This window comes from Salvia hispanica, chromosome 5, assembly GCF_029641045.1.
Source record: "Salvia hispanica isolate PSC_SH4W2 chromosome 5, Shi_PSC_v1, whole genome shotgun sequence".
NCBI lineage: Eukaryota > Viridiplantae > Streptophyta > Magnoliopsida > Lamiales > Lamiaceae > Salvia > Salvia hispanica.
Genome location: NC_142696.1, coordinates 15,962,121 through 16,106,299, shown reverse-complemented (window position 1 = coordinate 16,106,299; position 144,179 = coordinate 15,962,121). Strand labels below are relative to the sequence as shown.

The window sequence follows — 144,179 nt, the reverse complement described above, 5'->3', positions numbered from 1 at the left end:
CCCCACTATAAGAACGAGTTATAAGCCTAAAAACAATTTTGAGCTAACATATGTAAAATGGGGCCGCTACTGAATGCTTAGGGAGAAGAGTCATGGAGGAGGAAAAATAGGGGGAAATTGGGTTATGAAGGTATAAGCTGGACGAAGTCCAGGTCTTTGAAAGGAGTTATAAGCTAGACGAAGTCCGGAGGAAAAAAAAAATAGAGGAATAAGCTGGACAAAGTCCATAGAAAAAAAAAAGAGAAAAAAAAAGAGGAGGTATAAGCTGGACGAAGTCCAGGGGAAATATGTCTAAGGGCAGGAAGCAATAGTAACCTGACCCAGGAATAAAAGGGGGAACGAGGTGTAGAAAGGAGAAAACTCTCATAACCCGACGCTTCAGTGGTATGTCATTAACTTATGAGAAATTTGGTCCTAACATCCCTGTGAGGAATGAGCGATCGAGTGAATCTAACAATTGGGGAAGTAAAAGGTTATCTTGACGAACTGACAGATTGATTAGGTAGAAGAAGGGAAGGGGCCAATTTGGAGAAGTGCAGCCTGTTGGATTGACCTTAATCTTGTGGGGACGGTTGCCTAAAAGTTGAAGCTAGTTCATGCATATGTGTTTATGTGTTTTTCTTTTAAGTGTTTGTTATTTTGTGTGTCAGTTTGTGTCTAGGTCTAGGAGTCTGTGTTAAGATAGAGTCTAGAGAGTCGGTCAGGGGATAACCATGCGTTGAAATTCGCCTTATTTCCTTTTCTTGTCTTTATACTTGAGGACAAGTATGGTTTAAGTGTGAGCAGTTTGATAAGGCTAATTTCATGCATCGGTCATGTGATGAAAAATCATCAATTACTGGGTCTAACACAATTTTTAAGCCAGGTGTGTGAAGGAATTCGCTAGGTCCAGGAAGAACTGAAGGCAGTGGACCAGCGAAGGAAGGAGACGGAAAGTGAGCAGAATCAAGGAAGAAAATGGCTAGATGAAGGGAGTCCAAAGCTGAGGGTAAAGAAGACTATTCACACAAAAGAGCCCCTGCTGGACCCACTTCCACGCCTATATAAAGAGGAGCATGCAACACACAAGATATACATGATTTAGCTCTCAGCTCACACACACACTCACACACTTGGGAAAAATGGGGATTATGGGGTAGTTTAGAGGTTCATCTTCGGGAAATTCGGTTGCAACATCGCCCTCAAGGAGGGCGAAGATACAATTGTTTACTTTTCAGCTTTTGCGTTTTGATTTCCGTCGAACTTCACCGTTTCGAAGTCGATTGCTCGTTTGCTACTTATCGTTTATTTATGAATTTTGTTTTGAGTCACGATGATGTTGATTTTGAGTTGATTTATGTTGATTCTATGTTTTGAGGTTGTGTTTCGGAGGTGGATTGTTATTCTCTGCGTTGGATGTTTGTGTACTTGATCTGGGAACTCTGAGTTGATCTGTGGTTATTGTTGTTAATCTGTGGTGAATCGGCGAATCTGTAGTTATGGAGATGATTTTGATCGGAGTTTGTCTCGGATGCTTGGATCCGGAGTGGATTTAGCATCCGAAGTGTGGATCTGAACAGGGGAACTGAGTTGTGCATGGATCTTTGATTTTCTGCTTTCGTTTTTTTTACGTTGCTTCGTCTAGTAGCCGTAGATCTGCCTTAGTTTTAACTGTTCTTCGGTTTTGTTGCTTTTAATTCCGTCTGCTTCGTTTCGATTTACGCTTTCGCTCTGTTTTTTTTGGTTGTTTCATGCCCAATGTTGGAGAAGATGATGTCGCTGTTAGTTACTCCTTTAGTTAGTTATTTTGCATCTTTTCGACCGTACTCTACCTTTTCAGAAAATGGTCCCCACCTTCAGTTGTTTTCCCAGGCCTAGGTTAATTTAGGAAATAGTTCTTTCGATCTAGTAATCGTCTCGCTTATTCCGGTTTTATATGCATGTTTTTAAGTTTATGCCTAAATCTAGTTATTAGAGTAACATATTTCAATTACCAAGTCTAGGATAAAAAGCTCAACCCTAAAATTGCGTGGCAGCAGCCAACACAAAAATAGTCCCTAAGTCTTCGAACATGTTTACTTGCGCATTCATCTCTGTGGAATCGATCCCTACTTCCACATACTAGTTTCTTTTAGCTAAACGGGTTGAGGGTTTTTGAAGAGGAAGTTAAGGAAGTGATTGTGTGCCAGACGACAGGTAACTCAAGGTTCTCTGAGTTCCTAGACCCAGTGTCTAGCGGATTTCTTGGACCGAGGGTTTTCTTCAGTATTTTTAAGAACACGCTTTCACTAACCATCATTAGCTTCTAGACACACCAAAAAAAAAAGCAGCTCTTCAGCTAGTATGTATAGTTGACATGATTTTTAATTGTAATTAACCTTAAAAATATGAATTGTAATTGTAATTACCCCTCCAGTGGGGCAGCCTGGACTCCCTCATCAGCGAGTAGCACGGAGGCAAGTTTGACTCCAACTTGTATTGAAATGTCAACAACTTATAACCAAATATAAACAACTTGTATAAAGTGTGTACAACTCAGAAAACAAATCTTAAAATTAAAAAACAAAATCATACAATAGATGTCAATAGAGAACATAATCAAATATCAACAACGGGTCTTGTTAGGTTGGGATTTTTTAGCTTAATTGAGAATTGAGATGCATTTTCAGCAACTCATTCACAATTTTCGCGCAATGTCAACTACTCAAGCATTATGTCAACTAGGGGGCATAATTGTCATTTTCGCGATGTCAACTACGAAGACATTATGTCAACTACGATGTCAACAGCGAACATTATTTATGTCAACTACGATGTCAACAACAAACGTTATTTATGGGAACCACGATGTCAACAACCAACGTTATTTATGTCAACTATTATGTCAACAACAACATTTTACAAATAATTAATGTCAACAACGAATATTTTCATGTCAACGACCTATATTATTTATGTCAACAACAACGTTTTACATATAATTCATGTCAACAACAACGTTTTACATATAATTCATGTCGTTGAAGTCGGATTTGACTGCAGAACAATACGGCAACGATCCAAGGGCCTTTGCTGCGAAGTCCACTATACGCTCCCTCACATCTGCTTTAAACTTGTTAAATGTCACCTTCCCATGAAATAGTTCCTGTTTTAATTTTCAATCCATCAATCAATCTTAAGTGCAGTTAGCATGTTATGCAGCATTGCAATCTTCAACTAAGTAATTCGAGCTTTATACTTGAAGAGTTGATTTTCTTGCTTGCTGTATCCTATCAATTTCTAATTACACACTTCCTAGATCCAGTAAATCAACTAGATCACAAGGTCTAGAGACTCACAAGACTGGAAGTCTGGTCGTTGGTACGCAAGCAAACCTTCAAAACCCTCAACCACAGATACTAAACTAGCACAGGGAAGTAGGGATCGATCCCACAGAGATGGACTCGTAAAATACATGCGTAGAGAATTGGAAACTATTTTTGGGTTGGCTGCTGCCACGCATATTTTGGGTTGAGGAATTTAACTAAGTGAATTTGGAAATAAAGTATGCTATGCTAACTGCTAGATCTAGGCAAAAAATGAATTATGTATAAGAACTAAATCAAATCAACTACTAGATCTGGGACTTCTACGAACATCTCTAGACCAAGGAGATTAAAACAAGTGGGGACCAAACTCTGAAAAAGGTAAGTACGGACAGAATCGAATCTGCAGCCTAACTAACTAAAGCATCAACTGAAAATGACTTCATCTTCTTCAACGAACACAAATAAATGCAGAGATCAAGAAAAACAAACTCAGATGTAGATCGGAGGCATAATCTTAACAGAAAACTAAACAACGACGGAAATTAAACTGCTAGACGAAGCAAACCAAGCAGAACAAAATCCCCATAATCTCATGCACAAATTTCACCTCCCCTGTTCAGATCCACACTTCGGATGCTAAATCCACTCCGGATCCAAGCATCAGAACAAAAATCCAACCGAACACAACTTCAATACCACGATTCTCGAATCTCCTAAAATATTCAGCAACAAATTCAAGAGAACATCTCAAATAAACAAACCAAAATAGCAAGCATCATAATAATCAACACGAAATCTAACTTCATCAAAGCAAATCAAATGTAAATAGAACGGATAAACTGATTCAGCAACAAAACAACAAGCTCGACTTCCAAACGTGAAGTTCGAGACTGAACTGAGTACCAAACAGAAATTTTAAAAGAACAATTGTTTCTTCGCCCTCAAGGGACGGTGATGCACTGATACGAGACTCCTGAAAACGAAAACCACCCCAAATTTCCCATATCCCTAGTGTGTGTGCTAAGAGCGTGACTGTGTGTGGAGTGTAACCGATCTGCCATTCTTGTTGCGCACTCCTTTATTTATAAGCTTCGAGGTGGGGCCCAGCGAGGTATTGATTGACTTGATTGCCCTCAGCTTTTGGCTTCCTTCCTCTAGCTTTTCCTCGTGATTCCGTTCCTGCTCCTCGCTAGATATCCTCCTCCAGCATCTCCTGGATCTAGCGCTACACACACACCTGGCTTAACAAAACTTGTTAGATCCAGCAGAAATGTGATGTTTTTCACTACATAACCAATGCATGAAATTAGCCTTATCAAACTGCTCACACTTAAACCATACTTGTCCTCAAGTATAAAGACAAGAAGAAAAGAAGAATAAGGCGAATTTCAAGCATGGTTATCCCCTTGACCGACTCTACAGACTCTAGACAAAACTCCTACACCTAGACACAACTGAGGCAAAGCTAGACACTAAAACAAAGAGTACATAATCACATAGGATGAAAACATATAAACACATATGCATGAACTGGTTTCAACTTTTAGGCAACCGTCCCCACAAGATTAAGATCAATCCAACAGGCTGCACTCCTCCAAATAGGCCCTTTTCTCCCCTCTACCTAGCCAATCTGTCAGCTCGTCAAGATAGCCTTTTACTTCCCCAATTGTTAGATTCACTCGATCGCTCATTCCTTACCAGGGATGTTAGGACCGATTCTCTCTTAAGTTATTGCCAAACCACTGAAACCTCGGGTTATGAGAATTCCTCCTTCTATCCTCCGTCACTATCCCCCTTTTTTTCTTTTTTTTTTTTTTTCTTTCTGGACTTCGTCCAGCTTATACCTCCTTGATTTCCTGGACTTCGTCCAGCTTATACCTCCTTGATTTCCTGGACTTCGTCCAGCTTATACCTCCTTGATTTTTTTCTCTCTTTTTATTTCCTCCTCTGGACTTCGTCCAGCTTATACCTCCAGATTTTATGATTATATATTTTCTCCTTTCCCCCTTTTTTATTTATATTTTTTTTTTTTTTTTTCTTCTCTTTTCCTTCAGCATTCAGTGGCAGACTTTTGACATATGTTAGCTCTAAGTGTTATCACAGGCTTATAACTCACCTCTAGAGTAGGGCTTCACAACTGAGCAAGTAAAGGCATTTACTATCGTTCTCGCTTCATTCAGATTGGTTCGGCTTACTAAAGAATCAGGCTTCTAAGTTGGAATACCTCCTATTTTCAATTGCTCTCCCTAAGGGAATCTGCCGTATTATATCCACTAGTTCATGCGACACACCCCTAGACCTACGACTCCTCAAAGCATAATAACACTGCATTGATTCCTCTCCCCCTCCCACTTCACTCAAGCTTGTCCTCAAGCCATCGTCGTGAAGGGGGGAAAACAGAGAATTCAATGCAGAATTAAACAACAATTTCACTTCTCACACTTAGACCGAGCAACGGGCTAAGTGGGAGAAGAATAAACCAACAGAAAACATAGAACTTCTCACACTTAGACCAAGCATTGGGCTAAGTGGGAGAAGATAGCATAAAACACAGCAACGCATGGAAATAAAACACAGAAAAAGAAACACAAAAACTAAAATTTACTTGGTCTGGGGAAATTGCTCATTTCTGGGGCTGGCTCCCGCGAGAGCCAGACGGTGGTGGAACACTGGGGCGGTTTGTTTTCACTTTCTTCTTCGCTGGTTGCTCCAGCTCTTCCTTTCCTTCTGCAGCTTGATCGAGTCCTGGTTTCCTCATTAGCATTTTCGTCCTCGGTGGATTTGGAACTTTCTCGGGAATAGTCGGGGTGGTCAACTGCTGGAATGGCTTGATCGAGGGACTGCTGTGGATGATCTTCTGTGCCTCGCCACTTGACCCAGGAGTCGACTTCGACTGGGTCAAGGGAAGCGTCTGATGCAGCCATTTCAACATCCGCGTAGATATCTCCACAGCTTCCGCCACTCTTTCACTTTGTTTGGCACATTTCGTGGCCAAATCTGCTACGTTGCTGCTCAGAACTTTTACTTCTTCCCGACTCCCATTGAGTTCCTTCATCATCTCCTTTTTCATCAGTTGCATTTCCTTTTTCATGTCCTGCACCTCCTTCCTAAGCTCTTCCACCTCTTCACTTGGCATGGCCTCCTCAGCTTCCTCCGGCTCCGCCTTCGCTTTATCTCCCAGCGAATAGAAGTAAGTCTTGTTGCCTTGAGTTTGCAACAAGCCCTTGTTGAAGAAGTAGTCTACGCTGAAAACCTCTGGGCGGTCGCACATCACGACCTCGGGAGCAAGCTCGGCGATCTTCACCTCAATGTTTCGTTGCAGGTAGGCGCCGATGAGGTGGCAAGTATACATGTGGCGTGAGGGATTGCTCGTCATCTGGTGACAGGCCTGAGCCAGCCAATATCCCAAATGTACCTTGATGCCATTGGCCATGCACCAAGTGAAATATAGGTCGGTGGTTGTAAGAGCGGCATTTGCTGTCCCCATCAGATTGTAGCTGATAAAAGTTTGGGCGAAACGAAGGATGCGGTCTTGGATATGAGAGGCCTTCGAGTAGCTTGACTTGAATGCACCCGCTTGAGAGTGAGTGAGCGACTCCCATGCTGACTGCACATTGAAACCGGGTGTGTGCTTTGGTAGCCCAATCATCCTCTCGTTCCACTCCCCTTCATCATCCTCCTCTGGAGTGAGCACCCCCATACGGAGTGACCATTCTCTGATGCTAATCTCATGTTCTTCGTTGAACATCCGGAAGGTAATGGAGTCTGCATCCAAGTCAGTAGTGTTTTTAAACCGAAAGGTGGAGAAAAACTCCCTCGCCAGATCCACCGGAACCTTTACTCTGCTATGCTGCAGCAGCCACTCAAAACCAATTGAGGAAATGCAAGCACAGAACTCTTCGTCGCTTGCAATCTTTACTAGTTCCTTCGGCCGATATTGCTTCCCAGACTTCGTCATCTTTCCCGTGCCACACCTTTCCTTGTAAATAGCGGCCCTCTTCGGATCGTCGAACTTCCTCATAGCTTGCAACAATTTTTTCGTTAACAACACCTTCGGGCGTCCAGCGATAGGCTCCTCCTCCACTTCCTCAGAGTCAGACTCCGGCAGGGGAGTCTGTTCGTCTTGATGCTCCGTGGAGGGTTCCTCGACCACTGGGGAAAAAGGTTCCTCGACCTCCTTGACGGAGGTAGCTTTCCTCGATCGGGTAGTTGCATGGCCTTTCCCTTTCTGTTTCTTCTCGTTTTCCAGACGGCTCTCCTCAGCCGTTGAGTCCTCTTGTGCCACTTCGTCAACTTCATCCAGTAAGCTTCTCCTGGTGCGCCTTCGCTCAGCCCTTTCGTCTACAGCGGGCTCATCTTTCTCTTCCGGTTCATCTACCAAATCCACAATTAAATGGAGCCCCTCCACGTCGGGCTCCTGTACATCAGTCTGCTGCATCTCCGCAGCATCCTCAAACTTCTCAGGGGTTGCCCCCTCACCTTCAACCATCGGGGTTGCCCCCTCAATGTAAACGGGGCTTCCCCCCCCAATATCGAGTAGAGTACCCTCCTCGTCGGCAGGGGTACCCCCTTCCTTCCCCTTATCACCCTCAAGATTAGGGTCCTCGAATTTTCCTATCTCTGTCTCGTCACCCTCAAGATTAGGGTTCTCAAAATTACCTGTCTCTGTATCGTCACCGTCCCCGCCTTCCTTTCCGTCCCTTTTTCCGCCGTCCTTTTGCCTACCTCCGACATCATCCGCCTCCTCTGGGACTATTTCTGTGTTTGTCGGTTCAGATCTACACGCTTCCGCCTCTCCTTGCAGCGCTTTCTCATGAGAGACGGAAGGTCGGGCTGACGAATCGTCTGGTACCGACGTCGGCACAGTGATCGCCGCGGATGGCATCATATTGGCAAAGAATAGGGCGTAGACCTCCTTCGCCTTTTCGACGCACCCTACCTTCTGCGTCAGATCGGCCAGCAAGGCCGGGTCGTAGACTATTTGTGGAGAATTTCCGGCGGGATTAGTGGATTCCATTACTCAGATCTGCAATTCAAACAAAAACTCGGCCGATTTGGTTAGGGTTTGTAAGCTTAGAGAGAGAATGACAGTAGAGAGAGGGAGGAGCAAGTTGTGAAATTATTATGTGGAGAGAGAAGGTCGGTTCGCATCTTTTACACAGAAGAGAGAGACGGTTGCAGGCATGACATCAGCGACCGTACTCCTCCATAATTGTCGGCATTTTGAATTTCAAATTATAACTTCCCTCCTCAACTGCTCCTTCATGCACTCTTCCTCTAATTGATTCCCTTGACCGCGACCTAAAAAAATATGAAGACCCCAGACTCCTGGGTCAAGGTTAAAGTACGAGACATAAATCCCCTTTGAGTTTGGGTCTTCGAAAATATTTTTGGAAATTTTTGAATTTTTATTTTGTTTGGATTTTCTTTGTCTTCTAAAGCAATTAAACTATGTACAATTACCTTTGAATATTCTCGAATCCCCTGGATCAGTGTGTAAAAACATAACATTTCCCTTGACCCAGGAGTTTATCGAGAATATTCCTTTGTCTGGCTAAGTGATAACTGAGAGCGCACGTAGTGGTATTTCCTCCACTACGCATAGCTCAGAATTATCCCTATAGACTTTCAATCGATGGCCATTAACAAGAAAAGGGACCGAGTTAGGAGCACTTCCCTGGATTTCCACTGCTCCGTGTGCGCGGAGGCCAACGATGGTATATGGACCTACCCACTTTGACTTCAACTTCCCTGGCATTAGCTTGAGTCTGGACTGAAATAGAAGTACTTTCTGCCCCACCTGAAGTTCCTTGACCCGGAGGTTCTTGTCATGCCAGAGCTTCGTTCTTTCCTTGTACCACATTGCTGAATCGAATGCCTCTAGCCGTAGTTCCTCCAGCTCCTGTAATTGCAGCTTCCTTTCTTCTTCACATGCCACAGACTTCATATTCATTTCCTTAATGGCCCAGTATGCCTTGTGCTCCACTTCCACGGGTAAGTGACACATTTTCCCAAACACCAACCTATAAGGTGACATCCCGATTGGTGTCTTGTAAGCAGTTCTATACGCCCACAAAGCATCGTCAAGGCGTTTACTCCAATCCTTCCTTGTGGTGTTAACTGATTTTTCCAAAATACTCTTTATCTCCCTATTAGAGACTTCAGCTTGCCCATTCGATTGGGGGTGATATGGTGTAGACAATCTATGATGCACGCCGTATTTCCTCATGAGCGCTTCTATAGTGCGGTTGCAGAAGTGTGTTCCTTGATCTGAGATAATCGCTCTAGGAACTCCATATCTGCTGAAAATGTTTGACTTCAGAAACTTGGCCACCTCTTTAGACTCACAAGTGGGCGTAGCCTTCGCCTCTATCCATTTGGAAACGTAGTCTACAGCGACCAATATGTAAGCATTTCCGTACGACGACGGAAATGGGCCCATAAAATCCATCCCCCAAACATCGAAAATTTCGCAGATCACTATGGGCACTTGGGGCATCTCATCTCGTCTCGAGATTCCCCCTGTCTGTTGACACCTTTCGCAGCATTGACAGTATTCAAAGGCATCCTTGTTCAATGTAGGCCAGTAGAATCCACTGTCTAGAACTTTCCTTGCGGTTCTCCTTGGTCCGAAATGCCCTCCACACGCCAAGGAGTGACAATGATGGAGTACATCTCTTTGTTCCCATTCAGGAATGCAACGTCGAATTATCTGATCTGCACACATCTTCCAAAGATAAGGATCATCCCAGAAGTAATATTTGGCTTCGCTTTTAAGCTTCATCTTCTGGGCCCGGGAGGCTTCCTCTGAACTTGGCACCTCTCCCGTGACCAAGTAATTTGCCAGGTCTGCGTACCATGGTTCTGCGTTACGTACGCGCTTTCCTCGATCAGATTCTCCTGGACCGGTTAAAACTAAGACAGATTCCCAGCTTATCGGTCTAGGTGGTTCGTCCATATAGTACAAATGCTCTTCGGGAAAAACATCGGGAATAGCCTCGTCCGTATCTCCTTGATGAATTCTACTCAAGTGGTCAGCCACTCGATTCTCTGTTCCTCTTTTGTCTCTTACTTCCCAATCAAACTCCTGTAGAAGTAGGACCCATCGAATTAGCCTTGGCTTTGATTCTTTCTTAGCTAGCAAGTACTTTATTGCTGCATGATCAGTGAAAACAATAACCTTTGACCCAAGAAGATAAGGGCGGAATTTTTCGAACGAGTAGACGACAGCCAACATTTCCTTCTCCGTAGTATCGTAATTCTTCTGAGCTTGATTTAGTGTCTTGGACGCATAGAAAATTACGTAGTTTTTCCCATCTATCTTCTGCCCTAGGACGGCTCCCACAGCGAAATCGCTCGCGTCGCACATTATCTCAAAAGGGTGATTCCAGTCCGGTGCCCTGATAATTGGTGCGGACACTAGTCTCTCCTTGAGCAATTGAAATGCCCTCTTGCATCCCTCATCAAACTCGAACTCCACATCGTTGTGCAGCAAATGAGTGAGTGGTTGCGCAATTTTTGCAAAGTCCTTGATAAACCTTCGATAAAACCCTGCGTGACCGAGGAATCCTCTAACTTCCTTTTGATTTGTAGGGTAAGGTAGCTTTGCAATCACTTCCACCTTTGCCTTGTCCACTTGTATTCCTCTTTCAGAGACCACATGACCTAAAACAATCCCCTCAGTTACCATGAAGTGACATTTTTCAAAATTCAGAACTAGATGTTTCTCTTGACATCTTTGCAGCACTAGGTCAAGGCTGGCTAAACAAGTGTCAAATGAGCCTCCATATACAGTGAAATCATCCATGAATATCTCGATGCACACCTCTAGTAGATCCGAAAAAATACTCATCATACAACGTTGGAATGTCCCTGGTGCATTACATAGACCAAATGGCATCCTTCGGTAGGCATAAGTTCCAAAAGGGCATGTAAATGTGGTCTTTTCCTGGTCCTCTGGGTTCACGAAAATCTGGAAATAACCGCTATATCCGTCGAGGAAACAGAAATACTGTTTGCCAGCCAGCCTCTCTAGCATCTGGTCAATGAATGGTAAAGGAAAATGATCCTTTTTGGTGGCTTCATTTAGTTTCCTATAGTCGATGCACATCCTCCATCCAGTGACCAGTCGAGTAGGCACCAACTCGTTCTTGTCATTCTTCACCACTTGTATTCCAGATTTCTTCGGTACCATGTGAACCGGACTGACCCACTCGCTATCTGGAATAGAGTATATGATTCCAAGGGACAGTAGTTTCAGAACTTCCTTGAGCACTTCCTCCCTCATGTTTGGATTCAGTTTCCTTTGTGGATCACGCCGAGCCTTTGCCCCTTCCTCTAGTCTGATGTGGTGCATGCAAAGATCAGGGCTAATTCCAACTAGGTCAGAAAGTGTCCACCCTATGGCCTTCTTGTTCCTCCTTATTACTTCCAGCAGCGCACTCTCTTGGTCTTCAGTCAAGCGGCTGTTAATTATCACTGGACAAGTTTCTCCTTCCTCCAGGTATGCATACTTTAAATTTTCAGGCAAAGTTTTCAACTCCTTCTTCGGTGTGATGGCTTCCTGAGGTAAAGGGTTCTCCGCCTTACTTCTTGGCGCCATTTCCTCTAGATTCGCTCCCTCGTCTGGGCTCTTCTCCTGAACAGATCTGGCTGATTGGAATGATAGTGGCTGGTGGCAGAATGCCATGATCGCTTCATTGATCTGATCATCTGTCAAGTCCTGTGTGAAAAAAGTTTCACACCATCCTGTCACCTCCTTTTCTACAGTCTGGCTCAGCTCCGAATTGTCAAACTGTTCCTGCATTAGTTCAGTCTCAAGATATTCTTGGACTAGGGGGTTAATTACATCTACAACATGCAAGTTTTCAACATCAAGCGGTTTTTTCATAGCTTCTTCAATGTTGAAGGTGTATTTCTCCCCATGATAGTCCAGGCATATGGTTCCATCAAACACATCAATAACAGTCTTCGCGGTGCGAAGGAAGGGTCTCCCCAGTAACACCCCACTAGACTCAGCAGATTCATTACCCCTCATTTTTATCACATGAAAATCAGCTGGGTATAGGAAATCATGCACTCTGACTATGACATTTTCCAATACTCCCTCAGGCGATATGCATGTTCTATCGGCCAACTGAATCACTACTTTAGTATCGACCAAACTGACTCCCACCAATTTTTTATATATTGACAGCGGTAGGACATTTATCGAAGCACCTAGATCACACATGGCATGCTCAATTTTAATATCACCTATAGAAATAGGAAGAGTGAACATACCTGGATCTGTACACTTTGACGGCATCCTCCTCTTTTGTATCACGGCGGATACATTTTCTCCTATAACAATCTTCCCATCAGGTTTGGTTTTTCCTGCTATGAATTCCTTGATGAACTTGCTGAAGGTGGGTATTTTCAGAGCCTGCAAAAAGGGTAGGTTAATCTCCAGCTTACTAAATATTTCCACAAGGTCCTCAGTATCATCTTTCTTTTTCTTGGCTTCTCCTCGATATGGGAATGGTTTGGGTCGCTTTACTGCATTCGTGGAACTCCCTGCTGGGGCTGCACCTGTCTCCCTGCTTCCCTCTTTAAGTTCCAACTCAGGTTCTGGATCAAGGAAAAATGGGTCACTTAGTCGAGGCATCGATCCCCTTAAATCTCCCTCCTGGAGGTCATCCTGTATAGGAATTTCTCTGAGTCCAGGATCATCTCCTCGAGACTTCTGATTCCCCTTTTCTCCGTTCATCTGTGAGGGTGTCTCCTCGTTTATCACTTGCTTCGGTCCTTCATAGCCTTTCCCCGATCTCAAGGTAATTTGACTAATATTTGCTCGGTCTGGTGGTTTGACAGTGGCAGGCAATTTCCCTTCATTTCCCCGCATTTCGTTCAGCGACGTGGCCAACTGGGACATCTGCTTTGCCAGCATGTCCATGGCAGACTTCTGCTCCTGCTGGGCATCTTGAATTTTGTGCACCACGTCATTGTTAGCCTGCATGTTATTCTGCATGTGTTGTTGGGAATTTACCAGATCATGCACCATGTCATCAAGATTCCGCTGTGGTCGGAAACCTTGAATTGAACTGGGATTAAATCCTTGATTTTGATTGGTTCCAACCACCTGGTTCTGGCGAAAATTTCCCTGACCTCCTTGATTATTGTTGTACTGGGTTGCTGGACCTGGGTGACTCTGTTGGAAATTTTGATTGTTTCCTGAATTGTTCCTCTGATGCGGTGGCACATAAGAATTCCCTTGGTTGCTCTGGTTCCTGTTGTTCCAGTTATGCTGATCCCCTTGGTTACGGAAATTCCAGTTGTTCAGCCCCTCTTGCTGCTTCCCTGCCCAGTTAGAATTATGCTGTGGTCCTTCCTGATTCCGGCTGGGCCATGTCTGCTGGTTCTCCGCTGGACCTGGGTGTTGTGACTGTGGTTGTTGGTTCCCTTCAGCCCATCTGAAACAAGGATTGTCCCTCCATGGTGCCTCCTTAATCTTCCACTGGTTCCAGTTGGTATTTTGATTACTTTGATTCCAATTCCCCATTGCATTCACTTGAGCTTGGAAATCTCCATCGAGTGAGGGATTATTGTAAAATTGAAGCTGATGTTCCTCTTGACCTGGGTTTTTTTCCTTATCAGTCGACCCAGGGGTATTTTTCTTTTCAATGGCATTTAGCAGTGCCTTCTCCAGTCGATCTATTCTGTCTCTAACCTCTTCTCCTTCTCGTTCCTTAACTGTGTTCGCGGAGCTTCTCCTCATGATAGCACGCGGGCAGTCATACGCCTTCTTCGCGTCGATTAATCTTCCCAGAATCTCGCGTGCCTCGCTTGCCTTATTCTTGGTGAAATTCCCCCCGCTCGAGGAATTCATTAAGTCCTTGGACTCAGGATTTGCCCCTTCGTAGAATAGATAAAATGTTTCAGCCTCCGTCATCCTGTGATTTGGGCAAGCGTCAAGCAGGCCTTTAAACCGAGACCAATATTGGCTTAAAGATTCATCGTAGTCCTGCTTACACTCTTGAATTTCTTTTTTCAAAGCGTTTGTCTTATTGGACGGAAAGAAATAGTCCAGGAACTCCAATTTGAAATCCCTCCATGTGGTGATCGAGTCAGGTGGAAGCCTCAGCAACCAAGTGTTTGCCTCTCCTTTCAATGCAAATGGAATCGCTCGCAGGCGATAGTCCTCCTCGGTAGTTTCGTTAGGCCTTTTCTGGATGCTACATAGCTTACTAAACTCGTTCAAAAACTCATAAGGACACTCATTCCTCCGTCCAGAGAATGTAGGTAAAACGCCCAGCACATTCGTCTTGATCTCAATAGACCGCTGACGTTGATTTGACACTATGGCATGAGCTGGCTCTCCGTCGAGATGTGCAGTTAGCGAACCAATCTCTGGGTCTAGGTCCACTAAGTTTGCCATTACAGACTCCTCTTCCTCCCTTTCCGAATGCTCAGTTTCTGACGACGACCGTGAATCCTCTTTCCCCGATGAATTCCACTCTTCTTCACTCCCTGATTCAAACGGAAATGGATCTACAGTTGACAACCCCGATCTGGTAGTTATGGCGGATGTTGATTCCTTAACTTGCCACTTCAACTGCACGTTCCTTGACCAAGATGGGTTGCTCCAGATTCCTGACCTTGAGCCCTTGCTCATAAACTGCCAAAAGCGAAATTCAAAAGATTAAAACTATTTACACCAAATCTCTAAACACATAAACAAACTACGCCATCCATCCCCGGCAACGGCGCCATTTGAAGAGTTGATTTTCTTGCTTGCTGTATCCTATCAATTTCTAATTACACACTTCCTAGATCCAGTAAATCAACTAGATCACAAGGTCTAGAGACTCACAAGACTGGAAGTCTGGTCGTTGGTACGCAAGCAAACCTTCAAAACCCTCAACCACAGATACTAAACTAGCACAGGGAAGTAGGGATCGATCCCACAGAGATGGACTCGTAAAATACATGCGTAGAGAATTGGAAACTATTTTTGGGTTGGCTGCTGCCACGCATATTTTGGGTTGAGGAATTTAACTAAGTGAATTTGGAAATAAAGTATGCTATGCTAACTGCTAGATCTAGGCAAAAAATGAATTATGTATAAGAACTAAATCAAATCAACTACTAGATCTGGGACTTCTACGAACATCTCTAGACCAAGGAGATTAAAACAAGTGGGGACCAAACTCTGAAAAAGGTAAGTACGGACAGAATCGAATCTGCAGCCTAACTAACTAAAGCATCAACTGAAAATGACTTCATCTTCTTCAACGAACACAAATAAATGCAGAGATCAAGAAAAACAAACTCAGATGTAGATCGGAGGCATAATCTTAACAGAAAACTAAACAACGACGGAAATTAAACTGCTAGACGAAGCAAACCAAGCAGAACAAAATCCCCATAATCTCATGCACAAATTTCACCTCCCCTGTTCAGATCCACACTTCGGATGCTAAATCCACTCCGGATCCAAGCATCAGAACAAAAATCCAACCGAACACAACTTCAATACCACGATTCTCGAATCTCCTAAAATATTCAGCAACAAATTCAAGAGAACATCTCAAATAAACAAACCAAAATAGCAAGCATCATAATAATCAACACGAAATCTAACTTCATCAAAGCAAATCAAATGTAAATAGAACGGATAAACTGATTCAGCAACAAAACAACAAGCTCGACTTCCAAACGTGAAGTTCGAGACTGAACTGAGTACCAAACAGAAATTTTAAAAGAACAATTGTTTCTTCGCCCTCAAGGGACGGTGATGCACTGATACGAGACTCCTGAAAACGAAAACCACCCCAAATTTCCCATATCCCTAGTGTGTGTGCTAAGAGCGTGACTGTGTGTGGAGTGTAACCGATCTGCCATTCTTGTTGCGCACTCCTTTATTTATAAGCTTCGAGGTGGGGCCCAGCGAGGTATTGATTGACTTGATTGCCCTCAGCTTTTGGCTTCCTTCCTCTAGCTTTTCCTCGTGATTCCGTTCCTGCTCCTCGCTAGATATCCTCCTCCAGCATCTCCTGGATCTAGCGCTACACACACACCTGGCTTAACAAAACTTGTTAGATCCAGCAGAAATGTGATGTTTTTCACTACATAACCAATGCATGAAATTAGCCTTATCAATACTACACAACCGCGCTTGAAAAAAAAGAACCACACACAAGATTTCATGAATTATAAGATCAAGAACTGATGTAGGAGATTCACAATGTACCTGATGGTGGAAAAAGGCTTCCAATACATGGAATGTTGATGAAGAGTTGATCTTATTAGCTATATGCAGAGCCTTAGAAGTTGCAAATGAATTATCATGGTAATTGCAATCCAATCAGATTCATCTCTCAAATTATGCAAATTGCATAAGCAAGCAATCATAAATTGGAATAACAAATCCTACAACATAATGGGAAAATATGTAAACAAACTGAAACAAATAATGTCAACTAGCATATCTTAATTGACCCACACCAGCACCAACATCTCAGACATCATATCATGGACTCTCAACCCTATCCATAACACCTTCCTCCACCAACAAACACCACAGTAGAGGCTGTTCAGAAAGGGGAGGTTGCATTTTGCATACAACTATTTTGTATATCAACTAAATGTCAACAAAGAGTATAGCTACATAGAATATTTAACAGGTAACATACATCAGACATCCTCTCATGGACTCTCAACACTATCCATAACCCCTTCCTCCACCAACAAACACCACAGCAGGGGCTGTTCAGACAAGGGAGGGTTCATTTTGTATAAAACTATTTTGTATATCAACAAAATGTCAACAAAGAGTATAGCTACATAGAATATTTAACAGATAACATACATCATGCCAACAGATTTGCATTTATGTCAACAGAACATCAATTTAAATATAAACAGGGGCATTTATGTCAACAGAGTATAATTCACCAACATAACACAAAAAAATCATGTTAATGAAACAGAATATCAACAAAGAGTATAGCTACAGAATATAATTCACCAACATAACACAAAATTTGACAAGTAACATACATCATGTCAACATATTTGCATTTATGTCAACAGAGTATAATTCACCAACACAACGCAAAAAAATCATATTAATGAAAATCAAACCAAATTACCTCCACCATTCGTGGATGTCGACTCGGAATAAGATGAAGAATCCATCAGATAAAACTTAGGTGTTGATTATGAAGTGAAATCAAAGCTAAAGATGAAAAAGCAAAAAAAATAAAAATTGATTAGGAAGAAATTTGACTGGGCATCAACAAATAAAATATAAAAACAGAATCAAAGTAGATAAAATCGACCTAAAAACTTCAGATTCAACACCGAAATCCGTCGATTTGTCTTCTGTTTTTCGAAAATTGATATCCTCAGGAATCGCCGAATCAGATATCGTTCAAATCGTAGAAATCGTCTGCGTTCTAATTTTGAGTCAATTGAATCAGAAATCGTTTCAATCAATTGAATCAGAGATCTCACGAAATCGCAATTCTCACCAAAATCGCAATTGAAAGCTGAAGAACTTCAAAATCGATAAAATCGACCGAAAAACTTCAAAATTAACACAGAAATCCGTCGAACTGGTCGTCTGTTTTTCAAAAATTGAATCACAAATCAGATATCGTTGAAATCGTTGAAATCGTCTGAGTCTAATTTTCGAATCAATTGAATCATAAATCGTTAAAATAGATTCAATCAGTGATCTGACGGAAATCGCAAAATCTCACAAGAATCGCCAATCTCATGGTAATATGCTGAAGAACCCTAAATTAAAACGCGAAAAGACAGTTTTACCCTTTCATATTAAATTAATCTAAAAATATTTATTGTGTGGCAAAATCTGGACCACTCATTTAATAAAAATGAGTGGCTAATATTGCATCTCAATTCTCAATTAGGTTAATAAATCTCAACCTAACAAGATCCTATATAAATATATATATATATAGGATTGTGATCAATTGAGATTTTTTATGCTAATTGAGAAATGAAATGCAATATCAGCCACTCATTTTTATTAAATGAGTGGTCCAGATTTTTCTACATGGAAAATATCTTTAGATTAATTAATTATGAAAGGGCAGAATGGTAATCTCATGGTAAATTTTATTCAATAAATATTTTTTTTAATTTTTAATTTTAATTTTTTTTATTATTTTTTTATTATTTTTATTTTTTTTAAAAAAATTTTTAAAATTTTTTTTTAATTTTTACATTTTTTTTTAAAATTTTTAAATTTTTTTTTTCAACTACATATACAATTCATGTCAACTACACACATATAATGTCAACTATTTGTACAATCCATGTCAACAACACACACAATTCATGTCAACTACACACATATAATGTCAACTATGTGTACAATCCATGTCTAACTACATATACAATTCATGTTAACTACACAATATAATGTCAACTACATGTACAATTCATGTCAAATAGTATTTATTGAATAAAGTTGTTGACATTTGATGTGTAGTTGACATGAATTGTATATGTAGTTGAAAAAAAAACATTTAAAAAAAATAATAAAAAAACGAAAAAAAATTAAAAAAAAATTAAAAAAATCAAAACAAAATTAAAAAATTAAAAATAAAATTAAAAAAATTAAAATAAATAAATATAAAAAATTAATAAAATTACATTTATGCCCCTCTGTTGACATAAACTACATGCTGTTGACATTTCACAAATATTCTGGATGAGTGGCTGAGATTGCATCTCAATTCTCAATTAGGTTGATAAATCTCAACCTAACAAGACCCTATATATATATATATATATATATATATATATATATATATAAGATGAGATAATTTTTATTAAATAAGATATATAAAATATATATATTGCATACCACCATTTTAGGCCATTGGATCTGAAAATCGTGTGCTTGTCATGCTACCACGTGTAAAAACATAGGAAATTTCTAATTTTACGTTACCAGTTTGCAGTGCTGTTCATTGAATATTGCAGTCTTACCACAACAATATTGCAGTTTACCACGACTGCAATATCTAATACAGTAGATAGGATAACACCATACCACCAATATAGTCCGTTAGATCTCATCTATGGACGCCTAGGATTATGTTTCGTGAAAAAACACGGGTTTGCAGTCTACTATATTAGATATTGCAGTCTACTGTATTAGATATTGCAGTCGTGGTAAACTGCAATATTGTTGTGGTAAGACTGCAATATTCAATGAACAGCACTGCAAACTGGTAACGTAAAATTAGAAATTTCTTATTTTACCCCTCTGTGTTTTTACACGTGGCAGCATGACAAACACACGATTTTAAGATCCAATGGCCTAAAATGGTGGTATGGTGTTACAATAAAGAGGGTTGTCATCTTAGTACATCCCTATATATATATATATATATAGAGTTGTGATCAATGTCGAACCAATTTTAAAGACCAAACTAGAGACCAAATCTGGGCCATTAGATCTAGTTTTTTTGATGAGATGTGCTGCTGTGAAAATTTTTTCTGCTTCATTACTAGCCCATTTTACTTCATTGTATAGGTTTATTACTTCATTCTATACCTAATACCTTGAAACTACAACATGTTTTTACTTGCTTCCAGTAGGTTTTGAAATGATTCAACATATGTTTCATTCAAATTCATTGACGTGGGTTTTTGCTTGATTAACATTTAAAAATGCAATTTATTCAAGTGAGTTTATTATTTCATTCAGGAACGTTATTACTTCATTGGATAAGATTTTTACTTCATTCCAGTAGGACTTCAAATGCTTCTTCTACACATACTTCATTCCAGTAGGACTTCAAATGCTTCTACACATACTTCATTCCAATAATTTATTACATTATTCCAATATTAGTGCCATGGCGGTGGTGATAGATATTGTAGAGAGAAAGAACGTCACGCGACGGCGAAACCACATTTACGTACTGGAATGAAGTAAAAATCTACTGGAATGAAGTAAAAACCTACTAGAATGAAGTAATATATTCTGGAACGAAGTTAAATCTTCGTAACATGTTAGTATGACTTATTTACCTTCGGATGAATTAAAATAGGCTCGTGATGAAGGCGAAAATAATTTATAAATTTCTGTATCTTATCCATAAAAAACTAGATCTAAAAGCCCTAATTTGGAAGGGTTGGGTGGTTCGGTCTTTAAGAGTGGATTTGTGGATAATGGGACTCTCTCTCTATATATATATATATATATATATATATAGGGATGTATTCAGGTCAGAACGCTAAGTATAAGTAAAACTCAAAACACTTGCAGTCCATTGGATCTTATGATCTAACGGTTAGATTAATGCCACGTGTCATCTAATGATGTAGAATTTTAGACTAATAATGTAGCTCGGATAATAATGTAGCATTTTAGTTTAATAATGTACAGTTTTAGTCTTACAATGTACATTTCCATTCTAATAATGTACCTCGGCGAATAATGTACATTTTTAGTATGATAATGTAGCTTATCACAGCCATCCAATCTAAGGATCTAAGGGCTGTGATTAGTGTTGTGTTTTACACTAAGATGCTGTAAGGGCCCTAACACACCCCTATATATATATATATATATATATATATGATTTTAATCGATACAAAAATCCATCCTAATACCAAACATAGGCTAATTATTGTCCATGAGATTTGCCGTTAGTTTAATCTTAGTACACGATCTGAAGGCTGCCATATTTTCATTTCTTTCCCATTTTTAATTAAAAATAATCGTGTAAGGCTAGTATGGAACTTATACATTTGTCTTGTTATGGAATTTCCTTTAATCATGCAGTATGATTACTCCATGATCATCTCTTTCTCTCACTTCATATCTGCGTGAAATTCCTAAGCACGATTCACGTCCTTTACTTTTATTTCTTCAGCTGATTCTATATTCTTGAATATCTGTCAATTTATTCATCCTCTTCTCCAGCGATTTTTTCACCTTCTTCCATAAAATATGAATATCTTTTAACTTCCCATTTCAGAATGTGTGTTCATAATCTTCAGCTATTCTTTCATAATCGTTTTTAGTTTCTCTACCAGATTGCCATTTTACATCTCCTCCTTCATCACTCTATAGATAAGTTTTTTATTATTCTTATGTATCCCGTTTCAGAGCTTCTCTCTCTTTTGTTCATTTTTTTTTATCATTTGATATGTGATTGTGAATGCATAAATTGTTTGCAGATTTGTTTCTATCGAGCCTCACATTAATGGAGATGGGATCACCCCCACTGCCGCACTGTGACAATTATTCTTCATCTGATGAAAGTGTTGATAATACAAATTATGGAGGTTAATTATATTGATTTGTTTTTATTTCACTATTATTTCTTGATTATGCCATAAGTTTTATATTTTATTTTTATGTTTCGACTTTAATATACAGTAGTTATGCTCTTCGTTGTATGCAATCTGTCGTCGTTGTTTAACTGGTCGCATGTGTTTTTTTGCATACGCTCGCTGCATTTTTCTCACATAACGGATTTCACATCTCGCTTCCGTTATTATGTTGTGTTCTTATGCTCTATTTTTGTTTATTTCAGATTTACATACCCCTGATTGCCCTATCGAAGTAAAACCCTTTGTTGGTCGTAACTTTCCCACATTGGAGAAGGCAATTCAGTTTTATGAAAATTATGGGCGACGTGTTGGTTTTGATACCATCAAGTGCGGCTCTAAAAAAATTGATCAACTCACCATATGGTTTTATATGGCGTGTAGTAGAGAAGGTGAAAAAAGAGTGCAAGACAAGCAAGCTGAACGCAGACGTAAATCCAAGAAATGCGGCTGTAATGCTAGGGTTGCCTTCAAGTTTGATTCCGACAGAGGCTACGTAATCAATAATTTGAATGAAGAACATAATCATCCTATGGTACTTCCAAACCACCAGAAATTCATGAGGCTCAATCGAGTTCTTGACGATGTCCACCAAAAATTTATTACCGATTGTGCCGGTGTCAATATTGGTCCATCACTAACATTTAAATTGTTGACTGAATTGATGGGTGGATATGAGTCGGTCGGGTGTACTGTATTGGACGTTCGCAATTACACCCGAGACATTAAGAGATATGCTGAAGGACATGATGCTCAGATGATATTAGATGAGCTAAGGAAGAAGAAGGAAAGTTGTGACGCCTTCACGTACGAAAATATAAGGTCGATTCTAGTGATAGAATGTCACATTTATTATGGTGCGATCCACTATCAAAGAAGAATTTTTTGCTATTCAGTGACATTGTTTCATTTGACACTACTTACTCAACCAACAGGTGCATTTTTGTAAGCTTATTTGTTTTCACATTTAGTTCTACATTTCATGGAATGACATTCATTTTTTCTGAATTGGCCTATTGTTTGATATTCTATGGTGTCAAACTAACATAACATGCCTGATTTTAGAAAGAATCTTTTTTTTAGGTACTCTATGATATTTGCTCCGTTCACTGGTAAGGACAATCATGGAAGAGCTGTGACATTTGGTGCCGGCCTTCTTTGTAGTGAGAGTGCAGACTCTTTCTCCTGGATATTCCGGCAGTTTGTGAAGTGCATGGGTATAGCTCCGAAATTGATCATTACTGACCAAGACTTGGGAATGAAGGTTGCAGTCGAGGAGGTCCTAGTGAACACACGTCATAGATGGTGTATGTGGCACATCATGGCAAAAGTTGCTGAGAAGGTCCCAAAATCATTGCTTGGTAATGCAGATTTTAAGGAGTTAAACTCATGTGTCTGGTCCGAGTTGATTGAACCCACCGAGTTTGAAGACACTTGGCATAAGATTATGGAGGAATATGGACTTGAAGACACTGATTGGTTTTCTACAATGTTTCGATCAAGACAGTATTGGGTTCCAGCATACTTTAGAGACTTTCCTGCTAGTTCTTTGATAAAGACAACCTCTGTTTCTGAGTCCCAGAATAGTTTTTTCAAGAGGTATAGCAAGGCCAAAGCCAACCTTGTTGTGTTCTTAATGAACTTCAACAATGCTTTGGAGGCTCAAAGACACCAAACGGCAAAGCTTGATTATATGGATGCTAATACCACATCGACATTGAAAACACAGTGGCCTATTGAGAAGTATGCTTCTACAATATTCACTGACAGTGCATTCAAGGAAATTCAAGACCAAATACTGGAGGCATACAATCATTGCAGTATTTTGGCGATATCAAATGAATCTACTCATGACATCTACAAGGTATTAGATCATTTCTCAAACACATGGAATGTTACATACTCAGAATTAGATTCTGCCTTTGATTGTGGTTGCAAATTGTTTCTGAGAACTGGTCTTGTATGCTGTCACATCTTCCTTGTGTTGAAACACAAAAACTTTAAGTTGATTCCTGACAATTTGATTGGAGGTCGATGGTTAAAGTCCCCACTAGTAAAGTCAGCTCATGGTGTTGACAGTGAAGATGTGATTACTCATGTCTATGTGGATGAGAAGAAGAAGGCTTCGTCTATCTTGTTGGGTGAAATGTTGTCTTTGTATCAAGCTGTTTCCGTCGACATTGATCAAACCCATGAATTGACTTCTATACTTCGTGATGCAAGGCAGCAGATTTTTGCCGATGGTGTGGTATTGTCAGCTGCACAAAAGAAGCAGCGTATTGAGTCTTTTAATGGTGGGGAGAAACCCCTTGTTGTTGAAGTTCATCCTCCTGAAGTTGTGAAGACGAAGGGACCTGCAAGTAGGCTCCAACCAAGGTTAGAAAAAGCTATGCGGCTAAAGAAAAAACCTTTGCGCCAATGCAAGAAATGCCATGAGTGGGGTCACCACGATTCAAGGAATTGCGACAAAATCAAAGAGAAAGAACTTCGGAGATCAAGAAGGGAGTCTGAAATTTGATTTTATGCATTTGCATATTTTCATTTTTTTTTTCCTTATCAAACCATCTGTTATCACTCTTTTTGGAACAATTTGATGTTGACTTTAACCATTCAGACCTTTTTTTGTAATTTGAACTAGACATCAGCTAATATGACTTAATTCTATACTACTTATCATTTTCAGATTGCTCATTTTGTGAGAAATTTTTGTTCACCACCCTGTTATCTTAGATGTTAGTTTTGTTTGGGTAGTTTTTGGATTTTTTCATCCTCTAATGACTCGTATATGTTCCTCTAATGACTCATATATGTAATCAGAATGACATGTATACAGACTTTTTCTTATACTGACTCATATACGTTATAAGAATGATATGTATTTAGTCTCTAATTTGATCATTAAGATTAGTGATGATACCATCACTATTGATTTTTCTGAATTTATTAACGTTGTGGATGATGTGGTTTAGTCTACAATTTTTACTTCAACCTCATTTTCTATCGAAATAAAGCTTTGTTTAGTTAAAATTTACAATAATGTCAATGTTTGAATTTAATAATATGTTTTTCTCTTTCAGTCGAAATGCAAATAATATTTAATGAATAATACTTTTATATTCTTTATTATTATGTGTATAGTTGTGGATGATGTGGTTTAGTCTGCAATTTTTTACACCAACCTCATTGTCTATCGAAATAAAGCTTTGTTTAGTTAAAATATACTATAATTTCAATGTTTGAAATACAATAATCATTAAATTTAGTTGTTATAATATTGGAATATGTCAGAAGTAAATCATTCCTATATCATACCAGACACACCAGAGTATCCCTTCTCAGAAGCTTCACCGACAGCCATATCTCCATCAATTTTTTCACCAACAATATCTACAAAAAAAAGTGGTCCCACAAAGGAAAAGCACCCATCATTGAATCTAGTGAAGTACGTCAATTAGTATCAACATATAGGTCAAACTAGATTTATATCTCGCCAAAATACCTTTTGTGATGGTCTGTTCAACAATCTCCTTGCCGGAAACTTGGTCTAAAGACACATTTTTCATTGTTACCTTATTCTTTTCCCAACCTACAAAATCATATGATATGCACAAACCATCCATTCAAAAATTCAAAATATATAAAAAAAAATTAATTAAGTCATAGATAGATCATTCTTGTACCATACCAGACATACAAGAGGTTCCCTTGTTATTAGTTTTCTTGACAGTCGTATCCTCCACAGTTTGTTTACCAAAAACATCTACAAATCAACATAAACCAACATATATAAAATCAAATTATATGGCTACAAATGCATACAAATTCAGTAAAATATTTTCCATGCTAATAACCTAAATACCTTCATTGTTAGTACTCTTGTCTGATTCAGGGATGCTATCAGAACTATTCTTTTCATGCTCAACACCACAACCTGTGGTTTTCTTGGCACTTGATTCCTTGTCCACATCTGAAAAACATAGATTTTCAGATGTTGTTGAGGTGTTTTTAGGAACTAACTCATATAACTCCTCATATATTACCTTTGCTTCCAACTGTACCACCGATTAGCTTTGATCTCTTTGTTGCTTCGGTTTGTTTACGTATTGAAATTGCATGCAACACATTCAATGACAGCGGCTTCTTCACTTTTTGTGTTGTACACTTGCTCATAGTATCTGAACCTTCCAATACTATACCCTTTCCAGACAACTCATTCACAGCTTGCCCTGACAGTAAACACTCATTATCAAATTCATTTTCGAGTATAATCAACACATTTAACTAGTACATCATTTACAATATAACCATGTTTACAACAACAAAATTATAATTGGAAATAAACATGCCATATATAACATTGCAATTTATGCCAAGTACTGCATAGATTTTCTTCGAGTACCACCCATCATAAATTAAGCTTTCTTATTTCGCCATTTTTCCTAATCTGGTAGAATAGAACACTAAACCACTTTAAAAAATGATTCTTTGCAATAATTGATTAAGGAAATATATCAACTTGTTATATAAACCAGACAACAACAATATACACTATTACATAATCACCTAGATACGCCATTCAGAATCAACAAATAGATCATGTTTAAGGACTATTAAGGAAATCAAAAAATTTATAGATACAACTTGATAGATTAAAACAAAACTAATAGCAAATATAGTGGAAAATCAAATATAATTGCTACATAATCAGTGGGATTAGATTAGACATGTGTCATGATTAAATTCCACACATGTCATACAATGAGAACTTTTATGTCATCGTAATTTAGTCTGACTCAAACTAATGCCCAATCTGTAAACCATGTTATTTTGATCATATACTAGCATATTGGTTTTTTTTTATGGACTACAGTTTAACTATCAAATATAGTTGACATACTAAGATGCCAATTATATCAAATATAGTTGACATACTAAGATGCCAAGTATGTCATTGCAAAGCACAGTATTGATTAAGAATGTTATACCTTTGTCCTTGTTCAGAATGTCAGCAGATGCATCTCCGTCAGCTGTTGACGAGTGTGGTTTGATAACATTGCGTCCCTCAACATTGCTCTTTAAAGGTGGCTTTCGATGCTTAACGGCTTTGAATAATAATCATAATTAAAAGAAAAATTAGGGGAAGCTCTATCTTATCATTACTCCAAAGTATAATTCAACATAATTTATGCAGAAAGTATTTTTTTTATCATTTGTATGTAATTTGGAATGTTCTATTTTATCAACAAACGCTACCTCCAAACAATTAATGGCCCAAAATTTCAAACATTTTCACACTTCCAAAAATTCAATTGCATCATCACTGTGGTTTATCCGCAATGGCTTACAGCATGCAAGTGACATAAGGATTCAACAATATGAACCAAATAATACCTTTTGCGGGCTCCGTTTTTGCTTCGGTCTTCCGGCACGCTGTAGATCTTTCGTAAACTAGTATAAATTGTGGCAACCAGAAATCAGTTTTCAGCATTGTATAGATTCGGGAAAAGAAAACACCCAATCAAAACCCTTACTGACCTTTCCCCTCTTTGCTTGATGTTGCAGAACCCCGAGTTTCAACCATTGTTGCCGACGATGTCTAGATTCAAATCGTCGGAGAGTAGCGTTGGCGAATCGTTGAAGAGTCGCGTGAATCGTCCGTCATAATCTTCTATGTTGCGTTTTTTAGGCGTAGCGGGAATATGGAGTATTTGGAAAGTGTGTCTAATTAAATCCCATTAATTGAGCATAATGAATGCAATACAAATGGTCAAATGACTCGTTTATTGTTAGTACCCAAACTACCCTTATAATGACCAAAATTTGTTTAGTTATGCTACAACATTGTTACAAATTTGAATCGATCATATCCGTTATTTAGTATATCCAATGGCAGAAAATTGTCCTACATTTTTGTACTAAGAGGTGTTTTTGGATGGATTAAGACTCTATATATATATATATATATATATATGGTAGTGATAAAATGCAAACTTATATATGGTACAAACTCAAAACTCATTAATACAGCTTCAACATTGTTTCAATATAATATCAACACAGTGTAAAATTTCAAGATTTTAATGTCAACACAGTATCAACACAATATCAACACAGCATCAATCATTGACTACCATTGAAATTCTGTTGACATTTTCCTGTTGATGCCTTTTTGCGATCTGTTGACATTTTTCAATGGTCCAAATCATAGTTTTGAGTTTGTACTATATTTAGAGTTTTCATTTGATCACATTCCTCTATATATATATATATATATATATATATACATTATTTTGGGGCGGTACATTATTATATATGGGGCGGTACATTATTATATATGGGGTGGTACATTATATGTGCATAAAATGTACATGATTTGACGTTCTGACAATATTTAGCGTTCTGGCATGAATACATTTTATTAAATAGCTAATTGAGTAATGAGATGCAATATCAGCCACTCATTTTTATTAAATGAGTGGTCCAAATTTTACCACATGAAAAATATTTTTAGATATTATGAAAGGGTAGATTGGTAATTTCGTGGTAATTTGTCAATCTCACCATCTCCTTGTGCAACTTCGTCGGAGTAATCACGTAAGGCGGCAGAGTTCTAAATCCAGATCCGATCTGCGCGGCGACGGCGTTTTCGGTGGTGCTCGTGATCCTGAAGTGGCTGATGCTGCTCCTCCTCTTCCTCCTCCCACCGGGGCTCTCCGGATTTGGACGATTTCTTCCAAATCGTCGTCACCGCCGATTGCCTCCAGTCCAAGGATAAGAAAGTCACAACCGCCAAGGAGACCAAATCGTGCTTCGAGGAGCGCTTCAAGACAGGAAAAACTGTTGGTTCTTCACCAAACTCAGGTTCTGAGTGTTTTGTGAGGAGATATTTTTGTTTTTTTTTCTATCAAATTGAATATCAATCTGGTTTAATGTCACATGCGTTGAACTTCTTATGTTTTTTATCTTTAGATGCAGTGCTTATTTTGGTGAATTTTGCTGTCCATTTTTGATTCTTCAACCTTCAATGTTGATTTGTATGTGTGGTACGTTCGATTTGATTTTGGGCGAAGGTGTTTGGGAGGAATTGGATTTGATCGCATGATAGTGACTTCCAGGCTCCGGCGAGGGAGGTGGTGGCGATTTGAGAGATTGATTTTCCAAAATTTGCTTTTGTTATATGATTTGAACTTTTTGCAAACTTGATTATTGATTCGTTTATGGAATTGGAAGTTTTAGGGTTTAGATTATCAATTGTGTTGGATGTGAGTTGGATTGGGGAATCAATCTTAGTCATAATCATTCGTGATGTTCCCCAGTTGGGAATAAGTTGTCTCCATTTTTAATGTCAACTACGCAAATATAATGTCAACTACATATACAATTCATGTCAACTGCACGCATATAATATCAACTACATATACAATTCATGTCAACTACACACATATAATGTCAACTATGTGTATAATCCATGTCAACTACATATGCAATTCATGTCAACTACACACATATAATGTCAACTATGTGTATAATCCATGTCAACTACATATGCAATTCATGTCAACTACACACATATAATGTCAACTACATATATAATTCATGTCAACTATACAAATATAATGTCAACTATAAGTTGTTGACATTTGATGCAGGCTATTGACGATAATACCCCTTAGTTGACATAAACTACACGTTGTTGACATTGGGCGAAAATTGTGAATGAGTGGCTGAGATTGCATCTCAATTCTCAATTAGGCCCAAAAATCTCAACCTAACAGGACCCTATATATATATATAGGGATGTATTCAAATCCTTTTCATATCTTTTGTCCTTTTTCCTTCTTAATCCTAGCCCCACGATTTTGTCATCTGATGGTTAGATTAATGCCACGTGTCATTTAATAATGCACATTTTCATTCTAATAATGCACCGCGGCTAATAATGCAACATTATAGACTAATAATGCACATTTTCATTCTAATAATGCACAACGGCTAATAATGCAACATTATAGAGTAATAATGCATTGATCACAACCATCCAATTCAAGGATCCAAGGGCTGAGATTAAGAAAGAAATAGGACACTTAGAGTGCAAAGGAGCCTAACGCACCCCTATATATATATATATATATATATATATATATATATATATATTATATAGAGTCTCATTATCCACAAATCCTCTCTTAATGACCGAACTAGAGATCAAATTTGGGCCCTTAGATGTAGTTTTTAATGGATGAGATTAGACCATGCTTTATTAATTTCACTCCTTCATTAGGTAAACAATTTACTTCAATCCAGGGGTATTTTGGCCAAAATACATTTAGGGTAAAAATTTTGCAGCAACCTTCATTCAATTCACGTGATTTTCTTCATTTTCAATTCTCTCTTTATCTTCTTCTCCAAAATCGACGAATTTCTTCTACAAATCGACGAATCTTCTGCAAATCAACGGATCTTATCATCAATTAAATTGAATCTCCTCCTCCTCCTCCGATGAGCTCAGCTGCAGCAGCAGCATACTACTACACCGGATGCGAACACGACTACGAGCCGCACTTCCTCGATTCCTGCTCCCTCTGCGGCAGATCGCTCTGCCAAAACAACGACATCTTCATTTACAGGTAAAATTAGGTGAAAATCCAAGAGATTTGGAGCTGAATTGGTTAGCGGAGTTTCTAATTTGGTGGATTTTTGCAGAGGGAACACGCCGTTCTGTAGCCAGGAGTGCAGGCAGGAACAGATAGAGATGGATGAGGCGATGGAGAAGAAGAAATGGAAGAGGTCTTCTTCCTCCAAGAGATCGAGCGCTGCGAGACAGAGCTCCGACGAATCTGACATCAATAAAGCTGTACGCACTGGAGTAGTGGCTGTGGCCTGAGATTATAAACTTAGATTCCAAATAATTAAGTATGTATTTGAGAAGAGACTACTGATAAGTTCATCGGTGAATTCGCAACAACTGGATTCATTATAACAACAATTTAGTTCATTCAGTTGTGTTATTACTTCATTATAACAACAATTTAGTTCAATAAGAGTCGAATTGATGGCATACTTTAATGTGCAAACAACACATCAGTTAAAGATGTTACTTCATTATAATGTTTTATTACTTCATTTTTGTTGTGATTTACTTCATTATGTATTATTACTTCATTTTAGTAATAAAAGCTACTGTATAAATAGATCATTTATATTACTTCATTATCATAACTTATTACTTCATTATATGAATTCAATACTTCATACTAACTAGATTATAGTTAATAGGAAAACAGATCATTTATATTACTTTATTATCATAATTTATTACTTCATCTTATCAATTTACTATTTTATCAAAAAGAATATGTAGTTCATTTTAATGTGTTATAACAACAATTTAGTTCAATAAGAGTCTAATTGATGGCATACTTTAATGTGCAAACAACACATCAGTTAAAGATGTTACTTCATTATAATGTTTTATTACTTCATTTTTGTTGTGATTTACTTCATTATTATGTATTATTACTTCATTTTAGTAATAAAACCTACTGTATAAATAGATCATTTATATTACTTCATTATCATAACTTATTACTTCATTATATGAATCCAATACTTCATACTAACTAGATTATAGTTAATAGGAAAACAGATCATTTATATTACTTTATTATCATAATTTATTACTTCATCTTATCAATTTACTATTTTATCAAAAAGAATATGTAGTTCATTTTAATGTGTTGTAACAACAATTTAGTTCAATAAGAGTCGAATTGATGGCATACTTTAATGTGCAAACAACACATCAATTAAAGATGTTACTTCATTATAATATTTTATTACTTCATTTTTACTGTGATTTACTTCATTTTTATGTATTATTACTTTAAAGCGAATTGACGGCCACCGGCGGGAAGGACAGCCACAGCAAGGTCCTGACATCGCGAGGGCTAAGAGACCGCTGCGTTCGATTAGCGGTTAACACCGCGATCGAATTCTATGATTTGCAGGACCGATTAGGCTACGATCAGCCGAGCAAGGCGGTGGAGTGGCTGCTCGCGGCAGCAGCTAGCTCGATTGCAGAGCTACCGCCGATCAATTCCCCCTTTCCGGCGGCGGTCGGTGGTAGCAGCAGCTTCGAGACCTCGATTTCCAGATCTGAGAAGACGGTTAAGGAAAATGAGAAAGAGAAATCTTCTTATGTTGCTTCCTTCACCGAGCTATTGAGCGGAGGCAAGGATGCATCCGATGAGAATTCCAATAGCGAAGCGGCCAGGCTGGCGGTGGCAAGCGGGCGGCGAAGTAGCGAGGTGGAGGGAGCGGTGGTCGTAGAAGCACTAATGAGGGAGAGAAAGAGAGCTAGAGAAGAGGATACGGTGGCGCCTTCTCTACGATGAGAGAGAATTGTAGAGAAAGAAGTTGGTTGGAATTGGGAAGTGAGGATGAGCTGCACATTACTAAACTACCCTTTACCAATTTAATTGAGTAAAAAATTCAGAAATTATTTATAACCATTAGATGTGATTAATACATGGATGAGATTTAGTCTCTAGTTCGGTTTTTAAGAAGGGTTTGACATTGATCGCAACTCATATTATATATATATATAGGGGTGCGTTATAATGATAACCCCAATTTGTGTGATAACCCTATAACTAAATCTCCACCACACATTTTTAAAATAAGTGGTCTAGATTTAATCTAACAAAACTATCATTTTCGGATATATTAAGGGCAAAATTGTCATTTCATTTTTAAATTTGGTGGGAAAGAAAAAAACTTGACTCAAACGCTCCATTCAATTTCTCTCACACTCAAACCCTGCATTCAATTTCTCTCACACTAAAACCCTCTGAATCGCGTTTCAAACCCTACGAATCGAAGGAAAAATCATCAAAATTCTGGAATATGTCGAAGGAAAACGCTCGAGCATCATCGAAGAAAGGTTGGATGAAGTTTATTACTTATTTCACTTTTGATTTTGCTCGATTTATCATTTTGCTGGAGATTTTCTCGATTCTTTTTAGATTCTGTAGTTTTTTAGTGTAGATATTTCTTATATTTATACAATATCGTTCATGCATGACAATATTGAGAACAATCTATATATTTAGATTTACATTTTGATGTGTGTGCTGCTGCTGTGTGTTTTTCTGTGTTTGTGTATGTGTTTTGCTTTGTTTATGTGTGTTTTGCTGTGTGTGTGTGTGTGTGTGTGTGTTTGGATGATCTGTTTAAATGTAGAAATTGTGCTTTTGCTTGATAAAATGATACTTTGGGTGCATAAAATGATAGTTTCTGAAAATGATAAAATGATACTTTGTGAATAGTGTTTTGTTCTACTTAAGTGACAAGTTATGCCCTCTCTGCTTTTTTGAACTCATTGAAATTTAGAAAATGATAGTTTCAGAAGATAAAATGATAATTGCCCTTGATAAAATGATTGTTTCAGATTATAAAATGGTGGTTTTACATTATAAAATAATAATTTCATGGGATAAAATGATACTTTGACTTTATATATTGACATAAACTGTTTAACACACTGAAATCATTTGTTTATTAGGAAAGAACATTCGTGATGATGATGATGATGAACATAGAACATTAGCAGAAGAAGTAGAACATATAAGAAATAAGAAGAAAAAAAAAGAATGATGATGCAATTGATGGTAAGACAGCTTCAAAGAAGGGCAAGGAAAAAGTTGTTGAAGATAGTACAGTCATTAAGACATCAAATTTGGCAGGAAGAAGGAATACTGACTTCTTTGTTGACATGCTTGAATCTCTAAACAAGAATCAAAGAAGAGCTGTTCGAGAGATTGGGTTTGGCGCACTCCTAAAGTTCAATATAAGAAGTTTCCCAAGAGCATTAGCGTATTATCTGATCTACAACTTTAACCATAAAAGTTCGTTAATTGAGTTGAACAGTGGGGAATCACTGTTTTTAGATGATGAAGATGTTCACATAACTCTTGGGTTCCCGATTGGATCTTTACCTATCAATAAAACCAAATTTCAGAAAAATATCCACATCAAAACTGAAATTGCTAGATTCCATAAAGGTGGAGAGAAAAAAATGGTGCCAAAGTATGTTGTAGAGCAGATGGAGAGAGACAAAGAAGGTGGTGAGTTGTTTAAATGGACTTTTATGGTTCTCATGGAGTATGCCTTGATTAACACTCCTGCTGATGGAAATATGAGGCCAAAAATTTTAGATTACATAGCTGATGTTGAGAAGATCAAACAATACAATTGGTGTAGCTATGTCATATCTAGATTGCATGAAACACAAAAGAGGTGGAAAAAAAACGCAGCAAAGATATTTACCGGGCCAGTTATCTTTGTAGTGGTAAGAATATATTTGTTTTCCATTGTCTATAAATCTATTTACATAAAAACTAATATTTAGTTTTTGTTTAATGTAGGCTTGTTACGTGGACAGGATTGTCTTTGAAAAAAAAATGGTGCCAAGATGTTATCCAACAGTTAAAGGATAGAATTAGATTAGCTGACTTATTCTTCAACAAACAAAATATATGACAACATAACAAACCAATTCTGGAAAACTTCTTGCAACTACAGTCGAATGTGTCTTGCTTACAATCATACTTAACATCCCATGTTCTACCATATTGGTCCTTGACCTGATGCATCTTGATGTTATCCTCAACAGTTATAGAAACAATCTCACATACCGTACTTATTTCCTGTTGTACATGTTTGAAAATAGAATCAGTGTAGATTGTAGATGCATGCTTCTCAATAGGCAATTGGGTTGACAAATCAGGAATAGTTGAGTAATCCAAGTAGTTCAATCGTGAATTAGCATTCCTTTGATCTCCCACAGCATAATTAAAGAAATTGATGAACTGTACAAGATTTGCACGTGGCTTTGTGTAGTTTTTTAAAAAGCTATTCTCCGATTCAGACATCGATGTAGTCCTAAGAAGCGACCCCATGGAAAAATCTCGAAAATAAGCAGGAACCCAGAATTCTCTATCTTCAAACATTGATCCAAATCAGTGCACGTCTTTCTAATCCAAACATTGATCCAAACCCAGAACTAATGTATTGAATTTCATACCAATCATTGGCTTCAAAGAATCATCACAAACAGGAATGTACATACCTACAAATCAGTAAAAGTATAATTTTATCATAGTATCATTTTATCCGACAAAACTATCATGTTATGCAATAAACCTATCATCACAAACAGGAATGTACATACCTACAAATCAGTAAAAGTATCATTTTATCAGAGTATCATTTTATCATAGTATCATTTTATCCGACAAAACTATCATGTTATGCAGTAAACCTATCATCACAAACAGGAATGTACATACCTACAAATCAGTAATAGTATCATTTTATCATAGTATCATTTTATCCGACAAAACTATCATGTTATGCAGTAAACCTAACATTTATAAGCCAAAAGTATCATCTTAACACATAATCGGCAATACGTAATATAATCAAATAAGAATTTCAGTACATCAGAAACATAAACAAATCGACAACTAATATTAATCTAAAATCAAATTCAATACGTGAGGAATGCCAAAAACCAACTAAACGAGCATAATGTTCATAGAAATCAACTGCTTCTACTAATGTATTGAATTTCATACCAATCATTGGCTTCAAAGCATCATCACAAACAGGAATGTACATAGATAATGATTGTACCTTCGTTATTTGCTACAGACTCCATCGAAGCAAACTCTGACAGCAATTGAAGAGGTAATCAATGAAAATAAGAACGCAAAATTGAAAACATCTTCCGCGATCACAATTATGCGAGAAATATGGAAACAAAATCTGGAGGAATAGTGAACCAAATCGAAGAAAATCTGGAGATGTTGAAATAAAATAGGCGAGAAATATGGAAGATGAAGATGAGAGAATCGATTTGTTAGAAGGTGAGAGAATTGAGTTCCAACAGAATGAAAGTTTGAAACGAGTTTGGAGAAAAATTCAGAAATTAAATGAGGAAACTACATTTTTACCACCCCCCCCCCCCCTGCGCCTTTTTTATGAAGTAAATTTAAGTTTGAATCTCAACCACAAGATTATCAAATATGTGTGGTCCAGATTTGGTTATAGAGTTATTATGTGATTTGGGGTTATATATATATATATATATATATATATATATATATATATATATATATATAGGGGTGCGATCATATCATAACTCATATTTATGTGATAACCTAATAACCCTATCATTTTATGGGTCAAAAGTATCATTTTTACTAAAAATGATATTTATACACGATAAAATGATATTTTTCAGCATGCATAAAACGATACTTTTATTCCATAAAATGATATTTTTCGTCCATAAAATGAGGGTTATTAGGTTATCACCATAAATATGGGTCTTGTTAGGTTGAGATTTATCAACCTAATTGAGAATTGAGATGCAATCTCAGCCACTCATCCAGAATATTTGTGAAATGTCAACAGCATGTAGTTTATGTCAACAGAGGGGCATAATTGTAATTTTATTATTATTTTTTATTTATTTTTTTTAAAAAAAAATTTAATTTTTTTTTTAAAAAAAAATCAACTATATATACAATTCATGTCAACTACACATCAAATGTCAACAACTTTATTCAATAAATACTATTTGACATGAATTGTACATGTAGTTGACATTATATTGTGTAGTTAACATGAATTGTATATGTAGTTGACATTATATGTGTGTAGTTGACATGAATTGTGTGTGTGGTTGACATGGATTGTACACATAATTGACATTATATGTGTGTAGTTGACATGAATTGTATATGTAGTTGAAAAATAAAAAATAAAAAATAATAAAAAATAATAAAAAATAATTTTAAAAAAATTAATAAAAAATTAAAATTAAAAAATAAAAAAAAATATTTATTGAATAAAATTTACTATGATATTACCATTCTGCTATTTCATAATTAATTAATCTAAAGATATTTTTCATGTGAAAAATCTGGACCACTCATTTAATAAAAATGAGTGGCTGATATTGCATCTCATTTCTCAATTAGCATAAAAAATCTCAATTGATCACAATCCTATATATATATATATATAGGAGTGATCAAGGTCTAACTAAGTTTAAGTGTATAACTAGAGAATAAATCTAGCCACTCATTATCTTAATCTGATGACTAAATGAAGTATTCAATTTCTATTAATAAAAATTGTAGGGGGTAGTTTGGGAAATCAACTTTGTTCTATATTCTGACATACGCATTCCATTCACGCATTATCTCTCTCTATTTCTATTATCATTATCTCTCTCTCTTTCTCTGTGTGCCGATCTCTGGCCGCCACCGTGATGAGTCGGAGGCGCGTTGGCGGAGGAACGTGGAGCTAGAGAGGGAGCTCCAGAGCAGCCTGGAGGGAGAGCAGAGAGTGGAAGAGGAGTTGCGGTGACGTGGCAGCATGTATGGTTGGTGGAGGAGCGGATCTGCAACGAGCTTGATGAGCTGGAGGCGGAGGCTGTCGATCACGCCATGGAATCTAGGGCTCAGATCACGCTTCTTATGGAGAAGCTTTTTACTTCTGAAAAACTTCTTCAATCTCTCTCGCTCAATAATGTCTCTCACTCAATAATGTCCTCACACTGAATAATCTATCTCTATCTTTGTAGTTCTATGCGTGTGATGCAGATCTATGAACAGATTTATATTTTGTAGTTTCGTTTGGATTTGAAATCATTTGGATTTATAGGATTTTGCGTGGGATGAATTGTTGTAACGGAGATGCAGATCTATGTATTGTGGTGTTGTTGATCGAAGATTGAGCACTTTAAAACATAATTAGATCACTTTGAACTCATTTTTAATGTAGTGAGCTATATTTTTTTCAAATATGTGTTCATCTGTGCAATTCACTGTACACAAAATATACTTCACTATAAAGCCAATATAGTTCACTATAAACGCAATATAGCCAATATAAGCATGCATCACAAACAGTTCACTCTAACCAGGGAATACTTCACTCTAAATATGTTTTTATTTCACTGAGATGAAAAAACAGAGCACTATAAGCATGCATCACAAACACTTCACTGTAACCATGGAATACGTCACTCTAAGCATGTGTTTACTTCACTATATGCACTATATACGTCACTATACGTTTATTATACTTCACCGAAATGAAAACAACATTTACTTCACTATAAACGTCATATGCATCACTCTATGCTCAATATACTTCACTAAAATGAAAAAACAGTACGCTATAAAGAATGCTGAATATACTTCACTATACGCACAATATACATCACCCTATATGCTCATTATACTTAACTGAAATGAAAATTAGTACACTAAATAATACTCTTCACTGAAATATCAAACACATATTTACTTCACTATAAACAATATTTACTTCATTGTAAGTGAGTTTTGTTTCGTTTGAAAACTTCTTGGTTCAACATACTTATTTCGTTGCGTACCTATTTTTTAGTTCAGTACAAGTGTGAATTAGTTCACTGCTTACATGTTTTTAGTTCACTGTGTACTTATTTTAGTTCACTGTAATTGCGAATTGATTCACTTTTTTAGTTGTTTACTTCATATCAACAATTAATTAGTTTATTTGTGAACTATATTTTGTTAAATATCATTTGTGAACAAAAGAGCTATTAAAAATCAATTGAATCTATATCTATGAACTACATAAATAAAAATTTTGAACAAAATATTAATGTAAGTTATGAAACTGTTGAATGTAAATGAACCGAATAGGTATTACAATGAACTGAATCATGTTATGAACTATATCAGTTTCTACAATTGTTTCATTCTCCATACATGCATAAGCTTCCCCTACTGTTTATTTTTTTCTTCGTCTTTCGTCTTTCTTTACGTATATTAGCAGCTTCTGAAAGATTCATTGGTTATCCTATCATATAAAGAAAGTAAAAAATGATTAATAACAACATTCAAACACAATATACTTGGACATAACAACATTCAAACACAAAAAGATCACTAATAACATGCATCAGAAACACTTCACTCTAACCATGAAATACTTCATTGTAAGCACATTTTACTTCACTAAGATGAAAAACATATCACTAATAACATGCATCACAAACACTTTAATCTAACCAGGGAATGCTTCACTCTAAACACATTTTACTTCTCTAAGATGAAAAAACAGTGCACTATAAGTATAGATCACAAACACTTCACTCTAACCATGAAATACTTAACTTTAAGCACATTTTACTTCACTAGGTTGAAAAAACAGATCACTAATAACATGGATCACAAACACTTCACTCTAATCATAAAATATATCACTCTAAGCACATTTTACTTCACTGAGATGAAAAACAGATCACTAATAACATGCATCACAAATACTTCACTCTAACCATGAAATACTTCACTTTAAGCACATTTTACTTCATTGAGATGAAAAAACAATGCACTATAAGCATGGATCACAAACACTTTACTTTAACCATGAAATACTTCTCTCTAAGCACATTTTACTTCACTGGGATGAAAAACATATCACAAATAACATGGATCACAAACACTTCACTTTAACCATAGTATACTTCACTTTAAGCACATTTTACTTCACTAAAATGAAAAAACAGTGCACTATAAGCATGGATCACAAACACTTCACACTCTAACCATGGAATACTTCACATTAAACACATTTTACTTCACTAAAATGAAAAAACAGTGCACTATAAGCATGGATCACAAACACTTCACTCTAACCATGGAATACTTCACATTAAACACATTTTACTTCACTAAAATGAAAAAACAGTGCACTATAAGCATGGATCACAAACACTTCACTCTAACCATGGAATACTTCACATTAAACACATTTTACTTCACTGAGATGAAAAAACATATCACTGATAACATGCATCACAAACTTTTCACTCTAACCATGAAATACTTCATTCTACGCATGTTTTACTTCACTAGAATTAAAAAACAATGCACTTTAAGAATGGGTCACATACACTTCACTCTAAGAATGTAATACTTCACTTTATGCACATTTTACTTCACTGAGATGAAAAAAATAGATCACTATAAGCACGAATCACAAACACTTCACTCTAAGCACGGATCACAAACACTTCACTCTAACCATGTAATACTTCACTCTAAGCACGTTTTACTTCATTGAGATGAAAAACGGATCACTATAAGCGTGTATCAGAAACACTTCACTCTAACCATGAAATACTTCACTTTATGCAAATTTTATGCATCACAAACACTTCACTCTAACCATGGAATACTTCACTCTAAGCGCGTTTTACTTCACTAAAATGAAAAAACAGTGCACTATAAGCATGAATTACAAACACTTCACTCTAACCATGAAATACTTCACTTTAAGCACATTTTACTTCACTGAAATTAAAAACAGTGCACTATACGCAGGGATCACAAATACTTCACTCTAAGCATGTAATACTTCACTTTAAGCACATTTTACTTCACAGAAATGAAATAAATAGTGTACATTAAGCATGGATCACAAACACTTCACTCTAACCATGGTTATAAAAGTTCTGAATTTTCACATTCATTTTTAAAATATTTTGGTTCGATCCAGATACATATCTCAAAATTTGAATTTCCAAATCGATTTGGATTAAGCAAAACCGAAATGCTTAACCATATAGAAAATCAAATAAAAGCAAGATTAGAAACGACCACAAATATAAAAAAATGATTGAAAATAGTTTTCAATCACCGTCTTCAACGTGACATGAACGTTGGAGGAAAACGTGATGGAGCTTGTCGATAAATGACAACACATCGCGACAAGAATCTCCTCCTCATACTATTCCTAAACCCTACCAACCCTCCGGCGACTGGAAACCTAACAGTCGCCGCCTTATTCACGTCCTTGTACCTTGGTGGGGTCCATGACCTCCTCCCTATAATGGAAGAGCAGTTTCCCGGGCTGTGCTTGACCGAAGATGATTGCATGGAGATGAGTTGGGTGGAATCCCTTCTCTTCTTTGCTAATTTTGATGACGACGAGGAATCGACGGAGGGAGAATAGAGAAGAGACAGACGGAAATGAAATGTTCAAATGAGGGAAATAGAAGACCCTTCTCATTTTAATTCAGTAAAATGACCAATATACCCCCGAGTGAACTAAATTATTCATATAGTAATTCAAAACCTGAATATAATGCTAGAATTCTAAAAGTAATCTTAGCCCTTGATTTCTTGATCTTGTGGCTGAGATTTGTTCTCTAGTTATATACTTAAGGGGCATTTGCCCCATATCACTACTCTATATATATATATATGGTAGTGATAAAATGCAAACGTATATATTGTACAAATTCAAAACTCCTCAACACAGCTTCAACACAATTTCAATACAATATCAACACAGTGTAAAATTTCAAGATTTTAATTTCAACAAAGTATCAACACAGCATCAATCATTGACTACCGTTGAAATTCTGTTGACATTTTCCTGTTGATGCTTTTTTGTGATCTGTTGACATATTTCAATGGTCTAGATCATATTTTTGAGTCTGTATTCATTTGATCACATCCCTATATAGGGATGTATTCATATCATTTTTCTAATTATTGTTCAACTTTCTCCTTAAATCTCAGTCCTACAATTTAAAGATCTAATGGCTAAAAAGAGCGCCACTTGTATTTGATTAAAATATTTAAAAAATCGAAAAGAGTGTTATTGGTATACACAAATCAGTTGGTTATGGTAAGTTTCTTGATTATCTCTATCAAATATTACGATAGTTTCTCTACAGATTACACGATACAATCTTTCCTCTCTCTAAACTTTCATCGTTTTTTCTGCGTTGAAAAAAATTCTTCGTTGAAGAAAAACGCTTCTGAATCCATTCTCTCTATACTTGTTTCGTTTTCTTTCCCTCGTAAAAAATCGGTTTGTTGGAGCACTCGTGCATTGTTTTCATTTTCTTCAACAATGGAAGAAGGTAATTTAATTTGTTCCTTTATTGATTATGAAACTGATTTGTTCACTTAAATACCGATTTGTTGGAGTAATCGTTCATTGAAGAAACTTACTGTTTTGTTTTGGTTGTGTTATACAATTTCATGAGTAGTTTAAGATTGGCAGTGTTTGATTGTACGTCGCAAGTTTTAATTTATTCCCCTAGGGTTAAGAAATATTTGGGGCTAGGGTGTATTATGGAGTAAGTAATACAACGTCGCCAAAGTCCACGAGTTTCAGTCATTCCTCTAGGGTTTAGATATCAACTCGGCAGGGAGTAGTTTTAACTGATAAATATAATGTACAAATATTTCAGTGTAATGGATTTTATTTACTCAGTAATGGACGATGTGTGTTCTGTAATGTATATTTTTCTGAGCCGTTGTTGTTGTATGTCGCAAGTTTTGCAAGTTTTACAACAGTGTTTGATTGTATGTCGCAAGATTTAATTTATTCCCATAGGGTTTAGAAATCCTTGGGGCTAGGGTGTAGTATGGAGTAAGTAACACAACGTCGCCAAAGTCCACGAGTTTCAGTCATTCCTCTAGGGTTTATATATCATCTCGGCTAGGGAGTAGTTTTAACTACAAATATAATGTACAAATATTTCAGTGTAATGTATTTTATGTGCTCAGTAATGGACGATGTGTATTCTGTGATGTATATTTTTCTTAGCCGTTGTTGTTGTGATTTTATACAGTATTGGTTGTACCTGAATGTTCTCCAGAACTGAAGCCTGTGGTCGGTCAAAAGTTCCAATCACTAGATTTCGCTTTCGCGTTTTACAATGTGTATACTCGCACTATTGGATTTGATACGCGCAAACAAGGAATAAGGAAGACGGGCTGTGTTACTACTTGGTATTATGTTGTATGCAATAGGGAAGGCAGCAAGAAGACAAACGAGCATGACCAATTGAATGCACGTTCAGGTTTTTCTATGAAGCGCAGACGGTTATCCAAGCATTGTGGTTGTAAAGCGAGCATATCGTTCAAGTTCTTCTCCGAAGGAGGACTCCCAGGTTATATTATTCAGGAGTTCAACGAGGTTCATAGCCATTATATGGTTGGCGATTAGCATCAGCAGTTTATGACACTTAATCGAAAGTTGGATGATGTACATCAAAAATTCATTCTTGATTGTTCGAAGGCTAATATATGCCTCACACTTACCTTCAATGTTTTGAAGGAAATTCTCGGTGGATTTGATCTTGTTGGTTGCACTGTCGGGGAAATCAGGAATGCTTCTAGAGACATCAAAGCATACACACATGGGGGATATTATATATAAACTCCTAAGTAAGGAGGAAATTACAACTGAGGTCAAGAGGGCTCGAACTCGGCACCGCATACATTGATGTCTAAGCTCCTTGCCGCTAGGACAAAGGCTCTAGACAAGCATACACACATGGGTTCGACGTATAAATGGTGTTGGATGATATGGCTAAGAAGAAGGAACTGTCTGAGGCGTTCACATATCACTACGAGGTTAATGCTAGTAACCAGTTACGACTATAGGCATGTCTAGATACCTGTGTACTTCAGAGATTTTCCACTTAGGTCGATGATTAGGACTACCTCCATATCAGAATCGGAGAACAGCTTCTATAAAAACTTTTTGAAGCTACGTGCCAACATTGCCGAATTCTACTTGAATTTCAACAATGCTCTGGAATTTCAGCGAAACAATATAACAAAGCTGGACTACCACGATGCAACAACCCTGCCCATATTGGCCACTACCTTGACATTCGAGAAACATGCTTCGACGATGTACACCGATAGTATGTTCAAGAAAATACAAGAGGAAATTGTTGAGGGTAATGATAGATGCCGCGTTCTAGGTTTTTCATCTACATATATTGTTGACACCTACAAACTTGGGGACAACAATCGCAATTCATACTTTGTGAGACACGATAAGGCTGATGAGTCATACTCGTTCGATTGCAAACTGTTCGGTAGGCAGGGATATTTGCGCAGCCATATCTTCTTTTTTTTTTGTTTAGGAACAATGAAGTGAAAAAAAATCTTGATAAATACTGCGAAAGTAGATGAATGAAGACTCCGTTAGCCAAAGTTGTCCATGGTCAGTTTGATGACACTTGACTTACCAAATCCATCGGTGACAACAGGCAAATCGTTTTAAAGCAAGTGTGTAGACGGTAGTGGAGCTTAAAATATTTTTTGAAAAAACTATTACATACTATAAACAAAAATATATTTACTAACACATTTGGTGTGTAGAAACCATTTCTTTTTACCAAATGCAAAAAATTAATTTTGGACTTCACTGTAAAATCAAACTGACACCTTTTTATGATTCTACTATCCTAAGAACTGAAAACTGCGAAAACAAATCCTAAAACTAAGCTAAAACCCCACCAAAGATGAGGTTTATCATTTTATTTAAAACAAAACGAACTTATTAAAGAAATAATTTGATGAGAAAGAGCATATATATTTGAGAACATGCATATTAAAGTGTAAAACATGTATCTTAGATCATAGTGGGAAGATACTCATTCAAATTCATATACATAACAAGGTTACAAAATCCAACAATTACAGAAACCAAACTACAAAATCTAATATTTAGTGTTAACATAACACTTCAAGATCATCAAATTCATATACACAACAGGGTACAAAATTCAACAATTACTGAAACCCAACTACAAAATCCAACATTTAGTGTTAACATAACACTCAAAGATCATCAAATTCATATCCACAACAAGGGTGGGTACCAGAAGTACAAAATACACATTTACAATCGGAATGAAAAAACCTAGAAAAATGATACCAATTCCTTGTTCATCCAACATAAGGTATCCAAATCATCTAAAAAGGAGTCATGTCCTGTGCCAAAAGTTTTCATATCAAAAGCATCCACACGAAGTTTCTTAAGCCTCCTTGAATGCTTTACAATCGCATTAAACAACTTCATCTTTCCTTCTCTGCTTTCAGGAGAACTTATTTATATAGAAACCTCTATCAGCCCAATATCAAAATTCTCCAAAGAATCCAAATCAAACTGAGTCGCAAAAGACTTGAACAAGCCACCAAGTATATCAAAATATTATAATTTGGAATGATCAACAATGAAATTTTCCAAATTAAAGACTAGGAAATGACTTAACACTGTTAATCTGCTGAACTAATATGATATCTATAATCAACTTCCGAACAGAAATATTGTAATTGGGAATGATCAACAATGAATTTTCTAAATTGAAGACTAGGAAATGACTTAACACCCTCTTACTCAACCATATAATGGTTATGAACCTCATTGAACTCCTGAATAATATATCTTGGAAGTCCTCCTTTGGAGAAGAACTTGAATGATATACTCGCTTTACAACCATACCGCTTGGATTACCGTCGACGTTTCATAGAAAACCAGAACGTGCATTCACTTGGTCATCCTAGTTCGACTTCTTGTTGTCTTCTCTATTTTTCCTTTGTCATGATATTTTTGTGAACGCCTCGGACAGTTCCTTCTTCTTAGCCATATCATCCAACACCACTTGTACGTCGATCCCATGTGTGTATGCTTTGATGTCTCGAGAAGCATTCCTGATACCCCCAACATTGCAACCAAGAAACTCAAATCCACCGAGAATTTCCTTCAACACATTGAACGAAAGTGTGAGGCCTATATTAGCCTTCGAACAATCAAGAATTAATTGGTGATGTACATCATCCAACTTTCGATTAAGTGACATAAACTGCTGATGCTCTGACTTAACCATATAATGGTTATCAACCTCGTTGAACTCCTGATTAATATAACCTGGAAGTCCTCATTCTGAGAAGAACTTGAATGATATACTCGCTTTACAACCACACTGCTTGGATAACCGTCGGTGTTTCATAGAAAAACCAGAATGTGCATTCACTTGGTCATCCTCGTTCGACTTCTTGCTGCCTTCTCTATATTTCCTTTGTCATGTTTTTTATTAACCATATTATTCCTTTTATCTTGTCTTCTCTTTTGGCGATGATTCTCTTGCAAAATGCAGTGAATTCTCTCTTTTTGTTAGTCTTCTGAATTCTCCCTCCCAAAATTAAAACTCAATTCTTTGTTAACCCATTTAAGAGAGAAATGTCAAACATGTAAACCTTGATTACACTAAATGTCTTATTTTTTTGTTTTGCGATATTTATCATTGTATGACCAATAACTTTTTGGATTACCTTTTCGTCATGTATTCTGTAGTCATTGTTTCATGTGCATCAGTTTTCCTTTGTTTAAATTCTTTAAATCTAGTTCAAATGCCACTTTGAAATACCTCTTTTCTTCGTTTTTATGCTGTTATAAATACAGTTCAAATGCCATTTATCTTGAAATATATGAAAACAATGTACACCTTTGCACGTTTTCTATTTTTTCGATGTTTGATTCTGAAATCTTTAGTTCATGCACAACAATTTCCTTTGTTGAGATGCTTTTAATCCAGTAAAGATGCTTTTTGAAAATCATTATATCATGTAAATCTAATTTCCTTTTTCAGGTTTACATGATGGGTCTGTTTGACAAACTGCCAGCTGATATTTTCATGGCTATTATGTGCCAAGTAACTGATGCAAGAGATGTTGCTTATTCCAGCTGTGTGTCTAAAAAGTGGCGCGATGTTATGGCTCATAGAAAGAGTCTGGAATTTACTGAAAAGTTTGGGAATCAGCGTATTAGATCCTCTGAGAGGATCATGTTTAGTATGGTGTCATATGTGCATAGATTGGAGACTTTGGTCGTTACTTGTAGGTTTTCGGGTAGTTGTTTGGTCACTTTGTTATGCATGTGTTGCAACTCTCTTAAGAAATTGAGTTTTTGGATAATAAAGTTAGTGAATTAGACCACCCGCACAAGATGGATGTCGTTAGGGTCTCTCTGAAGTTAGAGTGTCTAAAGATATCTGCTTTAGAAATGAGTGTCCCTCCTAGGTGGATTCCGTTTCCATGTCTTCACACTTTAGAGATAGGAGGGGGTTTTTTGGTTGAGAATTCACTTAATATTGCACTTAAGGCTTTTCCAAATTTGAGTGCAATATTAAGTGCATTCTCAAACAAAAAGACCCCTCCTATCTCTAAAGTATGGCTAGGTAAATATACCGGAAAAACGGTATATCGATCGTATCGTACTGAAAAATATCGAAAAATATTGAATTTTTGGTATTCCAAATTTTCAGTACAATACAATACCGTATCATATGTTTTTGATACGATAACGATATGAATTTTCTTATACCGCGATATACCGTTTTATATCGAATATACGATATATATCGATATTGTCTGTATACCGAAATATATCAAAAATCAATACGTATTGAATTATAAATACATACCGTTTATACTGATTATAATAATAACACTCCCTCCGTCTACGAAAAATAGAGCACATTTTCCATTTTTGGTTGTCCACGAAAAATATAGCACATTTAAAAAAGGAAAGTTTTCAACAACTTCTCTCTTACTAATAATATGGACCCCACATTTCACTAACACTACTTGCCTCTTACTTTTTTTCATTCTCTCTTACTTTTAATATGGACCCCACATTCCACTAACACTACTTCTTTCTTACTTTACCAGTTCCACATTAAAACTCGTGTCATTTCACAATGTGTCCTATTTTTCGTGGACGGAGGGAGTATAAATTATTTTTTTTAAGATTAGAATTTAAAATCATAAGTAGATATCCATTTAATTTCGATATACCGTTCAAAACGGTATACCGAAGTTCGGTACGATATATCAAAATTTCGATACGGTAACGGTATAGATATTACCTATACCGAAATTTCGGTATACCGAAATCCGGTATACCGAAACTTTTGATACGGTAACGATATGAAATTTTTTCATATCGATATTTTTGATATGATAACGATAAAAAAATTTCGGTGCAATATACCGTATCGACCCAGCCCTACTCTAAAGTGTGAAGACATGGAAACAGAATCCACCTAGGGGGGTCACTCATTTCTAAAGCAGACACTTTTAGACACACTTACTCAGAGAGCCCCTAACAACATGCATCTTGTGCGGGCAGTCTAATTCACTAACTTTATCACCTAAAAAACTCAAGTTTCTTAAGAGAGTTGTAACACATGCATAAACAAAGTGGCCAAACAACTACCCGAAAACCTACAAGTAACGAGGGGGTTTTAGGATAGAGAATGTGCATATTGAGAGTTGCAAAGTGTTTTTGTTGGATGTCAGAGATGGCATTCTTACTATTTCATCATCCAAATTGGCCCTTTTAGTTTGGGATTCGAATGTGTCACTGTTAGAGATAGGAAGGGATGTATATGGTCGTGGGATATTGTGAAGATGTTTTTTGAGACTGCTATTTCTGTTCGGAAGTTGATTATATATATCATATTAGTTCAGCAGATTAACGGTGTTAAGTCATTTCCTAGTCTTTAATTTGGAAAATTCCATTGTTGATCATTTCAAATTACAATATTTTGATATATTTGGTGGCTTGTTCAAGTCTTTTGCGACTCAGTTTGATTTGGATTCTTTGGAGAATTTTGATACTGGGCTGATAGAGGTTTCTATATAAATAAGTTCTCCTGAAAGTAGAGAAGGAAAGATGAAGTTGTTGAATGCGATTGTAAAGCATTCAAGGAGGCTTAAGAAACATCGTGTGAATGCCTTTGATATGAAAACTTTTGGCACAGGACATGACTCATTTTTAGATGATTTGGATACCTTATGTTGGATGAACAAGGAATTGGTATCATTTTTCTAGTTTTTTTTTCATTCCGACTGTAAATGTGTATTTTGTACTTCTGGTACTCACTCTTGTTGTGGATATGAATTTGATGATCTCTGAGTGTTATGTTAACACTAAATGTTGGATTTTGTAGTTGGGTTTCTTTAATTGTTGAATGTTGTACCATGTTGTGTATATGAATTTGATGATCTTGGAGTGTTATGTTAACACTAAATATTAGATTTTGTAACCTTGTTGTGTATATGAATTTGAATGAGTATCTTCCCACTATGATCTAAGATACTTGTTTTACACTTTAATATGCATGTTCTCAAATATATACGCTCTTGCTTATCAAATTATTTCTTTAATAAGTTTGTTTTGTTTTAATAAAATGATAAACCTCATCTTTGGTGGGATTTTAGCTTAGTTTTAGGATTTGTTTTCGCAGCTTTCAGTTCTTAGGATAGTAGAATCATAAAAAGGTGTCAGTTTGATTTTACAGTGAAGTCCAAAATGAATTTTTTGCATTTGGTAAAAAGAAATGGTTTCTACACACCAAATGTGTTAGTAAATATATTTTTGTTTATAGTATGTAATAGTTTTTTCAAAAAATATTTTAAGCTCCACTACCGTCTACACACTTGCTTTAAAACGATTTGCCTGTTATCACCGATGGATTTGGTAAGTTAAGTGTCATCAAACTGATCATGGATAGCCTTGACTAATGGAGTCTTCATCCATCTACTTTCGCAGTATTTATCAAGATTAATTCATTGTTCCTGAACAAAATAAAAAAAGATATGGCTGCACAAATATCCCTGCCTACCGAACAGTTTGCAATTGCACGAGTATGACTCATCAGCCTTATCGTGTCTCACAAAGTATGAATTGCGATTGTTGTCCCCAAGTTTGTAGGTGTCAACAATATCTGTAGATGAAAAACCTAGAACGCGGCATCTATCATTACCCTCAACAATTTCCTCTTGTGTTTTCTTGAACATACTATCGGTGTACATCGTCGAAACATGTTTCTCAAATGTCAAGGTAGTGGCCAATATGGGCAGAGTTGTTGCATCGTGGTAGTCCAACTTTGTTATACTGTTCCGCTGAAATTCCAGAGCATTGTTGAAATTCAAGTAGAATTCGGCAATGTTGGCACGTGGCTTCAAAAAGTTTTTATAGAAGCTGTTCTCCGATTCAGATATGGAGGTAGTCCTAATCATCGACCCAAGTGGAAAATCTCTGAAGTACGCAGGTATCCAAACATGCCTATAGTCATACACGGTGTTGAACCAATCAACGTCTTCCAAGCCATGACGTTCCACTACTCCATTCCACTCTTCTTTGAATTTGTGGGGTTCAAGCAGCTCTGACCAGACACATGCATTGAATTCTTTCTTGAAATCTTCATCCCTCAGTAACCTGTTCGGAACCTTGGTGGCCAACTTATGCATAATATGCCACATACACTATATGTGGCGAGTCCCGACAAGAACCTCTTCAATAGCTGATTTCATCCCCAAATCTTGTTCTGTTACAATCATCTTTGGAGCAACACCCATTCATTCAACGAATTGTTTGAATAACCAAGCAAAAGCCCCTATTTTCTCGTTGCACACCAAACCAGCGTCGAAAGTTACAGGTCTTCCATGATTGTCCTTTCCCGTGAATGGCGTGAAGATCATATAATACCTGCGTATCACAAGCACAAAAATGCATCATTAGCACCTGTTTTTGTAATGTAGTAATGCACATAGTAATGTACATATCCCAGCGTTGTAATGTAACCGTAAGTAATGAAGTTTAATAAGTAAATAATGTATACATGTTTTTGTTGTAGGTAGAGTCAAACGCCACAATATCACCAAACATATGGTAATTCCTCTTCATCAAACCATCGCACCAAAACAGAGCAACCAACTGGTTACTAGCATTAACCTCGTAGTGATATGTGAACGCCTCGGATAGTTCCTTCTTCTTAGCCATATCATCCAACACCATTTATACGTCGAACTCATGTGTGTATGCTTTGATGTCTCTGGAAGCATTCCTGATATCCCCGACAGTGCAACCAACAAGATCAAATCCACCGAGAATTTCCTTCAACACCTTGAAGGTAAGTGTGGGGCCTATATTAGCCTTCGAACAATCAAGAATGAATTTGTGATGTACATCATCCAACTTGCGATTAAATTCCACAAACTGCTGATGCTGAACCTCAACCATATAATGGCTATGAACCTCGTTGAACTCCTGAATAATATAACCTGGGAGTCCTCCTTCGGAGAAGAACTTGAACGATATGCTCGCTTTACAACCACAATGCTTGGATAACCGTCTGCGCTTCATAGAAAAACCTGAACGTGCATTCAATTGGTCATGCTCGTTTGTCTTCTTGCTGCCTTCCCTATTGCATACAACATAATACCAAGTAGTAACACAGCCCGTCTTCCTTATTCCTTGTTTGCGCGTATCAAATCCAACAGTGCGAGTATACACATTGTAAAATGCGAAAGCGAAATCTAGTGATTGGAACTTTTGACCGACCACAGGCTTCAGTTCTGGAGAACATTCAGGTACAACCAATACTGTATAAAATCACAACAACAACGGCTAAGAAAAATATACATCATAGAATACACATCGTCCATTACTGAGCACATAAAATACATTACACTGAAATATTTGTACATTATATTTGTAGTTAAAACTACTCCCTAGCCGAGATGATATATAAACCCTAGAGGAATGACTGAAACTCGTGGACTTTGGCGACGTTGTGTTACTTACTCCATACTACACCCTAGCCCCAAGGATTTCTAAACCCTATGGGAATAAATTAAATCTTGCGACATACAATCAAACACTGTTGTAAAACTTGCAAAACTTGCGACATACAACAACAACGGCTCAGAAAAATATACATTACAGAACACACATCGTCCATTACTGAGTAAATAAAATCCATTACACTGAAATATTTGTACATTATATTTATCAGTTAAAACTACTCCCTGCCGAGTTGATATCTAAACCCTAGAGGAATGACTGAAACTCGTGGACTTTGGCGACGTTGTGTTACTTACTCCATAATACACCCTAGCCCCAAATATTTCTTAACCCTAGGGGAATAAATTAAAACTTGCGACGTACAATCAAACACTGCCAATCTTAAACTACTCATGAAATTGTATAACACAACCAAAACAAAACAGTAAGTTTCTTCAATGAACGATTACTCCAACAAATCGGTATTTAAGTGAACAAATCAGTTTCATAATCAATAAAGGAACAAATTAAATTACCTTCTTCCATTGTTGAAGAAAATGAAAACAATGCACGAGTGCTCCAACAAACCGATTTTTTACGAGGGAAAGAAAACGAAACAAGTATAGAGAGAATGGATTCAGAAGCGTTTTTCTTCAACGAAGAATTTTTTTCAACGCAGAAAAAACGATGAAAGTTTAGAGAGAGGAAAGATTGTATCGTGTAATCTGTAGAGAAACTATCGTAATATTTGATAGAGATAATCAAGAAACTTACCATAACCAACTGATTTGTGTATACCAATAACACTCTTTTCGATTTTTTAAATATTTTAATCAAATACAAGTGGCGCTCTTTTTAGCCATTAGATCTTTAAATTGTAGGACTGAGATTTAAGGAGAAAGTTGAACAATAATTAGAAAAATGATATGAATACATCCCTAGGGGAGTGTTAGGGTGCCACCACCTCTTAAAGTAACATCATACCACCATTTTAGTCAATCATTTGTACACGTGGACGAAAAATCAGCTGTCGCGTGGCAATAAAAAAATGTTCAAGGATAAAAAAAACGGCCAGCAATATTTTATACAATATACAAAATTTTTTCTCAGACAACAATATTCAATACCCTAGATTGTTGTGTAGCGTGTTGAATATTGTTCTATATGTGGTGTCACGGTGTCATTTTAACACAAACCTCCGTCCATATATATATATATATATATATAGAGGAGTGATCAAGGTCTAACTAATTTTAAGTGTATAACTAGAGAATAAATCTCAGCCACACATCTTGTTACTCTAATTTAATCTTAAAGGTTAAACAAATTTTCAGATTTTTGTTAAAAATAATAGCCCAAGGGCATTTTTGGAAATTGAATGTCAACATCTCAAACTCAAGCAACGATTTCTCCCAAATTCAAAGTGCAATTTCTTCCAAAATTCAAGCGTAGATTCCTCCAGAATTCAAGCGCCGATTTCTTCCAATCTTCACCAAATTTGTTCGCAAAATTAACGTGAATTGTGTTGCGTTATTTCTAAACCAAATTCAGCTTCCTGTCCAAATTCGTTCACGTTTGATCGCGACGTCACTTCCCGGTCGAATCGCGACGTCTGGAGTCGGGACTGACGGCGGGCATCATCCAATGGCTGAAGCAAGAAGGACAGGATGGCGTACCGGCGGCTGGCTCAAATGCCACAGCCAAGCTTCGCCTCTGATTCGCAATGAGGCAGGAGACCAACACCGTGCGCTGCCGCTCACCGACGATGGTGACGGTGTCGACTAGGCCTGCGTTGAGGTCGAGAGAGAAATAGTGATAGAGTGAGAGAGAGGGCAGTCGGGGAAAGAGGAGGGAGACGCCCGCATCGCCACACGCCGGTGACGGCGGTGGTCCTCCGCGACCAGGCGAAAGAGAAAAGAGGCGTTGCTGTTGTGAGAGAGAGAGATAAAAGTTTGGGCGCATTGTTCAGGGTTTAGGAATATACTTCACTATATGAGAATATACTTCACTATATGAACAATATACTTTACTGAAATGAAAAAACGGTACATTATAAGGCATGCAAAATATACTTCACTATAGTCATAATATACATCACTATATAAAAAATATACTTCACTGAAATGAAAAAAGGGTACATTATAAGGGATGCAGAATATACTTCACTATAAACACAATATACATCACTGTATGCTCAATATACTTCACTGAAAATTGTACACTGTAAATTATATTCTTCGCTGAAATATTAAACATCATATTTTTAGTTCACTTCTTACTTATTTTTAGTTCACTGTGTACATATTTTAGTCCACTAAACGTGAGTTTTATTTCATTGTCAGCTTATTTTTAATTCACTTTTTACTGGTTTTTAGTTCAATGCGTACATGTTATGTACGTGAGTTTTATTTTGTTGCAAACTTGTTTTTTGTTCACTTCTTACATATGTATAGTTCACTGCGTACTTGTTTTAATTCACTACTATAGTTGTTCACTTCGTACCAAAACTTATCAGATTACAATTTTAAGTTGTGAACTATATTTTGTTAAATAATTAACAAGTATTCATACGTGAACTAAATAGATTGGACATAAAGTGAAGTATATTGTGCATATAGTGAAGTATATTGAGCATAAAGTGAAGTAAATTGAACATGCCTTATAGTTTATTATTTTTTCCACTACAGTGAAGTATATTGTGCATATAGTGAACTATTATATGCTTATAGTGAAGTATAATAATTTTACAGTGAATTACAGTGAAGTAAATATGTTTTATAGTGATGCAAATATGCTCTACAGGAAGTATATAGTCTAACATAATATTGAATTTAATTGAAAATGATGAGCTTTATATTGAACTAAATGACACATATTATGAACTATATCAGTTTCAAACAAATGGTCATGAACGCTTGAAGTTTACAATCATTTTTCCACATCTATGTCCATGTTGTTGCTACATTCTCGATAATGTTTTGATGTTGTCGTCAAGATATTCAATGACTCATGGTTTGTTTCCAACAACATTAATGCGCTGCAATTCTTTACTCTTAGCCTTTGGATATTTCCTTGCTGTTTCTTTTAGGCAATACATTTCCAATCTTGTTCCCGCTCACCATAGTAACAATCATCATATACTTCACTCTAAGGTCTATTCACTTCACTGAAATAAGAAAACACAAAACACTGTAAGACATACATCGTATACTTCACTCTAAGCATAAACTGAATCACTGCAAAGGTAGAACACTTCACTCTTAACATTTATTAGTTCACTTTAAGCTCTATACACTCTAATCATGAAATACTTCACTCTATGCACGTTTTTACTTCACTGAGATTAAAAAATAGTGCACAATAAGCATGGATCACAAACACTTCACTCTAACCATGGAATACTTCACTCTATGCACGTTTTACTTCACTGAGATGAAAAAATAGTGCACTTTAAGCAAGGATCACAAACACTTCACTCTAACCATGGAATACTTCACTCTATACACGTTTTACTTCATTGAGATGAAAAAATAGTCCACTATAAGCAAAGATCATAAACACTTCACTCTAAGCATGAAATACTTCACTCTATGCACGTTTTACTTCACTGAGATGAAAAAATAGTTCACTATAAGCAAGGATCACAAACACTTCACTCTAAGCAAGTTTTACTTCACTGAAATAGAAAAACAAAGCACTATAAGCATGGATCACAAACACTTCACTCTAACACTAGAATACTTCACTCTAAGCAAGTTTTACTTCACTGAAATGGAAAAACAAAGCACTATAAGCATGGATCACAAACACTTCACTCTAACACTAGAGTACTTCACTTTAATCATGTTTTACTTCACTGAAATGGAAAAACAAAGCACTATAAGCATGGATGACAAACACTTCACTCTAACACTAGAATACTTCACTTTAATCATGTTTTACTTCACTGAAATGGAAAAACAAAGCACTATAAGCATGGATGACAAACAATTTCACTCTAACACTAGAATACTTCACTCTAAGCAAGTTTTACTTCACTGAAATGGAAAAAAAAGCACTATAAGCATGGATGACAAACATTTCACTCTAACACTAGAATACTTCACTCTAAGCAAGTTTTACTTCACTGAAATGGAAAAACAAAGCACTATAAGCATGGATCACAAACACTTCACTCTAACACTAGAATACTTCACTTTAATCATGTTTTACGTCACTGAAATGGAAAAAAAGCACTATAAGCATGGATGACAAACATTTCACTCTAACACTAGAATATTTCACTCTAAGCAAGTTTTACTTCACTGAAATGGAAAAACAAAACACTATAAGCATGGATCACAAACACTTCACTCTAACACTATAATACTTCACTTTAATCATGTTTTACTTCACTGAAATGGAAAAACAAAGCACTATAAGAATGGATGACAAACACTTCACTCTAACATTAGAATACTTCACACTAATCATGTTCCGATCAGAAACCCTATATTCAATGATTCATCATCCGATATGCCGGTAAATAATTCAACTTAAGAATCAGAAGATGCAGTTCGATTGACGCAGACAGAAAAACCAGAGGGAAAAAAAGGAGAAATAGAATCAATGAAACAATAGTCGTTTAATTTAACGAAAAGCTTCGAAACTCAAAAATATCAGTGAATGCTTGTTAATCAGAGTTTTACTGTATTAAAGAAATGGATTGAAATCGGAATGAGAAATATAAATCAGTTGAAGAAACCAGTTAAACAACTCACATTTTGAAAAAAAATTCTGATTTGAATCCACCTGTTTGACGACAGATTGCAGCGACGGGAAGACGGCAGCGATTGCAGCGACAAAATTTCGAGAATGGAAGAGAAGACGGGAAGAGGAGTGATGGCGGGAGATGAATTCTGCAAATGAGAAATTAATTCAAATGTTAACCCTATTTTTATTTGTGAAATGTCCATTATACCCCCGCCTTCTTATAGTGAAGTAAATCTGTGATAGAGTGAACTGATTTCTCCTTCAAATTCGAAAATCACATGTGTTAAAACTAGCCCTTGATTTTCTTGATCTTGTGGCTGTGATTTGTTCTCTAGTTATATACTTAATGGGCACTTTCCCTATATCACTACTCTATATATATATATATATATATAGAGAGAGAGAGAGAGGAGTGATCAATGTTTAACTAATTTTAAGTGCATAACTAGAGAACAAATCTCAGCCACACATCTTAATCCTCTAAATTAATCTTATTGCTTAACTATTTTTACATATTTTAATTAAAAAGTAATTAACAAGGGCATTTTTGGAAACCATAATCTATGTGAGATTCACGCTTCATCCAGATTCATACAAAATCATCCAGATTTCGGCGACGCTCTCCTCCGCTCCGCCGCCAATAAACCTCCATGCTCGCGCCTCACTTTCTCGTGCTCCTCTTCCATCTCCTACAACTTCATCTCCATCTACGCATCACCAGCGTCTTGCGCAACAACAAGAGAATCCTCTTCTTCCTCGACGGAGTCAATCGCTTCAATATGGCGCAACAAAACTTATGCAGATTTGCTACAATCTCCATCGCTTACGCTCTTGTTCAACAATCACATCTTGCAAAATCTTCATTTCAAAAGCTGATTTCCTCATCTTAATTGTCGATTTCACGAACTGCTATATCACTTTTCATTGCAAGAGCTGATTTCTCCATCGTCAGTTGTTAATTTCACGATCTGCTATATCAATTTTCATACCAGAGCTGATTTCTCCATCGCTAATAGTCGATTTCATGATATGCTAATTTAGTATTTCATCGCAAGAGTTGATTTTTCTATCTTATGAATTTATGAGACGATCAAAGATGGTGCACTGTGAGACAAAATTGGTTCACTTTACCTTCATTACAATTCACCCGTATAAATGCATATGAAGCATTTGTTGATGTTAGTATATAATGAAATATGTTTTGAGTGCTTAAACATGTAATCACAATATACTACACTATAAAGACAATACACTTCACTCTAAAGGCAATATACTTCACTATAAACTCATACAAAATCGTACACACAATATACTTCACTATAAAGTCAATACAGTTCACTATAAATACGATATACTACTTCACTATAAACATGCATCACAAACACTTCACTCTAAGCACATTTTACTTCACTAAAATGATAAAATAGTGCATTATATGCATGGATCACAAACACTTCACTCTAGCCATTGAATACTTTACTCTAGCCATTTTAGTGAAGTATATTAAACATATAGTGATATATATTGTGCATATACTGAAGTATGTTTTGAATGCCTTGTATTGTACTGATTTTCCATTTTAGTGAAGTATATTGAGTATATAGTGATGTATATTATGCACATAGTGAAGTATATTCTGCATGCGTTGTAGTGTACTGTTTTTTCATTTCAATGTAGTACATTGAGCATATAGTGATGTATATTGTGCATAGTGTACTGTTTTTCCAATTTAGTAAAGTATATTTGAGCATATAGTGAAGTATATTGAGCATATAGTGATGAATATTGTGCATATAGTGAAGTATGTTCTGCATGCCTTAAAGTGTACTGTTTTTCCATTTTAGTGAAGTATATTGAGCATATAGTGATGTACTCCCTCCGTCCCACTTTAGGAGTCCCGGTTGAGTTCGGCACGAGTTTTAAGAAATATAAATGAAAGTTGGTGAAAAAAGATAGTGGAATGTGAGTCCTACTTTTATATATTAGTTTTATAATAAAATGTGAGTGGAAAAATGTGAGTGGAAAAAGGTGAGTGGAATGTGGGACCTATTACCAATTATGGAATATTCCAACCGGGACTCCTAAAGTGGGACGGAGAGAGTATATTGTGCATATAGTGAAGTATATTCTGCATGTGTTTTAGTGTACTGTTTTTTCATTTCAGTGAAGTATACTGAGCATATAGTGATGTATATTGTGCATATAGTGAAGTATGTTCTGTATGCCTTATAATGTACTGTTTTTCCATTTTAGTGAAGTATGTTCTGCATTCCTTATACTATGAACCAAATATTAATGTAAAATATGAACAAACTATTTAATGTAAATGAACTAAATAAATTTTACAGTGAACAAAAGAGACTCATGTTATGAATTATATCACTTTGTGCAATTGTTCATGAAACTTGTTGAAGTTTGCAATCATTTTTTCCACATCTATGTCCATATGTCTACTACAATCTTCAATCATAGAAGCCAAAGTTTCATTCATGATCTGCTTCCGCTGTTCTATGTCTTTTTCTCCGTCTTTCATTAAGTATACCTGCAATTTTTGAAAATGTTAATAACATCATTCGTTATAAAGGCAAAACAATTCATTGTAGCATAAAACACTTCACTATAAACACAATATACTTGATTCAAATGCCAAAATGGTAAACTCACAATATACTTCACTATAAACACAATATACTTCACTCTAACACTAGAATGCTTCACTTTAAGCATGTTTTAATTCACTGAAATGGAAAAACAAAGCACTTTAAGCATGGATGACAAACACTTCACTCTAACCATGAAGTACTTCACTTTAAGCACATTTTACTTCACTGAAATGATAAAATAGTACTCTATAAGCATGGATCACAAACACTTCACTCTAAGCATGAAATACTTCACTGTAAGCACGTTTCATTTCACTGAGATGAAAAAATAGTGCACTATAACCATGCATCACAAACACTTCACTCTAACCATTGAATACTTCACTCTAAACACGTTTTACTTCACTGAAATAAAAAAAAAACTGAGCAATATAAGCATGGATCGAAAACCCTTCACTCTAAGCATGAAATACTTCACTCTAAGCACGTTTTACTTCACTGAAATGAAAAAATAGTGCACTATTAGCATGTATCACAAACACTTCACTCTAAGCATGAAATACTTCACTCTAAGTACGTTTTACTTCACTGAAATGATAAAATAGTGCATTATAATCATGGATCACAAACACTTCACTCTAACCATTAAATACTTCACTTTAAACGCGTTTTACTTCACTGAAATAAAAAAACTGAGCATTATAATCATGGATCACAAACACTTCACTCTAACCATTAAATACTTCACTCTAAACGCGTTTTACTTCACTGAAATAAAAAAACTGAGCAATATAAGCATGAATCGAAAACACTTCACTCTAAGCATGAAATACTTTACTTTAAGCACGTTTTACTTCACTGAAATGATAAAATAGTGCATTATAATCATGGATCACAAACGCTTCACTCTAACCATTAAATACTTCACTGAAAAGAAAAAACAGAGCAATATAAGCATGGATCACAAACACTTCACTCTAAGCATGAAATGCTTCACTAAAATGAAAAACAGAGCAATATAAATTAATGATGCATCATATACTTTACTATAACCATAATTTGATTCACTGTTAAGCATAATATGACTCCATGTAGAGTTAATATACTTCATTCATATGTCAAAATAGTATACTCACGTTTCTACATTTTAGTTCATTGTAAATTGAAATGAATAAGCACAATATGACTCCATCGTTAACCTGAAATGCAAATAAAATCGGTAAAATGAACCGTTCCTGTAATAAATAGGTCGACGAACATACGTTTATGAATTGAAGGCATTAGGTATGTTGAATCGAAGGCAACGACGGAATGAGCAACCAAAAGGAGGCGACAACAAAGTGAATCAAATGAACTTTAGGCGCAGCTGAAGAAGGCAACGGCGAAGACATAAAGTTGTCGTTTATGAGTGAGAATTGATAGAGAATTCGAGCAAAAGAGAGAAATCGGTGCAGAATCGATGGAGAATTCGAGCGAAAGCGAAGAATTGATGGAGAATTTGAGCGAAAGAGGAGGATCGGTGGATAATCGATGGAGAATTCAAGCAGAAGAGATAGCGGGCAGAAGAAAATTAATCTAAATGAGAGGAATTCAAGTTCTAACTACAACTTTGTTTGTTAAATGACTATTTTACCCCCCTTTATATAGTGAACCAATTCTTGCTTATAGTGAAGTAATTTTTTGGACCAATTTTGAAATCCTATACTGAACAGCCCTTGATTTCATAATCTTGTGATTGAAATTTATTCTCTAGTTATACACTTAGGGCCTGTTTTGTAGCCTTGACAGGATTATGTGGGATAGGACTTTAGTGTGGATTATATAAGTGGATTTGTCATGATTATTTAAAATTTAGTCTAGTGTTTTTTAAGTGGGATTCGTATCATGTTAATCCAGTCATTTGTTTTGTGTATTTGAATGAAAGTGGACTAAAATTTGACTAGACAAGGTTGCCCCCAATTTTTTTTTTTCACATTTTCACCGTATTCTTTTTTCCCCAAATTTTATTTGGCATTCCCACCATAAATTTCTTTTCCTCCCCCCAAATTTAAACTCCTGGAGAAGCCAGGAACAAATAAATTCAACCTCAGACAAGTATATAAATAAGTAAATATGCATTGGATTATCAAATATTTGATCCGATTAAGACATGTTATATATACATGGATGCCCTCATTCATATTTCATATCCCAAATGAATATCCATTCATTCAAAACAAGTGTTTCTATATGAGCTTCTAAATTAAAAGCTACCACCTACTTGCTAAGTTAAAGGCTCTCAATTCAGAAAGAGGCATCGTGCATAATTTATTTTCAAATCCCAAACAATAAATTACCATGCTCATAGGACATATTTTAACCTCTTGTATAAGCTAGGAAGCAGTAAATTCAACCTCAAACAAGTAATTATGACAAGATTTGTATTCTCAAACAATCAAACGCCTATAACCAATTGCAACATATGCATCGCATATAATGGCCGATTGCTATATCTGAGAGAGACAGAGATGACGGCTGGCTTTGAGAGAGACAGAAAGAGTGTTTGGCTTGCAGCGAGGGTTTGTCGGAGCTTGTTGTCAATTACACCAGATAAAGCCTCATGATACAGCTTCGTCAATTACGATTTGACCTTCCGTTTCTTCGGCAGATTTTGGCGGCGGAAGAGGTACCCAAATTATTTTTCAATTTGCAATTGAAAATTTGAGCGGATGAAAGGTAAATTCTTCGACAGATTTTGGCGGAGGAAGAGGTACCCAAATTATTTTTCTATTTGCAATTGAAAATTTGAACTGATTTTGTAAGGGCAAAATAGAAGGGTAAATAAGGAATATTTTGCATTAGTTGTGCTACAAATTCCAAGATGGGTTTTTAATCCATTTAATTTTGGTGGATTTTAAACCTGCATGTATCCATTAGGAACAGTTAAAAAAAGCGGGTCAATGGCTTTTCTCCCGGGTCATGCAGATTATTAATCAAGAGTACAAAACAGTGTGATTTCTGTGGATAAATCATATAATCCAGCCCTATCAAGGCTACAAAACAGGCCCTTAAGGAGAACTTGCCCTATATCACTACTTGCCCTATCAATGGCTTTTGTAGCCCTATCAAGGCTACAAAACAGCCCTTAATAAATAATAGTATTGAGAATATTGAAAACTCTGCGAATATCAATAAATTTGAATACGATAGCGATATTGCAGTCTAAGAATCATAAGTGAATATAATATTTATAATTGAATTAATTGAAGAATTAATAAAATAAATACTCTGAAATTCATATTTCATCCGCCCACATCCCAATTTTCTATCTGGTATATTTATTTGCTACTACTACTATTCTTAATTCCCATGTATGATTAGTTACACAATCTTCAACTTCTGTATAGTTTAACCAGTTCATGAAATTTAAGTTGGTAGTGTTGGATTTTGAATTTTTTTAAAAAAATCCCCCTGAATTTGAAATTTAATAAAAGAAGTAAACATAAAATAATCTTAATTTAATCCACATAGAAATACACGTGATAAACATCGGAACTCATCTGATCTGATCTACTCTCTGGTTTCGAGTAAACCATTGACCTCCGCATCTCCGCCACCACCACCACCACCACCGCCACTACTATGATGGGCTCTGACAATCAGGGCTATGAAGATGCCCGTCTCTACACAACCAAAGACCAAATCTCTGCTACCTTGCTCCACCACGAACCCTCGCCCTCCAACGGCTCCAATTCCTTTCACGATCCTCTTTCTTCATCTTCTCACTTCGTCGACATCCCCACCTCCGATCACCCCCACTCAATCGAAACCCCCAATCCCACCCACAGCTCAATCAATTCCATCCTCGAGCCTCCTTCTTACGCCGAAGCCGTCTTCCAATCCTTCGACCTACACTCCGTCGATTCCCCCCACACCACCGCCCTCGACCACTCCGCATCCGCCTCCCCCAAATCCTTCTCCACATTCCTCAAAATCTCCGTTTCCGATCCCAAAAAGGAGCCTGGAGCTACTTCTTACTTCTCCTACTTGATCACCACTTTCACGAATATGCCTGAGTTCAGCGGCACCGAATTCAACGTCAGGAGAAGGTTTAGGGATGTGGTTGCGTTATCCGATAGGTTGGGGGAGAGCTACCGAGGGTTTTTCATTCCCCTGAGGCCTGACAAGAGTGTGGTGGAGAGCCAGGTGATGCAGAAGAATGAATTTCTCGAGCAAAGGCGGGCGGCGTTGGAGAAGTACTTGAGGCGGCTTGCAGCGCACCCGGTGCTGAGGAACAGTGAGGAATTGAGGGCGTTTTTGGAGCCTTCGGATGGATTGCAGCTGTCGAGGGTCTCTGATTCGGCTTCAAGGATGCTTGAAGGAGCGGATTCGACTGAGGTGGCGCAGCCTGCCAAGGGTGGGAGGGATTTTTTGTGGATGTTTAAAGAGTTGAAGCAGTCTGTGTCAAATGACTGGAGTGGAACAAAGCCGCCATTGGTTGAGGATGATAAAGGGTTTCTGGATAAGAAAGAGAAGATGCAGGATTTTGAACAGCAGCTCATAAATGTGTCTCAGCAGGTATATATCTCTCAAGATAAGTTTTTTAATTTTCATTTCTATCTTGCATTGCATGTTTATTATTCCTAATCTGAAAATTCCTATGAATTTATGGCATTGATTGAGGATCGTTGACATTTCTAATTAATTACTCCTATTAACCAGAGTAGTAATGGTCTTGAACTTTGTTTGTAAACAATCGAGACCTCTTTGGCTAGCGATGATATTCACTGGTAGCTTGAGATGCTATGAGCTTTTTCAAGAATTGTTTGTAAAAGCAACCTTTTCCTTTATCAGCTCTACAAATGGTTGAGTCCATTGTGTTAAACTTACCTACATCTGGAGTTTCCAATGAAAATCTGGTATTGCGGTTGAGAAGGGTGCAGCTGGTGGTCTTCCAGCATTTAGTATTTGATGTTACTGCTATTCATTATAAGTATGGGTTCTCAGGAAGAAAGATCCTCCTCTCCGTGGCACACTGTCAGTTTGTCTGTCCTATTATTGATTCTGGGGCAATTCTTCCGGTCATAGAGGGGTTGAGAGAGAGAAAATGGTTGTGAAAAAGGAAGACTATCCATCCTCAATGGTCAATTTTCACAAGATCTTGACTAGAATCCATTTTAATTTTTTATAGGCTTCTTGGTAATCCGTGATCAACTTCCTTTTGTAGTACCCTACCTCCAGAATCGGCGCATCTTTAGTTTTAGTGACCAGCGATGGAATTGGAATGGTAAAGTAAACATGGCCCTCATGGCCTATTTCCGTGAGGAACCTTTCTCGCAGGTCACAAACTGATTGTTATCTGCGCTCCTGCATGCGGCCTGCCATACCATAATGCCTGTTATCTAGTGCTACAAGCTTCGCCAGACACAAGCTAGATGAGGGCGCTCTGCTTCTGCTTCTGCTTCTGCTTCGTAGATGAGGCTCATTATCCATCTCTTGATCCCTCATTCCACCAAGCTGCTGTCACTGATTCATTCAAGGAGTAGAGTCAGTAGACTCTCCATTTCATTGTGTTATCTTATTAGCGCATGCATTAGCCCACTGTTCCCCCAAAAGAATGCACAATTTATCGTAAAAACTTCGTATCTTGTGGACAGAATAATGAATGGTTCTAGAATCCAAACAACTCTCATAGTGCTAATAACTTTCAAAATTCAGATGTAAATTTGCAGGACATCTTTGAGGATCTATACGAGTTTGTTGGCCTTGCCTTCATTGTGGCTTTGATATGATTTAATTTTAGCTCTGGAATTTTCTTATAGTCAGATGGAGTATTTTATTTTTCAAAAAGTTGCCTTTTAAACAACAAGATACCTTTTTTATCTATAAAATGTTTGAGTTCTCTGTTTTAATATTAGTTGGGAAACTCTGACTAACTAACTACACCTTGTGGCTTCTATTCTATGGTCAGGCTGAATCGCTTGTGAAAGCACAGCAAGACATTGGGGAGACCATGGGCCAACTGGGGTTAGCTTTTGTCAAATTAACCAAGTTTGAAACAGAGGAAGTTGCTCAGGATTCCCAAAGAGCCCATGCTGCAGACATGAAAAATGTGGCAACAGCTGCAGTAAAAGCAAGTAGATTATATCGAGAATTGAATGCCCAGACAGTTAAACATTTGGTAAGGGTATTATTTTACTTGGAAGTTGGAAATCAGTCTCTAACTATTGTTCTTTCTGCATTTGCACTATATGCTGCTGGTTAACACTAACATTAGTCGTACTTACATTTTGTTAATACAATTAAATGCTACAGTAGTTCCTCTCTTATTGATGTATAGCTTATCTTAATTTATCGTAGGATAAACTTCATGAGTATCTTGGGGTGATGCTTGCTGTCAACAATGCATTTTCAGACAGAGCAAGTGCTTTCTTGACCGTACAAACTCTTTTATCAGAATTATCATCATTACATTCAAGAATTGAAAAGCTTGAAGCAGCTTCATCGAAGATATTTGGTGGTGATAGATCGAGAATTAGGAAAATCGAAGAGCTACGAGAAAATATAAGAATAACTGAGAATGCCAAAAGCAGTGCAGCCAGAGAATACGAACGAATAAAGGTAGGATATCTAGCCTTGTAGTCAAAAGCAATAAAAGTTTGTCTTGAATATAATATCCCACAGTGCTTCAATTTTTGCAATGTTCTGTTGTCACTTGTCTCATAATTTGCTTGTTTAAATTTGTCATTAATGTACATCTCTGTATCAAGTTGATACTCCTTTCCTTTTGGAAACCAGAACTTTGGTAGAAAATAGATTATTCCCCTTAACATTGAGTCCATTGATAAAAACTGTTCTCTCTATACACTTGTGCAGCTCTTTCGGTGCTTAGAAATTAAGGGGACCAAGTTTTCTTTTGTGATTTTTTCTACACCAACCTGGTTTAAAATGCATTTTAATAGTTCCCCCAGGTTTACTTTGCTTATTATTTATCAATCAATATATCATGTTCTGGTTTTAGTAACATAGGATACCAAAACAAATATTAACTGCTGAGGGTGTACACTTAATCAGATTCTGATTCCTAAAAAACCATGAATGGGTTCTTCAGTCATCAAAAGTGGCCACTCCTTATCTCATTGCAGCATTTTTTATTGATAAGTTCCTAGACCAGAGTAGAGAATGTTGTACTGAGCTATCACGTAAAGCATCATTTATATATTTATGAAAAGATCATATAATTTGATATTTAATGAAGTTGGGGAAGAAGTCATGAACTCTCCTAGATTGCTGAAGCTGATCTTTGAGTAAATGAAGCTAAGGTGTGTTTCTTTGATAGGAGCTGATGTGTGTTTCTTAACATAGATAATTGAAAAAACAAGTCATTTTTCAGGCTGCAATATACCTCTCAACCTCTCTCATCACAAAAAAAAAATGAATAAGAAACTTGTCGTTTCCTGCTGTAACCAGTTTCATTTCAATCAAATACTTCACTATAATGATTCTTCAGGAAAATGATGCTGCGATTGGAACCACATTTTTATTTTGTCATTTGTCAATAAGTATCTGTAGTGATTGGTTCTCTGTCCAGATAAAAAACTCTTGCAACATTTATATATGACCTTTAATCCTTGAACCCATTGACTCTTTTTTCGTTATGTGAGAATGTTCTGGTCCATCATATCACTTGCCCCTTTCGGAAGTCTACCAGATCAATTTCCTTCGTTATGCTTGCCTTATTTTTAGCATTTCTCTTCATGCTAATACTTGCAGAGTTGCAAATGCATTGCAAAAATTATGTTGAGTGTAAACATTTGAAGTTTACAGTAGGAACTTCCTAGAACAACTAAACTATTACTAATTTATTTTTTATGAATTGTTAAATTAATCCAAATGTGTTTTTCTAAACCCAGACCCAATGATATGTGCATTGGAGTTTTTGGTCTTTAAAATAAAGTATTGTTGAGGAAGATTGGTGCTTTATAACTGAAAAGAATTCTTTCTGATGAAGTTTTTCTAAAATCAAATATGGTCTATAGGACAATTTGTTGTCTGCAGGTATAGTTTACCTCCAGCAGCCCCTGGGGAGCTACTTCTAGATTTTATGCAGATTTCCATTAGTCAGTAAAGTTCATTGTGAGGGGGTGAGGTTTTGGGAAGATGTATGCATGGGCGGCAGACTATTCTTTAGACTATTCTATTGTGTTCATTATACTGTATCTCATCTTCCCCATAGCAAACACATTGCTGTTTTGTATCCACAATCACTAACTCTTTCTTTCATTTTAAAATCTTTAAAAGATTGAATGAAATAAGTGTGTTCATTGCTGATGGCCATTTGGAAGGAGGTAATATTTTTGAGATGGAAGTGTTGGGCTGAACTGGAAATTTCACTTGCAAATCCTTTCTAAAATTCTTCATTTCATAATCACTTGTCCCTTTCCTTTGCATCCATGGTTCAATTCTCTTGAGGCGTTTGGTTTTGGTGGGTGGGATAGATAAGATTGATAGGATATAGTAGGATTTGATTATTTGGATAACTTAATTTTGTGTTTTTGATTGAGTGATTGTGTTGCTGGATAAATTGAAGGATTATGACTAAACTGCAAAAATTAGAAAAATAAGATTCTTATTTTATATAGTCATGCAAAAATGCATAAGTTGAGGACAAACAAAATCAATAATATTTTTGGTATGATATTTTGAGAATTTTGTATTATAGATAGGAGGATGATTAAATAATCAACCCAACTTTGGGGTGATAAAAATAACCATCCAATTGGATGATTAGCTATGTGCTGAGTTATCTGTCACGAGGCTAATCAGGCAAACCAAACATTTAATTAGAGTGAATTATTTTATCAATCATGCCTTATCACTCAAACCAAACGTCCACATAATGACTGTTAGTGTTGTTGGGTTATAAGCTGCCCAGTTATGATTTGCTATGGGAATGCTTTCCAGTCATTATTTTATCATCTAACTCATGTGGTTATGGCTAGCGCATATGTTAATGTGACGACCTGGATTACATATTAAGCACAAAGTCTTGAGTCAGGTGAGTTCTGTCATTTTTGCGGTCTTCATTAGCAAAAGAGGTCAAAAGTTATGGAGTGTTATGTACCAACTGTATCAATCACATTTTAGGATAATGAAGATCCTTGGGAGATGCATGGTATAGCGGGATAGGTTAAGATCCCACCTCCCCCGCCCTAGTTCTAAAAGTTGGTACCTCTTCCCCACTGAAACCCTGTAACTTCCTGCATTCCTTTCCAAATCGGTCGTGTGACTCGTGTCTGGGTTGGGGGTCCGATTTGTTTGGACTTATTTTTACGAACTCTGTCTGAAGCCATTGTGTTAATTTTGGTATTATGTTTCATCATGTTCTTTCTTTTGCGCTCTAATCAATTCTAGATTTCCTTGTATTCGTGTATTTGAAATGTTGCAAATGCCCCAAAATGGGAAAATGGAATTTAGCAATAACTCGTTTGTGACCATTCTGCTACTACAGATTCTGTGATCTATCTTCACTTTTCTTCAATGATCTATCTTAACTCGTTATTCTCGGATGCAGGAAAATAATAAAACTGAGCTGGAGAGACTAGAGAAAGAGAAGCATGATGATTTTGTAAACATGCTGAAAGGATTCATTGTCAATCAGGTATTGAACAGCCTCATTCACAATATAGCCTTTATCATCTTTCTTTTAGCAAAAAGATGTGGTAATTCTTTTGTGTACTTGTGAAATTGAGTACCTGAATAGTTGGTGTCTTTTACACTAGAAACTCAACTCATAGCAGTGCATGTGACCTGAAAAGAGAATCTGATAGCAAGTCTTGTCATCTCAGTACTGTTATAAAGTTCCTTCTGTTATTATTCCCTTATTCACTATGGAGATATCTTCTTCCCACATAAAAATGAACCCAGTAGAAAAGAGTTTTTGGTTGTAACTCTGAATTAAGAGGTGCTGTTTGATTCATTTATGGTATAACAGGCTGGATATGCGGAGAAGATGGCTAATGTTTGGGAGACTGTTGCTGAAGAAACAAGTGCATACATCAGAAAATCATAGAGCTCTTATTAGCGTAAATATCAATCACCCACTTCTTTCTTTAATTTCCTTTCTTAGTATATTTCTTACTTTTACTTCTTTTTTTTCCATTTCTTGTATCTTCAAGATTTTTCTGGAGAAAAGAAACAAATTATAAGTACTACTTAACCATGTATCATTGATCATCGCAGTATTTGCTGGATATAGAACTTGATGTTGACATTTCATTAGTTAACCAACATAACTCCCTGGCTGTTTTGTCTATAAGTTAAAGATATATTCCCTACGTCCCACTGGGACGATAGGAGTCCTATTTGATTTGAGTATGGACTTTATAATAAAATTTGAGCGGAATAAGTTGATGGAATGTGAGATCTACTTGCTATTCATTTATGGTAAAAGTGAAATAAATTCTTATTGTGGGACAAACAAAAATGACAAAATATGACTCTGATTGTGGGATGGGTGAAGTAACAAATTTTGTGAATTCTATTATATTAAGAATCGAAAGCTATCAAACTATATAGATGTTTTGGATTAAAATTGTTGAAGGAGAGAACATGTTTAGGATAAAAATGGACTTTTTTACTCTTTATATACTCATTTACTTTGTAAGCTCAAAATGAAAACGTGACAACAACGTAGCATGCAATATATATATATATATATATATATATTATAAATGCTACAATACAATAATATATAAACGCTACACTGAAATATAGACCCGTATAGCAGTGTAGATTGTTTAGAGCATCTCCAACGGCGGACGTCGTGGTAGGACGTTGCAGAAGTCCTACCCGACGTCCGCCATTGTGGATCAAAAGGTCGGACACTCCCGTCCCATAAGCCCGTCGGATGTCCTCGGATATCCTCGCGACGTCCTACCTGACGTCCGCCATTGTGGAGGGGGTCGGACGTCCGAGTTAAAATTTAATTTATTTTTTTTTTTTTTTTGTTAAAACTCTATAAATACGGCTCGTTAAATTCCGTAAATTTGAAACGCATTAATTGAATAATTGTGATTTTATTTTATTGCGGGAAGTTCTAGTGAAAGTCCTATGGGAAGTCCTAGTGACGTGGCAGGAGGTTTTTGTGGGAAGTCCTAGTGGAAAGGGCGCCACCGGAGATGCTCTTAGTTTTGAAGTATAGATATTTTGCATTGAGTTTTTATTGCATTATAGCGTTATATTGCAGTGTAGCATTTATACTATATTGCATACTACGTTGTTGTTACATTGTCATTTTAAGAAAGGTCGTCATATAATGCAAACCTACTAAAATATTCTACAAAGGTTTGTTTTTCAAAAAGAAAGGAAGAATATCTATAAAAAACAAAGCTGCAGCAATCTAATTTAAAATTTGCTACTACATGATATTGATAGCCATAGGGGATGGAATTAAGATGGATTCACATCCAGTCATGCCAAATCATTCCAAATCCTTGAAAATTTAGAGCAACATCAAACTAAACTGAGAAGAATGAAAGAATAGTGGAACAAGAAGTTTGTACTACCACCTATCTTGTATCCTAATCCTGAGCAGGTGATGCCATTGCGCCACCATCATCTCCGGAGCTAGTCGTCCCCGTCTCCGGTCTAATCTCCTCCAGCTGCTGGAGTATCTGGTGCGCCTCCGGCCTCGCCGAGGGCGTGGGGTCGACGCAATGCAACGCCAGCTTGAGCGTGTTGAGCAGCTCGTCCCCAATGACCGATGCGTCCCTCATCAGCTCCAAGTCGAAAACCTCGTTGGTCCACTCCTCCTTCACGATGGACGCCACCCACTGCGGCAGATCCACCCCCTCCCCGGCCCCTGGCGACTTCCCCGTGAGAAGCTCCAGCATGATCACGCCAAGGCTGTAGACGTCGCTCTTGGTGCTCGCCTTCTTCAGCTTCGAGAGCTCGGGCGCCCTGTACCCGAGCGCCCCTGCTGTCGCGATCACATTCGCGTTCGCAGCTGCTGTCATCAGGCGGGAGAGGCCGTAGTCCGCGATCTTGGCGTTGGCGTGCTCGTCTAACAGGACGTTGCTCGATGTCAGGTTCCCGTGGTTGATGCTGACGTTCGTGTGGAGGTACAGCAGCCCCCTCGTCATCCCCTTAGCGATCTTCATCCTCGTCGCCCAATCAATCGGCGTGTCAGGCGCACGAGCTGCAATTTAAATTAATCAACATACACATAATAAGACTATATGATCAGCAAATTAGTTGGGATGTGCATCGACGACGAACCCTACCGTGAAGGAAAGTAGCAAGGCTGCCTTTAGGCATGTAGTCAAAAACGAGCAATTTCTCCCCCTTTGGGCCTAAATAGTAAGCTCTGAGAGCTAACAGATTTGGGTGCCTAATCTTCCCCAATGCATTCACCTCAATCTCGAATTCCCTTTGCCCCTTTGTGATCTTCTCTCTGAGTCTCTTGACAGCGACTTGAATGCCGTCTTCCATGGTAGCTTTGTACACTGTTCCGTAGGTGCTCTTGCCCATGATCTCCGCAGTCGCGCAGAGAAGATCATCGGCGCCGAACACCATCGGCCCGTCGAAGTGCACGAGCTTCCCTCCCGTCTCTCCGCCGCTCCCTTCCACTTCCGCGGCAGTCGGGGGTACGCCTTTCTCCGCCGCCGCCGTGCCCCTTCTTCCGCCTTCCTTGCCTTGTCTCTCCATTTTCCTTTTCCTCAACAAGCAGCAGAGGAGAACGAAGCAAGTAATTAGCAGGATTACCAGCAACGCCCCTGCCGCGACCAGGATAATGTCTTTGCTACTCAGTTTACGACGTCGTTTCTTAGAAGCAGGCGGCGGAGGAGCTTGCGAAGGCGGCGGAACACACGCGGCCGAGCCAGTGTAGCCGCAGAGCTCGAGATTGCCGACGAATGCAGATGAATCGAATTTCTGAGCAAGCTTCGGCGGAACAAAACCGGATAGATTGTTGTACGAGACATTGAAGGAATTGAGATTGGGCAAATCCGATAGAGAATTAGGGATTTGGCCAGTGAAAGCGTTGTGAGACAACCCAAGCTCCCTCAACGAAGACAGATTCCCAATCGCAGCCGGAATTTCTCCGGTGAACCGATTGTAGCTCAAGCTAAGAACCGACAAGTTGCTGAAACGGAATAGATTGCTAGGCAAGGTTCCAGTGAAGAAATTGTGATCAAGCGTCAGCGATTGAAGCTGAAACGCAGAGAAACCGGGAATGTCTCCGGTGAGATTGTTGCTGTGGAGAGCGAGGAATACAAGCGATGGAGAGCGACTAAATGTGAGTGGCACAGAGCCAGACAAGGAATTGTAGCTGAGATTGAGGCGAAAGAGCTTAGTCGAGTTGACGAGAGTAGGCGGCAAGGGGCCAGACAATGAATTGTTAGCCAAATCAATCGTCTGGAGAAGGGGGCAGAATCCGAGAGAAGGCGGGATTGAGCCGGAAAATCTGTTGTTGAAGAGCTGAAGGCCTCTGAGATTGGGCAGGAAGCCGAGCGAGGGCGGGATCTGGCCGCCGATGAGGTTGTCGTGGAGGCTGAGCTTCCGGAGAGCTTGAAATTGGGAGATTTTTTGGGTGATTCTGCCGCCGAGGCCGCGCCAGGGCAGCTGGATGACAATGACCTGGCCCTGGGCGCACTTGATGCCGGCCCAGGCGCCAGAGCAGGCGCCGTAGCCGGAGTCGTTCCAGCTTCGCAAGAAGCCGTTTGGGTCGACGAGTTCGTGTTTGAAGGCTTGGAGAGCTTGGAGGTCTTCCTGCGTCACAATCACGCCGTCCCAAGGGTCGGTTGAATTTGCGTAGGATAGGAAGAAGGTGAGGGAAATTAGGAGCAAAATTGAGGCCTTCTTCTTCTTCATGTTGTTCAAATTTGAGTAGGGATGAAGATGGAAGAGGTTGGAACAGTTTTTGTAAGGTGGGAGAGGGAGTGTATGTTTTGTTAACGGCTAGAATTTGTGAATTTAGTTGCATGTCATTTTGGAAACTAGGGAGAGTTTTAATAATTATTAATATCATTAAATAATTAGGCCCCAACGGCTATCTTTTTCATGTGCCTGCCAACTTTACCTCGATATGCTCACGTGCTTCTCTTTTAAATGTGTATGCATTAGTACAGTGCTAAATTTGGAGTTTAAGGTAATTGACTAATTGTGCAACAGTTAGTAAATATTAAATTTAGTTGTCCGAGTGCTCTATATTTCATATGTGTATATTGTCATTACCGTATGACTCCATGGGAGTTACAACAACAATTGCCATTTAAATCATAACTTTGGTTAACAAACCACAACTTTGGTTGACTTCAGATTCATTTTATACTTATAAAATTAATTAAATCACAACTTATGCATAATATTTCTCAATTGTCACATACAAATAAAATTTTGATGAAATTTGTTGTGAACTTTGTACTTTTCGTCACATATCTTCACCAATTACTTAATAATTATCTAAAATCGACCATCATAACGTGGAATAATGCTAAATTTATCGAAAAGGTACCAAAATCGCGATTTAAGTGTATCTTTTGTCATTATTGTCTTCACCTGTTACATAATAATCATCTAAAATCAACTACTGTCATAAGATGATTTCTAATACTAAATTTATCCAAAAGTTAATTAACCAAATATCATAATTTATATAACAAATTTCATCAAAATTTTATTTATATGGGACAATTGAAAACTGTGCATAAATTGTGATTTAATTAGCTAATTTAATAAGTTATGAGATGAAACAGTAGTCAATAAAAAAATTATGATTTAAATGAAAAAAAAATTCAATAAAAAAATGTTGCAGAGAAACGAAGCTTGAGATTATAATAAGCTTTCCAATCTCTCTCATACTACTAGTATTTACCAAATACTCCATTCCTTTTTTAAAAAATAGAAACTATTTCCATTTTGAGTCGTTTTTTCTCTTATTCTCTCTTACTTTACTCATTTTTCTTTTTCTATCTCTTACTTTACCCATTCTTCTCATTTATTTTACCAATTGTGCATTAAAATATGTATCATTTTAAATGTTTTTATTTTTTGAATACGGAGGGAGTAATTTTTATTAAGATTGTTGGCCATGGATGAAGATGGTATCATTTTAACCAGGTTCTAATTTTATAACTTATCTAGTTTTCTTATACTAGTATTCATATTTGTCTCTAAGTTCGTACGTTACTAAGAGTATTTTATTTGAAGAGGTTTTTTGAACTGCTGTGCATTTTTTAATCGAAAATTGAAATGACATAATGAAGCTAGAGCAATAAAATTTGTATGCCAGCTTGTTTTATTAAATTCTTCATTGGGTATTCTTTCGTGCATTCAAATTCTTGAAGGTATACTCGTATCACTAAAGATAATATTTGGTGCAATTTTGATATTCTTTTTTTTCATTTCAGTTTCAAATTTTGTGTAGTAGGAGTATTGTTATTGAACAAAGTTAAAAGAAAATGGATCATCTAGTACTAGAACGTAACCAGTCACGTTTCTATGGAGAATCAATTGACGTTAGGTAAAAGTAACTCACTATTTACATATTTGTAAAATTAATTTACTTTATCGAAAGAAAAGCTATGCTTGTATTAATGCATGTTAGATTAATATTGGAGTTGTGAATTTCATAGCCTAATGGTTAATGGGTTACGGAACTTTAACTAGTGTTGCGTGAACTAAATAAATAGTCTCTATATTTTGATGTTTTGATGTCACGCAGTTTCTCAAAAAAAAAATATTATGAAAAAGAGTAAAGGCCAAAACTGGTCCTGAACATATGACCATTTTATGATTTTGGTCCTAAACTTTATCTTTTGAATTTTTTGGTCCTATACATTTCACATCGGATCACAATTGATCCTCCGTTAACAATTCCGTCAAATTTTAACATTAAAACTTTTAATTATGATTTTTAACTCACTAATTATATCATTAATTATTTAAAATAAAGAAAAGAGAGAAATTCCAAATCAATCATGAACGGCATCTGCATCTCCTTCGAATTCCATCTCCGCAATTGTAAGCGCCGCCACCGGAGAGCTCATCTGCCTCCCCCTCCCCGCAACCGCCTCCGAAGCGCTCCATTCCCTATATTCCCTCTCCCCCTGCAGCTCCGACTTCATCCGCCGCTCTCCCCCGCCGACCGCCTCGATGCCGCACAGATCTACTTCGCCCTCCCTAACTGTAGAGCTAGCAGGTGAGTGGATGTCTCTTATGTATGTCAACAACAGTGATAGAGGTGGGGCGGAGGTGAGTGGTGGTGGTGGTGGTGGTGCAAAGGTGTTTGTGGCGGCGAAGGGGAAGCAGAGCTTTGTGGAGGCGCATGGGCTGGAGCAGTGGTCCGATGACTTAAAAGGAATGGTAGAATCTGATTAGTGATATGTCATCTGCATCTCCCTCCCAAATTCACCTCCCCCTCCGCTGCTCCTTCTCCACCATCATTACCACCTCAGCCCAATTCACCTCCGACAAGTCCTCCTCTTGCACCGCCACCTCAGCCCAATTCACCTCCGTCAAGTCCTCCTCTTGCACCACCACCTCAGCCGGATTCGCCTGCCCCACAGCTACCATCGTCTACAAATCTTGAAAAACATAAATTAGGAGTCAAAAATTAGAATAATAATTCATGATATAATTAGTGAGTTAAAAAATCATAATTAAAAACTTTAATCGGTCAAAATTGAGATTAGAAACGTTGACTGTTAAAATTTGACGGAATTGTTAACGGAGGACCAATTGTGATCCGATTTGAAATGTACAGGACCAAAAAATTCAAAAGATAAAGTTTATGACCAAAATCGTAAAATGGTCATATGTTCAGGACCAGTTTTGGCCTTTACTCTATGAAAAATCCCAAGATCTTGCCGTATTTATATATGAAGTGATAATTTTACTTTTCAAACCATTTTAGGACAAAAATATCCCCAAACCAAGAATGTTATTTTTGTCTATTCCAAATTTCCACAAATTACCACACTGCCACCTGCAGATTTTAAAAATAAACTGGCGTGTTGAGTGAATTATATGGTGTCTCTCACCAAAGTTTATCTCTACTCAATTGTATGATTTCTCTTGCCACAAATTGGAAAAAACCTAGGGCATGTTTTGTATGGTGGAATGGAATAAGGGTGGAATGGAATGAAGGTTGGAATGAAATGTCAATTTCCTTGGATTACCTTTGCATTTTCATCCATTCACCCATTTATTTCATCACACCAAGCAAATGAACAGAATGGAAGTAGGAATATAATGGAAGTAGGAATCACATTTCATTCCATCATTCCATTCCATCATACCAAGAAGCCTCTTAGACTTTAGAAATTCTCAGGTATTTTTAATTCTATTTTCTCTTTTTTTTAGCTATTTTAATTTCTTCCTTTCTCTTTACTTCTTTTTCCTTTGATTTCTTCTTTTCATACTGCGTGTTTAATTTGTTTCACTTTTTTTTTCATTTAACACACATTAAGGTTTAGAAAACACAAAAACACTAAGTAACGCCAAAAAGAAAACAAGATGTTCCTCTCATTGGATATCCGTTCACCAAATATAGATCGTTCGACCCATAGCGTGAATATGGTAACTATTTAGGTTATTTTCAAAATATATACACTTCAGAATAAATTTTCAAATAAAGTTCATATACGAATGAGCATTTTTGTAATGCATGATTCATTTATAATCTATCAAAAATTTAATTTGTGTGTAGTTTTGTAATGTGTGTTTCATCATGGTAGTATTTTAAAATGCAGTTTGGAATGAGCATTTTTTTTAATATGTGATCCATCTATTTTAAAAATGCAGTTTGTGTGTTTTTTCTTTACTTAGTACTTACTGTCTACTCCCTCTGTCCCCGATTAAGAGTCACACTTTTTCATTTCGGTTCGTCTCCAATTAAGAGTCACACTTCATTTCTACCATAAATAGTAAGTAGGTCTCACATTCCACTAACTCAATTAACTCACATTTTATTATAAAACTAATATAAAAAAATGGGTCACACATTCCACTAACTTTTTCAATCAACTTTTCTTTACATTTCTTAAAACTCGTGTCCGGTCAAAGTGTGACCCTTAATCGGGGATGGAGGAGTACTTTGTTTGATTTGAAACATAGGAACACGTGATGCTTAGAGTGGGTCTTACGTCATGGTGGTAATTTTCACGATTGTTTTTATTTGGGTGGGAAACTGATATACTTTGACGAATGTCACATAGATTATTTTTCAACTTTTCTAAACTTGTCGTTGATGCATAAGCATTCAAGTATGAGGCCATGTATGGTCCCTTGTTGATGAGCAACACATGGCCAGATTTCTTTCTTTGATGGAAACACGAGAAAAGCCGGTTCACATTTACGTCAAGAGATTAGGCCAGGACTTATGAAACAAAAGAAGGCTCGCCCAGGATAATTTTATCGAACAACTGCGATGGGGGCCAGACATCTTCCGACTCCATTTTCGTATGTGCCGATAGATTTTATTGACATAACAAATCATTGGTGGCTCGTGATGAACTCTTCCAACAAAGAGCAGACGTTCTTGATCGATAAGGGCTTACGAGATTGCATAAGTGAACGTTTGTACTCCGATAGCTTGCCACTAGGCTAACTTCGGACATCTTTGAAAGAGCATTCAGGGTTTGACAAGCACGTTTCATTGTCGTCCAAGCCCGGGTCGTCCTTGATTTTGAGAGGTGCTAGCCGGCATCATGTTTGTGTGCATTACCATGTACAACATGATCATTGAAGATGAAGGACCAAACGTGAAAAATTGATTCGACGAAGAAACCGATGTCACTTGTAGCTCCTCCGATGCAACTAATCCCATTCACCAAGGTGTGACACAACATTCCACTAGTACTTACGAGTTATGATGTCAGGAATCATCTCACGATTCCATCACCCACCCACGACCAACTCCAACATGATTAAATTGAACACATTTAAGCGAAATTTGACAACAACAATTCATGATTCGAATTTAGATAATGTATTTTACATTCAAATGAATTTTAGGATTTCATTTATTAATTTTTTATTTTCAATAAAATGTAATTTTAGAAATTTTTTTAAATGAATTTCATATTTTAATAAATTAGAATAAATCAATTACCTTCCCGTCCACAAAAAATAGTCCCATTTATGGATGACACAAGGTTTAATGAGAAATTGGTAAAGTAAGAGAGGTGGGGAGAAAAAGTAGGTAAAGTAAGAGATTAAGAGAATAAGAGGGTAAAATATGAAGGATGGAAGAAAAAGTGGAAAAAGTACGACATAGAAACTTTCCATTTTTAAAAATAAAACTATTTTTTATGAACATCCTAAAATGGAAAAATGAGACTATTTTTCATGAACGGATAAAATATAATTTAAAAGAAATGAAAAAAGATAAAATAAGTGAGATCCTAAATAGTTAACGGAAGGTCATGGATGGTGCTTAAGTAAAGAATGTGATAAAAAGTAGGGTGAGACCTATTAATTATTATTACGAAAATAAAGGATGAGTTGCGGATGATCTAACATTTTAATGTACTTTTCTACTCTTGTGAATATTTTTTCTCATTTTACCCTTTTTTAACCTCAATGACAATTTTGACCATTTCTAACTCATATTTCCCTCTTCTATTAATTAATAGCCTTAAATTTATGAATTGGAACAATATTTTATACTTCATTCGTCCAATAAAAATATGTTCACTTTTCATTTTCATCCGTCCTATAATAATATGGGCATTTCTATATTTGGAAAATTGTCAGCAACTCATTACCCATATACATCAATTTATTTACAACTTATATCATTTGACCCACTATTACAACTCATTAAACATCCGTCCTATAATAATATGGGCATTTCTATATTTGGAAAATTGTCCGCAACTCATTACCCATAAACATCAATTTATTTACAACTTATATCATTATGACCCACTATTACAACTCATTAAACACTAATAATAATGTGAGTTCCACTACCCAGTAACACTTTTTAAACTACCATTCTCCTCTTATCATTTCCTTTACCAACTGTGTATTAATTCTCGTGCTATTTCAAATGCTCATATTTTTATGGAATGAAAGAAGTATATAAATTGATGCTTAATGCGATGCTTAAAGTAATAAATTTATTTTATCATTTTATTAGTTTTTTGGGAACATATAAACTTAATCATTTAAATAATTTTTATAATTTTTACATACACATATATATTAGTTTTATATTATCAAATTTGAACCATATGCATATGTATCATATCCTTCCGTCCATGAAAAATAGTTTCATTTTGTTATTGTGGGATATCCACGAAAAATAGTCTCATTTCAAAAATTGAAACTTTATCACATATTTTATCCATCTTTTCTCATTCTCTCATACTTTTTCCCCTCTCTCTTAATCTTTTTCTCTTTCACTCTATTACTTTATTAGTTTCTCACTAAAATCATGTCGTCTATAAATGAGATTTTTTTATGGACAAATAGAGTATGACATTAACATATACTCCACTACTATATAAAATTCGAACCATATAAAATATGTATAAAGGAGACTATAAAAAAATTATCCTAAAGATATCTAAGATTGATTTTATTTTAAAGAGTGAACAAGAAAAACAATCCCTGAACTATGGGTTGATCTCGCAAATAGTCTCTGGACTTAAAAAATATTTACAGTAATTCTTGGACTAAGAGTTTATTTTACTTTCGGGGGCATTTTTGGGTGAAAATAGTGCAAAAGGACTAATTATGAAATAACCCCTTAATCCATGGACTACTGTAAATATTTTTAAGAGTGAAATATAAAAATAGTCCCTAGACTATGCGTTTATCTCGCCAATGAACCCTGGACTTTCAAATATCCCCAGACAACCCTGGACTAAGCTTTTATCTCGAAAATGGTCATTTTTCACTGTTTCGTGACGAAAATACCCTTCCGGGGGGTTTGGGCAATTTGGTCTTTTTACATTTTAAATCTGATATTATTTCAGCGATGTACTAAATCTGATATTATTTCAAAATTATCATTCTTCTTCCCTTTTGCCATCCTTCACTTTGTTTCTTTATTTCAATATTAGATTTAACTTTATAAAATTAAATTTTAAATTTTAATTTTTAAATATCAATAAATTTTTTAATTATTAACATTACTATTAAATAACAAATTAATAGTTTTAATCAATATCTGATAGTGTCTAATATTTAATCAATAAGGTACGATGACGTCTTAGTTTTATTCAATATTTAATAGTTTTAATCATAAATAGATCATATAACACGATTTATTCCGAAAATTATATTAGTCTTAGATGCATATTTTTTTCGAGATAAACGCTTAGTCCAGGCTTGTCTGGGGATATTTTGAAAGTTCAGAGTTCATTGGCGAGATAAACGCATAGTTCAGAGATTATTTTTGTAGTTCACTCTATTTTTAAAGTGCAATAATTATTGGCGAGATAAACTCATAGTTCAAAAACTGTTTTTGTAGTTCACTCTATTTTAAACACATGCTACCGAACATAAATGAGAGGATAAGAGAACAATGAGGGAAGATACAAGATAAAATTAATATAAATGATCAAATTTGCCTTTGAGACCCAACGAAGTAAATAGAGAAAGAATTAATTATATAAAAATTTTGAGAAAGAATTAATTATAAAAAAAAGTATTTCAAATGAATTAAAACCTTAGTCTAAAACTCTAAATACTTCTTTTGTGTAATTTAAATTCATAAAATACATCAAATATGCATCTTGCATTCACGTTACCAAATTATTACTCCTAACTACTACTAATTCAGAAAAAGAATTACGAAATTTTTTAGAATTTTATAAGTATATATTTTTGAGACACGAGGCCAAACTATTTTTAAATAATTTAACGTGAATCTCGTATTGTGTAATTTTAGATTTTATTGTAGTAATATTTTAGACCTTATATATTAATTAAAAATATTATTTAAAACAAAAATATATAATCCGACTTGCTAGAGATTAATAAGTGTCTATATTAATGCGTGAATCATCACAATCATAAGTAATAATTATCATAAATGAAACTGCCCAAGAAGTAAGAACTGTCATCCTACCTGAAAAAATTTACCCACTTATAGCGTAAACCTTAATTCAGCCGGATTTATAGGCAAATAACAAGTTTAATTCGTGTAGAGCATAACCATTAAATTAAAAGAATCATGTAGTTGTGTAGTATAAGATAGATAATCCTTCACATGAATCCACCTGCCATTTTTTGCTCTCTCTGTCAGACAGTCTGTGCTCTCTCCCTCTCTCCGCCAACCTTCCACACACAGATTTGTCTGCACCTATGTCTAAAATTCCACTAATTTTGCAGTCCCAATCAAGATTTTGTTTCACCACTTCCTCATAAACTCCAAGTTCACATTTTTCAGATTTCCCAAATCAGACAATTCTAAAAACCACTTTGATTTCCCAGATCCTCCAACCCTTGCTGCTTCTTCACAACCATGATTAATTAATCAATTGAGAAATGGAGCACAAGCTTAAAATCATACTGCTCGCAGCTCTAACCCCATTGCCACTCTTAGCCATTATTCTCCTCTCCATAATTTTGTGTTTTCGAAGAAGAGATTCGAAAAATGATGATGCAGAATTGGATTTGGAGGGCAAGGGGGTAGATGGGGCGTTGAAGTTGAATGCAGAGGAACTGGTGAAATTTGAAGGCGGTGAAGATCTTAGTGTGGTGGAGATTCTTGAGGCGCCTGGGGAAGTTATTGGGAAGTCGAGTTATGGGACTTTGTACAAAGCCAATTTGGTTAATTTGAATTGTGTGACATTGCTTAGATTCTTGAGGCCTACTTGTACATTGAGGATGGAAGAGGTTTTGCCTGCTATTGAGCTGCTGGGCTCGGTTAGGCACCCCAATTTGGTGCCTCTCAATGCCTTTTATGCAGGTCCCAGAGGGGAGAAATTGATGGTTCTTCCCTTTTACACCTCTGGAAATTTGGCTCAGTTCATTAAAGGTATAAAAATGGAATCTTTATTTTCAAGAATGTGTTTGATGTGTAGATTCAGTGTTTTTTTTTCCCTGTCCTGCTTAATGACTACTTTTTTGCTGCTTGGAATTTGTTTGCACCTTTGTCTAAATTGAGGTTTAAGTTTGTGAAACACATAAGATTGTTTAGTTTCATGTTGTGCTTGATGTTGGTTGGTTGGCATTGTGAAAATGAACATATAGAAGAAGGGGAGTTGAACTGACTTAATGTGGTTGAATATAATGCACAGATGGAAATGGGGAGGCTTATAAATGGCCTACCATATGCAGAATATCCATTGGTATTGCTAGAGGGCTTCACCATCTCCATACAGGTTTGGAGAAACCGATAGTCCATGGTAACCTCAAGTCGAAGAACATACTATTGGGTGCGGAATATCACCCGTATGTCTCAGATTTTGGGGTGCGTCTGTTGTTGAGTCCGAGTACAGGGCAACAAATGGTTGAAGCGTCCGGATTTGAGGGTTATAAAGCCCCCGAGCTGATTAAAATGAAGGACGCCTGCGAGGAGAGTGATATCTACAGCTTAGGGATCATATTTCTAGAATTACTATCTGGGAAACAGGCGGTCGATGGGAAGGATCAAGATTCGCATCTGCCAAGTGCCATGACTAGTGCAGATTTGCATCACCCGGGGATTCTTGTTGGTCTTAAGAACGATGAGAGGGTAGTCGCCGAAGATGGTATGCTCAGATATTTCCAGCTTGCAACCGCGTGTTGCTCGCCATCCCGACGACGCCGGCCTAATATAAAGCAAATCCTGGATAAGCTTCAAGACATTGCAAAGTGAAAATCATGGATGTGATGAAAGAGTCAAGGCAAAAGAGTGCCAAGTCAAAGAATGATTTTTGAACATGGGAAACACTAACTTAGGTTGTGATGAAGGTCTCATTCACCCAAGCACGTTTTGATCATGAAAAGGATGACTTGTCAAAGCAAAGGAGACTGAGTTTTGCCAAAGGTGAGACCATTTTCTCAAATCATACCATAGGGAGAAAAGGGAAAAGTAAAGAAAAATTATGTCCAAGTAAGGTAAAAAAAACCCAAAGTTTCTGGCTGCCGCTTAGAAGAATTGCATCGTGGTTGTCGATGGTTATTTCTGCAGTGGCCAAAGAGATGCCGGAGTCATAGCCGGTGGGTTGTATTCGATATTTGGTTCTGTAACTTTAGTCTACTTCATTAACCATTCTTCTGCTATAATTTTTTGTAAGGTGCAATGCTATTGTTTTGTATTTGGATGCTCCCTTTCACAACTGAGAGATTACAAAAGAAAATAAAAAAATCTTTGCAACAGCATGCTGTTTTGAATTCAAGAGACTGTGCAAAAGTTTGAGATTTGCTTTTTAAAAAAATTTGTACTAGAAGAGACCACCTCTTTATTATAACCTTTTTCTTTTATGTCAAGGCTCTTTAAAGTTGTGTTTCCTCTGTATAAATCATGACTCGATTCCATGTGTTTCGTCATGTCAATTTCAAATTGTAATTCCATATTTACAGTTGAAGTTCAGGATAATATTTTAGGAAACACAAGTTTGTTGTCTGCTTCACACTTGACATATAAACCTATAAAATACACTCACTAAACTCAAAAAAATGAAATGAAGTTTATGTTTGCTTCCATTCCATAATAGCAGAAAGAAGGGCAAAACTACGAATTAGGTGCTTGTGGGGCAACGGTAATTCGGTTATAGGAGATGTATCTTTCTCCGCGAGCCAAGCCTCAATCGCTTTTCTCTCGTATGTATAGCCATCCGCAGCAACACAAGGATCACTCATTACTTCCTGCAATGCAAAATTCATGCATCAAAACTTTTGAACTAATTGAAAACACATATGGATTGATGGCCTAAAGGGGGAAAAAAGGAAATAGGCTTACTCTGAGAATGGGGCACATGAAGTGTTTAGGAGGTGGTGGTGCAGAAACTAATGTCTTATCCCGAGCTCTCTCAGCGGCGTCTTTCAGTTTCTCCAAAACGGGAAGAACTTCGTCTTGTAAATCAGGTCTATCTCTTCGTCTAAGCTCAGTGCATTTCAATGCAATGAGAGCTAAGCCCTTTGCTTCTTCAATCGGCCATGCACCGCACTCTGTATCTAGTACCTCCAACAATCGGTCATCTTCCACTGCGTTTTCCACTTTATGAGCAAGGGCGATAGCTGGTTTTGCTGTCAGCAGCTGTAGGACAACCATTCCAAAGGCGTAAACATCTGATTTGGGGCAGACTATGCCTGTTCTTTGATACTCGGGATCGATATAGCACAATGTGCCCACTGGAGCAGTGTCCTTGTATGCAGTGGATAACAAAACAGAATCTTCGCTAACCATAGTCGAAAGACCAACATCTCCGATTTTACTCACAAAGTTGCGATCAAGCAGTATGTTTGCCGGCTTTAGATCACGATGTATGATTGCTCTTGGCTTTGAATTGTGAAGGAAGACAAGAGCCGAAGCTACTTCCCAAGCAATTCGGACGCGATCAAACCATAAAAGTGGAGGAGTCTTATTTTTCCTGAACAGTCTATCTTCAAGGCTACCATTCTCCATGAACTCATACACCAAGCAACTTTGCTCGGGACATGCACCCAACAGAATCAGCAAGTGCGGATGACGGATTTTGCTCAATATTTTCAGCTAAGACAATAAAATGAGAGAGAGAGCATTCAGAACTTTCGGTTACAATTATAACAAAGACATGATATGCCTTTCAGAATGATTGTATTTGGTATCCGAAAAATAACACATTCTTATTCGAATAAAGAAATAAATACCTCTTGCTCAAATTGTTTCACTCTGCCTCCTTCCTTAGCATGAAGGACTTTCACCGCCGCGGTTGTATGCTGAAAACTGCATTTATATACAGTTCCATATGCTCCCATTCCAATTTTAAGATCTTCAGAAAATGATGACGTGGAAGATATAATTTCCTCCCATGTATACTGACGGTATTGAGAGAAATGGCCATTCAAGATGCTTTCAAGATTTTCTTTTTCTTTCATTTGACGAGAAACTTGGATCTCTGCCTCTTTTCTTTCCATTGCTTCTCTTTTAGCACATTCCTTAACAATTTCAGCTTCTCTTGAAGCATCTTCATATCTCTTTTTCTCCAGTCTGGCCAATTCTTTGGCTTCTTCCTCCTTAAAAAGTTCGAGTTTGAGATGAATTTCCTCCTCTAGATGGCGTTTCTGAAGTTCGTTTAACTGAAGGAGGGCAAGGAAATGAACAACACAGCATGCTCTATCACAACTCTTTCTTGAAAATGAGTTAACATCTAGGTTTAAGCACCAAAAGGAATGGTGGCTATAGAAATATACCTTTCTAGAAGCATCAATAGCCTCTCCTTGGGCCATTGCATACATTTCTCGGATATGTCTGAGTTCGATCCTCAATTTTTCTAGCTCAAAATTGACATCATCCTGCGGGAAAAGACTACAAGTTACTCGATTTTATATTATTCATCCGAATAAAAGGAAAATACGAGATTCTTATTATGTAGATCCATCCTGGCATGTCATCCATGAGTCAATGCAAAAGGGGGAAATGATACGAAAATATAATTACCTGATCCTTGGTAGAGGTCTCAGAAGTCGACGCGTGTTGCAGCAAAGAATTCTCTGCTACTGAGCTTGTGAAGCTGGAGGAGGCCTGGCAAGTTTTGTCGATGACATCTAAATCATTGGAGAAAAGGTTTGTCGCGTTACTTGCTTGAGCATCCAGACATAGATTTTTAGGATCCACGACTCCATTTGAAGGCGCTCTATTATGAAGAAGAGGCAGATTAAAGGTGGAAAGAGCTTGGAAGCGCTGCATGGGCAGTGAAGCAGAGCGGAAATGAGCGAATGAGCCTTGGTCTGTCCGATCTGGAGGCATAATACAAGGAAAGAAACGGATCACATTTCTCACAAACGAAATAAATGCTAAGGCCTCGAACAGACAACCTAATATATTTAAACTAAATGAAACCAGGTCCATTTTCTTCGACTAGGCTACAGCATTAACTACTAATATATTGACAAGAAAGCAGAAGTTTCATACGAAGTACCTGATCGTGAGCTCCAAGTATTGGTTGACGAATTAATGGAACTTGTTTCGCTGCTGTCATCTCTAAAGCTCTGGTTTGTTTCTGAATCTGCTGGCCGCATTGATGATAGTTTCCCTTTGGAAACAGCATATACAGTGCAAAAAGGCGGACAGCGTTCTGCTATATTCGAGGAGAGTGTGCGTGCCCTGGGCATACAGTTAAGTTATCATATCAGTCACAAAAAGAATACATGTTAATACACAAAGCTCGTTGCTGAACCTGCGACATGATTGACAACAACATACTGTAAACAAAAGAACAGACATAGATTTTCAGCTGTATATTTTATTTAATGATCAACAAATGAACAACTTCTGACAGGAAATACAATATTGTTTTTTGATGCAGTTCATAAAATCGATTGTGATGGTCACAACATGATATTTCCACAAATATTAGATAAATAGCTGTTTTTATCGTTTTGAATTGATGAATGGACCACGGTTTCAAGAAAAACTTAGACAACGCGTACATGACACACTACAGAACAGAATCATCAATCAATTTTGCGCAGTACCTTGAGAAAATACTGCGAGACGAAGCACCAATAACAAGTTTACTAATCCTATGGTTCTGAATATCCCCAGTTATTGCAGCGACAACATCATCCGACTCTATCTGTGCAATTTCGACTTGCACCTGAATGTTGAAGCAGCGATTAAGCACAACACTGAAGTGAAAGGCAATCTTGTTAGACAAACCAACCTTTCTTTGACTGCACATTCTTTTGTAAGGTAGAAGCTTCTCTGCTGCTTGCCACTCCACTTCCTTTCTATACGCGGCTGCTACATCATCTCGAACTTGAGAAATTGGAATAAAATTACCCACTGTTACAGCAGAAGACTACATAATCACCCTCCACAAGATAGAGCTCTATCAAGTCCATTATTGCATACTACAACTTACTCGGAGTTGGGATGCTCGATACGAGAGGGCGGACGTGCAGCAGCTTGAAGTGAACTAATCCTTCTGGAACAAATTTATCCAGTGCCCAAGTGATCACATGTTTGGTTTTTCTACTTCCAGTTATAGCCACAGCAACGACTGATAATTCAGCAAACTCTTCTACTCTTTTTATGCCTTTCTCTTCCATATTTATGCTTCTAAATTCAACAAATTGCAAACAAAGTCTGATTATAAAATGCACAAATCTAATATCAAAAAACAACAATTGCCTAAACTGTTGCCTCAGCTCTAGCTTATTGGGAATTTCTTCATATTTCTCAAATGCAAACAAGAACAACATATAACTGCTGACTCATAGAAAATATATGCAATTTGGTAAGTGGAATTAATAGAAACAAAATGTGTAGATAAATTAATTGGAAAGTATATCGAATTGGAAATTTACCAGTGTTGAGCTGCAGAATTTCTATGGAGTTGGTTAACTAACAGCTTGACCGGTTTCAACATCTAGGTTGGAAACATGACATAGTCGATCATCTCCATCTCCATCTCCATCTCCATCTCCATCTCCTTCTCCGACAAGATAATTATATGTTATGTCATTTACAAGTGTCAATTATAAATGCATATAAATTACCAGTGTATTCTATTCAATAATTATTAATATGCGGAAAAGTCTTCAGTTGATTTTTCTGATTTGGACAGATACAATTGTACAATGGTTTTATTATACCCGCACAGTTTCCAATTTTGACTTCGAATGAAAGAGTAGAATTTCATTTAATTATTGTGTACAACAATTTCCCCACCATAATATTTTGTTTGGTCCGGCTTTAATTTGCCCTATATGTTAGTAGTAGAGTAGTTGATATTTTGATAAAGTAATCCTCCATTGGTCCTTGAAAATGTTAAACATATTGTTTGGTACGAGTTTTAGTGCATAATTGATACAGTAAAAGATGTATAAGAAAAAATAAGTAAAGTATAGTTAGTGAAGAATGAGTTCCATTATTTTTAAAGATTTTTTTTTTAAATTAAAAAATTCAGAGTATTTTTTAGAATGAACTAAAAAAATAGTTCATACTTTTTAGAAACGGAGGGAGTAATTAACATTTCAAACGATCCTAGTATGGGAAGCCATTAAATTGTTTGGTAGTATGATTTTAAAAACTTTATTTTGTTTTATTAGTTTACATAAGAGTTCCCTCGTCAATAAGTAACAATTAATTCTGCCATCAATAAAATTAAATAAACAAGAATCCACCAAATCAAAATCAATTAAAAATCCATAAAATTTCAGAATCAATAATCAAATACTACTGTAATACAAATTTTAGAAGTTACGTGCTCAACGATGTAGTTCTGTAGTTGACTCAATCGAAGTCTCCTAGGCACTGGAGTCAATGTCATGCTTATTTTTATTTTCAAATTGTTAGGCAAAACTCTTGTTACCAACTATTCAAAATGTAAATTAAACAAACTAATCTAGAATCAACACAGCTATCAAATATTCAAATACTTAATATTGTTAACTCAATATTAAGTATTGTTAACTCAATACTTAATTGCTAACTACAATTAAATAATAAGTATTGGATATTAAAATTAAGAGTCTAGATTATCAACCCTAAAATATCAATACAATCAATAAAAAATATCAATAAGGATATTAAAGTCAATCTACAACAAATTAGTTGTAACTAACTTTTGAAAAATATCCCATAACATTAAAACGCATATAACTTTCTCGATTTAAATTATTTTTTTACACAACATATATCAAATTAAAGATAATTTCATAAGGACTTGCATATGTTCCGAAGTCAAAATTTGAAAAAAAAATTAAATTTTTTAAATTTTTCCGTACAGCACAAATGTCAACATAGTATATAAAATATGTCAACATAATACATGTAGAGTGACTATATAAGCAATGTGTTAACATTCTCAAAGCATTGACATTCTCAAAGCATTGTGTTGATATTTTCAAAACACTATATTGACATTTTCATCTAAAATCTTAATTTGGTACTTCCTGCATCCCACAAAAGATGTCACACTTGTGAGACGGCACAGAATTTTAGGAGGTTTTATTTTATGCGTTAAATGGAGAGAGAAAATATTATTTTTATATTCATGTGAAAGAGAACTTTTTTCCAGAAATAGAAATGTGACATCTTTTGTGGGACAAACTAAAAAAGGAAAGTGTGACATCTTTTGTGGGACAGAGGGAGTAGTTTTTTTTATATTTTTTGATTTAATTAATAAAAACAAAAATTACACGTGATAAATTGTAGACCACAAAATTTCTAAAATTCTATGTTCTTAAATTAATTATAATTAGCAATTAAATAATGAGTTAGCAATTGATTATTCTACTACCAAATTATGTCAAAGTGTTTCCAAACTCCCGATATTAATTGGAAGGAATATATCTTACCACTTGAATTGTATTTCATTTTTTATGTAAGATAAAGATTATTAAAAGTGCTACTCTCAAAATAAAATATTTTTTGGGCACTGTATCATCAATGATACTCTCTTATATCTAAAAATATATTTTGAAATAAAGTTGAAAGGCAACACCGCTCAATCAAATATGCAACTGAAACCACGAGAAAGTAGAATTAATACATTAATACTGATGTTTTTTTTATGTAATTAAATTTTGAGTTTGTTGAACTTATGTTATTAATTAAGTTTGCTGATTTATAGAAAATATAATTTTAATCTTGCATCTATCAAATTGATAGGCATGGTTAGTGCCTAGGCGGACTCTTTCTTTTTCATTTCTTTAAAACATACTAGGAGTAGTATTAAAGAGAAATAATGATTTATCAAATTATTTATAATTCTCTAAAACATACTGTATTCAACTCTTTAACTACACAAAGAAACCCTCAAGGCTTGATCCATGTTAAAATTGACTATTTCTTTCCTCATTTTCTATTTTAGCTTCACCATAAATATGCATATGGTTCTTTAACATTTGATTTAAGATTTCTTTACTCTAAAAGGCTTGAATTCGCTCAATTCCAAGTCCAAAATCGTCACTCGGTGTGCATCTTGCAGCCCATGTTGGCAATTCCGCAAATATGTATATGGCAACAAATGACCCGTCATTTTGTATGCAACACTAACACAAAAACATTATTGGACACATAAATAAAACATATGTAATTCTCAAGGTTTCACTTTACTTGCTTAGCACATATAACTCCAACAGGTGAGCACAAGATGAATACATCAAAAATTTGGTCTGACTGCTTCAAATGAGGTGATTCACAAATTAAAAATGAAAATACAGTGATTTTGTGTTAGTGTATTCATGGGGAAACAAAATTATAGTCATGTGAATATGCATCAAACTTGAATAAAGATGATGGTGAAAGAAGACGCATGCGGCACCCCACGTGAAATCTGCTAAAGCATCTTGCGTGTAATTTCAAGCGGATCAGAAGAACATTCGACGATATCAATATACTCTATTGCCCGGTCATCGTCGTTGGTTTCGAGCACATTGTCCATACCATTGACAAGCTGCTAGAGGATCCACCGACATCACTGATCTGACAGTGAAGTTAAAATAGTGTCAGTGGATAGTGAGACTCACATTATTATTACTACCTCCATCCACCAAAATTTGTCCCATTGTTCCATTTCTGTCCGTCCCCCAAAATTTGTCCCATTGCACTTTTACCATTTTTGGTAGTGGATCGCATATTCTACTAACTCATTCCTACTCACATTTTATTATAAAACTAATACTTTAAAAGTAGGACCTACAATCCACTAACTTTTTCAATTCACTTTCTATTACATTTCTTAAAACTCGTGCCGGGTCAAAGTGAGACAAATTTTGATGGACAGAGGTAGTAGTTTGTAATAGTGGACCCTAATGGTATAAGTAGTAAATAAATTGATGTATACACATTATTATTAGTGTTTAATAGTGGGTCCTAATGGTATAAGTTGTAAATAAATTGATGTATATTTGTAAAGAGTTGGGGATGGGACGAATGGAAAAAAAATGTCCTTATTTTTATGGAACATAGAGAGTATAAGCAATTACAGATTCCTCTAGTGGAAATTTTGAAAAACGAGACACAACAAAAGCAAGGCCAATATAGGAACAAGCGATACTGGAATGGAAAATTAACATCCTCAGAATAATTATACTTTTTGGCTGACAATCTTCCTCGTGAAAAATGTAATTAAGCCCTCATCAATTGCCCCATTCACTTTCTCTACAAAATCTACTGAATCTGAGCCTAAAGTAACATGTGTCATCCCACAAGAATATGTACTCTTTTCTTTTTAGTCTGATATGAGTTTTATTGAGAAATTTGTAAAATAAGAGAGACGAGACAAAAAAATAGATAAAAGGAGAGAGAGAGAAAAAAAGTGAGTAAACTATGAGAGAGAAAGATAGTGGATATATGATACGTATGAGTTGTAAATAAATAAAATTATAAAATTAATAATTTGAGAGAAACATTCTATTTTTAAAATGTGACTATTTTTCATAGTCACCCAAAAATGACAAAACGAGACTATGTTTCATGCGCAGCGTGAATATGGTGAGAGTTTGGAATGCCGAAGGTATCAAGGAATTTTGGATGACAATCCAATTTCAAAGTAAAAAAAGTGATTGTAAACCCCATACATGGCTTCCATCCTGGGTCCTGCATATCAGAAGTTTATCATATTATTTCCTTTGTTCCAAGGTACACGTTACATTTTGGCATGACAGAAATGTTAGGTTTGTATTAATAAGAGCATCCGCAGCGGTGCTCAACGCACCGCTCGTCCGTCCGTGCCAGCGGCACGGCGCTACTCTTAGCTAAGAGCACGTCCGTGCCGCTGAGCACAATTACGTGGCAATTGCTGATTGGCCAACGGCATAGCCGTTGGCAATTTCATTTTTTTTTTTAAATTCAAAATTTATTTTAAAAAATGTTTTTAAATAAAAAAAAAATATTTTCCCACTTCCCAAAAAAAATATATCCGTTTTCTACCCACTTATAATTAATTTTTCAATTTTTTTTCCCCAAAATTCACATTTTCATCTATAAATACCCCCACTCCAACCCAAAAAAAATCACATTCTCATCTATTATCTATACTATCATCATCTACATTCTCTCATCTTTTTTCCTCCTACTCTATCATCTAAATTCCCACCACACTACACAATGTCCGGCTCCGGCGATCACCCCTCCGGCAATCGCGGTTGGAACCACGATTGGTTCGACTCCGAGGCCGGATATAGTCCGGAAACCCAATTTACGGCCCCTCCTCAAACCCAAGGTTCGCAAGCTCCGGGTGGCTACCGTCCTTACCCGGTGCACGACCTAAACGCCCCCGGGTTCGGGTGGGCACCCGAACCCGGATCGGGAGGGAGCAACAGCTCTACTCCTACTCCTACTTCTGGTCCTACTCCTCCTGTTCGTGGCACCCGCACCCCGTACACTCCGGGTGAGATGATGGCGATGTTCAAAGCCTACTTGGCAGTCTCCGAAGATCCGGACGTCGGCACGAACCAAACCGGGGAAACTTATTGGTGGCGCATCACTCGCCTCTACAATGAAACCCGGCCGGAGGGAACCATATATCGCAATGATAGTATGGTTCGCAATTGCATCTACAGATGCAACGAGGCAATCGGGAAGTTCCAGGGGATTTACCTCCAGGAAGAGCGGTCGGCGGGGAGCGGCACGAACGAGCTCGACATCATCACTGCCGCCTTGGCGGCATACCAAAAGGAGGAGTACAAACCGTTCAAGTACCTCGATTGTTGGCAGGAGGGGCGCCAACATCCGAAGTATAGGGGCGGCATAGCAGCATCCTCCTCCAGCTCCTCCAGCAAACGGTCGAGGTCGGTAGCTCTATCCTCCTCCGATGATGTGGCTACCCAGCTTGCCGGAACTAACTTGGGTAGCCCCGACGCTGGCCCGAGCGGTTCCCGCCGGCCGGTCGGAAGGAAGAAGGCGACGACCACCCGCCGCCGCGCCCCGACTCCATCCGCCGCCGCCCCCGCCCCCGCCGCCGCCGCCCCCGCTCCCTTTGTGCCTTCTCCACCCCCGACCAACTCGTTGTGGGCCATATTGAGTCAACTTCATATGACCGATACGTCTCACATGACTCCGGAACAACTTGCAACACACGAGCAATTGATCCGGGGTCTCAAGAGGCAATTGGGGTTAGAAGAATAGTCTTCCACGTTTGTAATTTTTAATTTGTAGGATTTTAATTATGTATTTTTATTTTTAGTATTTTAATTATGTAATTTGTATTTTTTAGGATTTTAATTATGTAATTTTTATTTTATAATGTATTATTATAATGTAGAAATGTTTTTAATAATTGGAGTATTTAAATTAAATAATAGAATGGTGGGACCCTTGAGCTTGTCCTTAGCTAAGAGCACGAATGTGGGTGTTGTGCTCTTAGCTAAGGACAAGGAATAAAAGTGGGTCCGGGCCCACCTCCGTGCTCTTAGCTAAGGACAAGGAATAAAAGTGGGTCCAGGCCCACCTCCGTGCTCTTAGCTAAGAGCACGGATGGGGATGCTCTAAGTGAAAACAGAAAATATATTTTTATATATAGAGAATTGTCAAAAAAAATAAACTAAAAAAAGTGTGATATTGGGCCGGAGAAGATAATGATAATATCACATGTATTTCCAATATTGTCCCTAAAAATGCCCTAAAAGTTAGTACTTGGAAGAAAAGGATTTAAAATTGTGACCTAAAATCGGAAGTCAAATTCATACCCAAACTCAGCGCAACTGAACGTTTGATCGGCCGACTAAATTCCCGATTGCTATAGGTTGAAGATAGGGAGAGGGAGATGGTGCTTTCGCAGAAAATTCACGATGCGTTCAAGGGGACGGTGGAGCGAATGACCAGCCCGCGGACCGTCTCCGCATTCAAAGAGAAAGGTGTACTCAGCATCAACGAATTCATTCTCGCCGGCGATAATCTCGTCTCCAAGTGCCCCACCTGGTCTTGGTAATTCTCACTCAATTTTCCTCTCCACTCACAGTTTTATCACCCTCAAATTTGGAAAAAAGCCCAATTTCGTTTGAGTTATTGCCCTTTTTTTAAAATGCCCCAATTTGTGTATTCGTAACTAATCGGTGGAGCTTGATTCTTTATATGTTTATTAATATGATTATGTATGGGATAGATGTTATGTGCATCATCCGGAATATTTGTAGCTGCCGAATTTGATGTCAATTGTCAATGTAGAAAGTTGGGATCGTTTTACGATGAGATCTAAAACGAAAGGGATGGAATGCTTCCTTTATGCGCTGCTTGGTATCTAGTGCATTTTCTGCGGGAATGATAACAAAATTTGCTCTTATTTTGATTATGTTTTCTGATAATTTAAGTACTCCCTCCGTCCCATTATAAATGTGGCACTGATTTAAGAAATTGATGGGTTAAGTGGAGAGGAATAAAGTAGGAGCGAGAATAAAGTAGAATAAAGGTGTTGTCCTAAAAAAGGAACACATCACTGGCCAAAAAAGGAATACAACTCACTTATAGTGGGATAGAGGGAGTATCTTGTAGTTGACGATTTTCCCTTTTTTGTGCAGGGAATCAGGGGATCCGGGCAAAAGGAAGTCATATTTGCCCCAAGACAAGCAATTCTTGATAACTAGAAATGGTTAGTGGCTATCATTCTATCTATGTACTATTCTGTGCTGACAATGTCTTTGATGTAAGTTCTTAAATTTTATCTTGACGCTGTCTTCAATATCATCTTCATAATTTACACTTTTTCTCGGGTAAAAAACTAAAAAATGCTCTTGGAAAGATATGACGTTATCCTGAAACGAACTCTTCTTTTACCTGGGCAATTCCAAGTGGTTTCATGCCTGACAATCTTTTAAAATCATTTATCTAACCATACCATTTTCCTTAATGAGTTTGCATTTATGTATTTGATGTTGATTACTTGGTCTTGATTCTTAATATATATTTTATTTTTCTTTGGCATTAGTCCCTTGTCTTCGCAGAGCTGCTTCAATTGGAGAAGAATATGAAGCTGCGGGGGGTGAGGTTTTAGTTGACAATGAGGATAATGATGGTTGGCTGGCAACTCATGGAAAACCTAAAGGTATGTATGCCCGTTCTATAATGTTTTTTATTTTCATATATGAAAGGGTTAAATAGCTAGTACTATTACTTTTTACTACTTTTGCTTGGTTCCTGTCTATTGTGTCTAGAAAAAACGGATGACAATGATAATGTGCCCTCCATGGAGACTCTAGAAATCTCCAAGAAGAACACTTCTATCCAGTCAATCCCATCTTACTTTGTAGGGGAGGAAGATGATATTCCAGACATGGAAGAATTTGATGAGGCGGACAACGTTGTTGAAAATGATCCTGTAAGTTGAGGATTTACAGACTCAGTGTCGCTATGGTATTTTCAAAAAAATCACACAGCTCTTCTTTAGCAATAATTTCCTTTTACTTTCGGTAACTTTTGCAGGCAACACTGCAGACCACATATCTTGTGGCTCATGAGCCTGATGATGACAACATCCTACGAACCAGAACATATGATGTCAGCATCACGTAAGTTGGATTGAATCTTGATTCCTTGAAACAGCTGTCATTTTGCATCTTTCTAAATGCTCCTCTGTCAGGTATGACAAATATTACCAAACGCCTCGTGTTTGGCTCACTGGATATGACGAGGTCAGCACTCAGTTACCATAGTTAATTGTCTGCCTTGTTAACATTAACTTTTCATGCTATTTAAACCATGCAATTGTTTGTGTTCTGATATCTTCATACATGACATTTTCGTTTATTAAACCATCGACGTCCTTCTTATGTGTGGCAGTCAAGGATGCTTTTGCAACCAGAACTTGTTCTTGAAGATGTTAGTCAAGACCATGCACGTAAAACGGTGAGATTATGCCGTATGTTTTTGGTTCTGGTGCTATAGAATTGGTACTCATTATCTGCAAGCTGCCATCAACTCTTAGAATGAATGTCTTTAAGTTTCTAGTTGCTAATTTGTGATTTTCTCCTGTGTACTCCGAACTTCATATGGTAAAATAGTACTCAATAACTGGTACAATATTGCTTCCTAATTTGTTGTAATCTATATTCATATGGAAGCAAGGACAAGGACCAATGCTGCTTAGTTGATAAATTATCCCAGTGATGGACAAATTATCCCTTCCTGTTTGTTTGTCCCATCAACCTATTAAAGATTCTATAAGGTCATTGGAGGAGAGTAAAATTTCTTATCTGACACCATTTACGAGAAGGTCAGGACAATCGTGTGAATTCTTTGATTCTATATTTAGATAATGTTTCGGGAGGTGGGGAAGGTGGAATAGCTAGGATGAGGATGTCTTAAAAGAGAGGAGGGCATGTTGTGTAGGTTTGTGATCTGTTAGTTTTGGCAAACCTTACCATGTCTAATGGCTATGCACTGAGTCATAAGATTAACTAAGCAAATAGTAAGTCAACAGAAAACAGAAGAAAACAAATAGTCTGCTGCAGCTAAGTGCATGCCTTAATGTCCTTGAGTAAACTTTATCTGTAACGATTCCCTTATCCTCCCAAGCAGCCCTGTTTTCAAGGCAGACATCAAGGTGAATTGTCCCAACAGTTCAGGTTCATTAGCCCACATGGCAAATTGGCATGCTTCCTTATAGCTCCATATCCTCCGACCATGCACCTCAGGTCATTTGGACAAATTTCCTAGCCTACTCCCCCTCTTCAACACCTTAACATGCTGAAATTTATCTAGGACTACGTAGAGCAGAAAGTCACCTTCTGACATTGATTATGCCCATAAATCCCATCTTGCACATTGATTGAAGTTAAACTGAATCTCTTGTATCAGCACATTAAGTGCTATTCTGAACTATTTAGCTTCTTGCCTGTGCCCCTTGTCTTAGTGACACTTGCAGCGGTTCTATCCATTATGAGGGTGATTCTTTTCTGTTTAAATTATTTGCCCTGTTAATATTTTTTATATATATTATCAGTAGCTTTTTTTCGTATTTTTATCAGGTAACCATTGAAGACCATCCACACTTGCCTGGTAAGCATGCATCAGTACATCCATGCCGCCATGGGGCTGTAATGAAAAAAATTATTGATGTTTTAATGTCACGTGGAGTAGAGCCTGAAGTTGACAAGTACGTTCTTCTCCTACCTTTCTTCTAAAGCCCATTACGTTCTGAGTGCAAAATATCTCTTTGTTTGCTTGTGTGCATTGAAAAAAAAGCCTATTCAGCATTTCAGCTCTTTGTCTAGCATATTAGAAAGTTTGTGCTTTGTTAAAGAGTCTACAAATTGAATTCAACCTTTCATACTGGGATCAATAAGAAGCAGAATTTCCATCTCCTCTATCATTCCTTAATGATGATATTGGCGATTGTTGCCGAAATTGCCTGGTGCTAGTTGGCGCCTAGGAACCATGCACGGACCCTGTAGGCTGTGTAGCAAACAACTTTGTTATACTATTAATGTTCATTTTCATGTAATTTAAGCTATCGTTCACCTATAAAGCTCTAATGGTTTCTAACAGTTGATGGTTCTAGGAATTTTTCCAGACAGGACAGGAAAAAGTCACATGTGTATTTTCTTTTCTGGAAAAAAAAAAAGAAAAGAATTTGGCACCCCGACACTATTTGTTGGGCTGTAGTTTTGCACAGTGTTTTAACTTTTAATACTCCCTCCGTCCCACTTAAAATGCAACATTTGAAAATCGGCACGGGATTTTATGTAATGTTGTTTTGTGAGTAAATGAAGAGAGAGTAAAGTAAGAGAGATGAAAAAGTAGAGATAGAGTTGTTTCCATTTTAGGAAACGTTTCATTTTTAATGGGACAACCAAAAAAGGAAAACGTTGCATTTTTAATGGGACAGAGGGAGTATTCTGTTGCTTTTATTACCATATTTGATGGGTTGTATTGTTCTTTTTTCATATCAGGTACCTTTTCTTATTCTTGAAATTTATGGCTTCCCTGATTCCTACCATAGAGTACGATTACACCATAGACTTTGATCTTGGTAGCTCCAGCTCCTAATTCTAAGGTATATTAATACCTACGTGCATTCATTATCCCACATTCTCTTGTGGTGATATTGTTGCTCATGTTATAGATGTACATGTACTATTACTAAACATGGTTTACAGATGATGCATTTCGAGTAGATTGTGTGCAATTGTTTATGTATTTGTTGTATATATATTAAACTGTATATCTGAGAATATGTTTGCTTGAAGATGATATCAAGATACATGAGCCGTAGCTTCTTTTGATGCCTTGTGTAGTGAAGAAATATGAAAATGTCTTTAAATCGAAGATGAAAGCAGCACGGTGCTAAGGGTCGTGTTTATACTCGTTTCATAATTTTATAAGAATTTAAAAGGTGTCAGTTTGGTTACCCGAATCATTTCAGCAGATTATTGGACGTATGGTGTGGTTCTAAAATTTTATCATCTCTGGTTTGTGCAGATTGATGGAGTCAATATTCTGAAGCACCGAAGCTCGTATTCGTGCAGTGTTCTATCTGCTTACTACTGAATTATCATCCATGTAAATAGATGTCGATTAGCTCTACGTTGATTTAAGTTGGTATGCACGTGCTTGTAATTATGTCAAGATATGGCAAAATAAAAAACCCAAAAAAAATTTAGACAAGAATCAAGATTAAAAATTATATTTGATGTTTGGTGATTGAAGTGTATTTGTGTTTCTATTTTATGACTTTGATTTAGAAAATTATCCTTGATAACGTCTGGTTAGTATTATGAATTATAGTTTATTTTCCCAAAGTGATGATGAAGTTAAGTTTGATGGCCAAGCTAATTTTTGTCCTGATTAGTAATTTATATACTTAAGAATTATATACTCCTGTTTGGGGGCGTTTGGTTCAATAATCATGAGATTATCCATCTAGGATTAAGTTGTGGGATTATTTTAGTTGGAGGGAGGAAGTTATAACTAATTATCACGAGACTATCCATCTAGGATTAAGTTGAGTGGTTAATCTTATGAACCAAACATGATACATATATAATTATAAGATTTAGTCTTGCCAACTGAACACTCCTTTGAATACTACTATTAAGTTTTAGTAGTATACATCTACCATGCCAAATACTACTATTATCTATGAATCTATAATCTTGCAGTACTAGTTATAGTTCTAAGGACAATAAATAAATTTATTGTACTCCTATTAATGAAATATCTTATAATTATGACATATCAAGTTTCTAATCATTAAATTGGCAATCCTGAATTAGTTTTAAGTTGTAGTAGCATTCGATAATTGATCTGAGCTCCAAACTCTTTCAGAAAAAATAAACAGCCTAATTTGCAACAAATAGAAAAATGGAGGCATGTTTACTTCACACCGAAATTCAAAATTTGAGATTTAAACGTAACTACTACCATTGTTTTTTTTATATAAAGAAACGTAACTACCATTGTTTAAAATAGGTAAATCTTCAATCATTTACACCAAATTCAAACCCATTTTTTGAGTATATATCACAACAAATAGTAGTTTTACTCCAACCATTTATATCAAATTCAAAATTTACACCATTTTTGAGTTTTTGTTGGTGTTGTTTAAAAAAAATACTCCCTCCGTCCACAAAAAATATACTCCCTCCGTTCCATAGTAATAGAGTCATTTTGCCATTTTAGTATGTTCCATAGTAATATAATTATTTTCCTTTTTAGTAAAAGTCAACACATTTTTCAACATCTACTTTACTCTCTTTTACTTTATTCTCTCTTCATCTGTCTACCTTTTTCATTTTCCACTTTACTCTCTCATTACTTAACTCACCTAACACAATTTTTCTTAATCTCCGTGCCAAAAAGAAATGCCTCTATTACTATGGAACGGAGGGAGTGACAATTTGTGTATGGTACGGATTTTAATGTTGAATTGGTAAAGTAAGAGAGAAGGGAAAAAAGTAAGAGAGAAGGAGAAAAAGTAAGTGAGAAATAGTGTTAGTGAAATGATGTGTAGGGTTATTATTTGTTGAAAACTTTTTATAAATGAATGTGTTCTATTTTTTGTGGATGGCCAAAAATGTTAATTGTGCTCTATTTTTTGTGGACGGGTGGAGTATCGAAAACGAGTTTGAGTTTGGTGTATGGTTGGAGAAGATTTATACATCAAAACTCATTTTTGGGGTATGATTGGAGATGGTCTTATTAGGTCGTCTCCAACCATTTACGTCAAACTCAACCCATTTTTGAGTATATATTACACCAAAAAGTAGTTTCCAACCATTTACGTCAAACTCAACCCATTTTTGAGTATATATTACACCAAAAAGTAGTTTTACTCCAACCATTTACACCATATTTAAAATTTACACTATTTTTGGGTATTTGTCTTACAAAAATTTTATAGTAATATTAAATATGGTATTGTTCTATTGAAAAACTTAAAAATAAGTTTAGATTTAGTATATAATTAAAGAAATTTTCTATATAAAAAATGAGTTTTGGCGTATGATTGGAGATGGTATGGTAAATGTAAATATGCAGTATACTGCCTATTTAATTTTCCAATCAAAAGTTTCTACAAAGAATTTTAAGAATTTCAAACAAGGCGGCCATGCAATTAATAGACAAACGACAAACTGAAGTTACTGTCATCTCTGTTGTTCAAGAGTAGTCACCTTTGACTTGGTTTGCTATTTTTCCTTGGTAGTTTATCTACCAATTTCATAGTTTTACTACACGTATAATTAATTAGCCATTAATCATTGCTCGCAAAATTTTTAAAATCTGTATCTCTAATATTACAAAATAGTAGTAGTACAATATAGGATGGAAACTTATGAAAAATTATTCATATCTATTTTCCATGAAAATAGATATACTTTTGGGGATGACAGTTAGAATACTAAATTAACAAAGCAGGAGATAGATGAATGGAAAAGTGATTTGAGTAATTTGTCAAAAATGAAAGTGGACCAATTTTGCAGGATGGAGTAAAATGACAAAAGGATGTTCAACAATAAGAGTTACATTTTGTCATTCGGTCTGTCCCACGATAAGATTTCTACTTTACTTTTATCATAAATGGTTAGTAAGTCCACTCACATTTTATTATAAAACTAATAAAAAAAAATGAGCCACATATTCCACTAACTTTTATAACTCACTATTCTTTACATTTCTTAAAATCCGTGTTCACTCCAAATATGACTCCTATTATGGGAAGAAGAATAATGTGACTAGGTTAGTGATCAAATCTACATGTACCTTGTCAAACATCATGTTTAGACAAGTGAGTGTGGGACTTAACGGCAAAAGAAACAAAAGATAGAGTTGATTCTTCTTAAAATGATGCGTCTATCTCTCTCTCTCAAAATCAGTGGTGTATCTTCTCGCTAGCTACCAATAAATAAATATGGGTATGCAACGGTAGGTAGAGTCACCCCACCAATTATTGTATCAAAAGAAAATAATTAAACACAGATACAGAGAAGAGAGGAGAGGAGAAGAGAGGAGAGGAGTGATGGCAGTGGGAATTGCCATTGCAAATGAAGGAAGCCAAGGCCAATACAATGGACGAATCACATCCTATTTGGTCTTCTCTTGTCTTGTGGCTGCCATGGGAGCTTTCATTTTTGGCTATGATATTGGAGTTTCAGGTTTTCTCTTAGTACTACTACATGTTTTTAATTTTTAGAATTTAGATTCCTTTTTATTTTATTCTCCTATTGTAATCAATATACTACTATTTGTTAGGTGGTGTGACATCTATGGAGCCTTTTTTGGAGAAGTTCTTCCCAAAAATATACAAGAGGATGAGAGAAGATAGTAATATTAGCAACTACTGCAAATTCGACAGCCAAGTACTTACATTGTTCACATCCTCACTCTATTTAGCTGGCCTCTTCACTTCCTTCTTTGCCTCTTTTGTTACGGACACCTTCGGCCGGAAACCCTCCCTGCTTGCTGGCGGCATCTCCTTTCTTGTTGGAGCTGCCCTAAACGCCGCTGCCTTTAACATGTACATGTTGATTATCGGTAGGCTCTTACTCGGAATCGGCGTTGGTTTCACTAACCAGGTCAGTTTGGTAGAGCAGATAATTCCTTTATCTTTGAATTATCTTACCTAATTAAGCTGTGTGTTTGTATCATGTTTTGATGCAAAACCGTATGGTGAATGACTGAAATAAAGAGGAATTCAAGGAAACCTAGTTTCTTGAAAACAAAAATAATGAAGTACTATTATAAATCAAAAACCGCAGTTAAGACACTATTATAAGCGCTTAGAAAACACTCCCTCCAAAAAAAAAATCGCTAATGACATTTTTTAATGCAATTAAGGAGCTAGTTTGTGTTTCTAAATATACCACAAACGCTTTAAAAAACGTCCTTATTGTTGATGTCCCAACTAAAATTAGAGGACGCAAATGAAACCGTCCTAAAAAGCAAAAAATTAAGTTAACTAGTTCTTAATTTATGAACGCTTTTTTTGTGTCCTAATTGCTGTTATTTTCTAAAATTTTCCAACGCAAGTAATTGCGTTTCGATTTTTGTGTCTTCAAAACATTTTTTTTGTTGTGCCTAGGAGTTTAAAAGGAAATAAAACAAAATTTATGAAATTAAAAATAAACCCAAAAAAACAATAATTATCTTTTTCACCGTCTAAACGATGCGAGGTGGCCGAAATCCATCTTTCATCATTGCGAGGATGTCAAAATGATTTCAATTTCTAAGCTCGATTCACAAGCACCGCAAATTTCAAGCCATCTTGGCGCATGACGTTTTCAGCATCACCGACGTTTACGGCTGGAACTGTATCATGTTTTACCATATCTATCTTCCTTACTAAACGGCTTCTTCAATTAACGCAGGCCGTCCCGTTGTACCTGTCAGAGATGTCGCTACCGAAATACAGAGGAGCGATCAGCAACGGGTTCCAGCTCGCTATTGGCATCGGCTTCTTCTTAGCAAACCTCGTAAACTATAGAACGGAAAAGCTCAAAGGAGGGTGGGGATGGCGGATATCACTAGGCATAGTTGCAATCCCAGCATCAATCCTAACACTAGGCGCACTCTTCCTCCCCGACACCCCAAGCAGCTTCATCATGCGCAGCAGCGACGAAGGCCACCACAAGGCTCGAACTATCCTCCAAAGAATCCGAGGCACAACCGATGTCCAAACCGAGCTAGACGACCTGACCGCAGCTCGGGACATTGCCAAATCAACGGAAAGCCCCTTGAAAAACATCGTAAAAAGAAGGTATCGGCCTCAGCTAGTGATGGCAGTGGCAATGCCGTTCTTTCAAATACTCACGGGGATCAACGTCATCGGATTTTACTCTCCCATACTATTCCGGACGCTCGGGCTGGGGGAGAGCGCGTCGCTGCTGTCCACCCTGATGACAGGCATCGTGGGATCGACGACAACTCTGATTGCAATTTTGGTAGTGGATAGAGTTGGTAGGAGATTGCTTTTTATGATTGGGGGTGGGATTATGTTTGTGTGTCAAATTGGGGTTGGGGGAATAATGGTGGCAAAGTTAGGGGATCATAATGAGCTAAGCAAGGGGTTGGCTTACTTGGTGTTGGGGCTGGTGAGCTTGTACGTGGCGGGGTTCGGGGTGTCGTGGGGCCCGCTGGGGTGGTTGATTCCGAGCGAGATATTCCCGATGGAGATACGGTCGGCGGGGCAGAGTGTTACGGTGGCGGTCAACTTTCTTTTCACGTTCGTGGTGGGGCAGACGTTTCTGGCGATGATGTGCCATTTGAAGGCGGGGCTTTTCTTCTTTTTCGGGGGCTGGGTGGCGGTGATGACCTTGTTTGTGTATTTCTTATTGCCGGAGACGAAGGGCATTCCGATTGAACAAATGGAAGGGATTTGGAAGGAGCATTGGTTTTGGAGGAGGATAGTGGTAGTGCACGACAAGGATTACACGTTTAGTTATCAAGAGCAACACAACAAGTAAAATGTGAATCATGCTTTTATTCTCATATTAATATATAGGGTAATTATATTCATATGTATATACACGAACTTTCATCTTATTCTTGTTATGCAAATGGACTAAAAGTTGTATATTTCAAAGTACATTAATTTCAAGAGTCTAATTTTCTGTACGATTATAATTTATAGGAATGACACTGTGGCTAGCTGAAGTGAAAAATAAATGTCATTGTGACTAGTTAATTAAAATGCATAAAATCTACTGTATATTGACAGTTTGATCTTTGAAACCATGCAAACAAATTGTTGTTGTAGTAAAATATGCAGAATGCTTTGAATCATTACATTCTTCTAACATTGTTCAAAGGAGATTGAAACTGGAGCTACGGTTTTTAAAACACTGGTTAAACATATAAGAGTATGTTAAGGGATAATTTCCCTTAACAAGATTCCGAAGTCACGATTCTGATCGGTGGAGGGATAAAAGGTAGTCGTTGCGAGCTTTGCTCGTCGATCAAACCAAGAACAATACAGAATTGAAATAAAAGCGTGAAAATAAAATAAGGATGATTGTATTTCTCATTGATGGAAAAGAATAACATTGTCTCCTATTTATAATACTAGCCCTAACTTAATAACCAAGAAAACAATATACGAAAAAGATATTACTAATGATAGACTAAAATCTAAATAATAGAGATATGGGAGATATATTCTTGTATCAGAGTATCATATAGAAAAAAAGTTGTATATCAAGCAATGCATTTGCCACCGTTGTCATTGAGTGTGAGTAGGTCTGCTTATTCGGTCGGTTCCGGTTCTAACTGAACCGGTTGACCGGTTTTAAATTTTAATAAATTCTAGAACCGGAATCAGAACCGATCAGTTCTGGTTTGGAACCGGCCGGTTAAGAACCGGTTGATTCCGGTTCCGAACCGGGACCGATGTGTAATTTTAATCCGATATTATTTATAATTTTAAATAGTTCAATACTAAAAAAATAATTATCCAACATCTAGAAATATAACAAATAATACCTTAAAATTTAGATAAATACAACAAAATACAAACCAACATACAATAATATTCATATATGGATAAGAGTGATGCCAAGTGTAGTAGGTCGGACTAGTTTATGTTAGCAATACTTTTATAAAAAAAAATAGGAGTTTTAAACGTTAGCAATTTTATTTTAAAATTGAATTCCATTTCCCCTTTTTAGGCTAAACAAATATTCAATGGATTTCCAATACTAATTGATCTTGTTGTGACTTTTTGGTTTATAACGGAACAGTTAATAAATTATTCACAAATAGGTTAAAATCGAATGTTAAATAAATTGTTACATAAATTCGTTATAAAGTTAAATTTCTATCATATGAAATGATATTGTATTTGTATAAGTTCTTTTGGAAATTAAAAACAAATTTATGATGTCCTACTCATTGTAGGTAGTTCATAAAAAATGGGTTGGTAAAATAATTGTAGATTCAAAGTATCACGGTTTAAACATTTTAAATACTTCAGAAAACAGATCTCGCAAATCTAACACGGTTTAAATCTAAAAATCACTCGATGTTTCAAATTATTTTACTTTAATTCAAAACTAATTTAGTTAAATTAGATCTATTAGTATATTAAATTATAAAAAATAAAATTGAATTATAGTTCGGTTCCGGTTCTGAATCGGAACTGATTTTATTTAAAAAATTGAAACCGATACCGGAAACCGAAACCGGTTTTCCGTTCCGGTTCCTCAATTAACCGGCTGGTTCTAGTTAATCGAGAACTGGAGAACTGTTTAAGCACTCCTAAGCAGCGGCGGATCCAGGTGGGGTCGAGTGGGATCGGCCGACCCCACCACCCTGCCCTGGAGTGCTGCCGGAAAGCTCCTTTCTTCGACCTCCGACCCTACGGCGTTCGCATCTCCGCCCCCACCTTACGCAGTGTGAGATGAGACGGCACAGAGAGAGAGAAAGAAAGAAAGTGGGGCGGAAGTAGTCCAGAATCTGGCTGCGGAATCATGGCGGAGGCGTTAGATGTCGAGGAGGCGGCACTCGGCAGAGGAATTTCGCCGGAGAGAGAAAAGAAATGGGTTTGGCAATATGGGTGAGGATTGAGACGGAATTTGTCATTATTGCTTTTTTTTCCAATACTCCGTTTACCTAGGGACCTAGAATTAAATGACATCATTTGCTAAATTTAAAAGATTAGTGATCTTGAATTATGTAATTTAATTGTAAAATGGCCTTTGAATTTTCCTTTATTTATTATATTAGTTCTCAGAATTACATTGAATTTGTATTCTCACCTAATATTTTAATTATTGTTACATGTATTTTTTATATATCACTAAATAAACACATACCTATATGAAGTAAATATTTCTTAATTTTTTCTAATTTCAGTTTTATAATTTAAAATTTCAACCTTATTGTTTATATTCAAATTATTTTTAATTTTAAAAAATTTGGAATGTTACAAAAAAGTATACTCATTTCATCCCGCCATAAGCGACTCGTATATTCTATGGATGTCCCAAATAATATAAGTCTTTTTTTTGAAAAAATATAATATAATTATTCGTTTACTTTATCTTTTTGCTTCTTTGCTTTATCTCATCTTTTATTTTATTTTTTTTACTTAATTCTTTAAACATCATTTGCTTAAATCTGTATTCAAAGGGTGCGACGAAGGGAGTATGTTGTTTTAAGAATATCCATACTCGCATAAATGATTGATATTAAAATATATTTTTAAAAAATAATTAGTATAAATATTATTTAAATATTTATAATGTGATTTGACCCCACGATATTTTATTTCTGGATCCGCCATTGCTCCTAAGTGTGAGAGAGAATATATGAGAATTAATGGGGAAGGTTAGGGTTAAGGTTAAGGTTAAGGTGAAGACGAAAGGATAAAAACAAAAATGTTTTGTCCCCTCAAATCAAATTCACTACTATATCTTATTGAAATTAAAATTACCAACAATTGTTTTTGTCTATATCCGCTATATTTCCAACGGTCGTAGTCTTGCTTGACCTTATTGTTATAGACTCATAATTACGGTATATAATATTTATCTATAATCTATAATCTATAATCTATATCTATAATCTATCTATAATAATTATATAAAATGTGAGTTTTGATCTTATTTTAAAATATTTATAAGTTATGGGATAAATTTTAATAAAATACTCCTATGTCGTCATAGTCAAATATAGGAAACGAAGGTTAGGAAAAACGGTTCATCCATTAGCTTCTACAGTATTTTATAATAATATTGTATAGTTCATAATCATAATAATATTATGGACATTTCAAGTTGCCATTGATTGATGGAATAATTAATTAGTTTTACTACTCGAAGAATACATGCAGAAATATGTATAACATGTCATAATTTTGTAAAAGATTAGTGATCCTCATCTAAAATTTATAAGTATTGAAATTCATTCCTATAAATTAGAAGACAACTTAAGCTTTCACTCTCCGCATTAATATGACATGGAACTATTTCATGATTTCAAAAATAAACATATCGATCACAGAAGCAAATATACTATTTTTAATATTGATCAAAATTGCATTTAGCTTATGATTAAACAAAATCTAATACTTCCAAAGAGATTGTGTCTGGAAATAGAAGAAAAGAAAATACAAATATTAAGATCTATCTTAGTATAAGAAATAATGTGTGTCCCCTATATACTCCTGACCCCACAAATCAATGAAATTAATTATTCAGTTTTTTGTAAAGTTTTTTTCTTCAGATTTATATGTTTTGATTGTAGGAAGTTAATTCCTTTTATTTTTATAATAAGTGGAGGAGGTGAAAGGTTTTGAAAAGAACTTTTATTTTTCTACTACAAATATATGGTACCGAGTGTTCGATAGCTAGCTTAAAATCCACAAATTTAATTCTACATTTTTATCATTACATTCTTTGTTAAACTTTTTTGTAGAGTTTTGATCCGATTTAAGTTATTCTCCTGACTCTTCATCAATATTTATTAAAGTTAATTTTCTACTTGATGATTTTTATTGTATATATATTATATAAAAATGTTTGTTTATATTCTCAATTCTTCATATTTAACTTTGTTATTTTAATATTATCTAAATCGTTTAGTTATTTTTTATAATTATTTTTTTTATGACTAGTTTTTCAATTTGCTGTTATTAAGTGTGCTGTATATAACAAAATAGTCATATGTTAATAGATTTTTTTATATAGAATGTAGTTCGGGAGATGTCATAGTTTTGAGTTTTTTGACTGATTTTAATATTTCTTCTATTCCATTAAAAATGAAACTTTTTTTTTCGAATTATCTCATTGAAAAAATGGAACGTTTCCTAAAATGAAAATAACATCATCCTCTGTTTTTCCATTTCTCTTACTTTATTCTATCCTCGTTAACTCACAAAACAATACTCCCTCCGTCTCATAATAGATGTCACACTTTCCCTTTTAGTTTGTCCCACAAAGGATGTCACATTTCTTCTTTTGGAAAAAGTTCCCTCTCGCATCAATTATAAAATTATATTTTCTCTCAACACTTAACACACAAAATAACATCTCTTAAAATCCCGTGCCATCTCCTAAGTATGACATCTACTATGAGACGGAGGGAGTAGTACTATATAAAATCTCGTGCCAAAAACAAATGTTTCATTTCTAATAGGACGGAGGGAGTATTATTTTTTTATCACTCCCTCCGTCCTGCTTTAGGATCCCAATTAACCATATTTAGGTGTCCCACTTTAGGAGTTTCAGTTGAAATATTCCATTAATGGTAATAGGTCTCACATTTCCACTAATATTTTTTCATTCACATTTCATTATAAAACTAATATATAAAAGTAGGACTCACATTTCACTATTTTTTCACCAACTTTCCTTTACATTTGTCATGACCCAACGTTGCTAATTATTGCAAGGCTCGATATACCGTGACTGGGGTGGATATTAAGAATGTGGGTTGAGTACGAAAAAAAAAGATTTAATGGTTGAACTTTCTGTCTGTAGAGTATAAACGATGAATACATGAATAGAATGGCTCCATCACAATGACTCGAGTAAGGGACCATACAATATACTGGCTAGTTATTAGAGTCTTTAGAGACATAAGGATTTCACTTGCTTCAATGCACAGCGGAAAGAACTGAACGCGGTTCCATGTATGAAGACAGGAACCTCCGAGAGTATTGAATGGAAATAGAAGTAGGTCTGGTTTAATTAGCACCATCCACTCTATCACAGCTCAACCTGCACATTTAGAAATACATGCAGGGCTGAGTACAAAGGTACTCAGTGAACACGTTGCCGAAAAATACAAATATACATTTGAAATATTGTCAAGCCATTATCACAGTAACACTCTCAGGGGTTTTATTAAAAAGACCTAAGCTTACTAAAAATCATTTTTCTACTGCACAGTCTAAGTTCTTTCTGTTCTTTGCCATATCTGAACATCTTGTGAGTAGAGCTGGTGTACTCCTACGGTCACCTTAACATTCATGTGCCGAAAAAATGGCCACTTTCTACGGGCACCGGACCGACCAACCTTACCATGACACACAGTCCACGTGTACACTAGTCCGAGTGGGGACTCTCCCCTTACTGGGACCCGAATTCGATTTCTTATTTTATTTAGCATAGCACATTCGGTATAACCAAATAGATAGACATCATTACATAAAATAACATCCTTTATGGCAAGACAACATCATTTGGATAAATAAATATTATCTCAAATATACTTCATATTTTTATCCAAATTTGTATGTAGGATAGAAAAGTTCACCCCGTACGCTTGCGATTCCATATAACAATATACTCACTTGGAGTTTAATTCCGTGCAATGGACCTTGTCCAAAAAATATAATAGTCTATTTAGCGTCGAGAAATAAATAAAAATGGATGATATGCTCCTAGTCCTAGGATATGCATCATATTTTCTTTTCTCTTTCATAAACTCATTCACTTTAACTAAATTTGGAGATTTAGTTCTTGGCATCAATTAATCAAGAGATTAATTAACTTGATAAATTCAAGTATTTTAACTTGAATAAAATTTGTAAGATCTTTCTAAATTAATTCAACGGAACTTAAGCCCAAGTAATTAATTTATTCGATTTATTAACTAACTTAATTGTAGCTACAGTTATTATCTTGGCCCAATTAAATTATACTAGCCTACAAACACATAAATTAAAAGATTTGGGCTCTGTTAATGTAATAACTATAACTGGCCCATATTGGAACAGATATACTAAAAAGCATTTTTCGAATTTATATTGAATTTGATAAATTGCTTGTATATTGTAAGCACTCTTCATTTAATGAGAATAATAAATGTTTTCTTCATATTGTGTATTTTACTTTAATGGGTATTGACCGTATCTAATTATATATTAAATTATATAATTAAAACGCTGGAAAGTAAAATCAGTCTAAGCCTTCTACATTGAAGGTTGGGTCGTGGAACAGGTCATCACAGTAGGTGGCCCAACCGGTACCTTGTAGAAGTAAACCTTTTTCACAACCTAGATAGGCCTTGGCTACCTATCGTGAAAGGTTGCAGTGTCCATTCGAAAGGCGTCTTTACCTTGAGAATGACTAGTGACACTGGTGTGGTATAGCATTGAATGGATCTAAAGTATAGACACGTCTTTGTTGCTATCTACTGTAAGACGATGTCTTGGAGATTTAATATTTCCTAATCTTTGTAATAATATAGGACACACGTTATTTAATCATACGCTGCTTTGACTTATCAATAGGTGCGGGTTTTTCGCAACCCAATATTCCTGATATCTTGGAGTAGTAATTAATAACCAGTATGGTGTCAGTTTTATTATTACATTGAATCGTGTGCCTGCGTGGTTTGACTATATCCCAAGTTGTGTTCGAGAGAAGTTCTATTATTTGGAAACCCGGACGGTTTGGATTTAATCCAAGAATAAATAGAAAAGGAAAAGTATATTCTGATATACATCTCGTACTAGACAAAGTCTTGGTAATAAAAAGATATTAATTAATTTAAAGTCTATAGCAGACTACAAATTAATTAATGGATATAGAAAGTCTTAGACACGGGAAATAATATATTAAAGAGGTTAACCCGGATTGCTTGTAATCACGGATTGGATGGGCGGTCAGTATTTCTTCGATAGTGGCACAAGAAATATTCCATTGGTCTTATATTGAATTATGGGTTATAATTTAATTAGTAAAGAAGGTCCAATTGGGGAGGCTCAATCCAAGCCCATAGATCCCTAACCTATAAACTCTATAAATAAGGATGTAAGGAGAGGAGACAAATACACAACACAAAAACCCTAGCCTCCACTCTTTGGTTTTCTTGTCTTCTCCTTCAAGTTCCTTATAATTTCTAAAAGATTCCTCCCACAAGGAATTTAGATTTATAGAGTTAAGGGTCATAGGTTAGAAGATCTTTGGTTTTGCATTTACAATCAAGTTTCAAGATCTACACGTGGAGAAGTAGCAAGCCACTTCGATTCTTTGGAGAATCATTGTTGTAAGTATTCAACATCATAATTTAATTTAAATTATGTGATTAATTGCGCAATTATATGTTCTACATGTTCAAGCATGAAATTGAATCGATCCACATAATCACCTAAATAGATTCTTTTGTGGATTTATTTGTTTTTGCAATTTCCGCTGCGTTTACCCCAACAGCCCAAACAAAAAAACCAACAAGAGAGCCCAAGTAAAAATAAAAGCTTCCTCAACTCCACACACGTGAATTTGTCTCTCTCTCTACTGCGTTCTTACACTCTCACCCAACTCTCTCTCACTCATTGCAGATATATAACTGGCCAAAACAAAAGAACCAACAAGAGAGCCCAAGTAATAAAAGCTTCCTCAACCCCACACACGTGAATATGCCTCTCTTTCTACTGTTTTCATTTTTGCCAAACAAGAGATAGTCTCAGTTTCCTTCACGATCGGAGGTCCAAATAATATCCGATTGTCACGAAATTTTAACCAAAGGTGGATGACCCATAATACATCATTCCTACTGAAGGAGATCAACCTTTAACGGTTCGAACTTCTGTTATTAAGCTTTTAAGTGGCTGTTGTTTCAACAGTAGCAACGTCGGTTTTGTACACGATCGGAGGTTCAAACATTGTCCGATCGTTCTGAAATTTTATAGGAAGGTAAAAAACTCTTCTAACTTCATTTTTACCGAAGGAAATTACATTTGAACGGTTAGATTTTCCCTTATAAATTTCCAAAGGTGCTCATCTTCCGAAGATAAAACATTTTTGGAGTGTTTCCTATTTTCTAATTATTTTATTGATTCTATGACTTTGCATATGTGGTAAGTAAATTAGGTTTAGCATAGAATAAAATGGTTTCATACATGAATTTGAAAAGAAAGAGTTGAAAGGTTGTTTATGAAGCATGCTTAGTTGTAATTCTATGTTCTATATGAATTCATGCTAACATGACATGCTTGATAAAATCATGCTTGAAAATATTTTACTTATGGTTTGATAATCATTACCTCAAAAGAATGATTAAAGATTTATTTAATGTGCTCCTGCTTGAAATTCTCCTTCTTAAAGAATGCTTGCTTGAAAACTTGCTAGGAAAGGTGGAAAACTTTTTCTGTGTACTTGCTTAAAATTTTGGATGAAAAGGGATTTTAGGTGTGTAGGATCTTGGTAGAAAAAAAAAATCTTAGAGTGCGTCGAAGAAGTGTGAAACTGGATTTTGGTGTGTGTAGTAAAGCTATGTGTTGGAGAAGGTATGAAACTAAAATCTTTACAACTCTCCTTCTTATACTAATTTCTACCGACACCTACGTGAAACGAAAATAATTGAATGACTAGTGAAATCTTTTAATTCAATGCTCTTCCTGATTTTGAGGATATGTCTCTGTTGAGCCCAATTTTTGTCTGCAGATTTTACAGAAAATAACTCACCTTTTCATACATATATATATACACTTTAATTATAAAACGTGATATATATACATATGTGATGACTTCATGTCGTTTTCAGTGAATAGTGTTGCACTATTCATATGTTGACTATGTTTAAAGATGGTAAAAGTTATTTTTGTTACTGTATTATTATTGCACTGTCGTTTCTGACTTGTCCTTGTAGGAAGTTGAGATTTCCTGAAGATAGAATACTAGCTTTGTGAAGAAGCTTTAGCTCGTTTTTGTAACATCATAATTTAAATACAATTAGTACATTTCTCATTTGAAGAGAAATGAGTATATTTTGTAAATGGACATTTAATATCCATCTGATTTATAAATGTACATGGACAATTATTTTATCTCTTCATGTATCTTCTTGCACATCAAAGTCCTTGATCAAAATTAGTTTCACATTGGTATTTAATTATCAATTAAAACCCATCAAAGATTTTAATACAACAAAGCATAAGAGTTTAAAATACTACTTGCGATAATATAATTATTTACTCTATAAATGTTTAATGACGTTAATTTGAGCGGGGTATTACAACATTTCTGAAAACTCGTCGCGAACTCAAACGAGACTCTAAAGTGAAATAAAGGAAGTATTATATTAGTATATTTATTTGAGCATAAAATTAATGTTGTAATTATTATAATTGGAATCTTTTATTATATGTAATGCGAGTGGATTATAAAAATAATCTTAGTAGTAGTATAAAATTGGGTGTGGTCATTGTATTTTTGCTACGCCTATATTATATAGCTGCGGTGATCATTATCAACCACTACTGAATATATTCAAGTAAAAGGTGAGAAAAAGGTGGCATTATTCAAACTGGGTAGACGCAAGGCGTGACGTCATCAATTCATTTTATTTCAAACTATGCTCTTGCTTTCTTCACCTTCTACATTGGTTGCCAGATTCCACCGCTCTCTTCTACACAATCCATTTCTTCCGTCGCCCTCTTTTTCTCGATTTTCCGTTACCAAAGCCATCCCTTCAGCTTTTGGACTACAACTTGGAACTGCTGCTGCACTTCGCCCCATCCATTGTTCATCAAATATGGTCAAAGCGATCAGAATTCACGAACACGGAGGCCCTGAGGTATTATCTACTCTGCACGATTACTTCGCTTTTGCTGCTAATTTTATGTATTTTACATCTATTTCATGATTCGATCTCAATGAATGGTTTATCGTCATTTGTGATTTTTGGCGATACACCATATTGCTGCTTTTCTCATATGTGAATTTTGGGGAATAAATTGTAGTATTGCCTTGCTGGTGTAGTGTTATTGAACTTATTGCAAATGTTTGGTTCATTTTTAGGTTGACCTGTTCTACTGTCATCCAACTTATCAATTCATTTTCTGTGGCTTTTAGTAGAGTAGGACGAGATATGCTACAGATTGAAACCATACTTACTGTGTGAAGCGTATTTTGTAGGTTCTGAAATGGGTGGATGTGGAAATAGGGGAGCCAAAACAAGGAGAAATCAAGGTCAAAACTAAGGCTATTGGTCTCAACTTCATTGATGTTTATTTCCGGAAAGGATTTTACAAGGCTCCAACAATGCCTTACACACCAGGTCCATTTTCTCTTTGTTTCATAAAAATTGACATTCCTTCCAGTGCAAGAGTGTCTTTGAATGATGACTTCAATTCATTTTTATGTTTTGTAAGTCTTTATGATAGAGTCCCTAAACCATTCTTTCCTTTCATGTCATGGAATTGCTTCTATTATCACAAGAAAAGGATCAACGAGAGTAATATCTTATTTGTTATTGAAGAATGTCATTGCTTAATTTGTTCTCAATTGGTTTATTTGGCACAATTATTCATTTCATGTATTTTGTCAACTCCCTGAATTGTGGTGCATTTAATACGTACTCCCTCTGTCCGCGAATAGGAGTACCGGTTCATTTATACTATAAATGGTAATAGGCCTCACATTTCACTAACTCATTCCACTCACATTTCATTTAAAACTAATAAATATAAGTGAGACCCATATATCACTAACTTTTTTCCACCCACTTTTCTTAAAACCCGTACCGGAGAGAAATGGGACTCCTATTCGCGGCCGGAGGGAGTATTACACAGTGGGACTTCGTTGCAATCTAATTTGAACTACTCTCCATGGCAGGAATGGAGGCCGTTGGTGTGGTAACTGCTGTAGGTCCTGGGCTTACTGGGATAGTAGTTGGAGATGTTGTTGCTTATGCTGGTAATCCAATGGGTGCATATGCAGAAGAGCAAATCCTTCCTTCTGAAAGAGTAGTCCCCGTGCCTCAGTCTATTGATCCTGTTATAGCAGCATCAATTATGCTCAAGGGGATGACGGCTGAGTTTCTAGTTCGCCGATGTTTCAAAGTAGGTTTACTTTAATCCCATACTAAACCCCTTCACATTTTATTGTGTATAGGGAAAAAGAGAATGTATTGAAATTTAAAAGCACCTTAATTGTTTTATCCTACACTCCTAGTTGAGGGGATAGAGAATGTATTTAAAGCACCTTAACTGTTTAATCCCATACTAAGCTTTGCTTTCTCCAACAATTTTCCGTTGGATGAAAATATCTACAGGCATAATTACCTTACGACAATATCATACAGGTTGAACCAGGGCACACTGTCCTTGTTCATGCTGCAGCTGGTGGAGTAGGGTCTCTGTTATGCCAATGGGCAAACGCTCTTGGTGCCATAGTTATTGGAACTGTCTCAACTAAAGAGAAAGCAGCTCAAGCTAAGGAGGATGGCTGCCATCATGCTTTATTGTACGAGGAAGATTTCGTTAGTCGCGTCAATGAGATTACATCTGGTAAAGGAGTTGAAGTGGTCTATGATTCTGTTGGAAAGGATACATTTGAGGTAATCAAAATTATTTGTGCAAGCATATTCTTGATTTCCTACTCTTAACTATTTGCAGAGGGGGTGTCAAACTGTCAATATAATATATTGTGATAGACATGGCCCATGCACCGGACCTGGATAGTCTACTATGGAGGAAGAACGATGATTTAAGGAAAATGAACTTGATCAGGATAAAATTAGTATCACTTATAGATCTCTGATTAGTAGAAACTAGAGAATAATTGGAGTATCTAATTAGCATGAACCATGGATCTGATTAAGCTGTAGTTGCACTGATTCTCTAGTCTTATAAGTCTGTAATTGGATTTCTTTTGATCAGGGCTCATTGGCGTGCTTGAAAGTTCGTGGGTATTTGGTTAGCTTTGGTCAGTCCTCTGGTGCTCCAGACCCAATACCCTTATCGGCTCTTGCTGCAAAATCTCTCTTCTTGACAAGGCCTTCTATGATGCAATACACTGCAACGAGGGATGAACTGCTGCATTCTGCTTCTGAGGTTTTCACAAATGTTGGAGCAGGTGTCTTGCGTGTTCGAGTAAATCATACATACCCCTTATCGCAGGCTGCACAAGCCCATTCAGATCTTGAGAACAGAAAAACATCTGGATCCGTTGTGCTTATACCATAAGGGTGTTAGTGGTTGCTGTGTCGAGGCTGAATCACACTCGAAGAAGGATAAACTAAATCTGAAAAATGTTTGTATTTCAAGAAAACAAAGAAAGTCTAAAAAATGTTTGTTTTAACATGGGTTTCCCATGTGGATTTCTTTATATGTTTTCAGTAATGTGTGAATGCTCGAGTTATGTTCCTTTACGGTCCACTTGATTTAGGAAACATACCATTATATATCCCAATGTTTTGTTGTGCTTAATATTTATGATACCTAGAAACCAAAATTAATATCCTCTTCGTTCCAAGGTAGATGTTCACTCTCCATTTTAATTTGACCCACAAAGATGTCATGTTGTCTTTCTTTAAAAAAGTTTTCACAGAATATATAAAAGAGTGAATTACATAAACGGTACCTGATCTTTCACTTTCGCACATAAATGGTATCTGATCTTTATTTTATATCGTTTTTGATACCCCTATTAATCACATTTTTGGTACCTGATATAATTTTCATCCCAAAATACCCACTAAACAAATTCATTTTTCCATTTATATCATAAAGGGTATTTTGGGTATTGACAAAACTAGTACCAAAAGTGATATTATGATACATTCTCTCATTCTCCTCACTATTTATAGTACTATTATGATTAATCAATACTAATATTATTATTTTGATGTTATAAATTAATAATTAATTTATTTTTTAATATATATTTAATCATAATTATAGTTATAATTATATTTGAATATTATAATAATATTACTATTATAATAGTAAAAACTAGTAATAATTAATAAATAATAAGTATTATTTTATATTAAATTAATAACTAATCAATATAGTCTTAGTCAAAATTTAAAATTGTGATTGTATTCATAATGATAAAGAGTTGAATATTTTTAGTTAGGTGTTTCAACTCTAAAATGAGTATAAATAATTTAATTAAAATATTCAATTAATTTAATTACTTTAAATAATTAATTTAATTAGGTGTTTTGTTATTGATTTATATTATGAATGCAATTAGATGTATGTATAAAACACTAAAAAGAAAGAAAAAAAAGAGGAAACATAAACTAAGGGAAAAAGAAAGATGAAAGGAAGATAAAATACTAAAAAAAAAAGGAAAATGAAGAAAAAAGAAAGAAGAATAAACTAAAGAAAAAAAAAGAAATAAAAAAGGAAAAAAATTACATATTTGGTTCTAAAATATCCTTCATAACAGAAAAAATCACATATTTAGTACCTAGGGTTATTTTTGTCATGGAATAGCAAAAACGATATAAAATAAAGATCAGGTACCATTTATGTGCGAAAGTAAAAGATCAGGTACCGTTTATTTATGTAGTTCACTCTATATAGAAATATATTCACTCCTTTCACTTAAACACACAATACAATAGCTCCTGTGTCATTACTATCTCGACATGGAGGTAGAATAATTCTATTCATTCTATTTTCGGCCATTTGTCTGAAATATACATGTGTAAATATGTCAATGGGGGCCAAGTCACGTAGCAACATGTTTACGGTTTACCTGTATAAAGTTGATGATTATGTTTAAGTATATGACCTTAAGATCCTGCGTTTAAGTCTTCCTAAGTACTACTACTACTACTACTTCCTAAGTACTGTTTGTTAGTTTTCTATTTTTCTAATTTTCTATTTATCTTACAAAAAGCTCATGCCATCAAATTTTCTAATTTTTTCTAGAGCTTCTAGATCTGCATTTTGGTGGTTTTCTGTAAACCGTAAATTAAATTTAGAATGGGTAGGGTCAAAAGTGAAGGGTAAGGTGAATATGAATGTCCTCAATTCAAATTTTGCTACAGTATATGTTAGATATTAATCTTATAAAATTGGGTGTGGTGGTTGTTTTTTTTTTTTTTACTCCTATAACTATAATGTAGGTTGCGGTGACTTCCCACTGTCCAATATACAAACTAAACGTCTAATAAGGTGAATATGAATGTCATCAATTCCTTTAAATTAAATTAAGTGCTCTGACAAAAACAATCACTGGTCTAGCTTTCAACTTCCATATTCGTTCCCAATTCATCAAATATGGTCAAAGCGATCAGAATTCATGAACTCGGAGGCCCTCTGGTATTATCTACTCTGCCCAATTACTCCACTTTTACTGCTAATATCAAGCGCTGAATTGTAGTATTATACTTCTATTCCGTGATTGATCGATATTGCAATTGTGCTCTTCATCTTTAGTGAAGGAATTAAATGTTAGGTTCATTTTTGGGTTGACCTATTCTACTTTCTTCCTACTTATCAATTCATTTGCTGTAGCTTTTAGTAGTAGGACGAGATATGCTATAGATTAAAACCATAGTGTGTTACTCCCTCCGTCCGCCAATAGATGTCCCATTTTTTACGGGCTCGGCTTTTAAGAATTATTTGACTTTGTTAAAGAAAGTGGTAGAAAAGTTAGTGGAAGGTGGATCATATACTTTTTTATATTAATTTTATATAAAATTTGAGTAGAGTGAGTTAGTAGAATATGAAGACCACTTGCCAAAAGTGGTCAAAGTGAAATGGAACAGTTATTGGCGTAGACGAAAAATGAAAAATGGGAAATTTAACGGCGGACGGAGGGAGTACTTACTGTGTGAAGCATATTTTGTAGGCTCTGAAATGGGAGGATGTGGAAATAGGGGAGCCAAAAGAAGGAGAAATCAAGGTTAAAAATAAGGCTATTGGTGTCAACTTCATTGATGTTTATTTCCGGAAAGGAGTTTACAAGGCCCCAACTATGCCTCTCACTCCAGGTCCATTTCCTGTTTCATAAATTAAATTGACACCCCTTTATATTAGAAGACTATCTTTGCATGAAATGGCTTTAATTCATTTGTATCTAGGATAAGTATTTTAAACTATTCATTCATTTTTTAATTGTTAAGACTTATTTGTTATTGAAGAATGTCATTGCTTAATCAGTTCTCAATTGGTTTATTTGGCACAATGATTCATTTTCATGTATTTTTGTCAAACTCATGCATTGTGGTGTATTTATAACACGTTGGGACTTCATTGCAAGGAATCTAATATGAACTATTCTCGATGATAGGAATGGAGGCCGTTGGTGTGGTAACTGCTGTAGGTCCTGGGCTTACTGGAAGGTTAGTTGGAGATGTTGTTGCTTATGCAGGTAACCCAATGGGTGCATATGCAGAAGAGCAAATCCTTCCTGCTGATAAAGTAGTCCCCGTGCCTCATTCTATTGATCCTGTTGTAGCAGCATCAATTTTGCTCAAAGGGATGACGGCTGAGTTTCTACTTCGCCGATGTTTCAAAGTAGGTTTTGTTTAATCCCATATTAAAGCACCTTAATAGTTTAATCCCATGCTAAGCTCTGCTTGTTCCTTTCATCTTAGTTAGTTAACTTAAGGAGATCATTGTTTTAGTTGTCCCCTTCTTAATCATATGGTGTCGTTGTATTTCCTTTTTCCTTTGAATATTTTCCTCTTTCCTCTTTCAGTTGAAAGACTTTTTCATTCCATGCAGAGTAATGTCCACATTTCTTTCTTTCCGATGGATAAAATTATCTACAGGCGTAGTTATCTTATGACAATATCGTACAGGTTGAACCAGGGCATACTGTCCTTGTTCATGCTGCAGCTGGTGGAGTAGGGTCTCTGTTGTGCCAATGGGCAAACGCCCTTGGTGCCACAGTTATCGGAACTGTCTCTACTAAAGAGAAGGCAGCTCAAGCCAAGGATGATGGCTGCCATCATGCTTTATTGTACGAGGAAGATTTCGTTAGTCGCGTCAATGAGATTACATCTGGTAATGGAGTTGATGGCGTCTATGATTCTGTTGGAAAGGATACATTTCAGGTAATGAAAATTATGTTGCACTTTGCAAGCATTTTCTCTACTTCCCACTCTTAACTATTTGTAGAGGGGTGTCAAGGGTCATGTTACGTGGACAACTATTTTAAATTGATAACTGACAACTATGTCAACAACCTACGTTATAGATGTCAACACGATGACATTTGTATGTCAACTATGCTAATTTGCAGTGGGATTAATTTTTATTGATGATGAGTTGTTTCTTCATTTTCACGCCCTCCATGTAATCACTACTCCAATACATTATCTTGAATGAACATAAATCTTCATTGAGCTCTAGTTGGACTGATTTCTCTAATCTTGTAAGTGGGGTTCTTTTGATCAGGGCTCGTTGGCATGCTTGAAAGTTCGAGGGTACATGGTGAGCTTTGGTCAGTCCTCTGGTGTTATAGACCCAATACACTTATCGGCCCTTCCTCCAAAATCTATCTTCTTGACAAGGCCTTCTATGATGCAATACACTGTAACGAGGGATGAACTGCTGCGTTCTGCTTCTGAGGTTTTCACAAATGCTGGAGCGGGTGTCTTACGTGTAAGAGTAAATCATACATACCCCTTGTCACAGGCTGCACAAGCCCATTCAGATCTTGAAAACAGAAAAACATCTGGATCCATTGTGCTCATACCAGATGGGTGTTAGTGGCTGAATCATACTCAAGAAGGATAAACTAAATCTAAATAATGTTTGTGTTTCAATAAAACAAAGTCTAAAAAATGTCTGTGTTAACATGGTTTTCTCATGTGGATTTCTGCATATGTTTTCAATAATATGTGAATGCTCTTGTGTCATGTTTCTTTTTCGGTCCACTTGATTTAGGAAACATACTATTTTTATACCGTGTTGAACAGTAAAATATAGATATATGCGGAGAGGAGAAGAATATAGATAGACATAGTAGAGAAGAGTAGTAGGTGTAGGTATACATCAGTACTCAACATAGGCCACATATATATAGTACAAGATACTATGCCAGACTATGTCACACAACCGATATGAGATACTATTATTCTTAACACTCCCCCTCAAGCTGGAACATTTATATCAATCTTGTCCAGTTTAGTACAAAGTTCTCATAAATGTTTTTCCTCAACAGTTTAATGAAGATAGCGGCAACAATAGCAAAAGTCGCAACTGTAGGGCAGTAGTAAGCATAAGTAGAGCTACAAGGAAGAAAAGTAGCAGCTATAGGGCCAGTAGTAACAACTGTAGCAGAAGTAGTAGCAGATGCAGGGTAGTAGGAACAGCTGTAGCAGAGTAGCAACAATAGAGCAGTAGTAGTAAGTAGCAACTATAGCAAAAGTAGTATATGTAGGGCAGTAGTAGCAGCTGTAGCAGAGTAGCAACTGTGGGGCAATAGTAGCAACTGTAATAGAAGTAGAAGATGGAGGTAGTAGTAGCAACTATAGCAGAGTGCAGCTATGGGGCAGCAGTAGCAACTATAGGAGAAGTAGCAGATGCAGGTAGTAGTTGTAGCTGTAGCAAAGAGGGTATTAGTTGTAGTTGTAGCTGTAGCAGAGTAGCAACTGTAGGGACGTAGTAGTAGACATGATAAAAATCAGGTAGCAAACTCTAAACTAGTCGGTCAGAGTTGCCACAGTACCCTAATTTGGGTAGAGCGTCTGTTGGACAAAGTAAAGTAGCAGCAGCAAAAACCCTAATTTGGGCAGAGAAGAATAGTTGTGCAATAAGGCAGAGTAGCGATAGAAACCCAAATTTGGGCAGAGTAGTATGGCAGCGTAGAACAGCAATACCGTAAACCCTAGTTTGGGCAGAGTGGCACAGTAGAGCAAGACAAAACATAATTTAGGGTAGAGTAGATGTAACGCCCCGCTCTTTCGAACCCTAATTTTTGTGACGTGGAAATTTTTGCATTAAATGCTTTTAATGCTATGATATGTGAAATTAATTGATGAGTGATTTATTGCAATATTCTTGTGACCTAATTGCGATATGGAGTCGAGTTTGAGTTGAATAGTCAAACTTGTTGAATATGTGACGTGGCTATTGAATAGTCAATTTTGTGGAAAATATGACGTGGCCGTGGAATGGTCAAAGTCGTTTGAAAATGTGAAGTGGAGATGATTTTCGAAAAGGTGGATATTTTGATGTGGGAAGAAATAATATTTGTGGTGGAATATTTTCCTAAGGGATGAGTGAGAATTTAATAGGAGCATTATTTAATCATGTGGAATTTTCGACCTCCCTATTTATTGAAGAAGAAATCCTATTTTCTTGGATTTAATTATTGCTTGGGATAATTATCCAAATTAAATCCAAAGTCCGATTATTCCTATTTTAATTGATGAAAATTTCGAAAACCCTATGTTGGTCTAGAGGAATTTTTCAAAAATCCTTATTATGGGAGAAGGGATTATTTTATTCTATTATTTGATCCTTATTGATTCTCTTCCATAATTAAATTCAAATATCCTAGCATATCTTGCCAAATCTAAGAAGATCTTACCATATCCTAATTAAATTAGGATTTATATTAAATTCCTTGTAGGAATTGGATATCACACGCCACTTTCCATTTATTTTGGGGGAGAATTATTATTATTATTATTCTTGCTCCGTGATATTTTATTCTACTCCGTAAAATATTCAAATTAAATCATATGTTATTAAACAAGCATGAATTTCGAATTCCCTACTTTTCCTCAGCCAAATTAACGCCTCTCCCCCAACAAATCTCTCCCAAATCTTTATTTATTTAATTATTGGAGTATATTTTGCACTCTATAAATAAGAGGAGAGAAATCAAAACCCTAGCACTACAGAAAACCGCCCCCCACTCCCAAAAATCTCGACATCTCTCTTTCTCCCACTCTCTCAAATTTTTCTTCTACTTTCTCCATTAATTCTTCATCTTTTGGAGAAGAATTGAAGCTGCAATTCAAGAATTCATTGAAGAATCAAGATTCTACTTGTTTCTACCGCTTGTTTTTGCAAGAAAAGGTACTTCTATTATTAATCTTCTCTTCTTCTACCGATTAATCGGTGTTTCTGAGTCCACATACATTTAGAACGAGTGAAGGGGAAATTAATCGGTGAATTCGGATGCATGTGTGTGTGTGTGTGTGTGGCCGAGAGTGTATGTGTATGTGCATGCCTCGGTAGGCGTGCACATGTGTGTGGTGTGTGTGCGTGTGTTGTGTGTAGAGAAGCACTCATGCGTGACACGAATTGATGTTAAATCGGGAGTTGTTGTGTGAATAAAAACGATATGATAATCGTACTTTGAGTTTGATTGTTGATTTTGAAAATAATCTAAGGGAAAAGGGAAAACGAGAGATCATGCATAATTTTAATCTATGATTTGAGACTTATTTGAAAAATATGAACTAAAGGTGATAGTTCGCGTTCCCGGTGGGATATCAAGAAGAAGTGCATTTTTGTTGAACTCGAAAGAAATCGAGGTGGGCTTTATTCTAAACTCTCTTCTATGTGCAAATTTATGATGTTAGAGAAATAAGGGTGGATTGAACTGTTATGCCATGCCTATAAATTATTTTGGATACTGTGAGTGCCTGATGCCTAGATTGTGAGTACGCTCCATTAGGCTACAGTGGCTATGATTAAACGAATTCGGGTCTGAGTATGGGCCGCAAACCCTACCAGGCTGTGTACACGGTGGGATCGGGAGCCGTCCTTGCTAGTCGGCCGATCTCGTGGGCGAATAGTGTGGCCACACTTTCGTCGCACTATGAAATGATGATTGATGAGAAAATGGGAGGTATTATTTGACTGGCCAGTCCATGATATTTTTGTGATACTCGATGTTTATCTTTAAATAAATGCAAAACCCTGAGTTCACTATGGTAAGGGTGACATAACTATAAAATGTTTTGGCATGAGTCCACTGAGTATGTTTAAAATACTCAGCCCTGCATGTGTTTTCCCTATGTGCAGGTTGAGCGGCGATGGGCGGTCGGTGGTGTTGAGAAGATTGAATCGAATAAAATGGATGTTTGGAACTATAAGTGTAGTCATGTCTTCATACATGGCTCCGCTTTCTCTTGAAATGCTTCCGCTGAACTTCTTTTTGAAACTTATTATTTTTTGTTGTGGTGAACTTAATTCTTTGCTTTGGAATGAGGGGAATTATTGCGTTTGTTGAAATTATGCTAAACCTTTGGCTTTTGAGCCTAATCTATTAAGTCTTGATTCTCGTAAGTTAGCCGTTGACTTATTGCCTTGATCTTCATTAATTGCTAGGGTAAATCTCTTTAATTGAAACCCTAGTCTCTGTTCTTGTTGTTTTTAAGTTCGCCTAAGTAGCAGTCGCTGCATTTATTATACCCTAGAAATGCCGGGCTGTTACAGTAGAGCATCAGCAGAAGAGCAGAGTGCGGATAGTAGAACGGGGCAACGGCAGAAACCCTAATTTCATTTTTTTTGGAAACCTTAATTTTCTTGAGACAGATTCGAATCCGCTATGATACCATGTAGTACAGTAAAATATAGAGACATAGTAGAGAAAGTAGTACTCCCTCCGTTCCGTAGTAGTGGAGGAATTTCTTTCCGACACGAAGATTAAGAAAAATTGTGTTAAGTGAGTTAAGTAAATGAAGAATAAAGTAGGAAATGAAAAAGGTAGAGAGATGAAGAGAAGATAAAGTAAGAGAGAGAAAGTGAGAAGAAATATGTTAAGTTTTACTAAAAAGATAAATGTTTCCACTACTATAGAACGTACAAAAATGACAAAATGACTCTATTACTATGGAACGAAGGGAGTAGTATATATTATTACTCAATATAGGCCACATATATATATATAGTATAGTAGTACTAAGCTAGACTATGTCACACCATCGATTTGTGATACTAATATTCTTAAGATACTATTATTCTTAACATAGCCAATGTTTTCTTGTGTTATAATTATAACATCGATGTACTCCAAACCAACACTAAGTACAATTCTAAACTAATACTCCCTCCGTTCCATAGTAATAGAGTTATTTTGTCATTTTGGTACGTTCCATAGTAATAGAGTCATTTCTGTTTTTAGTAAAAGTCAACACATTTTTCTCATACCTACTTTACTCTCTCTTACTTCTTTCTCTCTTCATCTCTCTACCTTTTCATTTTCCACTTTATTCTCCCTTTACTTAACTCACCTAACACAATTTTTCTTAATTTTTGTGCCGAAAAGAAACGTCTCCATTACTATGTAACGGAGGAAGTACTATATGGGTTCTTTCAGACGTTGAAAACATTGAGAAATAAACATAATTTTATCATCAACCAAATAATTCACGCTTGCTTTTGGTCAAGTTTTCGAACCCAACTTCTCATATGTTTTTCTATGCATTTGACAACGACATACCCAAAGATATTTTGAATATTTTATAATCATAATATTCTCTGTGACCCGTCTCTTAATAGGTGTCTCATTTTTACCCGACATAGACTTTAAAATATATTCTTTCCGTCTCATTGAAGATGACTCACTTTCCTTTTTAGTTTGTCCCAATTAAAATGACTCATTATTTAAAATGGAAATACCTTTATCTCTACTTTATTCCCCATTTCTTACTTTACTTTCTCCTCTTAACACACAAAATAAATTTGCATAAAATTCCGTGTCCCAAGAAATAGGTCATCTTTCTTGAGACGGAGGGAGTAAATAAAATATAATAGGAGGAAAATGAGTTAAATGGAATGTAGGTCCATCATTACTAAAAATAATAAAAGTAAAATAAGACGATTACCAGAATGGAAGTAATAAATTTCTCAATAATTTAACCATGGCGTTTGTCTTACCGAAAACGTCATTCTCTGCACTTACGGAGTTAACAATACGCCCCTCTCATAAAAGAGTCCTCAATCTCTCTGTATTTTTCCAACATTAATAATTATGATCAAAGCTACTCCCTCCGTCCCAAGGTATTAGACCAACTTTCCTTTTTGGGATGTCCCAACATATTAGACTCATTTCCTTTTTTAGCAAAAAGCATCTATCTTATTTTATTCTCCACCTACTTTTTTCTCTCTTCTCTCCCCTACTTTTTCCCTCTCTCATACTTTACTCTCTCCACTTTAACTATTTAAATATCAATTCCTTAAATCTTGTGCCCAAAAGAAGTGAGTCTAATACTCCGGGACGGAGGGAGTATTAGAATCCATCACCATGGAGGGCCCGAGGTCTCTCTTTCACTGTTGTGAACTCTTAATTTTATGTTCTAATCTCTTTTTTTGTGTTGATTGTTTAACCTACTAATGTGTATTGATGATTCTGTTTGATTGCTGTGTCGAATTTGTGTTATTTTGCATATACATCAGTGATAATCCACGTATTTAAAAAATCTCACCTGTAGATATTATCCTTAATCTAGAAACTGGAGTTTGGCTATGGATTAACAGAAAATTTTGCTCTATTTATAGCTTCCAAATAAAAGTTGTTCAATCCCATCTTAGTACTTTCTTATGATCTATAATCAACAATCAATTATATACTTTGTTGTTTCCAAACACATACCTTTGGAATTTGAATGTTCATTTCTCCTCTCAATGTTTCCTCTCCAACTAGGATTCTAGTAAGCTCTTTAAAGAAGATTTAGCAAGAACACCCTTTTATTGATGCAGGAACTAAAATGGGAGGATGTGGAAATTGGGGAGCCAAACTATGGGGAGATTAAATTGAAAAATAGGGCGATCGGGTTAAACTTCATCGACATTTGTTTCCGTAAAGGGGTTTACACGCCTCCAAGAATGCCTTTCACACCAGGTGTGGAGAGTGTTGGTGAGGTAACTGCTGTAGGTTTAGGAGTTACTGGAATTGAAGTTGGAGATGTTGTTGCTTGTGCTGCTTCATCAACAGGTGCTTATGCAGAAGAGCAAATCATTGCTGCTATAAAAGTGGTTCCCCTGCCTCCTTCTATCCATCCCGTGGTAGCAGCTTCCGTCTTGGTCAAGGGAATGACTGCTCGCTATCTCCTCCGCAAATGCTTTCATGTATGTATACTTATGGTATTATTGAAACATTGAATTTGGATGGAGATGGTAAACTCTGTTACTAATCGACAGGTTGAACGAGGCCACAGTGTCCTCGTGCACGCTGCAGCTGGTGGAACTGGCTCCCTGCTGTGCCAGTGGGCGAATTCCCTTGGCGCTACGGTTATTGGCACTGTCTCAACCGAGGACAAGGCAGCTCAAGCCAAAGACGACGGTTGTCACCATGTTATAATCTACACGCAGCAAGATTTTGTTAGCCGTGTAAAAGAGATAACGTGTGGTCGAGGAGTTGAAGTTGTGTACGATTCAGTTGGCAGAGACACCTTTCAGGTTACATCTTCTACACTTAGTATGTAGGGGTCCTGTTATGTTGACAACTATCTTAAATGATAACCGACAACTATGTTAACACAAAGACATTTGTATGTCAACTAAATGTAACTGACATATAGATGTCTTCTGTTGACATGTGAGACATTTGTATGTTAATATTTGTATGTTAACTACACTTAGTTGACATATAAATGTCTTCGTTCTAACATCCATAATATAGATTGTTGACATAGTTGTCAGTTATCAATTTAATATAGTTATCAACTGATCTCATGTAGTCTATATATATATATTCACATTTGAGATTGAAAATCGGAATAATTGGGTCAGGGGTCAATTGAATGTTTGAAAGTTGGAGGATAGTTGGAGGATACATGGTGAGTTTTGGGCAATCATCCGGAAGTCCAGAGGCGGTCTCTTTGTTAGTTCTAGCAGCCAAGTCTGTGTTCTTGACGCGGCCATCCCTTAAGGATTACAATGCTAGTCGAGATGAAGTGCTCGAAGCTGCATCTGAGGTTTTCACCAATGTTGAGAAAGGCGTTCTACGTGTTCGTGTGAATCATAGTTACCCCTTATCCCAAGCTGCACGAGCTCATTCCGATCTCGAGGAGAGGAGAACATCAGGTTCCATCGTTCTCATACCAGATAGATCACGTTGAACTGGGATGAGATCCTCAGAACTTAGCAAAATTGCAAAATTAAAATGATGTACTAGTATGTTATACCTAACAAAATTATAATTAAACTCACCATTATTAATAAACCAATTATTAATCAATATTAGCAGAAAAATAAGGAAAATAGAATAGTATCACTATCACAATGGTAAGAAACATAGCTAGAATAAGAGGTAAATATATTTAATGCTTGTTAGCAGAACTACCGTTTATGTTTACACCATCCAATAGTAGAAACTAAAAGTTGTGAAAAACTTCTCAATTAAAAATAAGTACTAATCACACTTCTTATGTCAACACAATTGTATAGCACTAGTACTCCCTCTTTCCGGCAATAGGAGTCTCAATTCCTAATAGATAGATTTCGAAAAAAAGGATTAAAAATTCACAAGCCTTTCAGAATTTGGGATTAAATTAGCAAGCCTTTCAGAATATGGGATCGAGACGTGCGTATTTTTCAGAACAAAGGATTTTTACTTTTTTTTTTTTTATCTTCTTTTTTCTTACTATTTATCTCCCAACATTTATCAATTAACAAAATGACCCTCCAATTTGAATCCAAATTCTGAAAAAAATACTCAAGGAGAATCATCTCTCTGCAGAGGGAGATTGGTGTGGTGCGAGGAAAGCGAGACGGAGAGGCTGCCGTAGAGTCATGATCGACAACGACGTTGATGTCTTAAATAGTGTTAGGGTTGAGGTCGTACATGTGAGAGAGAAAAAGATGATTGGAGGGGGGGTGGGGGGGAGAACAAGGGAGAAGCAGTGAAACAGATGATGAAATGATTATGAGAGGGTATCATCTTTCTGTACCATGTATATACGATTCTACCTCCTCTCTCTCTTTTTCTATACTTCTGATTACAAACACGTCTTCGGATAAAGAATACTCCATTTTAGATACTCCAACGAAAACTCAAATTTAAGGGGTAATAAATGTGGGGAGAGAAATAATTAGAAAAAAAAAGAGAAAAAAGAAAAAATCTCTCGTTTTGAAAAATACGCATGTCTCAATCTCATATTCTGAAGATTTGCGAATTTAATCCGAAATTCTGATGTTTTGCAAAAATCCAAAATTCCGAAATCACAAGTTGATGCGAACCCAACCGACACGCATCATGCATCGAGCCCACTCAAGGACGTACACCAAAAGAGGACGAGGAAGATGAGTAGGAAGATGCTAGAGTCCTTAGGTCCGTTCATAACAAGATTAAGGCTCAATGAGGAGGCCCAGAAGGAAGACCCGGGTGTCTCGAGAGCAATACATCAAATTCGGCTCGACCCCGCACCAAACCGGAACTGGGGGTCTGTTCAAACGTCAATCTGCCTACTTAGACGGTGTCCAAATGCTGATTCAAGACCACCATCATCTTCATTGTCGAAATACCTTCGCGTGGGTACCTCACACGCCCCAAACGGAGTTCGGATGAGAGAGTTATGATCGTTTTAAGAAAGCCGCACAATGCAGAAAGAAACACGCGGGCGGGGTGTTTTGCCAACCCAAAAACACCCGGTCGGGTTTTTTTGCCGAGAAATCAGTTTTTGTCCAGAGACTTCACCCGGGCGGGTGTCGGGTGTTTTGCCCGAAATGTGACTTTTTGACCAAGACTTGTTTTGTTTTGCTTCTTTTTAACTCCTAGTATAAATACTCTTGCTAGGGTTCATTTCAAGCAGCTTTTGAATATTTGTAAGAGACAATTTCTCCATATTTGAGAGCTCACCTTCTTCATTTTTTGAAGACTTATCAAATTCCTTCGGGTTGCATTCGATCTTTTGCCGGGCTAAGGTTGATTGTAAAAGTATGCTTTGCTAGTTCTTGTGTTGCTAGTTTGTGGAGCCATTAGGTGTTTCTATGTGAAAGTGCCTTTGGGATTTCTTTCTTATTCTTCACCTAAATCATAACACTAATCCATCCTCTATCCTTTTATCCATTTTTCTTGTTCCATTTCTTGGTTTATCTTGTTTATTTGTTGGGTTTATTTACAAGAATAAGTCCGGGGCAAATTCATGAGTCTTCAATCTAGAAGATTCACATTACAAGTTTTAAGAAATTATTTGCATATGTAATAATTGGAGTGTAATAGCGAAATTTGGAACTCACTTATGTAATTTATAAATTCAGCTTTTATACCACTATTTTCTGATTTTAGTATTCTTATTTTTTTTGTATTACTGTTTTTCAATTACAATTAAATCGTGCAATCCAAGAACAATACACCCTGAATTGCAGTCATAATCTAGAGAAAAAAACCAGAACAAAACCAATTTCTAGACAAATTCATAACAGAACTACGCTAAACCCCCAATTCAGATCCATTGGGAATCGAAATCAAAAGACAAAATTAATGAATCAAAACCAAGGGTGAACATTCAGTTTCAGTTTGGTTTTAACACCGAACCAAACCGAAAAACCAAATTTTATTGAAAACTAAAACCAAAATCTGAAAACCCGAAAACTGAACTACAAAAACCGAACAACACCGAAAAAACCGAAATTCTATAAGATTTTTAAAAAACTAAAAAAGCTAAAACCAAAAACAAACAAAAATAGAAAAATTGATTATCATCCATCAAGGACAACCAACCGTGCACATGGGAGGGATAAATTTTCAAAGTCAAAGAAATATTCAAAGGAATAATCAAAAACATTGTTTGAACAAGAATCAAACTAAAAGATAAAAACTCCTAGAAATGGATTGGGCGGATTGGATGCCTCGTCTTCAATCTTGCGATGAATACTCGTCCTCTGCTCGTTCTTCTCTTCTTCCTAGGTGAAAAAATGGTATTTTTGGTGTAGCAGGCGTGTAGGATGTGTTTAGAGGCGTTACCTAGGCATATATATATCTAGGGTTGACTTTGGGCGTGAAATAAGCTGTCCGACGAAGCTGGCGGGTCGCCAGGTTGGGTGTGCGTCGAAGCTGGCGAGTCGCCAGCTGCCTACGGCGTTTTTCTCGTGTTTTGCTGGCGGATCACCAGGTTCGTTTGCATGCGAAACCCGGCGGGTCGCCAGCTATGTCACTGCTCCGCGCAGTCTTGGTAAAACGGCCATAACTTCTTCTACCGAACTCCGATTGAGACGTTTAAGATATCCGCACGAAGCTCTTTCGAAGATGAAGAGAATAGTGCAATTATGTGCGAATCGGACTTCAAAATCTCCACAAAAACTATCTCGAACCAAAGCTGCTGCACACATCCACATATTTTGGACATTTTTCTACACATTCTTCACAAAATGGTCAAAATACCAATATCAAAACCAAGTAAAACTACCCTCTAAAACCATGTAAAATCCAAGTGAATCAGTCAACCAATTGGCACTGGATCAACCAGGTGCTGATGGCGACACACATCTCGTTCTCCGGCCGGTACTCGTTGACCACACCCCTCAGCTCCACCGTCAGGCGGTGGTGCTCCTCCAGGCCATCATGCGTACTCCATATCAAATAGTGCCACACTTGAAAAAATACGCGCAATTAATTAATTCAACACCCTCGAGATTCACACCTAGTACGAATTTTCTCACGCAGCCGGAATTCACCAACCACGCAAATGGGAGGGATAAATTTTCTCATCCATACCTTTTTTTATTTAAGAAAAAAGTTGTCCCTATAGTTAAGTTGGTGTAAGGGAGTCTTTGCTCTCCCGCATTCGCATTTTATACTCAATTAAATTCCCTATAGCAAAAAATATATATTTGGAGAGTCTTTGTAGTTCTGGGATACGGATTTAAGATAAAAATAATTAAATTTATGGAGATTACATAATAGTATATTACTACTTGTTGCTCTTGCATTTTGAATTTCCATAACTAAAACCACTTTCTTGCTTTTTTTTTTTTTTTTTTCTAAATTACTAACATGACTTTTTCCTAAGCCTGCTTTTTCTTGTTGTTTCTATATTCTGAGCAAACCTCCTCAATGTGTATTTTAGTGTGTGCGTGAAGTGTGTAGTGTGTGCGCATGCATGTGAAGAGCAATGTTTTCTACAAGGAAATTTTATGTTAAATGATATATTTATAACAGGTTGAATATGGAAAAAATATAGAGAAAAAACATTTATGTGCATAAATTATATTTCCTTAGTTACGTCAACCAGTTGGCAGTGGGCTAACTAGTTGTCGGTGGCGACACATGTCTCGTTCTCCCGCTGGTACTCGTTGACTGCACCCCTTCTTAGCTCCTTCGACGGGCGGTGGTGCTCCTCCAGCCATCGTGCGTACTCCATATTAAATAGCGCCGCACTTTGAGAAATATGCTAATTTTTGCATCGATACCCTTTTTATTTAAGAAAAAATTATCCCCAAAGTTATGTTGGTATAAGGGAGGTCTCGCTCTCCCGCATTTGCATTTCCACTCAATTAAATCCCTTATAGCAAAAAATGTATATTTGGAGAATATTTTTAGTTATGGGATTTGGATTCAAGAGAAAAATATTTAAATTAATGGAGATTTAATTGAGTGGAAATTTAAATATTCATTAATTCATTACTTAATGCAACACCCTCGAGAGTCTCGGACTCGAACTGAGATGCTCTAGCACTGCTTCCTAAGAGCAGCGTGTCTACCAATTTCACCATAGCGGCATGTCTTGACTTTATAATAGTCTATGAATAAGAAATCGTCTAGATTTAAGAATGCAATATTTTGCAGGAAAGATTCAAATCGATGAATACCAATTTCTTCAAATATGTACTTGAAGGTTCATTGTTTTAGTTTAGGTTTTTATTGTGGATTTTAGACTCTTCTCGACCGTAACTCTTTTAAAACCAGCAAATTTTACTATGAATTAAGCTTCCCCAAAAAAAATATTTTAGATTATTCAAAATTCACACATATTTATCTAGAATATTTTCATTAAGTGTTTTTGCGTGAATTGATAGCGAGAGATATATCGGCTCTATATAAGAATTTATAGAAATTCAAAAATAAGAAAGTTGTACAAAAAATATTAAATATTTGCTAAATATTATAGTACAAATAGGTTGATGGGAAAAAAAGACTCTTGTCCTGCAAATAAAATATACGGAAATTTAAATCGAATATCTTGTGTTTTTTTTGTTAAAAAACTTTGTTTGAATTCGGTCAAAGTAAACAGAAGAATTCCATTTCCTATTGATTAATTCGACAGGAAATGGAATTAGGGAATTTTTTTTTTTTTGAAATGGAAAGATTCCATTTTTGAGTCAGGTCGATTTATATTGTTGTAAGGTTTTCCGCTTTATTTCTTAATAACTTATTTTTTTATTTTATTTGTTTGTCGCACAAAAAAACTTTTTGAAGTCCCATTAGAAAGAGAATTCCCCAAAGAAAATGCTTTTAACGCTGCCCAACAGCCTTTCCTTTTCCAAATTTTTTTACGAATGCGCTTTTTTGATGCAGAAGTACGTTTTTTTGGAACTGTCATTTAAATAAAAATTAAGAGATTACTCGTTGGTATAGCTGGATGTGAAAGACATTTATTGTTCAAAAAAAATCTGCGCTTTTCTAGATAATTTTTTTCTAAAATTCTAAAAGAATAGATTATGGACCCTATGGTAAAATCGCATAAAATTTTTCTAAAAAAAAGAAGTATATTTTGAGTAACTTGTCCAAATTTGACTTGAATTTTCTAATTAGAAGGAGACTCATAATTAATCTTTGTCTTTCAGATCATTTGACCAATTGGAACTTCTTGATTTGAATATTTGAAATATTTAGAAGAAATTCAGAAAGAATAAGTAAAAAGAAATAAACATGAAAAAAAAATATTTTTATATTTAAGTTAGTGCCTGTGCGACTTTTCTCACGCAGCCGCTAAGGGTTAGCATTCAGGTTTCGGTTCGGTTTTTTGCCCAAATTGAACGAAATCGAAAAACCCAATTTAGGCTAAAATCAAAACCGAACCGAAACTGAAAAACCAAAATCCGAACATGCTTTTTCTTGCTGCTTCTCTATTCTGAGCAAGCCTCCTCAATGTTTGTGTTTCCGAAAACAAATTATTTCAAGAAAAAATATATTAATAATATTTTATAAAACTTGTTGCGTAAAAAATTAAGTGAAACTACCTTTTGCATTAGTTGGATTTTTAAAATCTTGCTCTGAAGTAGGCCCTTGGTGGTTTACCCAACGCATCAAATAAGTAATTTTTAAAAAAAATTCAAAATATAGGAATTAATTAATCCAAGCACAAAATTTCACTTAGTGCGTGCGCGTGCCTGTGAATGCCTGCGAATAGTAATGTTAACTATAGGGAAATTTCGTATTAGATGATTTATTTATAAGAAATTAAATTTTAAAAAGATAAAGAGAAAAGGCATTTATGTGCATAAATTATATTTACATAGTTATGTCAACCAGTTGGCAATGGGCCAACCAGTTGCCAATGGCGACACACATCTCGTTCTCGGGCCGGTACCCGTTGACCACACCCCTCAGCTCCACCGTCAGGCGGTGGTGCTCCTCTGGCCATCGTGTGTATCAAATAGCGCCTAATCTGCAGAATTCATTCATTAATTCATTACTTAATGCAACACCCTCGAGAGTCATGCCATGTGCGACTTTTCTCATGGAGCCGCTAGGGGTGAGCATTCGGGTTTCGGTTCGATTTTTTGCCCAAATCGAACAGAAACCGAAAACCCAATTTAAGCGAAAATTCCAAACCGGACCTAAATCGAAAAACCAATAAACCAAAATCCGAACCTGATTTTTCTTGTTGCTTCTCTATTCTGAGCAAGCCTCCTCAATGTTTGTGTTTCCAAAAATAAATTATTTCAAGAAAAAATATATTTAATAATTTTTTATAAAACTAATTGTGTAAAAATATTAAGCAAAATTACCTTTGCATCAATTGGCTTTGGAACATCTTGCTCTGAAGTAGGCCCTTGGCAGATTACCCAACGATGCGAATAAGTAATTTAAAACGAAAAAATCAAAATAATGGAATTAACTAGTCCGAGCACAAAATTTCACCTATACTATAAATCTCAACATTTAGTTACTTGGGAATCTTTTAGATTTACTAAAAATAGCCATTTTTTGTATTTAATTAATGAAGTAATTTAAATTCATAACCAGAACTACACTGGCCGATTTATGAACATCAACTCTAACTAATTCAGCTTTACTTTGTAGGACTCTAGCTTTTGAACATAAACATGCATTGATAATTAACAAATACATAAAACAAATTATATATATTTTCATAGATTAGGTAATTAATCAAAAACGAAACTAATTTCTTGCTTTTTTGTCTAAATTAAAAACGTGCCTTTTTCCTAAGCTTACTTTTTCTTATTGTTTCTCTATTCTGAGCAAGCCTCCTCAATATGTGTTTTAGTGTGTATGTGTGTGTGCGCGTGCGTGAAGTGTATATAGTGCGCGCGCGTGCCTGTGAATAGTAATGTTGACTAAAAGGAAATTTCGTATTAGATGATGTATTTATAACCAATTAAATATTAAAAATATAAACAGAAAAAGAATTTATGTGCATAAAGTATATTTACATAGTTATGTCAACATGTTGGCAGTGGGCCAACCAGTTGCCAATGGCAACACACATCTCGTTCTCCGAACAGTACCTGTTGACTGCACCCATCAGCTCCACCGTCAGGCGGTGGTGCTCCTCTGTCCATCATGCGAACACTATATCAAATAGCGCCTACCCTGCGTAATACATTCATTAATTCATTACTTAATGCAACACACTCAAGAATCATGCCATGTGCGACTTTTCTCACGCGGCCGCTAGGGGTGAGCATTCAGGTTTCGGTTCGGTGTTTTAACCAAACCGAACAGAAACCGAAACCGAAACCGAAACCGAAAAACCCAATTTAGGCTAAAATCATAACCGAACCGAAACCAAAAACCCAATTTAGGCTAAAATTAAAACCGAATCGAAACCGAAAAACCGATAAACCTAAATCTGAATCTGCTCTTTCTTGCTACTTCTCTAATTTGAGCAAGCCTCCTTAATGTTTGTGTTTCCGAAAACAAATTATTTCAAGAAAAAATTATTTATTAATTATTTATAAAACTTATTGTGTAAAAATATTGAGGGAAATTACCTTTGCATCAGTTGGCTTTGGAACATCTTGCTCTGAAGTTGGCCCTTGGCGGATTACCCAATGCTGCGACTAAGTAATATAAAACGAAAAAATCAAAATAAAAGAATTAACTTATCCCAACACTAAATTTCACATATACTATAAATCACAATATTTAGTTAATTGGGAATAATTTAGATTTATTAAAAAAAAACCTTTTTTATATTTAATTAACGCAGTAATTTAAAGTCATAACCTGAACTACACTGGCCTATTCATGAACATCAACTCTAACTAGTTCAGCTTTATTTTACAGGACTCTACCTTTTGAACATAAACATGCATTGATAATTAACAAATACACTAAATAAATTATATATACTAATTTCTTGCTTTTTTTTGTCTAAATTGAAAACTTGCCTTTTTTCCTATGCTTAGCTTTTCATGTTGTTTCTTCTATTCTGAGCAAGCCTCCTCAATGTGTTTTTAAGTGTGTGAGTGTGTGCGTGTGCGCGTGCGTGCGTGAAGTGTATAGTGCGTGTGTGTGCCTTTGAATAGTAATGTTGACTAAAGAGAAATTTCGTATTAGAGGATGAATTTATAACAAATTAAAGATTAAAAAGATAAAGAGAAAAAGAATTTATGTGCATAAAGCATATTTAGGCTAAAATCAAAACCAAACCAAAACCGAAATTCGAACCTGCTTTTTCTTGCTGCTACTCTATTCTAGGCAAGCCTCCTCAATGTTTGTGTTTCCGAAAATAAATATTTCAAGAAAAAATATATTTAATAATTTTTTATAAAACATATTGTGCAAAAATATTAAGGGAAATTACCTTTGCATCAGTTGGCTTTGGAACATCTTGCTCTGACGTAGGCCTTTGGCGAATTACTCAACGCTGCGAATAAGTAATTTAAAATGAAAATATCAAAATAAAGGATTTAACTAATCCCAACACTAAATTTCACTTATACTATAAATCACAACATTTAGTTAATTGGGAATCATTTAGACTTATTAAAAATTGCCATTTTTTGTATATAATGAACGCAATAATTTAAAGTCATAACATGAACTACGCTGTCCGATTCTAGAACATCAACTCTAACTAATTCTGCTTTATTTTACAGGAATTTAGCTTTTGAACATTGACATGCACTTATAATTAACAGATATCAAAGAAATTATATATATTCTCATTAATTAGATATTTCATCAAAAAACGAAACTAATTTCTTGCTTCTTTTGTCTAAATTGAAAACCTGCCATTTTGCTAAGCTTAGCTTTTCTTGTTTTTTCTCTATTCTGAGCGAGCCTCCTCAATTTGTGTTTAAGTGTGTGTTTGTGCGCGCGTGCGTGAAGTATATAGTGCGTGCGCATGCCGTTGAATAGTAATGTAGACTAAAGAGAAATTTCGTATTAGATGATGTATTTATAACAAATTAAATTTTAAAAAGATAAAGAGAAAAAATATTTATGTGCATAAAGCATATTTAGGCTTAAATCAAAACTGAACCGAAACCGAAAAACCGAAATCCGAACCTGCTTTTCTTGCTGCTTCTCTATTCTAGGCAAGCCTCCTCAATGTTTGTGTTTCCGAAAACAAATATTTCAAGAAAAAATATATTTAATAATTTTTTATAAAACTTATTGTGCAAAAATATTAAGGGAAATTACCTTTGCATCAGTTGGCTTTGGAAATCTTGCTCTGAAGTAGGCCCTTGGCGGATTACTCAACGCTGTGAATAAGTAATTTAAAACGAAAATATCAAAATAAAGGAATTAACTCATCCAAACACTAAATTTCACCTATACTATAAATCACAACATTTAGTTAATCGGGAATCATTTAGATTTATTAAAAATAGCCATTTTTTATATTTAATTAACGCAGTAATTTAAAGTCATAACATGAAATACGCTGGCCTGGCCTATTCATGAACATCAACTCTAACTAGTTCAACTTTATTTTACAGGACTCTAGCTTTTGAACATAAACATGCATTGATAATTAACAAATACACAAAATAAATTATATATATTCTAATTCATTAGGTAATTCATCAAAAAACGAGACTAATTACTTGCTTTTTTTTGTCTAAATTGAAAACCTGCCTTTTTCCTAAGCTTAGCTTTTCTTGTTGTTTCTCTATTCTGAGCAAGCCTCCTCAATGTGTGTTTAAGTGTGTGTGCGTGTGCGCCCGCGCGCGTGCGTGAAGTGTATAGTGCGTGCGCGTGTCTTTGAATAGTAATGTAGACTAAAAGAAATTTCGTATTAGATGATGTATTTATAACAAATTTAATTTCAAGAAGATAAAGAGAAAAAGAATTTATGTGCATAAAGCATATTTAGGCTAAAATCAAAACCGAACCAAAACCGAAAAATCGAAATTCGAACCTGTTTTTTCTTGTTGCTTCTCTATTCTAGGCAAGCCTCCTCAATGTTTGTGTTTCCGAAAAAAAATATTTCAAGGAAAAATATATTTAATATTTTTTTATAAAACTTATTGTGCAAAAATATTAAGGGAAATTACATTTGCATCAGTTGGCTTTGGAACATCTTGCTCTGAAGTACGCCTTTGGCGGATTACTCAACGCTGCGAATAAGTAATTTAAAACGAAAATATCAAAATAAAGGAATTAACTCATCCAAACACTAAATTTCACCTATACTATAAATCACAACATTTAGTTAATTGGGAATCATTTAGATTTAATAAAAATAGCCATTTTTTATATTTAATTAACGCAGTAATTAAAAGACATAACCTGAAATACGTTGGCCTATTCATGAACATCAACTCTAACTAGTTCAGCTTTATTTTACAGGACTCTAGCTTTTGAACATAAACATGCATTGATAATTAACAAATACACAAAATAAATTATATATATTCTAATTAATTAGGTAATTCATCAAAAAACGAGACTAATTTCTTGCTTTTTTTGTCCAAATTGAAAACCTGCATTTTTCCTAAGCTTAGCTTTTCTTGTTGTTTCTCTATTCTGAGCAAGCCTCCTCAATGTGTGTTTAAGTGTGTGTGCGTGTGCGCCCGTGCACGTGCGTGAAGTGTATTGTGCGTGCGCGTGCCTTTGAATAGTAATGCAGACGAAAAGAAATTCCGTATTAGATGATGTATTTATAATAAATTTAATTTTAAAAAGATAAAGAGAAAAGAAATTTATGTGCATAAAGCATATTTAGGCTAAAATCAAAACCGAACCAAAACCGAAAAACCGAAATTCGAACCTGTTTTTTCTTGCTGGTTCTCTATTCTAGGCAAGCCTCCTCAATGTTTGTGTTTCCGAAAACAAATATTTCAAGAAAAAATATATTTAATATTTTTTTACAAAACTTATTGTGCAAAAATATTAAGGGAAATTACTTTTGCATCAGTTGTCTATGGAACATCTTGCTCTGAAATAGGCTCTTGGCGGATTACTCAATGCGGCGAATAAGTAATTTAAAACGAAAAAATCAAAATAAAGGAATTAACTCATCCAAACACTAAATTTCACCTATACTATAAATCACAACATTTAGTTAATTGGGAATCATTTAGATTTATTGCCATTTTTTATATTTAATTAACGCAGTAATTTAAAGTCATAACATGAAATACGTTGGCATATTCATGAACATCAACTCTAACTAGTTCAACTTTATTTTACAGGACTCTAGCTTTTGAGCATAAACATGCATTGATAATTAACAAATACACAAAATAAATTATATATATTCTTATTAATTAGGTAATTCATCAAAAAAACGAGACTAATTTCTTGCTTTTTTGTCTAAATTGAAAACCTTCCTCTTTCCTAAGCTTAGCTTTTCTTGTTGTTTCTCTATTCTGAGCAAGCCTCCTCAATGTGTGTTTAAGTGTGTGTGCGCGCGTGTGTGTGTGAGCGTGCGTGAAGTATAGTGCGTGCGCGTGCCTTTGAATAGTAATGTAGACTAAAGAGAAATTTCTAATTAGATGATGTATTTATAACTAATTAAATTTTAAAAAGATAATGAGAAAAAGAATTTATGTGCATAAAACATATTTAGGCTTAAATAAAAACTGAAAAAAATCGAAAAACCGAAATCCGAACCTACTTTTCTTGCTGCTTCTCCATTCTAGGTAAGCCCCCTCAATGTTTGTGTTTTCGAAAACAAATATTTCAAGAAAAAATATATTTAATATTTTTTTATAAAACTTATTGTGCAAAAATATTATGGGAAATTACCTTTGCATCAGTTGACTTTGGAACATCTTGCTCTGAAGTAGGCCCTTGGCGGATTACTCAACGCTGCGAAAAAGTAATTTAAAACGAAAAAATCAAAAAAAAAGGATTTAACTAATCCTAACACTAAATTTCACCTATACTATAAATCACAACATTTAGTTAATTGGGTATCATTTAGACTTATTAAAAATTGTCATTTTTTGTATTTAATGAACGCAATAATTTAAAGTCATAACATGAACTACGCTGGCCGATTCTAGAACATCAACTCTAACTAATTCTGCTTTATTTTACAGGAATTTAGCTTTTGAACATTGACATGCACTTATAATTAACAGATATCAAAGAAATTATATATATTCTCATTAATTAGATATTTCATCAAAAAACGAAACTAATTTCTTGCTTCTTTTGTCTAAATTGAAAACCTGCCATTTTGCTAAGCTTAGCTTTTCTTGTTTTTTCTCTATTCTGAGCGAGCCTCCTCAATTTGTGTTTAAGTGTGTGTTTGTGCGCGCGTGCGTGAAGTATATAGTGCGTGCGCATGCCGTTGAATAGTAATGTAGACTAAAGAGAAATTTCGTATTAGATGATGTATTTATAACAAATTAAATTTTAAAAAGATAAAGAGAAAAAATATTTATGTGCATAAAGCATATTTAGGCTTAAATCAAAACTGAACCGAAACCGAAAAACCGAAATCCGAACCTGCTTTTCTTGCTGCTTCTCTATTCTAGGCAAGCCTCCTCAATGTTTGTGTTTCCGAAAACAAATATTTCAAGAAAAAATATATTTAATAATTTTTTATAAAACTTATTGTGCAAAAATATTAAGGGAAATTACCTTTGCATCAGTTGGCTTTGGAAATCTTGCTCTGAAGTAGGCCCTTGGCGGATTACTCAACGCTGTGAATAAGTAATTTAAAACGAAAATATCAAAATAAAGGAATTAACTCATCCAAACACTAAATTTCACCTATACTATAAATCACAACATTTAGTTAATCGGGAATCATTTAGATTTATTAAAAATAGCCATTTTTTATATTTAATTAACGCAGTAATTTAAAGTCATAACATGAAATACGCTGGCCTGGCCTATTCATGAACATCAACTCTAACTAGTTCAACTTTATTTTACAGGACTCTAGCTTTTGAACATAAACATGCATTGATAATTAACAAATACACAAAATAAATTATATATATTCTAATTCATTAGGTAATTCATCAAAAAACGAGACTAATTACTTGCTTTTTTTTGTCTAAATTGAAAACCTGCCTTTTTCCTAAGCTTAGCTTTTCTTGTTGTTTCTCTATTCTGAGCAAGCCTCCTCAATGTGTGTTTAAGTGTGTGTGCGTGTGCGCCCGCGCGCGTGCGTGAAGTGTATAGTGCGTGCGCGTGTCTTTGAATAGTAATGTAGACTAAAAGAAATTTCGTATTAGATGATGTATTTATAACAAATTTAATTTCAAGAAGATAAAGAGAAAAAGAATTTATGTGCATAAAGCATATTTAGGCTAAAATCAAAACCGAACCAAAACCGAAAAATCGAAATTCGAACCTGTTTTTTCTTGTTGCTTCTCTATTCTAGGCAAGCCTCCTCAATGTTTGTGTTTCCGAAAAAAAATATTTCAAGGAAAAATATATTTAATATTTTTTTATAAAACTTATTGTGCAAAAATATTAAGGGAAATTACATTTGCATCAGTTGGCTTTGGAACATCTTGCTCTGAAGTACGCCTTTGGCGGATTACTCAACGCTGCGAATAAGTAATTTAAAACGAAAATATCAAAATAAAGGAATTAACTCATCCAAACACTAAATTTCACCTATACTATAAATCACAACATTTAGTTAATTGGGAATCATTTAGATTTAATAAAAATAGCCATTTTTTATATTTAATTAACGCAGTAATTAAAAGACATAACCTGAAATACGTTGGCCTATTCATGAACATCAACTCTAACTAGTTCAGCTTTATTTTACAGGACTCTAGCTTTTGAACATAAACATGCATTGATAATTAACAAATACACAAAATAAATTATATATATTCTAATTAATTAGGTAATTCATCAAAAAACGAGACTAATTTCTTGCTTTTTTTGTCCAAATTGAAAACCTGCATTTTTCCTAAGCTTAGCTTTTCTTGTTGTTTCTCTATTCTGAGCAAGCCTCCTCAATGTGTGTTTAAGTGTGTGTGCGTGTGCGCCCGTGCACGTGCGTGAAGTGTATTGTGCGTGCGCGTGCCTTTGAATAGTAATGCAGACGAAAAGAAATTCCGTATTAGATTATGTATTTATAATAAATTTAATTTTAAAAAGATAAAGAGAAAAGAAATTTATGTGCATAAAGCATATTTAGGCTAAAATCAAAACCGAACCAAAACCGAAAAACCGAAATTCGAACCTGTTTTTTCTTGCTGGTTCTCTATTCTAGGCAAGCCTCCTCAATGTTTGTGTTTCCGAAAACAAATATTTCAAGAAAAAATATATTTAATATTTTTTTACAAAACTTATTGTGCAAAAATATTAAGGGAAATTACTTTTGCATCAGTTGTCTATGGAACATCTTGCTCTGAAATAGGCTCTTGGCGGATTACTCAATGCGGCGAATAAGTAATTTAAAATGAAAAAATCAAAATAAAGGAATTAACTCATCCAAACACTAAATTTCACCTATACTATAAATCACAACATTTAGTTAATTGGGAATCATTTAGATTTATTGCCATTTTTTATATTTAATTAACGCAGTAATTTAAAGTCATAACATGAAATACGTTGGCATATTCATGAACATCAACTCTAACTAGTTCAACTTTATTTTACAGGACTCTAGCTTTTGAGCATAAACATGCATTGATAATTAACAAATACACAAAATAAATTATATATATTCTTATTAATTAGGTAATTCATCAAAAAAACGAGACTAATTTCTTGCTTTTTTGTCTAAATTGAAAACCTTCCTCTTTCCTAAGCTTAGCTTTTCTTGTTGTTTCTCTATTCTGAGCAAGCCTCCTCAATGTGTGTTTAAGTGTGTGTGCGCGCGTGTGTGTGTGAGCGTGCGTGAAGTATAGTGCGTGCGCGTGCCTTTGAATAGTAATGTAGACTAAAGAGAAATTTCTAATTAGATGATGTATTTATAACTAATTAAATTTTAAAAAGATAATGAGAAAAAGAATTTATGTGCATAAAACATATTTAGGCTTAAATCAAAACTGAAAAAAATCGAAAAACCGAAATCCGAACCTACTTTTCTTGCTGCTTCTCCATTCTAGGTAAGCCCCCTCAATGTTTGTGTTTTCGAAAACAAATATTTCAAGAAAAAATATATTTAATATTTTTTTATAAAACTTATTGTGCAAAAATATTATGGGAAATTACCTTTGCATCAGTTGACTTTGGAACATCTTGCTCTGAAGTAGGCCCTTGGCGGATTACTCAACGCTGCGAAAAAGTAATTTAAAACGAAAAAATCAAAAAAAAAGGATTTAACTAATCCTAACACTAAATTTCACCTATACTATAAATCACAACATTTAGTTAATTGGGTATCATTTAGACTTATTAAAAATTGTCATTTTTTGTATTTAATGAACGCAATAATTTAAAGTCATAACATGAACTACGCTGGCCGATTCTTGAACATCAACTCTAACATATTCTGCATTATTTTACAGGAATTTAGCTTTTTAACATTGACATGCACTTATAATTAACAGATATCAAAGAAATTATATATATTCTCATTAATAAGATATTTCATCAAAAAACGAAACTAATTTCTTGCTTCTTTTGTCTAAATTGAAAACCTGCCTTTTTGCTAAGCTTAGCTTTTCTTGTTTTTTCTCTATTCTGAGCGAGCCTCCTCAATTTGTGTTTAAGTGTGTGTTTGTGCGCGCGTGCGTGAAGTATATAGTGCGTGCGCATGCCTTTGAATAGTAATGTAGACTAAAGAGAAATTTCGTATTAGATGATGTATTTATAACAAATTAAATTTTAAAAAGATAAAGAGAAAAAATATTTATGTGCATAAAGCATATTTAGGCTTAAATCAAAACTGAACAGAAACCGAAAAACCGAAATCCGAACCTGCTTTTCTTGCTGCTTCTCTATTCTAGGCAAGCCTCCTCAATGTTTGTGTTTCCGAAAA

The 144,179-nt window shown here is 35.9% G+C and overlaps 12 protein-coding genes, 2 long non-coding RNA genes and 1 pseudogene across 18 annotated transcripts; 10 read left to right on the top strand and 5 right to left on the bottom strand.

Moving 5' to 3' along the window:
* The first annotated feature begins 21,520 nt into the window (after window positions 1-21,520).
* LOC125199704 (protein FAR1-RELATED SEQUENCE 5-like) lies at window positions 21,521-23,930 on the top strand. The gene is made up of 5 exons (XM_089059097.1): window positions 21,521-21,602; window positions 21,854-22,454; window positions 22,544-22,582; window positions 22,731-23,814; window positions 23,871-23,930. The coding sequence occupies exons 1-5, from the start codon at window positions 21,521-21,523 to the stop codon at window positions 23,928-23,930; spliced, it is 1,866 nt and encodes a 621-aa protein (XP_088915223.1).
* Window positions 23,365-27,388, bottom strand: LOC125191109 (uncharacterized). Its single transcript, XM_048088568.2, has 9 exons — window positions 27,183-27,388; window positions 27,039-27,095; window positions 26,633-26,749; window positions 25,688-25,873; window positions 25,507-25,614; window positions 25,333-25,407; window positions 25,147-25,233; window positions 24,960-25,034; window positions 23,365-24,001 (listed from the first exon to the last, which is right to left on the bottom strand). Exons 1-9 carry the CDS (start codon window positions 27,226-27,228, stop codon window positions 23,970-23,972), a joined length of 783 nt encoding a protein of 260 aa, XP_047944525.1. The 5' UTR covers window positions 27,229-27,388; the 3' UTR covers window positions 23,365-23,969.
* A 738-nt stretch (window positions 27,389-28,126) lies between these two features.
* Window positions 28,127-28,894, top strand: LOC125189796 (uncharacterized). The gene is made up of 2 exons (XR_016130146.1): window positions 28,127-28,508; window positions 28,617-28,894. It is a non-coding gene; the product is annotated as an uncharacterized LOC125189796 (long non-coding RNA).
* A 12,742-nt stretch (window positions 28,895-41,636) lies between these two features.
* On the top strand, window positions 41,637-42,740 carry LOC125189793 (protein FAR1-RELATED SEQUENCE 5-like). Its single transcript, XM_048087026.1, has 2 exons — window positions 41,637-41,646; window positions 42,364-42,740. The coding sequence occupies exons 1-2, from the start codon at window positions 41,637-41,639 to the stop codon at window positions 42,738-42,740; spliced, it is 387 nt and encodes a 128-aa protein (XP_047942983.1).
* A 2,392-nt stretch (window positions 42,741-45,132) lies between these two features.
* LOC125189792 (protein FAR1-RELATED SEQUENCE 5-like) lies at window positions 45,133-50,396 on the bottom strand. Its single transcript, XM_048087025.1, has 4 exons — window positions 50,221-50,396; window positions 49,983-50,087; window positions 49,222-49,817; window positions 45,133-45,461 (listed from the first exon to the last, which is right to left on the bottom strand). The coding sequence occupies exons 1-4, from the start codon at window positions 50,394-50,396 to the stop codon at window positions 45,133-45,135; spliced, it is 1,206 nt and encodes a 401-aa protein (XP_047942982.1).
* An 11,653-nt stretch (window positions 50,397-62,049) lies between these two features.
* LOC125188617 (sorting nexin 2B-like) lies at window positions 62,050-68,776 on the top strand. Its single transcript, XM_089058953.1, has 5 exons — window positions 62,050-63,076; window positions 64,470-64,679; window positions 64,859-65,119; window positions 68,073-68,159; window positions 68,493-68,776. The coding sequence occupies exons 1-5, from the start codon at window positions 62,141-62,143 to the stop codon at window positions 68,568-68,570; spliced, it is 1,572 nt and encodes a 523-aa protein (XP_088915079.1). The 5' UTR covers window positions 62,050-62,140; the 3' UTR covers window positions 68,571-68,776.
* A 1,095-nt stretch (window positions 68,777-69,871) lies between these two features.
* Window positions 69,872-72,472, bottom strand: LOC125186570 (probably inactive leucine-rich repeat receptor-like protein kinase IMK2). Its single transcript, XM_048082952.2, has 2 exons — window positions 70,783-72,472; window positions 69,872-70,697 (listed from the first exon to the last, which is right to left on the bottom strand). The coding sequence occupies exons 1-2, from the start codon at window positions 72,368-72,370 to the stop codon at window positions 70,081-70,083; spliced, it is 2,205 nt and encodes a 734-aa protein (XP_047938909.1). The 5' UTR covers window positions 72,371-72,472; the 3' UTR covers window positions 69,872-70,080.
* Window positions 72,473-80,695: 8,223 nt separating this feature from the next.
* On the top strand, window positions 80,696-82,819 carry LOC125188383 (Protein kinase superfamily protein). The gene is made up of 2 exons (XM_048085191.2): window positions 80,696-81,494; window positions 81,757-82,819. Exons 1-2 carry the CDS (start codon window positions 81,002-81,004, stop codon window positions 82,314-82,316), a joined length of 1,053 nt encoding a protein of 350 aa, XP_047941148.1. The 5' UTR covers window positions 80,696-81,001; the 3' UTR covers window positions 82,317-82,819.
* Window positions 82,820-83,016: 197 nt separating this feature from the next.
* Window positions 83,017-87,122, bottom strand: LOC125188382 (U-box domain-containing protein 35). 3 transcript variants are annotated; one of them, XM_048085188.2, is made up of 10 exons: window positions 86,954-87,122; window positions 86,509-86,705; window positions 86,308-86,429; window positions 86,120-86,241; window positions 85,564-85,748; window positions 85,083-85,381; window positions 84,836-84,937; window positions 84,293-84,721; window positions 83,403-84,155; window positions 83,017-83,308 (listed from the first exon to the last, which is right to left on the bottom strand). In XM_048085188.2, exons 2-10 carry the CDS (start codon window positions 86,693-86,695, stop codon window positions 83,132-83,134), a joined length of 2,376 nt encoding a protein of 791 aa, XP_047941145.1. In that variant the 5' UTR covers window positions 86,696-86,705; window positions 86,954-87,122; the 3' UTR covers window positions 83,017-83,131. The 3 variants fall into 3 exon arrangements, with proteins under 3 accessions (XP_047941145.1, XP_047941146.1, XP_047941147.1); XM_048085189.2 differs by having other exon boundaries at window positions 86,308-86,402; XM_048085190.2 differs by having other exon boundaries at window positions 86,308-86,384.
* A 6,123-nt stretch (window positions 87,123-93,245) lies between these two features.
* ATG3 (autophagy 3 (APG3)) lies at window positions 93,246-98,241 on the top strand. Of its 2 annotated transcripts, XM_048086418.2 has the most exons (10): window positions 93,247-93,521; window positions 94,112-94,182; window positions 94,519-94,635; window positions 94,745-94,908; window positions 95,013-95,098; window positions 95,170-95,221; window positions 95,370-95,435; window positions 96,557-96,684; window positions 97,481-97,584; window positions 98,010-98,241. In XM_048086418.2, the coding sequence occupies exons 1-9, from the start codon at window positions 93,361-93,363 to the stop codon at window positions 97,575-97,577; spliced, it is 942 nt and encodes a 313-aa protein (XP_047942375.1). In that variant the 5' UTR covers window positions 93,247-93,360; the 3' UTR covers window positions 97,578-97,584; window positions 98,010-98,241. The 2 variants fall into 2 exon arrangements, with proteins under 2 accessions (XP_047942376.1, XP_047942375.1); XM_048086419.2 differs by lacking the exon at window positions 97,481-97,584 and having other exon boundaries at window positions 93,246-93,521.
* Window positions 98,242-100,897: 2,656 nt separating this feature from the next.
* LOC125187140 (hexose carrier protein HEX6) lies at window positions 100,898-103,640 on the top strand. Its single transcript, XM_048083671.2, has 3 exons — window positions 100,898-101,182; window positions 101,280-101,602; window positions 102,395-103,640. Exons 1-3 carry the CDS (start codon window positions 101,047-101,049, stop codon window positions 103,487-103,489), a joined length of 1,554 nt encoding a protein of 517 aa, XP_047939628.1. The 5' UTR covers window positions 100,898-101,046; the 3' UTR covers window positions 103,490-103,640.
* A 4,817-nt stretch (window positions 103,641-108,457) lies between these two features.
* Window positions 108,458-112,396, bottom strand: LOC125187143 (uncharacterized). Its single transcript, XR_007170571.2, has 2 exons — window positions 112,015-112,396; window positions 108,458-108,742 (listed from the first exon to the last, which is right to left on the bottom strand). It is a non-coding gene; the product is annotated as an uncharacterized LOC125187143 (long non-coding RNA).
* An 851-nt stretch (window positions 112,397-113,247) lies between these two features.
* Window positions 113,248-116,118, top strand: LOC125187141 (uncharacterized). Its single transcript, XM_048083672.2, has 5 exons — window positions 113,248-113,546; window positions 113,888-114,029; window positions 114,587-114,813; window positions 115,056-115,310; window positions 115,633-116,118. Exons 1-5 carry the CDS (start codon window positions 113,325-113,327, stop codon window positions 115,936-115,938), a joined length of 1,152 nt encoding a protein of 383 aa, XP_047939629.1. The 5' UTR covers window positions 113,248-113,324; the 3' UTR covers window positions 115,939-116,118.
* A 1,758-nt stretch (window positions 116,119-117,876) lies between these two features.
* Window positions 117,877-120,581, top strand: LOC125187268 (uncharacterized). The gene is made up of 5 exons (XM_048083823.1): window positions 117,877-118,032; window positions 118,565-118,706; window positions 119,006-119,232; window positions 119,520-119,774; window positions 120,118-120,581. Exons 1-5 carry the CDS (start codon window positions 117,991-117,993, stop codon window positions 120,430-120,432), a joined length of 981 nt encoding a protein of 326 aa, XP_047939780.1. The 5' UTR covers window positions 117,877-117,990; the 3' UTR covers window positions 120,433-120,581.
* A 4,398-nt stretch (window positions 120,582-124,979) lies between these two features.
* LOC125190532 (uncharacterized) lies at window positions 124,980-127,864 on the top strand (annotated as a pseudogene). The gene is made up of 5 exons (XR_016130360.1): window positions 124,980-125,669; window positions 125,915-125,943; window positions 126,385-126,753; window positions 126,826-127,083; window positions 127,417-127,864. The product of XR_016130360.1 is annotated as an uncharacterized LOC125190532 (transcript).
* The last annotated feature ends 16,315 nt before the right edge of the window (window positions 127,865-144,179 follow it).

Coding starts and splice junctions, on each gene's coding strand:
- LOC125187140 (XM_048083671.2), top strand. CDS start 101,047: ATGGCAGTGGGAATTGCCATTGCAAATGAAGGAAGCCAAGGCCAATAC. Junction 101,183..101,279: donor CTATGATATTGGAGTTTCAG/GTTTTCTCTTAG, acceptor ACTATTTGTTAG/GTGGTGTGACATCTATGGAG. Junction 101,603..102,394: donor GCGTTGGTTTCACTAACCAG/GTCAGTTTGGTA, acceptor CAATTAACGCAG/GCCGTCCCGTTGTACCTGTC.
- LOC125187268 (XM_048083823.1), top strand. CDS start 117,991: ATGGTCAAAGCGATCAGAATTCATGAACTCGGAGGCCCTCTG. Junction 119,233..119,519: donor TACTTCGCCGATGTTTCAAA/GTAGGTTTTGTT, acceptor AATATCGTACAG/GTTGAACCAGGGCATACTGT. Junction 119,775..120,117: donor TTGGAAAGGATACATTTCAG/GTAATGAAAATT, acceptor TCTTTTGATCAG/GGCTCGTTGGCATGCTTGAA.
- LOC125188383 (XM_048085191.2), top strand. CDS start 81,002: ATGGAGCACAAGCTTAAAATCATACTGCTCGCAGCTCTAACCCCATTG. Junction 81,495..81,756: donor TTTGGCTCAGTTCATTAAAG/GTATAAAAATGG, acceptor TATAATGCACAG/ATGGAAATGGGGAGGCTTAT.
- ATG3 (XM_048086418.2), top strand. CDS start 93,361: ATGGTGCTTTCGCAGAAAATTCACGATGCGTTCAAGGGGACGGTGGAG. Junction 95,222..95,369: donor GGCTCACTGGATATGACGAG/GTCAGCACTCAG, acceptor TATGTGTGGCAG/TCAAGGATGCTTTTGCAACC. Junction 96,685..97,480: donor GTAGAGCCTGAAGTTGACAA/GTACGTTCTTCT, acceptor TTTTCATATCAG/GTACCTTTTCTTATTCTTGA.
- LOC125188382 (XM_048085188.2), bottom strand. CDS start 86,695: ATGGAAGAGAAAGGCATAAAAAGAGTAGAAGAGTTTGCTGAATTATCA. Junction 85,749..86,119: donor TCTCGCAGTATTTTCTCAAG/GTACTGCGCAAA, acceptor CTGTATGCCCAG/GGCACGCACACTCTCCTCGA. Junction 84,938..85,082: donor AGACCTCTACCAAGGATCAG/GTAATTATATTT, acceptor CTTTTCCCGCAG/GATGATGTCAATTTTGAGCT.
- LOC125189792 (XM_048087025.1), bottom strand. CDS start 50,396: ATGGTGTTGGATGATATGGCTAAGAAGAAGGAACTATCCGAGGCGTTC. Junction 49,818..49,982: donor AAAATAGGGGCTTTTGCTTG/GTTATTCAAACA, acceptor GGTTCCGAACAG/GTTACTGAGGGATGAAGATT. Junction 45,462..49,221: donor GTGCAATTGCAAACTGTTCG/GTAGGCAGGGAT, acceptor GAGGACTTCCAG/GTTATATTAATCAGGAGTTC.
- LOC125199704 (XM_089059097.1), top strand. CDS start 21,521: ATGGAGATGGGATCACCCCCACTGCCGCACTGTGACAATTATTCTTCA. Junction 21,603..21,853: donor TGATAATACAAATTATGGAG/GTTAATTATATT, acceptor TGTTTATTTCAG/ATTTACATACCCCTGATTGC. Junction 22,583..22,730: donor ACTACTTACTCAACCAACAG/GTGCATTTTTGT, acceptor TCTTTTTTTTAG/GTACTCTATGATATTTGCTC.
- LOC125188617 (XM_089058953.1), top strand. CDS start 62,141: ATGATGGGCTCTGACAATCAGGGCTATGAAGATGCCCGTCTCTACACA. Junction 64,680..64,858: donor CCCAGACAGTTAAACATTTG/GTAAGGGTATTA, acceptor AATTTATCGTAG/GATAAACTTCATGAGTATCT. Junction 65,120..68,072: donor GAGAATACGAACGAATAAAG/GTAGGATATCTA, acceptor TCTCGGATGCAG/GAAAATAATAAAACTGAGCT.
- LOC125186570 (XM_048082952.2), bottom strand. CDS start 72,370: ATGAAGAAGAAGAAGGCCTCAATTTTGCTCCTAATTTCCCTCACCTTC. Junction 70,698..70,782: donor CCTTGCTACTTTCCTTCACG/GTAGGGTTCGTC, acceptor TTTAAATTGCAG/CTCGTGCGCCTGACACGCCG.
- LOC125191109 (XM_048088568.2), bottom strand. CDS start 27,228: ATGGTTGAAACTCGGGGTTCTGCAACATCAAGCAAAGAGGGGAAAG. Junction 27,096..27,182: donor ATCAAGCAAAGAGGGGAAAG/GTCAGTAAGGGT, acceptor AATTTATACTAG/TTTACGAAAGATCTACAGCG. Junction 25,615..25,687: donor TGGTACAGTTGGAAGCAAAG/GTAATATATGAG, acceptor TATGTTTTTCAG/ATGTGGACAAGGAATCAAGT.
- LOC125187141 (XM_048083672.2), top strand. CDS start 113,325: ATGCTCTTGCTTTCTTCACCTTCTACATTGGTTGCCAGATTCCACCGC. Junction 114,814..115,055: donor TAGTTCGCCGATGTTTCAAA/GTAGGTTTACTT, acceptor AATATCATACAG/GTTGAACCAGGGCACACTGT. Junction 115,311..115,632: donor TTGGAAAGGATACATTTGAG/GTAATCAAAATT, acceptor TCTTTTGATCAG/GGCTCATTGGCGTGCTTGAA.